The following is a 144,179-nucleotide window of genomic DNA, read 5'->3' on the forward strand; positions in this document are numbered from 1 at the left end:
AAGCCCTCAGGCAGAAGTGCCTGTTGGCCCTGAAAATCTTAAAGGATCCTGCATGACCCACATGCAGCATGGTTACATCATCTACATATGATGCAGTAGCGTGAGCCCTTGCACGCATGTGTGAGCTCCATCATATGCATTTGACGCAGTCACGTCATCCCCTTGTGCACATGCACTAGACGGCCTTTAAAAGCTGGACATGCCATCTTCAGCTCTCTATCTCTGCACCCCCCCCATTAAACTCCTAAGCAGGTTTGTTGCGTGTATGTGTTTCCTTCTCTCTTGTGCCAGGTAATCTCATATGTGATCTGCTTTTTTTTTTGTTTTTATGGGGGATTACAGATAGATTGCATGAATCTCAGAAGAGACTTGAAATTTAGTCTTTTAAATCAGTTTGAGACTGGTATAGACTATGTGGTCTTTTGAGGTTTGTAGTGGCATTTCATTTGTATTTTTAATAAATAAAGCTTGTCTGATGATTAGAAAAGTAAAACAGCCACACTGGCCAGCCTTACAGACAAACCAGGCAACAATGACATACACCTTTAATTCCAGTAGCCCCCCCACCCAGTGTATCAATGTATCTGTCTCTTGGGTGTACTCACTAATGTATTTTTTTTTTAAGATTTATTCTTATATGCATTGATGTTTTGCCTGCATGTATATCTGTGTGAGGCTCTGCGGTCCCCTGCAATTGGAGTTACAGACAGTAACATGTGGGTGCTGGGAAATAAACCCTCTGAAAGAGCAGCCAGTGCTCTCAACCCCTGAGCTATCTCTCCAGGCCCCAGTAATGTATTTTAAACTTGCCTTGATTTATCTTTGATCTGTGAAACTTAAAAAAAAAAGTTGGAACATGAAGTCTGGAGTAACCTAATCCTCAGGCCATGGTCACTCAAAATAGTGAGTGACCTTTGAGAGGAGAGTTGTGGTTTCTGTGTCACAAAATCAAATCCACAAACCTATTCAAATTCAGACTTCCCAAGTTGTGTATTTATAGTGTTTCTAGTTTCACTTCTAGATACAGAGACGCTTTGCCAAGAGCTGCAGGTTTGACTAGACGACATGTCAGAAAGAGAAACAAAGTAGCCCCTCTCCCTAGGCCATTTGAAGAACTTCCACTGAGGCAGTCAGACCTCACTTCCACAGGTGGCCACTTTCTTGACTCTTAATAAACTCTTGAGCTCACATTGCTAAACACTGCAATACCACAGCCAGAGCTTTTCTTTTTAAACGTTTTACTCTCCCTGCCCCTACATTTCTTTGAAACTAACATGAATCATGCCTCGAAATTAGTATTAATGATTAAAGACACGGAAACGCAAGACCGCTATCCTTGAACAAATCTTTAAAGTACACTTTAAAAAAAAAATGCCCAGCCGGGCGGTGGTGGCGCACGCCTTTAATCCCAGCACTTGGGAGGCAGAGGCAGGCGGATCTCTGGGAGTTCGAGACCAGCCTGGTCTACAAGAGCTAGTTCCAGGACAGGCTCCAAAACCACAGAGAAACTCTGTCTCGAAAAACCAAAAAAAAAAAAAAAAAAAAAAGCCCAAATGAGGTCATAGTGAGAGAAAACATTTTTTTCCCCCTGAAATTCTTTTTATTGTTATTTCGTTGTTAGTATCACGCGTGGAACTTGGAGGCAACGGAAAATTACTCAGGAACGTATCTGTAAGCTGAGAGACACTAAAAAGAGCTACCCGTAAGGCAAAGAGCTCTTGAAAAACTCGACTTTCGGATCTTCGCAGAGGTTGAAGAAAAACAAACAGCCCGATTGGCTTACACGTCACCCCCAAAACTCAAGCCCACCTCAGCACTGGTACTGCGGCCCGCCTCCGTCCTCCAGAAACGACAGACCGCTCAACGCGCCGGCACCGGAAGTGACGTCAAGCCTGCGCCAGCCCAGCCGGCCGCTACGGAAGCGGTGTTCCGTTGCTGCAGAGACGACCGGCTGTCGGTCGCCGATGCTTGCGGCGCGGGGACCATGACGGGGAAGAAGTCTTCCCGGGAGAAGCGGCGCAAGCGGAGCGGGCAGGAGGCGGCCGCTGCGCTCGCGGCCCCGGACCTGGTGCCCGTGGTGGGCGGTACCGCGGGCAGCTGCGGGAGCGGCGGCTGCTGCGGGGGCGCGGGTGGCGGCGGCGGCGGCGGAGGAGGCGGCGGCGGCGGCGGGGCGAGTGTGGCGGGCGGCGCGGAACGGAGCGAGCGCCGAAAGCGGAGGAGCACCGACTCGTCCTCCAGCGTCTCGGGCTCCGTGCAGCAGGTGCGTGCCTCGCCTCGCGCCGTCCCCCGTAGCTGCGGCCTCTTCCGAAGAGCCGGGCTGTGGAGCCGCGCGGGCGCGCACAGGAGCTCATTGTTAGTGCCGGGCTCCCCCGGGCCGCCGGTTCGATTCTGCGTCTGGTGGATCCCCTCCCGGTGTTTTGAACGTCCAAGTTTCTTGATTTACTGCCCAGTACCCCTTCACTATTAAACTTTCGTGGCTCTTTTTACTCGTGGTTTTGCCGTGGGATGGGAACTAGTTACAAATGCCGGTGTAAGCACTGATCATACCGTTTTAACGGATTCTGATTATTTCACATCACACATGAAAAACACAAACAACTGAGACCCAAATTCGGGAGTTTTACCCACAGTCACAGTTGCAAGCATTTCGTATTTCTTACATTTGAATTCAACACCTGGTCCCAAAAGATGTTTTTTTTATGCGTCATCAACCTGTCGCGAGACCACCATTTCAAACAGTAGTTTGTAACTTACTATAACACGAAGGTTTTCTTAAAAGTCATCGAAAACAGAAGTAAAGGCAGAAGCTGAAAGCCCTTCGTACTGTCACTTGCTATGCATACCTTCTGTTGCTAATCTGTACCTACATAACTGGGTAATATGCCCATGTTGAAAGGGGTTCCTCCCATACATCGTGTGTTTTAGGGACTCCCCAGTATCCACATACCTTCATTGATTAATATCTAGGTTTTTAGTTTTCTCGATTTTTACATAAAATACCAAACTGAACGTTGTTCATGAATCTTGTGCAAGACTTACATAGGCATAGAGCTCTTACAGAAGTGAAATTGCAGTGTCAAAAGTATAGCGTTTAAAAAAGCAATGAATTCCTTTGCTTTGCTTCCTGGCAACATATGATACACTGACGAATTGCCTTGTGCTCACGATTCTTTGCAAATCTTCACTAGTGTATGTTATCTTCCTAACACTCCACCCTCACTGTGTAGCCTTGACTAGCCTAGAACTTGCTGCCTGGACGCTCTGGACTCATTCTTAGTGCCCTTCCTCCTGCCTTTGTCCTTGGATCGCTGGCATTACAGGTGTGTCCCACAGCTTCGTCTGTCTTTTCTCTTCTTTTAGAGAGCTGTTGTCAGACTAATAGACCAAGTGAATATTACCTTTTTTTTTTTTTTTTGACACAAAGTCTCACTGTCTAGTTCCTACTGATCTGGATTTTGTAGAACAGACTGGCTTCAAACTCAAAAAACAGGCCTGTTTTTTCTTTTATTCAGTATTTCCCTGAGAAGTCTCATTTGTATTTATATTAACCTTTTGTGTAGCATGTACAGGTAATGCTACAACTTTGTTTAAGGTGTTCAGGAGCCTTTGATTTCTTTGTAGCCAGAGCTGATTTCTTTTGCCTTCTGAATTTTGTGTTTTGGAAGATCTTAAAATTTATAAAATAATTCTGTATTTCTTTATACTACTTAACAACTTTCATGTTTATTTATTTTGTGTATGTGTGTGTGTGCCACAGCAACTGTGGAGTCGGAGGACAATTTGCAGGTGTTGAATTCATGGATTCCAAGGACTGAGCTCAGGTTGTCAGGATGGCAGCAAGCACCCTTACATGCTGACTCTTCTCATAGTTTTTTAAAGATTTTTTTTTTGGTTTTTCGAGACAGGGTTTCTCTGTAGCTTTTGGTGCCTGTCCCGGAACTAGCTCTTGTAGACCAGGCTGGCCTCGAACTCCCGGAGATCCGCCTGCCTCTGCCTCCCGAGTGCTGGAATTAAAGGCGTGCGCCACACACCGCCCGGCTTAAAGATTTTTTTAAAAAGTGTGTGTGCCCAGAGAGGACAGAAGAGGGCATAAGATCTATTGGAGCTATATATAGGTGATTTTAAGACCATTGTAGGTGCTGGGAACCGAGCTTCCGTCCTTTGGAAGAGCAGCAAGCTCTCTTAACTGCTGAGCCATTTCTCCAGGCTCATACATTTTAACATTACAATTTTAAATTGGGACTTGTGGGTGCAACTGTCTATATGATTTTCTTCTACCTGGTCACACTGTTGGGCTCTTAATGGCTTTCTGTAATATTTCTGTTCACACTGAACTTTTTTCTGTTTTAGCGTTATTTTCTTTGCTAGTCATTTTGTATTATCAGAACCTGATACAGTGCTGGATAGTAGCAGTGACAATGGACATTCTTTTCCCATTTTGTTTTTAAAGTTAGACTTGCCCCTTCCTCTCTTCTTCCTTGCCTTCTGTACCAGACCCAGGGCCTTGAGTCTGCTAGACAACTGCTCTAGCCCCGAGCTACACACCCAGCTCTAATGGGAACAGTTTGAATGTACCAGTAAGTATATTTGTGATAGCTTTGGAAAGGTGACTTTGGTCAGGTTAGGGAAATTTCAGCTGGTTTTGTGGGTCTGTTTTTATCATGTGGCTTCCTGACATGCTGTTTATGCGATTGTATCAGTTAGTGTAATTTTGTTGTTTAAGTACTGGTAAGATAGTTGATACTAAGTGTCTATACTGTCTTAGAATAAGCCCTGTTTGGTGTGTTGGATTTATGTATAATATGAAGTATTTTTACTTTGGGGTAGATATTTTTGTTTATTTTTGAGACAGAGTCTCTCTGTGTAGCACTGGCTGTTAAGATACTTCTTAGACCAGGCTGGCCTCTAACTCACAAAGATCCACTTGCCTCTGGAGTGCTAGGGTAATAAATCCTATTTAGACTAGCCTATAGTTTTATTTTTTGTTGTGAATTGAGCTGGGAAATTTCCTTATGTGCCTATTAGAACTTGACCATTGGCAGGACTTTACAGGCTTAATTGGTTTTGTTTTTTATCAGTCAGGGACTCACTATATATCCCTCACTATCCTGGAACTCATTGTGTAGACCTGGCTGGTCTTGAACTCACAGAGGTCTATCTGCCTTGCCTTCTCTAGAGCTACAATTAAAGATGGCCATCATCTTGCCTACCCTAAAAAAACAGTTTTATAAAAGAAATTTTAAGAGCTAGTGAGATTGCTCAGTGGTACTGCAAAAGCCTTTACATCTGAGTTCCATCTTGAAACTACTGTGGAAGGAGCAAATCTATTCTCAGAAGTTGTCCTTTGACCTTTGTGTGTGAGTATAATGCTCACACATCATATACTCATAGCAAACAAAATTTTAAATTGAAAAAATAAAAATTATTATAGATCTTTTGTGCTTTCCTTCCCCATTTGGACTTCCATCTTCACTTGTTAATAATGTGATATGGTGTAGTGTAGGGGAAGGAGGGAGGAAAGACAACTTACACAGAAGAGACACAAAAGTCCTGCCTCTGTGAGCCGAGGGAAGGAGGTTTGTATTTGAGTAATTTACAGAAGGTCCTTGTGCTGGGAACACAAAAATATGAGCACAAAGGGCCAGATGGAACATAGTATCACAAGAACAGCATGGAATCACTTAATGGTTTTAAAATAGGATGAATAAGGACTCATTCTAAAAAATTGATCTTGTAACTGAAGTCTCATACTGAATGTGGGGAAGCCAGCTCCATGGCTGTTAGAATCTAGGAAAGATTATGGAAAACTTTTGGAAGTAGATTTGGAAATACTGACTAGTTATGGAGGGCAGGAAGTATAAATGTCAGAAATGTCTTAAATTATTGAAACTGTTTGAACCTTTTGAATATGATGAAATCATACAACAGTTTAAAAATGATAGCTTGTGGTTGGAATAAGACTTGGTAATTGTGGTTTGTAACATTTGCTGCTGTTTTATTTCTTTATATGAATTTAAGTAGAATGACAAAGCCCTTATAGCTTTTGGATAAAAGGTCCCTGAAGAAATCTTCTAATTCTTCAATTCTAAAATTTTAGAAAATAGCCCCTCCCCATGGAGTATATTTTCATTTGTGTCTTCTGAAATATGTTTTTCTGTTATTACAACTTCTTGTGTTAACTGCAGTGTGGAGAGTAAAATTAAGGAGTGATGAACAACTAAATTTTCTCTTCTGACTTTAGATATATAGTTGTGTAAACAAAAGGAATTTAGTGTTTAATGAAGAATAATTCAATGATAATAGATGGTGTCATGCATAACACTTTAGAGTATTTTAAATAGTGTTATTTAATAATTCCTTATTTCTTTACTTATAGGAAACCAAGTGTCTTTTGCCTACTCTGGAGAAAGAATTATTCTTGACAGAGCACAGTGATGTTGAAGAAGGTGGACTGGATCTGACTGTTTCATTAAAACCAGTTAGTTTCTATATATCAGACAAAAAAGAAATGCTCCAGCAGTGCTTCTGTATAATAGGAGAGAAGAAGTTACAGAAGATGCTTCCTGATGTGCTGAAGGTACTTGGCTGCACTAGTGGGCTGCACACACGTGGAGACAGAACCTTCTTGTGTCGCAGTCTTCTCACTGAGTGTAGTGTGTGATTGAATGCTCTAATCTAAAGCAAGCTACTTGCAAGGAAGAGAATTTGGAGAACCTTAAATGGCCTTTTATGTTCAAGCGTTTTTTTAAAGAAAAATGTTTAGGCAAGACATTTATTGACCCCATGGAAATAATGCTATTCTTTCTCAGTAATGGTACTAATTGGAGTTATAATAGTATCTTTCTAATGCTTAAGAATAGCGTGCTGCTGTGTAAACAGTTGCAACATAGTTTGTAGTAACTTGTGATTCATCAGGTTTATAGGTATTCTCATGTATGCATTTCTGAAAACTTCAGGGAAATATGTGGTATTCCGATTTTGTGATTATAGGAAGCCCAAGCAAATTGTGAGGGCAAGTATCTCATCTAGTCACTCCCTGAAGATTTGCAATGCTGTGAGAATTACCTAAGATAGAGTAGTCTGCAGTTAAGGGTATTTGGAAGATCCTTCTGATCAACGTGACTTTATATATTCTTTCAAATCTCTGAAATATTTATGTCAACTGACAACTTTTCAGATTTCATCCCATAAAAAATTTTATGTGAATATTCTTGAGGCTTTTAATTTGTTTGATTATAAGATTTGCTAATTGGAATTTTTCTTATAATTGCAGTTTTCCAGTTTATATTGGAGCTATAGTACATAAATGCAATTTTTTTTTAAATGTCATTTTCTTTAGAACTGTTCAGTAGAAGAAATTAAAAAACTATGCCAGGAACAATTAGAGCTCCTGTCTGAAAAAAAAATCTTGAAGATTCTTGAGGGTAAGAATGAATATTTCTACATTCTGAAAACTTATTAATTGGTTCTCTGCATAAATATTGAGGTTTTCTTTCTCTTGCTTGAATGTGACTTTAATTTCATTATTGAGGAATCACACAAGAATATCTTTACTTTTGTTTATACTGAAAAATATAACTTATATATCAGAATATAATTTCTAAAAAAACCCAAATTTGGTATATAGTTTTTCCCAAACAATATGTAGATAAGGCCATGTTTGTTCACTATAATAAAATGAAATTTTAAAAAATGAGAAGTGCTGTAAAAAATCACCAATAATTTGCATTTTCTTTAGAATAATTAAGATATTTTTTGCTTTGTGGTCTTAATAACCTATAATGAAATGAACTATTGCATATTTCTCCTGTTTCAGTAAGACCCAGATGCAATATTAGAGTTGTTTGTAATTTTTTTTAGTATTTTTGTCTCCCAAACTACGATCATTCTTTGATAACTTTTAGAATTTTAAAGTTTCAATTTATTTTTTTCTGTTTTTGGTTTGATTTAGACCTTTGAGAGGATTTTCTTATTTGCATCACAGAAGAAACAAAAAGCAGATATTTTCCATTTACAGAGACTAATTTTTTTTTTTACTTATTTATTTTTTTAATGTGAAGTAATAGGGTGGAGAGATTGATCAGTAGTTAAGATTGGAGTTTGGATCAGAGTAACAACACCAGGTGGTTCACAACTGCCTGTAACTCCCCTGTGACTCCATCCCCAGGGGATCTGATATCATCTGACTTTTGCATACATATGTACACACACACACACCACCACCACCGCCGCCGCCATCACCACCACCACCAACAACAAAAATGAATGTGTGATTCTGGAAATATGTACATATATATGTATGTAGTTTCTAATTCTGTACATAAATGTTTTTGTATGTTTGTGATAAAGGGAAGACAAATGAAAAAAATCAATTTTAAATATAACACTGGAGACTGGAAAAATGGTTTAGGGTTAAGCGTACTTGTTGCTCTTCTGTAGTATTTGAGTGTGGTTTCCAGCACCCACAATGTAATTTATAACCATCTGTCATGCCACTCTGTCATGTGTGGGCACTAGCACACATGTACCTAGTCACACACAGATACACACAGACATATAAAAAATAGGTAAAATCAATCTTAAAAAATACAAGTAATGGAAAAATATTTTATAACTTTTTACACTTGTATATCTTAAAGATAGCACTTTTTATAGAATGATAAAACCATTTTATAAACATGTTTTCAGTAGCTCATTTTTTTTTATAAGGTGACAATGGTTTGGACTCTGATATGGAAGAGGAGGCAGATGATGGCTGTAAGGTGGCATCCGATTTAATCAGTCAGTAAGTTAAAACACAAACAGTTTCATTTTCATTTCTAAATTTGTTATTTTTTGAAGATCCCTGACTAAAAAAAATAATGTGTGTGTGCTTGTATGAGTGTATTGTCACATGCTGGTGGGGGAGGCTAGAGGAGGGCATCAGATCTCCTGGAGAAGGAGGTAATTGGTTGTGAGCTGCCGGAAGTGGATGCTGGGAGCCCAACTTGGATCCTCTGGAAGAATAGGAAGTGCTCTTAGCTGCTGAGCCATCTCTCCAGCCTCTCTTTGACGATTATGATTGTTTTTCTAAGGGTGCGTGTGTGTGTGTGTGTGTGTGTGTGTGTGTATGTGTGAGAACCTTTATATACATATATATATGTGTATAAATGTTTTTGATCTATTTATTTTTACATGTGCATTGATTTATATGTGTACTAGTGTAAATATATATAATTGAAATATTGTGATGATAAAAATACTTGAGATTTTGAGAATCACTGTCAGCGGGCAGAGTGTAAGTGCATGAATAAGTACTACATGTTCAAGCTGAAGTCTAGAGTTTTTCATGTTTAATAGAATATTATTGAGTAAGTATAACTCAGAGGGACAGTTTCACAGTGAAAGTGTAGAGAGGGGCTGGGGAATTGGCTCAGCAGTTAAAAGCACTAGTTGCTCTTCTAGAGGACCCCAGTTCAATTCCCAGCACCCCCATTGTTGCTCATAACCATCCTTAATTTCAACTCCATGTAACCTGATGCCCACTCCTTACCTCCTTGGGCACCAGGCATTATGTGGTGTGCTTACATGTAGGCAAAGCACTCATAAATAAAATAAATCTAAGAAAAAGAAATTTTTTTTTGTTTTGTTTTGTTTTGTTTTTTTTTTTTTTGGTTTTTCAAGACAGGGTTTCTCTGTGGCTTTGGAGCCTGTCCTGGAACTAGCTCTGTAGACCAGGCTGGTCTCGAACTCACAGAGATCCGCCTGCCTCTGCCTCCCAAGTGCTGGGATTAAAGGCGTGCGCCACCATCGCCTGGTAGAAAAAGAAATTTTTGTTTCGCTTTTTCTTTTTTTTTTTTTAAATATTTATTTATTTGTTATGTATACAATAGTCTATCTGTGTGTATGCCTGCAGGCCAGAAGAGGGCACCAGACCTTATTACAGATGGTTGTGAGCCACCATGTGGTTGCTGGGAATTGAACTCAGGACTTTTGGAAGAGCAGGCAATGCTCTTAATCACTGAGCCATCTCTCCAGCCCTTGTTTTGCGTTTTCAAGACAGGGTTTCTCTGTGTAGCTCTGGCTATCCTGGAATTCACTTTGTAGACCAGGGTGGCCTCGAACTCAGAGATCCCCCTGCCTCTGCCTCCTGAGTACTGGGATTAAAGGTGTGCCACCTGGCAAATGTTTGCATTTTAAATAAGTCATTTTAGTAGCTTTTTTACAAACACTCAGTGCTAACCCTTATATAATACAGAAGTGTACATCATTCAGTTTATTTAGTTTAAATATTTACCTGACCTGCTTCTTTTTAGTTTAAGTTTCTTCTCCACTTCCCCTTCTTTCCTTCTTCCTCTCTCCCCTTCTGTCCTTTCCTCACTTTTTCTTATAATTTTAATTCTAGGAATTGGTCCCGAACCTCACACATGCTAGGGATCATTGTCCCACCATATCCCTGGCCCTCGATTTCTTAAATTATTTTTTTCTTGATGTTACTTTTAGAAAGTTGAATTGAGTTTTTGCTTGATTGCTTTTATTTTCCCGTTATTCATTTCCCTCCATTTTTAGGTATTGTTAAGGCTTAATGCTCACACCTGAACAATATTGCTACTTTTTTTTTTTCTTTTTAGTGTGGAAGCCATTTGGTGGTTGCTCAATTAGAATAGAAATTCGGTTCTTTTAAAATTACAATAAGGGGGATGAAAAGTCTTCTAGAAAACTTGGTATCTTAATTAGGAATTTTATTGCTGTGAATAAAAGCATGACCACGGCAGCTCTTATGAAGGAAATCATGTAATTGGTGGCTCCATTACAGTTTCAGAGGTTTAGCCCATTATTGTGAGAGTACTGCATCATTCAGGCAAATGTGGTGCTGGGTAGTAGCTGAGAGTCCTGTATCTTTCATGCAATAGGAGGTTGACTGGAACAGTGGGTGGTATCCTGAGCATAGGAAACCTCAAAGCCTGCCACCACACTGACACACTTCCTCTAACAAGGCCATACCCACTTCAGCAAAGCCACACCTCCTGATAGTGCCACTCCCTGTGAGATTATGGGGCCAATTACATTCACACCACGGTACCACTTGGGTTTGAATCCCAGCTTCAGGGAGTTCAACATCTTCCTCTAGTCTGTACTAGTCTTGCATATGGTGGCCAGAGACACAGGCAAGGAAAACACCCATATACATTAAAAAAAAAAAAAAAAAAAAAAAAAAAAAAACCAAGAAAGTTAGAACAAGGACTAGCTATGGATTTTAGCTCAGTGGTCGAGTTCTTGCTTAGTAGGAACTAGACCCTGGGGTTTAGCCCCTAGAACCACAACAACAAAGTTCAGTATCTAACTTTTGGATTATGATGATGAAAAAAGTTTTACATAGATAACAAGGGCAGTGTTCTCAAGAACCCACTGTATGATCAGACAGGTCACGTGAACTTTTTGTCATGTTCTGTCAGGCAGACAAAGCAATTGCAAACAGAGGCTGAGCATCTCTAACCCAGAGCTCTTAAATCCAGGCTCTAGAACTTTGTGATTTGTATGTTGGCACTCAAAAATGGTTTAATTTCTGGTTTGAGATGTTTATTTAGTTTAGGGATCTTCATCGGGCAAATTGGTATACGGCTGTCACTAAATATAGACCCTGTGAGCCTGGAATTTACTGATTCAGCAGTAGATAAGGGACATGTCACCTGTACTTCACACATTGTCATTACTGTTAATAGTGGTACTGGTACGTGCCAGATGATTGAGTTCTTTGAAATTACTGGTTAATACTAGCTTTTATTCTTATTATTTGTTTCTTGAATGACTTTTTTTCTAGATTTATTTTTATTTGTGTGTGCGTTTGTGCTTGTGTATGTATCTGTCTGCTTTGTGTGTGGCATATGTGTATGGGTATCTGTGAAGGTCAGGAGAGGGTGTCAAGATGTGGTTACAGGCTGCCTGGTGTGGTTGCTGGATCCAAACCCAAGTCCTCTGGAAGAGCAGTACTCAGTCATCTATCTCTCTAGGACGCAGGAGCTCCAGGACTCAGCCCCTTTCTTAAGTAGCTGAGATGCCAGAATTATTACTAAGAATGATGTAGGCCAGTGAGATGAATCACTGGACACGGCACTTGCTATCAAGTCTGATAGCCTGAGTCCAATATTGGGGACTCTTATGTTGGAAAGAGACGACTCACTCCCCAAAATTGTCTTTTAACCTCTTAGTTGCGAGTGAGAAGACATCTTGGAGTGTAAAGTGAAGGTGCTGGGAAAGGGAGAGATTTGGAGAGAACCAGCATTAGCTCCTGCTGCTGACTTCTTTCCTCCTGCTTCTTGGAGCAGAATAACCTGCATCAGCAAACCTGTAGACCTAAGACAGGAAACTAAGCTTTTCAGACAGAATGAAGGCAGGGCATTTCATTTGCTGCTGTTGAGCAAAATTGGAGGCACAGAACAAAGACAGGTTTTCCTTTTCTCAAAACTTACAAAGGCAGCTTAAGAGGCCTTTGCTGATAGTATCCTTTGGATTTTTCTTTGTACTTCGAGGGTCAATTGAGCTCTATTCATCTGAGGGGAAGTGAACTAGTGGGTAGATTCATGTAAACCTTTTTCCAGGCTTCAGCAGAAGAGTCAGCTTGGCATATTTGGTGCTTAAACTTCCCAAGTCCTGTGACCTTCTGTTTTTCACTTTAGTGAATGCTCATTGTGTGACCAGGCTGCGTGCAGAGCAAAAAGACTGAAAGGAACTCAGTACCTTCTATTCAGCACCGAGTTAATAGAATCCAGGAAATAAAGCTTTAACAAGATAATAGGACTGCTCGAGGAAATACAGTTAGAGTACAAATGTAATTTTGGGAAGTAACGCTATTCTGTGTCTCTTAACTCAGTAGGATGAGTGGTAAAAAGATTGGTTATGACTGGGAACTGAATCATTGTCCTAAACAGGCAGGATGGGCAGATAAATGCAGAATGCTACAGAAAAATGTAAAAATATGTTAACTCACAGTTTTAGGAGACCTATCATGGATCTACTGGGAAAAACAAAAAACTATGTGTTTGGAGTTAAAAGTTTGCCTTAAGACCCTAGAGGGAGGAATAATGAGAGAAGATCTTGTGGGCTAAATTCGTTTGTTGAGGCCTTACTCAACAGTGGTTCAAACTGTAACCTATTTAGAGATAAAAAGAGGTCCTAAAATGACAGTGAGGTTTTTACCATGGGTGCTGATCTAATCTGTGTTCTGATATTAAGAAACAAGTCAATACACTGAAGACACTAGAGAGTAAATTGGGGGGTTAGAATTGAGTAGGAGAACTTCTGACTGGTGGGTGCTGCTTTCTTCAGGGCATGGCTAGGCTGAGGGTACCCAGTATGCCTGATGGTGCCCACAGAAGTTGAGCCAAGCAGCTCTTACTGCTGCCAGACTAAACAGCAGAGGAAGAGTCAGCTTTACCCTTGACTCTGAGTCTTCCTGTTGTACCTCATCTTTACCAAATCTAGCAAGAGGCAAGCTGAGAATGACTTCTGTTCCTAGAACCACACCGCCAAGTGTAAAGGGAACATTTGGACATGAGAGAAAAAAGCTCATGATTAGTCTAAGAACTTTCTTCACATTGCTAAGAAAAGTAACTAAAAGAACATTGAGAAAATGAGACAGCAAAGGCAAAAGGTCAAAACTAAAGCACCCAGAACTTTAGCCTTTTATGAACTCTGTCTTTGTAAAGGCCATACTATAGAGAAGATCTGAAGGAAGTAAGCGAAGAACAGATAAGATTAGAAAGCAAGGGTATGCCCCATAGGTATATGTGAGCTTAAAACAAATTAAAATTCACATGTGGCATTGTATAGACTACCGTGAAATGCAAGTAGGTCCCCACAGAATTAAAAACATGGAGATGGATGTAGGAGAAATTGGAAAGTGAAGACATTTTGTTGAAGAAGCACCAAAACAAGATGGATGCATTCACACCTGAACTATTCCTTAGATAAGTCAACATGTTTAGTGTATTTACAGCAAATGAAATGTCTAATAACTGCTACCTCTTCTCTACAGACAGATAGATCTGTACATATAGTATCTAGAAAAAGATGAAAAGATTTTCAGTTTACCTTATGATTTCTGCATATTCTTAATATCCAAAATCTTATAGTATAGGAAAGTATACTTTAAATTTTAAGCCATTTCAACTTGTGAGTATAGGTTTACAGGTGTAAGCAAATAGAAATACTAACATGTAGAATCCAGCAGTGTATCAAGTGAGTAATTACACTGCTCATCATATAGAATTTACTCCAGGAATTTTACTAAACAATCTAATTAGAAAATCTGTTAGCTTAATTTATATTACTAATTGAAAGAAAAATCATATGACCATATAAGTATATATAGAAAATGTAATGTTTTTGGTAATGTTCAGCATCATTTTACTTGTATGTAAGGTGTAGTACACAGTGTTTTGATCCATTATGAAACGAATACTAGGCAAGCAAATAAGCCTATCTATCATCTTGCATGGTTGGTTTTTGTGTCTTGTAACAACATCTAAAATCTAGCTCAGTAAACTTCCTGTGTATATTGTTTTTTTTTTTTTTTTTTTTGTTTTTCGAGACAGGGTTTCTCTGTGGTTTTGGAGCCTGGCCTGGAACTAGCTCTTGTAGACCAGGCTGGTCTCGAACTCACAGAGATCCGCCTGCTTCTGCCTCCCAAGTGCTGGGATTAAAGGCGTGCGCCACCACCGCCCGGCTGTGTATATTGTTTTAGCTATAGTTCTCACATCATGCATTAGCTCTCTAGACTTAGTCATTCTGTGTAACTACAGCTTTGTGCACTTTGACCTATACCCCATTTTCTCCTTACCCTGGTAAACACTGTTTTATTCTGCTTAAATGTAGTTAAGTTTTTAAAGATTTGTTGTTGTTGTTGTTGTTGTTTTTAATGAGTGTTTTGCCTACATGTATGCCTGCCCCATGTGCATGTAAGACCTGAAGCAGCCAGAAGATGGTGTCAGAATTCCTGAAACTGCCAGTTCTAGACATGGGTTCTGAGGTTCTTGGAATAGAACCCAAGTCCTCTTGAAGAGCAGCAAGTGTGCTTAACTGCTGAGCCATCTTTCCAGCCCCATATTGGAATCTTTTAAGATTGCATATATGATTGATGGTACTTTTTTGCTTTTCTTGTTTGTTTTTTGTGGACTTTTTTGTTTTCCTTCCCTCTTTTATTTTTTGAGACAGGGTCTCGCTGTGTACCGCTGGCTGTCCTAGAACTCATATAGACCAGACTGGCCTCAAACTTGAAGAATTCTCACCATATAGAACTCACAGCCTGCCTCTGCCTCCTGAGTTCTGGGATTAAAGGTGTGTGCCACTAAGCCTGTTTTGTTTTGTTTTGTTTTGTTTTTTAAATGTCTGGCTTATTTCACTTACTGTATTGGCTTCCAGGCTCATCCATGTGTTACAAATGGTAGGATCTCATTTTAAAAAGCTGGATACATACATACATGCATATATGTATGTATAAGGAATGTGTGTATGTATGTGTGTAATAGGTATAAATACAATATATTATTATATGCTACTATTTCTTTATTCATTTTTTATCATAGGACTCAGAGGTTGTTACTATATCTTGACTGTTGTGCATAAGACTGCAATGTAAACCAAATGTGAATATATCTATGAGGTGCTGATTTCATTGTCTTTGGGTATATATAGAATTACTTTTTTAAAAAATTGAGAGCTAGCCGGGCGATGGTGGCGCACGCCTTTAATCCCAGCACTTGGGAGGCAGAGGCAGGCGGATCTCTGTGAGTTCGAGACCAGCCTGGTCTACAGAACTAGTTCCAGGACAGGCTCCAAAGCCACAGAGAAACCCTGTCTCGAAAAACCAAAAAAAAAAAAAAAAAAAAAAAAAAAAAATTGAGAGCTTTCATACTATTCTATAGTAGTTGTACAATTTACTTTTCTACCAACTGCTTGCAAGGTCTTCTCTTTCCTCCATATCTTCACTAATACTTATCCTTATTATTTTTAAATATATTTTAAAATGTCATTACTTACTTATTTTGTGTATGTATGTGTGTATTGTGTGTGTATGCGCACGTGGGTGTGTATTTTCTCTCCTTCTAATTGTGGGTTGTAGGAATTGCAGTCAGATAGTCAGGCCTGAAATGTGGGATTCTTAAATAAAACTAAAACCTCAGAAACAATAAAGAAACATTTGTGTGAGAATATTAGAAAAGATTGAGTAGGACTAGTGAGTTGATTCAGTAGGAAAAAAAAACTATCTGCATAAGCTGACCAACGTGAATGTGATTCTTAGAACCCAATAAAGGTGGGTGGAAATTTTATATAGTACCTTATTAATGATGTTTCCCAATATCAATTAAAAGTAGGCATTGTTGTGAATTATTTTGCTCAACTACTGACTAATGTGATTACTCTGATCATGGTCAAGGTAGGTTAGGATAAGCTGTGATGTTCATTTGGTTAGGTATATTAAATACAATTTAAGTTAGCAATGGTTTTATTTTGCCTTGTGTTTTTTTTTTTTTTTTTTTTTTTTTGGTTTTTCGAGACAGGGTTTCTCTGTGGTTTTGGAGCCTATCCTGGAACTAGCTCTTGTAGACCAGGCTGGTCTCGAACTCACAGAGATCCTCCTGCCTCTGCCTCCCGCGTGCTGGGATTAAAGGCGTGCGCCACCACTGCCCGGCTTTGCCTTGTGTTTTTTGAGATTGTCTCAGGTAGGCTCTTCTGGCTTCTTACTCTAGCCGAGGTTGGTCCTGCATTCCTGACGCTTCTACCTTGTAAGTGCTGGCATTATATGTATGTACCACCATATCATCCCAGTATTTTCAGTTTATAATGGGATTGTAAGCATCAGTACTTTGCAAGCAAGGGATAGCAGTCCTTTTATTAGGCAAAGGTGGACTCCAGAGTAGGTGTGGAGGTGAAAATTGATGTGCTTTGAAGATGGAAGAAGTAGCCATAAACTAAGAAATATAGTTGGCCTTCTAGGGGGTGAAGAATACACAGAAACGAGCTTTCTCTTGTAGCCTCTTGAAGGCATGCAGTGATGTTTCCACCTTGGCTCTACTTCCCTGAGGTTCTGTTTGGATTGCTGACCTGCAGAACTGTTTGGGAGTAGATTTATCTTGTTTTAATCCACGAAATACTTTGCTACAGGAGCAACAAGAAAATAATGCAATATACTTGCTAAAACCTGGGCAGTAAGCCAAAAGTTTTATATAATTTTTTTCTGAAATGGTTTCTAAGCAGCAACATATCAAAATATGGATTTTCTTTCTTTCTTTCTTTTGAAATTTTCTGGGAAGACAAACATTGTTTGGAGTTATGTGTTGGTATCTTTTTATGACATGTATATATCAGTCAGCTGCGTAGTACCTTGTTTGCCTAAATGTGTAATGTAGTAAGGTATCTATAAATGAAGTTCCGATTATAGGAAAAAATGCATAAAAGCCAGAGACTAGTTTAGGAAATGTATCAGTTTCTTAGCTTCCTAGTGACTAATGAAGAGAGGAAATTAAAGTATCTTTGTTCAGTTTATGATACTACTTTTTAATTAGTTAAATTATTTAAATATTTATTTTTATTTGATTTGAATTGTTTTTCATGTGTGTATATATGTACGATGTACGTGTATGCAGTGTTCTTGGAGGTAAGAAGCGGGCATTAGGTCTCCTGGACTTGGAGTTACAGATGACTGTGAGCTCTTGTGTAGGTGCTTAGCTCAACTGGGGTCTTCTGCAAGAATACTGAGTGCTCTTAACTGCTGAGCAATTTTTCAGCCCCTGTTTTCAATGAATGTACAATGCCTGAGATATTGTAGTTCTAAAATGTATCTTGGTATTTTTACACTGTGAGTGAGTGAGTGTGTGAATGTGTATGTGAGTCTGTGTTTGAGTCAAAAGTGTTATGTAGCCTAACCTGACTTTGAATTGAGTCAGCTTTCTAAGTGCAGGGATCATAAGTATGTGCTATCTTGTCTGGTCATTTCACTTTACAGTTGTTTTGTACTATTATTGGCATCATTATTATTATTTATTACTGTCTCTGTGTGTGATGTGTGAATGTGGATGTGCATGTACTACTATAGCATGCGTGTGAAAGCCCGGAAAACTTTGTGGAGTGGGTTGTTTGTTTTGCCTTTATGTGGCTTTTGGGGCTTGAACTTAGGCCATCAGACCTACATGGCATGTGCTTCACCTGCTGAGCCATGGCTTTATTTATTTGTTTGTTTTTGAGACAGATGAGTCTTAGGTTCCCCAAGCTGTTTATCGGGTCCCCCTTTCTCTATCTTCCAAATCCTGAGATTGTAGGTATGTTCCTCGGTACCAGACTTTTAGATCCCTGTTTCAGTGAACAAATGGTTTTCTTTTTTTTTTGGTTTTTTCGAGACAGGGTTTCTCTGTGGCTTTGGAGCCTGTCCTGGAACTAGCTCTGTAGACCAGGCTGGTCTCGAACTCACAGAGATCCGCTTGCCTCTGCCTCCCGAGTGCTGGGATTAAAGGCGTGCGCCACCACCGCCCGGGTAACAAATGGTTTTCAAATGTCTGAATGAAGCATCAATACTATTAAGATTAAATGTATCTTAAAGGACTGTGGAAAATTTCTTGCTAGATCTGCACGAGACCTGTGGTTCATTCCCCAGAATTGTGGGGAGAAAAGAAAATAACAACTAAACACCTAACATGAGAAACAGTTGTGTTGTCTTCACATGAGCAACACAGGCTTCTTTCTTTTTATTGCAGCTTTAACAGAATTGAGAGACAAAAACATCTTCAGCAGGAATCAATGGATATATGTGTGGTATTTAAGATGATCTATTAGTTTTCTTATAACATGCTAAGGAGATATGGAAGTACACAAAAATGTTTATGCACAAAATGTAAGAGTTCCAAAATTATCTTTACAGTTTATGTTAGGTCGTTGTGTAGACAACTTTAAACACAATTGTGTTTCTTCTCTAAGGTCAGTTGTTGAATGCTTTTCTCTTCCCAGACTATATTCTCCTGCTGAAAGCTTATTTGATATTTGTCACTTACACTATTTTTTTAAGGTTTTACTTTACATTATGTATATGTGTGTTTGTGAGTTTGTACAAGTGCAGGTTTCTGCAGAGGCCAGAAGCATTGGGTTCCCTGGACTTGAAACTGCAGGCAGTTGTGAGCCACCCAGTGTGGGTGCTGGTAATAGAATCCCAGTCCTGGAAGAGCAGCAAGTGCTCTTAATCTCCTGGCCCTCTCTCCAGCCTTGCCTATTTCAAAGTGGGTTTATTTTACTTCCAAAATAACAACAAAAAAGGTATTTATGAAAAAGTTTGACACTTGGTTATTTTGAAATTCATAAAAATTTAAAGTTGATGTCCTGGTTAGGTCTTTTTCCTCCCTCCCTCCCTCCCTCCCTCCCTCCCTCCCTCCCTCCCTCCCTCCCTCCCTCCCTCCCTCCTCCCTTTCTTTGTCAGCTTGACAGAAACTCAAGTTATCTGGGAAGAGCAACTTCAGTTGAGAAAATATCCTCATTAGACTGTCTCATAGGCATGTCTGAGGGGGCATCTTCTTGAATGGTTATTGATGTAGGAGGCCCTTGCTCACTGAGGCTTGTGGGACCTGGACAGGTGGTAAGAAAAGCAGTCCGAGCAAGCTGTGGGGAGGCAAGCCAGTGAACAGTACCTGACTTTCCTTCATGATGGATTGTGTGCAGCTAACTGTGAGCTGAAATAAACCCTTTTCTCTTCACTTGTTTCGGTCATGGCGTTTTGTCAGAGCAATCGAAACCGTAGCAAGTGTTTATAATCCTGGCTGAGGAGGCTAACGCAGGAAGTAGTAAATTCACAGACAGCTTAGGCAACATGCAGGACCCTGTCTCCAAAACTAGATAAATAAATAAAATAAAAAATAGAAAAGGAGAAAAAAAAGGAGAATGAGATTTAAGAATTCTGAATATCTAATACCCACAGTTTCTAAATCCCTGTAAGGAAGCAAACAAGCTAAGATACACTGTATTACAGTAGCCTAAAAACTTTACCATCTCAACTGTCCTAATTAGGGATTGTCAAAACTTATAAAATACACAGATTAAGATAAATTGCTTAGCAAAAATAACACACAACATAATGCAGAGCCTGGGAACTAACATGGTCTCTCCACCTGGTGAATGGCTGGAAGAGGAGCTTTTTTACAGTTAAAGTCACACTAAACAGAAGATTAGCTGCTCTAAAGAATGTGTTTGTAATGAAATTTAAGTCTTGAATAGCATAGTAAAATAGTCAGCATGGGGATTTTTATATGTAAAGGATAAAAATACAAACACTTTAGGGAAATCATCGCAATGTTTCAGAATTGTTATTGCTAAATACCTTTTTATGAATTTTAAATGAATGTGTTTTTATTGCAGAAGGTGTCAGTGGAAATGAATTTGTATTTCCCTATAGGTAATGAGCTATGTGGAAATAGTATTGTAGTTTTAGATGATAGGAAATTCTGAAATTCTCAAAATAAGATGTAATAAGCAATGAGGAAATAGTATCATAGTTTTAGCGGGTAGGAAATTCTGAAATTCTCAAAATAACTTTTACTGCAGATTATGTATGAGACTCTGGCTCTGTCCCAGCCATTTCTAACTTTTTTTCCACAGAGGATGTGCTTTGAATTAGGTATCAAATTCTACTTTCTAAAATTTATTTATTTATTTTTATTTTATGTGCATTGGTATTTTGCTTGCATATATGACTTGTGAGGTTTTTAGATCCCCTGGAACTGGAGTTACAGACAGTTGTGAGCTGCCATGTGGGTGTTGGGAATTGAATCCAGGTCCTCTGGAAGAGCAGCCAGTGCTCTTAACTGCTGAGCCATCTCTCTTGCCTTCAAATTCAAATTATAATGTTAACTTTTTAATATACAAAATATGCTTAAATTTTGGGAAAAAATATGTAAAGAGACTTGGTCTTTTCAAGAATTACTTCATTTTCCAGTGAGTGGCTCAGAGGTAAAGGCCTCTGTTTTCGCCTGAATTCAGTCCCTGGGACCCTCAAGGTAGAGAGAGCTGAGTCCTGTAAGGTGAGTTCTGATCTCCACATGTGCATTGTGGTAGAAGTATTACCCCTCCCACATAGTAAAAATGACCTGAAAGGCCCAGAAGATGGTTTAGCAAGTAAAGGCCTCTGCTGCCAAGCCTGGCAGCCTGAGTTTGATCCCAGAGCCCACATAGTGGAAGTAAAAAATCTGACCCCACAAGTTTCTGACCTGCTTGCACATGCCTGACATTTCATACATTGTGCATATGCATACGGCGAGAGAGAATGAGATATTGTAAAAGGTAAATTAAAAATTTGCTTCCTGTCTTTTAATTCCAGCAATGAAACATTAATTTAACACAGTATCACAGCAAATTAAACAGGACATGGTGCATTAGTTCCTTTTCTTGTTGACGAGACAGTGATCAAATGGCCAATCAGAGCAGCTTGAAAGGCATGTTATTTTGGCTCACATTTAAGAAGCTACAGTTCCTTATGATGGGAAGGCATGGCAGCAGTAGCGTGAGGCAGCTGGTCACACTGCATCCACAGTCAAGCAGAGAGACAGGGGCTAGTGCCCTGTGCTTTTCTCTTCATTCAGTCAGGGAACCCAGCACATGGGATGGTACTGTTTACCTTTAGCATGGGAATTCCTTCCCCACTTAAACTTTTCTGGAAATACCTTCATCTACACAACCCAGAAGTTAAGTTTCCATCTTGATTCTAATTTAGTCAAGTTGACAATGTAGATGAACTATCTACATGGAGATCCATCCTCCCTCCCTCCCTCCCTCCCTCCCTCCCTCCCTCCCTCCCTCCCTCCCTCCCTCCCTCCCTCCCTCCCTCCCTCCCTCCCTCCCTCCCTCCTTTCCTTTCCTTTCCTTTCCTTCTTATTCTCATTCTCTTCTTTTTTTAGTTTGAGGCAGGGTCTCACTGTAGCCCTGGCTAGCCCAGAATTCCCAGAGGTCCCAGAGATCTACCTGCCTCTGCCTCCTTGAGAGCTGGGGTTAAAGGTGCTACCACACCCAGCTCTCCCCCCCCCCTCATTTTTGGAGATCCTTAAACTTTAGTATGGTTAGAAGTATCAGTTGACTCTATTTAGTTACTAATTTGGAGATACTGGTTATTAGTTATACTGCATTAGTTTAATGTAATAACTAGGGTTCTTTGTCTATAAACTATTTCACCTTCAAAACAGTTTTCCAAATATTTGTTATTTGAGAAGCTAGAACAAGAGGATGGTGAGGTTTGATGACCGCTTTGCAGGGTTTAGTTTAGGAATTATTGGGATCTTTTGTCTTAAGAGCAGCAACTAGAATTGGTTTGTGACTACTTGTCAGTTGTTAAACCCTATCAGTGTTATGTTGTGGAACTCTGTTGTTGTTGTTGGTTGGTTTAATAAGCTCTTATACATTCAGTTATTAGTCTGTTTACTTGCAAAGCTCAGTTGGCAGCCAGCTGTTGGTGGCTCTGTTAGTTCTCCTGTTGAGTGATCATAATACAGCCGCTTACTACCTTTTGTTTCTTCATAAGAATGGTGATCTCTGTTTAGTGGTTCAATTCAGCTGTCAGTAGAGTGCTAAGAGTTTATTCCGTTAGAGAAATTTCCCTTGACTATGTTTGTATAAATAAATGAATGCTGTTTAACCAAATGCCAACTGCTCTCAATAGCTTTTTAACAAAACTTGAACTTGTTAGAAATGGAGTCTTTCATAACCCACTTTTATTAAACTTAAATGCAATAAAGTATTTGAGTACTGTGAATACCCTTGAGCTTGATTAATAGGCAGCACAAATTTACATTACAACCAAGTATTTCTGCCAGTGAATTTTTAAAGGGGGGCTGAGATAGACCTGAGATCTGGGCTTGTTGGGAATGATATATTTAGAAAATTGACCTGTGATTCAGTCAGCTACTTTCACCACTCTGGAATGTATGACATTGTTATGTTTAATTGTATTAAGTATGGAATAATTTTAACACGTAAAAAGACAGTAGTATGATGAGTTCTTCCAAACTTACCATCCAATTTTCTCCTCTCTGGTATTTTAAACCTCCAACCTTTTTCCAGTCTGATTCTTTTTTTGTTTGTTTGTTTGTTTTTGTTTTGTTTTTGTTGTTTTTTGTTTGTTTGTTTTGTTTTTCAAGACAGGGTTTCTCTGTGGCTTTGGAGCCTGTCCTGGAACGAGCTCTGTAGACCAGGCTGGTCTCGAACTCACAGAGATCCGCCTGCCTCTGCCTCCCAAGTGCTGGGATTAAAGGCGTGCGCCACCATTGCCCGGCACCAGTCTTATTCTTTTGAAGCAAATTGTGACCCACTTATTTAAAAATGGGAAGCAGATAGACACTTTTCCAGACTCTCTCAAGAATATTCCTTAACATATGTTCTAGTTAGTGTTTATGTCAGCTTCACACAGACTAGAGTCCCTTGGGAAACAGATCCTCAGTTGGGAAATGTCCCCATCAGATTGGCTTGTAACAGGCAAGCCTGTGAGGCACTTTCTTGATTGCGATTCATTTGGGAGGTCCTAGCCCATTATGGTGGTGCCACCCTGAGCAGGTGGTCCTTGTATACACAAGAAAGCAGGCTGAACAAGCCGTGGTGTGCAAGTCAGTAAGCAGTGCTCCTCTGTGACTTCTACTCCAGTTCCTGCTTCCAGGTTCCTACCCTGCCTTCCTACCCTGCCTTCCCTCAGTGACGGGTTATAACCTGAGAGCTGTAAGATGAAAATAACCCTTTTCCTCTCCAGTTCGCCTGTGCTCGTGGTCTTTTATCACAGCAACAGATTCCCTACCTAAAATGATGGGCTGAGCTTTTCAGAGGCCATAGGTGGAATCCTCATATAATGATCTGTATGGTCTGCCTACTGATGACATATGGAGAACTGTGAAAGACTTGAAGATTATTTGTTATTTTGGTAACTATCTTAAATTTTTTTCTGTTTTTGGAATTGCTGAAATCTAATTGTTGTGCTAGATTACCATTTTTCTTTCGTCAGTGAATTGCCTCATCTTGTTCATACACTGGGTTAGATGACTAGTAAGTATTTTACCTTTTGCCTAATTTTTCCCTATCATCTTTTAAAAATACTTTATTTTTTGAAATTAAAATACAATTACAGTGTTCTTTCCTTCCTCCAACCCTTCCCATGCTCCGCCTCCATCTTTCTCTCAATTCATGGCCTCTGCTTCTTTAATTGTTGTTACACACACACACACACACGTATATATGTTCTTAAATATAATAAATTGGTGTGTTTTTCCCTGGGGAAGGCTGTTTTTTCTGCTCTCATCATTCCTTTGTTGCCTGTGGTTCTCTGTCTAGGGTTGAGGGCTCCTGAGCTCTTCCCCACTCCCGTGTTAGCATTCTTCTTGATGTTAATATTTAGGTCTTGTTTAGGCAGCTATGCTGATGAGATTTCTTGACGCAATCTCAGGAAACTTCCTGTTCTTGTGGGTCTTATAATCTTTCTACTCCTTCCACTCTAGTCTCAGAGCTGTAGGTGGAGGAGCTGTGCTGTAGATTGATCAGTTGGGACTGAACACCACACAGTCACTTGTTCTCTGCATTTTCATCAGTTGTGGTTTTCTGTAATGGTTTCTGCGTGTTGCAAGGAGAAGTTTTCTTGATGAGGGGTTGAGTACTAAACTTAACCTGTGGGTCTGAGGCTATTTAGACTGTAGTTAGGGATTAGTAAAGTCATAGTTGTAGGTGCTCCTTTAAGACCAATGACTTTGCTAGTCTCAGGTAGATGGCTAGGTTTCCAGTACCAGGCATGATTTCCCTCTTATTGAACAGGGTATTAAATCCAGTTACAGAGCCAAAGTATATGTGTCACTAATGCCGCCTTAGGGAGTTAGTGCTGTGCTGTTCAGTGTTTTAGTCTGTAGGCATCACAGCCAGGTAAGTCTGTGGGTTGCTTCCCTCCCTCAGAAGCTTGCATGATGCCTTCTGGTACTATGAGAACTCATCCTCAGCAGGGGGCTTCCAGGTCTAACCAGCTCAGATCTTCTGTCCTGTGTCTGAAGTGAAAGTTATATTAAGCAAAAGAGGCTTGCCTTTAACCTCTGGGAAGCAACCAAAGGCAGCAGCAATAAGGCTATGTTTGGGGATTTTCTTAGATAACCCTGAACAAGAACTCAAAAGTAGGGTTCTCCTACCTGGTTATTTATTATTATTGTTGTTGTTATTGTTATTATTATTATTATTATCATTAGTGTGTGGATCTTGGAGGGAAGCATTGTCAACACAGATGGGGAAATGTTATTTAAACAATATGTACATAGGTATACTCAGGCTTGGAGGTATTATATGTAATTTAAATAGATAATAGAATTCCTTATAGCTTTTTCAGATATCCTTTCTGTTATTTTATTTTCTCTCCTCCTTTTTCTGTATTAATCTCCCTCTGCCTCCCTAATTAGAGCCCTTGTTTTTCCCATTTCTCCCTTAAAATCACTTGTACCCTACTATTTCCCTCTGCTGTTCCCTCCACATAACCATGGTTCCTTTTAACTTTACTATCACCTTTTTAAAAATCAAAGTTTCTCTTTCAGCTTTATCTTTATTAATCATCTTTTCATTTCATTTGAAAAACAGATTGACTGACATCAGCAGTGTGATAAGTTGGTTGCCAGCAACTCTTCCGTAGTGACTGATCTCTAATAAAAATATGCTTGCAGCTGTCTGCTTCCCAAGACTAACTCATGCCTGTTTATAGTATAGTTGTTACAGTTGTGCATGTTAATTAAATGTAAGTAAATATGTAAATAGAAATATGAAAAAGGTATATAATCACTTGCTTTGAGAATACTGAAAGTTGTGGTCAGTTAGTTATGGGGAAACACTGAACAATGGGCGACACTGTATAAATATATATAAATATCAACTTTCTTTTTGAAATAGTCTTATTCTGTTGCCCAGGTTGATCTCAAACTCAGGTTCCAGAACCTCCTTTTTCTGCCTCCTGAGTCCTGGAATTACATATATGTGCCACCACTGTGCCTGACTTTAAACATTGGTGGCTTTTTTGTTTTTGTTTTTTGTTTGTTTGTTTTTAAATTGAGCTCAGGGTTTTTGTTTCTTTGTTTTTATTTTAAGGAAACCCAAACTAGAAATGTGGATATTGGTTATATGAGTAGGCAGATACATATAAAGTGATTGTGTGAATTTGTATTAAAGATGACAGCATGGCTATATATGTGTGTGTGTGTACATATATATATATATATATATATATATATATATATATATATATATATGAACTGAAGAGGCATTTATGTGACTTACATTAATATTAGATGTTAACTTGTTTTTTGAATGCTGGTGTTACAGGTAAGAGCCACTCTGTGTGTATGTGTGTGTGTGTGTGTGTGTATGAATTTCTAAAATTAATTGCATTTTCTGCTTGTTTTAGCTGAAAGGGATTTTAACTGTTGGGGGCTCTCTGTGTGTTTTAAAGTCATGATATGAATTGAACCGAAGCCCACACATGCTAGGCAAGTACTCTACCACTGTTTAACACTCCTGGCCTAGTTCTTAATTCTTTTGTTAAGATTTTTTTATTGTATTAATCTTTATTAATAAAAGAATTAAAAACTATTTAATGCTGACTTCTTTAATAGTAAAGAATTAAAAACTATTCTTTACAAGCATGCAGAAAAGTAGACTAGTATAATAAATGTCTGTATTCCTGTCACCTAGTTCTAATATTTGATGTTTCCTATATTCTGTTCACCTATTTTCTTATATTTTTAATAAATTAGATATTTTGTAAGTAATTTTTCTAATTTCTAGAAAATGATGCATTTCCACAAAGCCCTCATGCTTTTATTAAACGGCAATAGTTTGGGGCCATTTTCCAGTACCTTATGACCTCCATTTCATACTCTCATTTTTCTGCTTGTAAAGTCATTTAGAAGTGCCCACTACTTTTCTTTTCTAATTAATATTTTAATATACTGTGGAAAGGACTGTAGTATCTCTTACTGAGTGCTTCTTCATGCTTTTATCTGACCTGTTCCTGTGTACCTTGAATGTTCTTATGAGTTGGAGATTATTGAAGTCTTTTAGTGCTCTGTGTCTTAGCGTCCTGTTGTCAGTATAAAAAGTTGTACACAGAATGACTTAAAGTAACCCATTTATTACCTCTTTTGTTGTGCTTTGTTTTGTTTTAGTGGAGCAGGATCTCACTATGAAGTCTAGACTGACCTGCAAGTCACTGTCTTCTTTCTGCTATCACCCTGGTGTTAGAACTGCTGGGGTTCACTATAGCCCAGTACTGCCACACCTGGCATAGCTTTTTAGCTTACAGTTCTGGAGGTCAGATGTAAGCATTGCTTTTACTGGGCTAATGAGGTGGAGTCAGCAGGGCAGACATGTCCTTGACATGCAGTAGAGTCAGCAGGGTAGATATGTGACATGCGGTGGAGTCAGCAGGATGGATATGCCCTTGACTTCATGGCTACTAGGTGCTGCCTATTCCTTTTGGCTCGTGAACTCTCTTTTATCTTCCAAGCATGTGATGTTGCCTTCTTTTCTATCTCTGACTCTTCTGGGGTCCTTCTTATGATAACTGTTGTGATTGGGCACATTAGGGTACTACGTGAAAGTATTTCTCAATATCTTTAAGCACATCTACAAAGTCCCTTTTTTCATGTAAACTGCATTTATATAGGTTATGGAATTGAAGATAGGCATTTATTTACCTAAATAATAATAACAACAAAGGGTGTATTGTGTATATGTTTTTATGCATATAATTTACAGTATCCAAGACTTTAAAGTCATAATAAGAACCTTTGTATTTTATCTCCTTACCTTGCTCAATCCACCTGTCTTTCTCATTTTCTTTAAAGTATTACAGTAATGAAGTCTACATAATCCTTCTAAAAACAATGCTTATCTCTCTCTCTCTCTCTCTCTCTCTCTCTCTCTCTCTCTCTCTCTCTCTCTCTCTCTCTCTCTACCTATTTTTTAGGCAGAATCTTACTAGGTAGCTTTGGTTGTCCTGGAACTCACTGTGTAGACCAACCGGGCCATGAACTCACAGAGATCCACTTGCTTCTGCTTCCCAAGTACTGGGATCAAAGGCTATTCTCAGCCTGCTTTTTAGTTTTAACTTTTGCATTAAAATAGAACCACAAAGAACATCAGTCCTTGAAACTTAAGTTATGTTTTGTAATATAGTAATATATGCACTTGCTAATGGTAAGATGTAGCATCAGTTCTATTGACTTTCATAATTTGAAGTAAAAGTTAGTATAAAATATTTTAGATATCTGCAGCAACTATATTATTTGAGGATACTATGTTTTCTATTGGTGATAGAATCACAAATACTGGTAATATAGAAAGAAAATATTTAATCAGACAGTGGTGGCTCACACCTTTAATCCCAGCACTTGAGGCAGGCAGATCTCTGAGTTCAAGGCCAGCTTGATCTAGAGAGTGAGTTCCAGGACAGCCAGGACTATATAGAGAAACTCTGTCTTGAGAAAAAGAAAAGAAGAAGAAGAAAAACAACCCAAAACTTAATTTCCATGATATTTTAGTGAAAATATAGATGTAATTTTTCCCTATCTGTGGTAGGTAATGAAGTTACCCAAACCCTAATATTACAGTTTATCATTGTTAGTGTGCCTGGCAAAAAAAAAAAAAGGGCAATGCAGATGTGATTTAAATGTCAGGTTGATATTGGACAATTTTCCAGTATTATCAGGCTAGGTCCTAAATGCAATCCCATATGTATTTATATGGCAGAAAGAACATCTGACACAGAACACTACCTGACAGAAGTAGAAGGAAACAAAGGGTCTCAGGAGAGAGATCGTGCTGTTGATTGTGAAGAGGAGGGAGAAGTGGTGAGCTTCAAGTGAAAGGAATGAAGCTCTGGATGGTTGAAAAGATGCTCAGGGAAACAAACATCTCTTTATACACATTCAGTGTGTCTGTGTGTCTGCACATATATGTCATGGGATGCACGTGGAAGTCAAAGAACAGTTTATGAGAGTTGGTTTTTCCTTCTACCATGTGGGTACTGGGGATTGAACTCAGATTGTCAGCTTCTCTCCATCACTCCTTCAATCCTGAAGCTTTCATGCCACTAAAACTAGTGCCACATCAGAGATGCTTACATGTTACCAGTTTGGCTGCTAGTTTGAGATACAGCCTTGGCCTTCTCTTTAAAGTAAGAAGACAAGGGCATGGGCATGAGTTTAAATATGCATGAAGTCTAAAGATCCCACATCAGGGGTGTACTTAGAAATACATCTTTTTCCTAACTTTTTATTCTAGTCCTGTAAAGTAGGCTTTTTGATTTTTGTTCATGCACTGCCTTTATTGAAAATTTCCACTTTTAAAATAATAAATATTTTAACTTGAGAGCATATGCTAGTTTTTCTAGTAAGAGAGAATTATTTAATTGCCTTGTGGCCAAATTCTAGGTAAAGCTGGGCATGGTCGTACACGTTGGGAGACGGAAGCAGGAGGATTCAATTGTGAGTGTGGGCTGCGTAGCAGCAGTGTACTTAAAACAAAGTTGTGAATGATGACTGATTTCCTACTGTGATATAGACAGAGCTGTGTAATGTAGGTTATTAGTAGTGGTATTGCCACTTGGAGGATTGTTTCTGTAAGCTGTAGAGTTCGCGTAAAGGTAAAGTGGACGTTCAGGGTTTAAGGTAGCCTCATTTTAAAGAGACTCCCGCAGTTTACTACCAGTCTGACATTTGGCAAACTGTTTAAACTTTCTGACCTTAATTTTCTCATCTGAAGAATAAAATTCTACCTCATAGAACATTATGATGACCAAGTGGGAAAAAGAGTGAAAGTCCTTAGAATTGCCATATGGTAAAGATAGAAAAAAATTACTGTATTATTTTGCAGTTTTTATTATGAATCTCTAACATTAACTTATGAAAATTTTACTTTATATTGATGAATATTTGGAATTTCCTGCATTCTTTTTCTTATGAGGTCTAAATAAAGCTGTGAGATGACTTTTAATTTTTATTCTTTACTATTTTATAAAAAACAGCTCATTGCTTATGTGTCTTTTTCCCCCTTGTTAAAAAAATGATGTTGTGCCTGAATGTGGCAGTGCATGCTCTTAATGTCCAGTTTGGCAAACGTTTTATATGATAAGATGGCCATGAGCCTGTTGGAGGTATGTGTAAAGCACTATGTTTTACATGTGGAATGTCCTCCATAGACTCATGTGTAAACACTTGGTCCACTTGGTCCCCAGCTGGTGACACTGGGTTGGGAAGTTGTGGAACCTTTAGGAGGTGGGGTCAGACTGAGAAGTAGTCTTTGGGGGTTGGGTTTTAGGGTTGCAGTCTGGCCCTGCTTCCTTATTCATATGCACACCCCACTCCAGTTGATACTGTGTAATAAGCAGCTGCTTTATGTTTCTGCTACTGTAGCCGTGAGTCATTTCTGCTGCCCTGCCTTCCTTGCCGTGATGGACTTTATCTTCTTAAACCATGAACCAGAATAACAGCAATGAGAAAAATAACCAGCATAAAAAGTTGCATTTCTGTGTGCTTATATTAGTGCATTAGAGAGTTTTCTTCTCGCAGCATTCTCCGTGAGTTTATTCTCACAAACGTGTACTAAAGAACTGACTATGCCTTTAGGCAGCAAAGAATAATGAAATTTCTATTTTGTTATTTGGACACCATTATGGTCACATGTGCTCTATAAATTGGTTTTTTTATGTTATAACAATGAGTATTCTATCTACCATAGTTTACTTTGAAATAGCAGGTAATGTTTTCAGAAAACCTTAAGTAAAGTATTATGGAATCTCTGACAACATCATGATTTATAATGTTAAGGTAGAATCTCACACTTTATGGCACCTACAGGTTCTGTTTCTTGTTGCATATTTAGATACCTTGGTTAGAGTAGGATTGAATGTTGATGTCATTTGTGCAAGGGATACAGTAGAGACAAAACTTGATTTATTTGTTAATTGGAAAGGCCTTTTTAAAGAACGGGTTGTTTCGATCCTTTGTATAGTGTTGGAAGGTTTCAGCTGACTGCTAGTTTTAAGGATTTGTGAGTCAGTGGTGACTCTAATAGAGCCGTAAGCACTCCTAATCACTGAGGCATTTCTTTAATTCCATATACAGTCTTTTGAGACTGGTTTTAGTAGCATAGTATATCTGGGGCGTATACATGTTTCTTCTCATTGCTGAGTAGTTCTCCATCCTGTGGGTATACCAGTTTTTAATCTCCCAGTTGATATACTCTAAGAATAATGGCATTTAGTGGTATTTATACCTTAGTCTCCAGACCCTGAGATTATATTACTTTATATAACAAAATAACTTTAGATTTAAGATTAAGAACTTTTTGATAGGGGACTTATCCTAGATTATCCATGTGGGGCTGCTATAATCATCTGAACTTTTATTTATTTTTTATTTATTTTTCTTGCACAGGGGCCATGCTAATCTTTTTTTAAAAAAAATTATTTATTTATTATGTATACAATATTCTGTCTGTATGCCTACAGGCCAGAAGAGAGCACCAGACCCCATTACAGATGGTTGTGAGCCCCCATGTGGTTGCTGGGAATTGAACTCAGGACCTTTGGAAGAGCAGGCAATGCTCTTAACCTCTGAGCCATCTCTCCAGCCCCCATGCTAATCTTCTGTGTATCATTCCAATGTTAGTATATGTGCTGCTGAAGCTAACACCATCTGAACCTTAAAAGTGGGAGAGAGACAGAGACAGAGAGAAAGAGAGAGAGGGGAGTAAGAAAGGTATGACATCAAAGGCCGAGGCTGATAACCACATTCAGGGAAACAGGAATTTTGGTCCTACCGCCACAAGGAACACAGTTCTGTCCAGAACCAAAAGGAACAGAAGATGAATCCATATCTAGCCCCCTAGATCCATTTGTTTATATCTAGTCTAGCAAGATCCATACTGTACTGCTGACTTTCAGAATATTAATATAGTGAATTTATGCTTTTTTTTCTCCTTTTCTTTTTTGAGACAGGGTTTCTTTGTATAATAGTCCTGGCTATCCTGGAACTCACATACCTCTCAAGTGCTGGGATTAAAGGCATTTGCTACCATGCCCGGCAAATTTTATGCTTTTTAAACGATCAAATTTTTCATGATTTTTTATGGCAGTGTTAAAAAAAACTAATAAAGGCTAAGGTTACTTCTCATTTTTAATGATTTTAAACAAAGCCACTACTAACATTTGAGTGCAAGCTTTTGTGTATTTTGTTTAAAGGAAGCGGGATCAGGACTGCTGTGTCATTTTTGCATCCTTACTTGCTACCACTGAGAGTTCATTTGTTAGTTGCTTTGTGGTTTTAGTGCACATTTCCCTAATAACAGTGGAGTTGGATTCGAGATGCTTTTTCTATTTGCCGTCTAAGTCCCCCTCAACTGAAGGAATTTTAATATTTTATTGTTTTCTATTATAATTATCTTAGTTGCTTTTATGTTATCATAATAAAAGCAACTTAAGGGAGAAAAAATTTATTTTTTGACTTCCAGAATGGTTACAGTTCATCATGGTATAGAACACATGGCAACTGGAGTCGGAGGCTGGCCTCTCAAACTGCATTGGCAACTTAGAAGCAGAGAGAGAGATCAGGAAATGTGGCCAGCCTATAAAATTTCAAAGTGCACCCCCAGTTACAGCCTCTGTAACATTCTTTCTCTTAAAGGTTCCATAACCTTCCTAAACATTGTCACCAATTGGAGACCATGTGTTCAAATACAAGAGTCTATAGGGGAAATCTTATTCAAACCACAGTTATTATATATTCTAGATTAAGTCGTTTTGTTGTGAACAAGAGTCACGGTGTTGTAAGTAATCCTCCTGCATCAGCTTTTCACATACCTGGGATTGTTGGCATATCAGTCAAGCTTTGATACATACTCTTTATCAGATACGTGGCTTGCAAATATTTTCTCCAGCCTGCGGTTTGGCTTTTCATTGTCTTAGTCTTTTTGGAAAAAAAGAAATACTAAATTTTGATAAAATCCAACTTAGCAATTATTTTTATTTTTAGGTCATGTTTTAAAATTATTTATTTGGTGTGTATGTGTGTATGTGTGTGTATGTGTGTGTAAGTGTGTGTGAATAAGTGCGGGTGCATGAGGCATGGCACATGAGTGGAGGTTAGAGGATCTCTGGATTTTTCTGCTGCAGGACCCGGAGACTGAACTCAGGTTGTCAGGTCTGTTGTTTGCTTATCCTAGCATAAACCAAATATTTTTCTGTGTCTTCTAAAGGTTTAAGATTTAGACATTTGGGTCTGTAGCCGTTCAGAAATATTATTTGTTTATGATATAAAATATGGATCAAGATCGTCTATAAACTGTTTAACTCTCTAATAGCATTGATTCAAAGAATGTCTTTCTTCCATTAAATTTCCGTTATTCTGCTTTTATACTGAGAAGTGGGAAGAGAATTCAGCATTGTATATATATTTTTTGTTTTACCAGTTTATCTGATTTTGTCAGTTGACATTTGCTCTTTGAGAAAAATCAGATAGTTTGTCCTGTTTATCTTTTTTTTTTAAGATTTATTTATTTATTATGTATACAACATTCTGCCTCGATGTATGGCCCGCACGCCAGAAGAGGGCGCCAGATCTCATTACAGATGGTTGTGAGCCACCATGTGGTTGCTGGAAATTGAACTCAGGACCTCTGGAAGTGCTCTTAACCTCTGAGCCATCTCTCCAGCCCCTCCTGTTTATCTTTTTATTGAGAGATTTTTTTCCTAACTCTTTTCATTTGTATAAGAAATTGATTACTCTTCCCTTCCCTTTAGAAATATATTTTAAGGGCTGGTCGTCAAGAACACTTGCTGCTCTTGCAGAAGAATGGAGTTGAGTTCCCAGCACCCATGTCAGCTGCTCTCAACTTTCTATAACTCTAGCTTCAGTGAATCTGATACCCAGTTCTTTCCTCCATGAGCAACTTCACATGTGCGGGCACACACATACCTACCTACATACATGCATACACACACAAATATTGTTTCAAGCCTTTGCTAATTCACATGTGGTTGTTCTTCATTAAGTACCATAAATTTCCCCAGTCTGTTAATGTCATTTTCAAAAAACATCAAGTTGTAAGGAAGGAAAGGGAACTACCTGGGGCCATGGTAACATGCAGGCCCTGAGGAGCTGCTGCCCAGGGCCATGGATGGGTCCATGGTCCTGCTACAGCTGGTGTTTGTGTTGATGTCTGTGGTTCATGTTACCATGGGGCAGGGGGTGGGCGGTGAAATTCGTACCATGTACGTTGAAATCTGAGGGCCATGCTGAGTCCATTGTGCTGCCTGCCTTTGGAAAGCTGGCCCTGAAGACCCTGACTCAGGAAGAGCTAGCTGTGCACTCGGGTAAAGGAGTAAGTCACAAAATAATCACACACCAGTTTGGAATTATGATTAATAAAAGGGTTATTTATTTAAAGGGAAAAACTTAAAGATCACCGTCCTAGACAACAGCCCTCTGCACTACCAGGAAAAGAGTCTGGTAGCCAGAAACGGAGTCCAGAGCAAGAGAGGGAGCACGTGGCTACCAACGCTTTTTCAAGCCAAAGAGATCATAACCAAATGGGCTGGTATCTTAAAGGCTATTGGCTGAAGGAATGGAAGGAGCTCCCACAGCACTCGGGAAATATGGGCCAACCTCTCACTGTGCCCTTGGGAAACCTGACCCAGGATGGCAGTGTACAGGGGAGCTGTCTCCATCCCTCACCTGGAAGAGCTAGCCCTGCACTCTGGAGAGATGGGCCAACCTCTCACTGTGCCCTTGGGAAACCTGACCTAGGATGGCATGGGTGCAGGGGAGCTGTCGCCACACCTCGCCTGAGAGGGTTGATCCCAGCTGAGGCTTGTACTGACCAACTCAGCTACCACCCAGGCCACATTCAGTGCTTTGAGTTGACCCACTCCAACATCTACCCCATCTGTGACCTGCTTCATCCCTCGAAGGTACTGGTCCTGTGGAACCATAGCTGCAGGATCTCCATGACTGCAACAGCAGGAGATCCGAGGGAGTTTTGGTGAGGGTCCAGTATGTATAGTGTACCGAAACCAGAGGCCTTGGACCTGACCAACAACTCATTACAATGAACATTTGTAAGTAAAGTTGTTTGGACTAAAGGGCATATGTACAATATGTGATACACCACAGCCCCCAGTGCCACTAAGATGAAGAGTTGATGGAGAGGCAGGAGAGAAGGAGGAGTGAAGTGGGGTGTTTTTTAAATTAATACTTTTATTTTTTTAATTTTCTTTTGTGAGGCACTGCAAGGGTGAAGGGTAGATATGGAGGAATTGGGAAATGTGAGAGATTGGGATGCATGATGTGAAATTCCCAAAGACTCAATAAATTATGTGTTTTTGTTTTTTTTAAAGGAGTAGTGTCATATAAAAGAAAGTTGGATTTTATGTCAGCTTGAGAACCATGAATAGTGCTGCAAGTAGAGTCCTCTTATAACAAGGCCATTGATTATAGATTAAGCTGTGTTAAAGAGAATTCAGGTGGAGAAGGGGATTAGAAAAGTAAAAATGAAATTAAGCTTATTCTTGTTTTAAATAGAATCACAAAGTTCATTATAGAAATAGATATAAAGTAACTGTAATTCTTGCTTGATAAGTGTTCTGTTTATGTAATCTTACTATGTTAAAGTGAAAGCCTTTCCTTTTTGTTTAAACAGAAAAAGGGGAAATGATGTGGGAGAATCTTCTGTTTTGTGTTGATTTCATTGGTTAATAAAGAAACTGCCTTGGCCCTTTAATAGGACAGAAAATTAGGTAGGCAGAGTAGACAGAACAGAATGCTGGGAAGAAGGCAATGAGGGCAGACGCCATAGCTCTCCTCTCCGAGATGGAAGCAGCCTAGAATCCTTCCCAGTAAGCCACGACCTCATGTTGCTACATAGATTACTAAATATGTGTTAATCAAGATGTGAGAGTTAGCCAGTAAGAGACTGGAGATATGGGCCAGGCAGTGTTTAAAAGAAAAAAAAAAAAAAAAAAATTCTTACTCTAAACTGGTGTTGTCATGTGTTTTCTCCCTTAGGTTCTCTTCTCCAGTTGTTTGCTCTCATATTCTTGGTTTTAAAGTGCTTAATACATTCAAATATCCTTTAAATATAAATTGCATTTTTTTTCTTTTTTGTTTTTCCTAGTTTGGCCAACTAGCATACAGACCCCTCATGAACCTAGAAAGATGAAATTATATGCATGTTATAGTTTTCTTAGACTTTAATATGTCTTTGTGAATCTTGTTTTCTGTACTGTTTAGTGAAAATGTTTAAGTTGTGTTAAAGAACTAAGCCTATGTGACAATTGTAAAATCTACATCTTAGAAAAATTATCTAGTATTAGTTTTATTTGTATTTATTTTATTTTGCCTCTTTATTTTTAGACAAGGTCTCCTCTGTAATTCAGGCTGGCCTGAACCTTTTGGGAGTCTCTTTGTCCCTGCCTCTTTGAGTACTAGGATTACTGGCATACATCATCATGTTCTGCTTAATACTTACTTTTAAATTTTAAATCATTAAGAGCTACTTCTAATTTTAAAAAATTCTGTCTTTTCATGTTTCTGCCACAGGGTGGTGTACTGTAGCTACTTACGGAAATTCTGCTGTGTGATTTCAACAACCTAATCAAGCCTAGCTAAAAATAGAATTTTTATATATATTCTCATTGGGCATGCAAATAAATTGTTTATAACAGTAGATAATCTTTAAAGAGTCTTATTTGACAAATATTTTAGGGACTTTGATCAGTTTTTATTGCATTTTTACTTAAATATTTTATTTGGAAGTAATTTTAGACTAAATACATTGTAAAAATCAGACTAGTAAAGGAGAAATCTGTCGAACATTTATGTAGAGTTACTTTTTATTAACATTTTATCCCTTTACTTGCCTTAAATTTATATATACATATACTTTTAAAAAATCCTTAGTTTTTGGGTATGCGTGTATGGTGTATGTGTGTTTGCACACATGTGTGAAGGTCAGAGAACAAGTATTTCCTCTCCTTTGTTTACATATCTTCCAAGGATTGAACTCAGGCCCTAGTGCTCGGATGGCAAACCCCTTTACCTGCTGAGCCATCTCTTACTACGTGTGTAAGTTTTGTGTCTGCGTGAACATTTGAGGCTTAAGTCAGATTATGATGTGACACATTATCCCTAAATGCTACATTGTGTTTTCAAAGGAGTATCACTTTCAGGAAATTTGACATTCATAACAAGATTTTTATCCTGTCTGCTATCAGTATTTCAATTTCTCTTTTGATTCAGTTCACTTCAGCCTTTATTCCCCCTCTAGTCAGGTTATTTGTAATATTTAATTGTCATGGCTCCTTAGATTCCTTTGACTTGAAATATTTCATAGCCTTTTGTCTTTCTTTAAAAAACACTGAAATTCCCTTAAAAAAACTTTTACATCTTTCAGTAATGGGTTTGTCTGATTATTTTTATAGGCTACACATTCTCAGCTAGACTGCAGAGATCTTTATTGGGTCATCTTTGGAGTATTGTATGTCCTATATACTTTTTACCAGTGATACCATATTTTTTGGTGGTTATTTTGGTACATTAATATTAATTAACTTAATTGATACTTAAAAACATACAAATTACAAATTTTAATGGAATGCTTTGTCATATTTTGATACGGATTCATATTTTCGTGATTTTTATATACATACATGTGTAGAATTATGTGCGATTTGAGAATGTATAAAATGTTTCCTTCAAAGGTTGATCAGTGCTTAGAGTAGATAATATCTGAGTTAACTGGCATGCTCAAGGTAGAACATTTTAACTTTATTCCTTACAAAGCTCTGTGTTTTGTTCCTGGATTACCAAGGAGAAGTTTTGATGCCCTCCTTGGGACTTGCCAGTCATTATTGTGAAAGAATAAAATCTGAGTAGGTGACATTAGATTGCAAAGAAACATTAAAAATGGAGTCATGGCAACTACAAATCTCATAGAAGTGATTAGTAGCAGAGCCAAATAGATTTCTTTTAGGTAGCTAGAGCTATTTCTGCCTCATCCTCCCATGTGGTAGAATTATAGATGTGCACCACCATGCCTGGTTCCAAAGACACGATTTTATAGTCTCTGTTTGAGTTTGGATTTGTATTAGTGATCTTTAAATACAAAATAAACACTTACTTGCCAAATACATTGATTGTAAAGAATAAACTGGGCAAAGGAATACTTGCAGCTCCGTTTTACTCTTAGGTTACTTGAAAGACTTATGCTACTTGTAACTGGATAAAATAGTTTTTTGACTAGCAACATTTTCTACATTATTTCTATAATGCTTCTTTCAGGATAGCAATGAAAATTCTCAGAAGGAAATAGTTACCTGATTTGAGAAGATCAATGCTTATTTCACTTGAATATTCACAAATAGTGTCTTGACTCTGTTGAAAAGGTGTTTGTAGCATCAGCACTGAGATGCTACGACACTGTTCAACTCTGCTGCAGGATGTACAGGGAAACTTTTTGTATGCTCTTATATTTAATCTATTTACTTTGAATTGATATATACATACATATATATGTATATATATAAAACATACCAAGTGTATTTTCCACATACAGTAGACATCAAAGCATTTGAGGTATGAAATTAGAAGACTCTAAAGTAATTTGAATGCTAAAATGCCCATTACATTTAACTGTGAAAACTGGAAAGTTATTGGATACTGCTGTGAGTTTTGATTTCTTCCATCAGCTACCCTACAGAGTTTTGGGAGAAAAAATTGCATCCATGTTCCCCTAGATTTTCTCCTTGATTTTACAAAGAAGTACATCATATAAATTATTACTTTATAATTGCGTCTTCTGACACACGTGTACACGGTTCTGAGTCCCCTAGTACTAAATTATACCCTGGGGCTTGGAATCCATCCTGTTTCCCTGGTACCTAACATAATTCTAAGAACTTGGACATTAAATGATTGAGTATAGTTTTTAAAGTTTTTATTTTTATTGCTTAGGCAAGACACCTGTGTAGATTCTGCTTCATCCCTGAGAGAGAACAAACAACCAGAAGGTTTGGAATCAAAACAAGGTATGGATCAAATACTTAATTTTATATAGTTTTTACCAATAATAAATTTCTACTCTGAAAATTCACCCCATTTTACAGAGAGGGAAATGGAGTACCCTATTTGTCCATAATCATGTCTTCTTAGCTACTGGCTGACCCGAGTGTTGTATGGTTGACTATGGATGCCACCAGAAAGGTTTTACCATCTTGAATGGTTTTTATTTTAGTGATTTCTGTTGTGTATTTTCAGTTGCAAGATGGAGGTAAGTTATCTGGGTATCTTTGGGTTATATGTGGAACACAGACGATAACTTTGTAGGATAACTACCACTCCTTGCTGTGCCAAGATATTTTTCATCATTTATTTCTTCTTCTTCTTCTTCTTCTTTTTTTTTTTTTTGGTTTTTCAAGACAGGGTTTCTCTGTGGCTTTGGAGCCTGTCATGGAACTAGCTCTGTAGACCAGGCTGGTCTCGAACTCACAGAGATCCACCTGCCTCTGCCTCCCGAGTGCTAGGATTAAAGGCGTGCGCCACCATCGCCCGGCCATTTACTTCTTCTTTAGAGAAAAATTTGCTTTCTTTAAATTGGTTTTGCCATAACCAGCTAGTAGATATAAAGTGGTAATTTTAATTCATCTAAGCCTTATAGATTAATAGGGCTAATAATTTCAATGCTTTAAAAAATTCTCCTCTCAGCTGGGCAGTAGTGTCGCACACCTTTAATCCCAGCACTTGGGAAGCAGAGGCAGGCAGATCTCTGAGTTCGAGGCCAGCCTACAAGGTTTACAAGAGCTAGTTCCAGGGCAGGCTCCAAAGCTACAGAAAAACCATGTCTCGAAAAACCAAAACTAAAAATAAAGAATTCTTCTCATCTTTATTAGAAAATTTTTATTGTTCAAATAAACTATAAATTGATTTTCCTATTCATTGAAACGATTACTTAAAATTTCTGTAAAACTTGAGCTATAGGGAACTCAGTACAGACAAGCAGATTTTTATTTCTTTTAGGTAGAAGTCCTGAAGCTTCACTTTGTTACTGATAATTGTTTAACAATATGAAAATGTATGTTTTTTTAGTTTGTTATATATATTTAATTATATACACAATCTACATTTTAAAAAATGCATTGATGTTTATTAATATTTCTGATGCTCTTGGGAATTGTCCAATGCCTTTTAGGAATTTTCTAGTATTAGGCTCATAAATAGCCAAACAAAATTTTATATTTGTACTTTGACTACTGAATATCCTCACAGATAGAAACTGAGATTTGGTTCATCAGCATTTCTTTGTCATAGAGATAAAAGCTATAAACACATTGTTTGCAGTAAGTATAATTATGATCATCTAACCCTCTTTACACTTCACATATAATTAGACCACAGTGCTTTTGTATCTTTTCTTTTTATTTGTGAGACAGAGTCCTACTTTGTAGCCAGGCTGGCCTTGAACTCATGATCCTCTTGCCTTTGCTTCAGGAGTGCTGTGAATAGGGGTATAACCACCCTGCTATTATCACTTTCCTTTGTTCCTAAAGTTCTTGTTATAGATTGAGCAAAGAGTGTGAGTATGCTATTAGATTATCTAGCAGAAAATAATATCTTATGAAGAATAGAAAAGGCTAGAATAAGACGGGTTGATTCTACTTCCAGTAGAAAAGAAGCCAGAAACTGCAGTGCACAATTTACTCCAAGGCGAGTTTTCTAAGGATAGATATATTTTGACTCCATATTCAGACTCCCAGAGTTCTTAAGAACCTCATTGCAATATCAATAGTTTGTTTTGCTATGATTTTCCTACAATAAGTAACTACTCATTTGAAAATCAGCTATGGAAAAGCCAAAAGAAAGAGAAAAGACCCAAGTAGTCATATTCCAGAAAAGCTATGCATTTTGTATTTAAGAGCCTGGAGACTATACTGAGTTTCCTACATAAGCATGGGAAGCACACTGTTTGCAGAGGCAGACGTAAGAAAGGTGAGGTCAGAGCATTAAAGGGCTACTGTGCAAAACAGTTTGTGCTAAGATTGTAACTAACCTGAAGAAGCAGTTGCATTTTCAGCATTGGTTTTGCTATTGGTTTTGTTTATTTTTTTCATGAGTGAGCATGGAACCCAAGAAAGAATTCACATATGCTAGGCAAGTAGTCTACCATTTAATCACCTTCCAGCCCTACCCCCTTTTAAAAGAAAAACAGAAGTTGTTTTTAAGAAGATGTTCATAAGTAAAATAAAATCCTTTGCTACCTAGTAGGATAAGAATGAATTTTCTGAAAGTTGTATTTATGCAGAACATCTTTTGGGTAAATTCTAGAAAAACTTGAATGATTAATATTAAATGATTAATCCATTAAATTGACAATGCATTTCAAGGAGTGATATATATATATATTTGACAGGATCTGTTTCTCTGTGTGGCCTTGGCTGTCTTGGAACTTGCTTTGTAGACCAGGCTGGCCTCTAACTCACAGAGATCTCCCTGCTTCTGCCTCCTGAGTGCTGGGATTAAAGGTGTTAGATTTTCAAATGTTATTTATTGTAGGAAAATCACAGCAAAACAGGCTATTGATATTGTAGTGGAGTTCTTAATCTGGTCTGAACCAGATTGTAAATAACTTCATGGGGTTACCTAAGAAACCGTGGTTTATTAGGAAATAGAAATCCTGCAGGCTCAAAAAGATAGCCCCCCTTTTCTAAATGAAAAATTTATTTTCTATTTGTAATTTGTGAAACACTGAAAATATAATGTTATATCTGGAACGTTTCATACTTAGTTAGCCATTTTGTTCACAATAGGCTTAGTAAAAATAAAACATAACGCCAGGTGATGGTGGTGCATGTCTTTAATCCCAGCACTCGGAAGGCAGAGGCAGGTGAATCTCTGTCAGTTCAAGGCTAGCTTGGTCTATATAACGAGTTCCAGGACAGCCAAGGCTACACATAGAGACAAACCCTGCCAAGAAGAAAACCAAACCAAACCAAAACAAAAGAACATAATACTCCTTGGAAATGCATTGTGATTTTAATGGCTTGACCATTTAAGATTAATCATTCAAATTTAGTTTGTTCTAAAGTTCAATAGACCAAAATATGAAGAAGCACTGAATTTTCTGTTTGTACTTTGAGGATGAATCTTATTATGATCTATTATTTTTATATGGAACAAACGTAGTTATATTACCTTTAAGATTTTTTTTTTCAGTTTCTAAAAGGCTGAAGTATTATTTGAGTAGTTATCCAGGTAGGACTTGGACATTCACTCACAGCTAAGCTGGTATAGCTTTGTCAAGTGCTGATAGGAAATCGTGTGTTTGAAACTAGCAGTGCTAAGGATGAATGTTGAATTCATAAAATAACCTCAACTGTACTGACGCTAATAACTAGAGATCTACTTTTACCATGAAAATATTTAAATGCAGGTATGATATTATTTGATTGATTGGAACTGTAGCAAAATTAACTCTTCTGTTGGAAATCATTAAATTATCATTTTCAGCCAGAGGTTAGTTATATGAGGAATATCAGTTACAACCATGTGTGTGTGTGTGTGTGTGTGTGTGTGTGTATACATGAGTATGCACCTGTGTAAGCTTATTGTGAGCTTTAGATCTTAAGGTTTCCTAGAATATCAGTTATTGTATTGCTGAAAAGACTTTAGTGCTGCTTTAAAAATAGACATGATGTATTTAAATTAAAAAAAAAATGGATCTTTTTGTGCTATAGATTGGGAAATGAAAATTTCTGCTTAATGAATGTTTAGAATACATTGTTAAACTTTTAAATCCATCTTTGGTAGTATAACGAGTTATTTTCCTACAGACTTATTTATGAGGACTTTCAGCAATATTAAAATACAGGTCTGTATTTAAATTTTTTGTCTTGCGGCTGTGTGTAGCTTACAGATATTGTAACTTCAAAAATTAAAGTGAAATCTGTGCTTGCATTACTTTAAGCTGTAATATTAAAAAATTAAAACATTGCTTGAGAAAGTAGATATTTAGGTTATTGAGAAGAGTTGGGAGTTTTATTGTTATATTCTAAAACATTTGAAAAGTTGTTTAATAGAAAAGTGATTAGTTTATTCTGCATTTCTCATAACTATAAAAGTAGAGTAGACAGAAATATCACTGCACAGAGTTTTGGAGTTTATTTCTAGTTATTAGAGGTATCATTGGATTGCCTGGAGTTCTTAAAATGGAAGATGCTTGAATGAGAATTGCATAAGCCACCACCTGGTGGTGCTGTTGTATAGCAAACTCAATCAGTGCTTGCCTGTCTGGCCCTTTTCTTGAAGTTTCTTTTAAATTGTCGGATTTTGTAAAGACTAGTGCCTACTACTTTGTACTTGGGCAGAGTGTTGAATGTGTTTTCTTACTTTGTTTAATGCTAGGGCAAACTATAAAAACTTTTTTTCTATTATCTCTACTTTTTTTTTGTTACATTATGAAAAAAAGGTTGCTTGCTTTTGTCTTTAGTCTATTTGATGATTATTTGAAGTATGTTTACTGGAATTTAGGTGCTCAAATAAATAATATAACCGTATAGTACATATAATTATCAGTGTCACTAAGGCGTTTGCTGTGTTTTACTTGAAATCTTATACATTCTTTTTTTAAGTGAAATTGGTTACACACACACACACACACACACACACATATATATACATAAAATATGCACATAAGATTTGTGCTGTGATTAGGCTCAAATTTTACCACTAAATCTAGTTGGTAGCTATAGCTCTAGGTTAGCTTTTGAATTCATGAGTTAATGAATACTAGACAACATTAAGGATTGCTTGGCAGTGCTAGAGAGTGTGGCTCAGTAGAAGAGCACTAGCATAACATATACAGGCCCCTGGCTTTGATCCCCATCACTGAAAAAAAATGCTAATAAGAACTTCAAGAATTTGAAAGTCGGGCTTTAATAAGAGTAATATGTAAGGCAGGTTTTAATAGGAACAAAATGTTTGTCAGTGGCTAAGCTAAGTGGTAAAAGCTTTTAATTTTAAATGTGCTTTCAGCCTTTCAGACTAGGGGTCACCAGTAACATATGCTTATCATATTTCCAGAATTATAGGAGGAAATGCCAGAATTTATATAGTAAATTAATAGTATAAGCTAATAATTTTTAAGTATTTTCCTTTAATCTTTTTGGTTATATATGTACATATGAAATGCCTATGTAATTATAATGGTATAAATACAAGAATATAAAATTTAGCTAGGTGGGGGTGGTGCATGCCTTTGATCCTAGCACTCAGGAGACAGAGGCAGGCGGATCTACTTGAGTTTGAGGCCAGCCTGGTCTACAAAAACTAGTTCCAGGACAGGCACCAAAGCTATACAGAGAAATCTTGTCTCAAAACAACAACAACCACAACAAAAATAAAACAAAAAGGACTATAAAATATATGTACTAGAGTAGGTGTTTAAAAATGTTTTCCTTTACAGGCAGACTAACAGATTATAAACTGTCAAAGAGTTGCAGGGACTAGAAAATGGAGAGATGCTATCAGTTGCTCATAACCTTCCTAATGCTGTGACCTTTTAACACAGTTCCTCATGTTGTGGTGACCCCAACCATAAAATTACTTCCTTTCTTCTTCATAACTGTAACTTTGCTACTATTAAGAATTGTAATGGAAATATCTGATGTACAGGATATCAGGTATGTGACCCCTAGGGGAATCTCAACCCACAAGTTGAGAAGCAGGTTTTCTAGTAGCTAGACAAAGGGAAGAAAGTGTCAATGAAGCAGTTTTTGTCTCAGATTAAGTTCTAGAAATCTATAGTATAGCATCATGATTATACATCAGCATATAGATTGGACTCTCCAAAATATCTGAGAGAATAGATCCCAAATGTATTATGGGTAGTGTTATTGTAGCCTAATTTAATTATGTTACAATTCATAGGTATAGCAAACACCATGCTGTCTGTCATGTTTCTTTTGTCTGCAAGTCATACTTTAAAACGGGGGAGAAATAATTGATAATGGCTTATTTTTTATTTCTAACATTTTAAAAGTTATCTAAAATATTTTGTTGTCATTTAGCAGAATTAAGCACAAAAGTTGGTGAGGTCATTTGAATTCTTAAGATGAGGGATAGAAAAAAACAACTGATTCTTGATCTTGTTGCCATTGTTGATCTAATGCCGTCCTACATTGGGAGAAACTAAAAAGGTAGATAGAGATGAAAGCAAAGGTCATGAAGGAGTGGATTTGCAACTTCAGAGGCATCCAAGAACCAGCTGAGGTGGTGCACGCTTGTAATCCCAGCTCTGTAGGCTGAGGCTGCAGGGGAACAAGTCCCAAGCAGCCTGTCTCTAAAAGGGAGTAAATGGATGAGTTTTGCGAAAAAGAACTTCACAAGTATAAATGAAAACAGTTATGGAAATTTATGGGAAACCAGATACCACCAGAGGCTTTTATTTTTAGACAGGAAGAGAAGGGCCGTCAGGTAATGAAGTAGCATTTGTTGCCCGTACATTTTAAATATCTTCTTTGTATATATTGCCACAGAAATCTCTGGATTGGCAAACAAACTTCTTCTTAGAAGACCTACATGCATTTGTGGTGTGAGTGTTAAAGAGCCATAGAAGACTGAGAAGAAAGTTGTACAAAGACATCTGCAGTTGGGAGGACAGGGTGTGTGTACTATTTTATTTTTTTCAAGCCATGTCTAGTTCCTTTTCTTCTGAGGTCTTGTTTTTATATTCTCAATTAGCATTAACAAGTAAGTAGTCATACAGATTCTGACTGCAAACTTAACATCTTTGAAGGCTTGGTCAGGTAAAAAGAAATTGTGGTGTAGGTTCACCTGGCAAGACCTATCTAGTTAAGACCTTCTTTCTTTCTACCCCAAGGAAAAAAAAACTACCTGTTTTTCATTTCTTTGAAGTTTTTAAATACATCATTGCCAGAAATGGAAGCAAACAGTGTTCTTCCTACTTTAAAAAATTGTGATTGTTATTCTTATTATTTTTGTGAGATTGGATCTCGCTATGTAGCCTTGCCCAACTGGAATTCACTGTATAGACCAGACTAGCCTAGAACTCATAGAAATCTAATCTCCTCAGCCTCTCAGATACTAGGATCAAGGGCTTGTGCCATCATACCCAGTCCCCCCTAAATTATTTGTTATTATTTTTTCTTGGTATGATATAGGCGTTAGTTATTGAGACAGGGATCTCAGTTGAACCAGGAGCTCCGTGATTGGCTAGGTTAGTTAGCCAGCATGTTGTGAAGATTGCTTGCCTTTGCCTCCTGTGTGTGACCGAGTGACCTGTGAGTGACCACAAGTGATTGCCATGTCTGACTGGCTTTTGCATGGGTTCTGATGATCCAAACTTTGGTCCTCATGCTTATTTGGTAAGCGCCTCTTTCCAGCTCCCCTTTTCACTTTTTAATCAGCTTTTTCTACGGGTAATAGTTGAATGAAATAATGAAAATTACATTTTTATAGTTAATTAGTTTTTGTATCTGTTGAAGTGTAAGAATTTTCTACATTAAAAAATTGTCAAGGATTTTGAACACATTGCCTTATCCTTTTAATTGGAGATAAGGTTATATATAGTTTATAGCTCAGGCTGGCCTTGAATATGGTTCTCTTACCTCAGCCTGTGAATATTGGGATGATATGTAAGCATGAGCCACCATGCCTGACTTGTTTCATGAAGAATGAAATTACAGAAGGGTTGATTGAGTATATTGAAAAATATTTACTTCCTTATGTCTTTAAGTTCTGTCCATTTTAAGCGTTTGATTTTGTGATATGTTTCCTAGGATTCTTAAGGCAGGTATTTCAGAGGTTGCACAGCACAAGTTTCCAGCAGGGATTTGGATCCTGTTTGGTATAGTCAGTACTTTTAGTCATTAAACACTTCCCATCTCAGCCTAATGACGAGGTAGGACCATGGGTTTATACCATTGCATCTGTCTTAGATATTGTTTGGTGCGTATAGGTGTGTGCATGTGTGGGTATATGGGGTCAGAGGGGTCAGAGGTCAACCCCCAGGTTGTTTTTCAGGTGTCACTTTTTTTTTTTTATAAGACAAGAGCTCTCATTTAGCATGGAGCTTGCCAGTTTGGTTTGATTGACTAGCCAGAAAGCCCCCAGGGATCCACCTTTCTCTGCCTCCCCAGTGCTGGGATTATAGTTGTATGTGCTACCATAACTAGGGTTCTTTTCTTTTTATTTCTTTTCTTTCTTTTTTTTTTTTTTCAAGCATGGTTATAGGGATAGAGCTTAGGTGCTCACACTTACATGACACTTTACCAGTGGAGCTGTCTCCCAATTCTGTGACTGTTTCTGCATGTGACTTATATTCCTTAGTTCTTCTCAGACCTTTGGATTATCAAAATAGCACATTAATTGATAACCCAATACCAAATGGTCTGCCCTGAAAACATACATACAAGTAACATCATACAGACCAAGCAGGATGCATTTATGTAGAAGTATATGTGTATATACATATAAATAGTGAGTACATATACATTTATGCATGTGACAACCATCAGTGAAAAAGTTATTGAATTGTAGGTGAGCAGGGAGAGCTGTGTGGGAGAGCTGGGAGGGAGGAAAGGGACAATGATGTGATTATATCATAGTCTCAAACAATAAATAATGTAAGTTTTAAAATGAGTTTTAAGTGTCTTTGATTTGTATATTTAAAAATTCTGGAACTGATCCCTTCATCTAACATGTTGTTGTTTAGTGTTAGGCACTAGGGCTAAAGAGATAAATGTCGCTGGCCTGGAAAGAACTTAAAAAGGGAAACAGATGTAAACTGTTTTCCTTCATGGTCACCTGTTCTTGACTTCTGTTGAGACTGATGAGCTTTGCACTGTCAGGATTTGCCCTCTGTTTGTACTCAGGTTCTGTTGTCCTTTGATAGTTATCCTCCACCAAACCATTCTCTCCCCTTCTTTTGAGCTGTTGCTGACAACCAAGTCAATGCTTACTGCTCCTCCTGACTCCTAACTGCATTTGATTCATTGATGATTTTTCTATTCTCAGTATGGCCCTCCTTTACTCCTGACTCTATAGAGTGAGTGCTTCAGGACTCTGAACTTTTCTAAATCCCATAGGTGGTGGTCTTAAGTAGTCACAAGACTGACAGGAAGAAAGCCTGGCTGGCTTTCAACACTCCAAGCATTCTTGTCTGTGCTATTGGTGTTTGCTGTCTAGTTCATCACATGGGTCTTCCATATGCCAATTCTATCTGGCCTGTCTAAACTAGTTAGTTTACCCCCTCCCCCTTTCCAGAGCTCATAGACCTAATATACCTTGGCTTTCCCAGGGGTTGGTGTCAGGCTTGCTGGACTGTAGTTTCAAAGAAGTTATCTTCATTTGTTAACTGGCACTGCACTGCTCAGAGTATAAGTGAAAATCTGTCAGTTGTGACTGGGCTTCAACACTGTGATCCAGATGTCTACATATAAGACTTAAGTTCATTTACGTGAGTAACAAACTTTAGGCAAAATCAAAGAGCTCCAGATCTTGGGAGGCGCCCCAGTCTACTGTTGTTGATACAGAACTGATTAGCATCTGATTCCTATCACCATTGCTATTAAATACTGCTAGTTAATTGTTTACAACTTGACAAATATTTAGGGATAGCCACGTGCTAGTTGGACATGGTTTTTACTCTTACGTAGCTGTCTACTTTGTAGTACTTTTTATTCACATCTGATTATCCTACTTGAACAGAGTGCTTCATTAGACAGAGATATTTATGTCTTGGTTCTTTTATTTTTATTTTTATTTTTTTTTTTTGAGGACACATTCCGCATTTTATTTACATTTCAAGACTAACTTTGATCTGAAATCACATATCCATACACCTATTTCCTTTTCGTTGCTTCACTTAAAACCTCTAAGCATGTTTTATTAAACAAAGACTGTAAACAAATATTTATCATGTCTGTTACATGGAACAAACGGGAACAGCTTTTAACAGAGATTCATCAATACCCCAAACATCTTTTTATTATAAATACAGGTATCAAAACAATCCTGAAGCTATTTTGATGCTATAGTAGTCAGCACCCACACCCGCACCGCTTCGAGTTAACACAACTGTGACTACTCATTATACCTGCTACTTTAAACAGTTCTGTAGTCTAAGCATGGATAAAGCATGCCATTTCTGCTCTTCCTTCTTGAGACTTTATTGTTCAGAAAGACAAAGGTTTCCACTGCCACCTGACACTCCTTTGCCGTGCTTTTGTCTTGAAAACCTGAATTCAATTTTGAAGACTTCAGGCTCATGTCTACATGACAGTGCTCTAAGAAGAGAAGAAGAATTGTGCCGCACTTCTCCTGTTACCTGAAAACATAATAGGTGTACATATATTAAATATATTCTTACAGCTGTCCAGGTCATGTTTACCAGCTGGAATTCTTTTACTTAATGTGTGGGTATTTTGCATGGTGATATTTAATCAAGACATTAACATGAGTAGAAGGCTGTTGATTTAAGACAAGTTTGAGATCCACTAAACTCAGTTGTTGTATGTTTGTCCTTCCGGTGGTTGTGGAAGCTTCATATTTTCTTTGGACATCATTAGACGTCTTAGCTCTTGGAGGACAACTTTAATGCTATAGGAATTTTGCCATTTTGCTAATACTGGTATGCTTCGTGCATCCACCATTCCACTGGAATTATTGATTCCATTCATATTAATTTTTGTTACAAATCTAACGGATGGAGGAGCTTCTGGGTATTTAGATCCACATTCTACCTTCAGACTATATATTCTGTTTTCATAGTTTGTCCTTGGCGGCCCAATGATCATGCCTGTCCACCTTGTGAGTGTCATGTCTTCGTCATCTTCAAGGCCCCAGCTAACCGTGCCATCACCTACTCCTTTCTGTCCTTCTTCAAGTTCTTCCAACAAGCGAAAATTCCGAGGAACTTTAACTCCTGTGGAGACCGCCATCTTCTCCTGCTACCAGACGCAGCCGCCGTCTTGGTTCTTTTAAATCTTCAGTACTAGTTCATAGACATTGGGCTTAAGTCAATATTTTTGAATAATTAAGAAAATAGATGAATAAACGTGTGTGCATGTGCCGTTGTGCAGGTCAGAGGGCGGCTTGTAGGTATCTGTTCTTTCCTTCTACGTGTGAGTACTGGGGATTAAACTCAGATCACCGGTCAGTTTGGGTGAAAAGCACCTTTACTGGTTGAATCATCTCACTGGCCCATAGTCTGTACATTATTTTTTATACAGAAGACGAAAGCAAAGTACTCTAGCTAGTAACAGTATTAGTATTGGCTTATTTCACCTGCTGTTCCAGTGCCTTCTCAGAAAAGCACATTGTTTCTGAGCTTGTTATTTCTTTCTGTCCTCACCAAGATGGGCCATCTGTTGTTTGCTTCCTTTAGTCTTTGGCTTTGTTTTCATTCCATGTGAATAAGACTCTCCGGTCTTCTATGTTGATGAATGGTGGTCTCTTTAAAATGTGCTTGTAATAGTCACTTTTCTGTCGGTCACATTTCTTTTGATATTTTGTAATTTGGGTGATGTTTATAGAGTTTAATATAGAGCCTTCTTATGCCCCTAAACTGTCTTTCCCCATGCCTTCTCTCTGACTATTCTGGGAAAAAACAAAAACAAAAACAAAAACAAAACAAAACCCCAAATTCATGGGATACTTTCGCAATTTCCATCTTTGTTAACGTGATAATTTCCCAACCCCCCACAATGGGTTCCCTCTACCTCTTTATGTCTCCTGAGGAAAAGAATGACTGTAAAAAGAACTGACAGTGGCCATTATTTTTACTACTTCTTCAATCAAAATATTCTGAGGTTTGGGGAATGGATTGCATGTTTAATGAAATACTGTGTCAGGTTTTTTAGCATACTGATAATGATTGTTTGTTCTATGAGTTTATTAAAAGAACCTTTATATTTTATTACCTTTCCCTGTGCTTATATATATTTAATTAAGCAAAAGCAATGTTTTAGGCAACATGTCCATATGTGAAATAGACAGCAAAGCTGAGCACAGACTATTCCGACAGATTGTGAAGTATTAAGATGTTGCTAGCAGAGAGAATGTGTGTAAAATCTACCAATTAGTATTGCTATATGCCCAGGGGCATAGAGCTAACCACAGGAGCATGGATAGCCTGTGGGGCCTGTGCCTAAAGAAAACTGACCCTTAGGAGGTGATTGCCTGTAGTTCTTTAACTAGGTGTAGGACCTTATGGAGCCCTTCCCCGTTTCATTCTGGGGTGTGAACTGATGTGGTCTTGTGAGGACAGTCATTGTTGATAAATCATGGGTATAACTTCTCTGTCATGCCCAGAAGATACTGTTTATAGCAGTCCTCCTGCTATATTTCCATCTCCTCTTCCTTGATGTTCCTGGTGCCTTGAGTGTAGGCTGTGTTATAGATGTCCCACTTTAGAGATGGGTGCCCTAGAGTTATATATACTCTCTACTTTGACCACTTGTGGGCTTCCATAATAGTTTCTATCTGCTGCAAAAATTTCCTGCTTTTCTTTGTTGAGACGAGCTCTCCTGTGTTTGACCAGGTTGGTCTTGAACTCAAGGTCTCTCAGCCCTGTCCCCAGAGTTTATGATAGGTGTTTTTCACCACCTTTTGCTTAATTTCTTTATGTGTACAAGTGTGTATTCCTGATGCCAATGGAGGTCAGAAGATGGCATATGATCCCCTGGAACTGGAGTTAAGGGTGTGTGTGAATCACTGTGCCAGTGCTGGGAACTAAACCCAGGTCCTCTGCAAGAGTAACAAGCATTCTTAACCGCTGAGCCATCTCTTCAGCCCTATTCCCTTAACTTTTGTAATTTTTCTATTTTTGCCAGTGTACTACGTTCCCTCTTGTCTCACAAAAAGCTAAAAGTTCTAGTCAGTAAAAAGTAATATCTTTTTGTTTTTTTTTGGGTGTCAGTATGTAGACCAGGCTGGACACAAACTCCTTAGTGTTTCAATTAAAGGCATGTGCTACCATGCCTGGCTTAAAAGCAGTATCTTTTAAATTTACATTTTCTTAATTAGAAATTATGTTGAAAAATTTTTCATGTATTTGTTGGCCCTTTGTGGTTTTTAATTTGTGGAAAGCCTGACCCCTTGCTTGCTACCCACACTCTCTCTCTTTTTTTTCAACTTTTTATTGTGTTTTTGTGTTTATTTGCTTTTATTGACTGTCCTATCAAAAACACTTACGAAAAGTCAGGTTTATGACATGAAATGTCTTCCTCTTACTTAATTTTATGAAACCTTGCAGTTTTCAAGCAGTGAAATTGGTTGCACATTATTGTAAAATACACATATTGCATTTTAGTTTTGCCTATTCCATAGTAAAAGTCTTTTTTTTTATTTATACCCATGATGTTTCTTGTGGGTGTGTGTTCTTCAGAGCATTCTCAGTGTTGGAGACTGAACCTATAATCCTTGGCCCACAAGTATATGTTAAACTGAATGGATAGTGGTTATTTTCTTCTCCTTGGCAGTAAAATGTTTAAGTAAAGTGTGTAAGGTGTTATGTTTAATGTCAAATATTTAGCTTTTATGCTTTTATCCTGTGCTCATATCTGTCGCTCATCAAATAATGTAAACAAATATTACTCTGTTAAATCAGAGTATTCACCTCTGTCAATGATTACTTTTAGTAATTGTTGATTAATGTTTTTGTCTAGATACTGAGTCTAGATGAATTGGTTTATTATTTAAAACTCTTTAGTGCTCATGTTCAGCATTTGGGATATGAACCAAACAGGTAGGACAGAAAGAGGATAGCAAGGACATGAACAAAAGAGAGATGGTGAGAGCATACGGAGCGGAGGACAGTGTAATAGGATGTACATTGGCACAGAATTGGCTGCAGCATCAACTGTAAGAGAAAAATGCTCAGGAAATCCCTGTATTCTTTATTACTTTTTACTCTGTCTCCCACTCCCCCACTTTGTCTCCTAGCACTGTAGCCTAGCCAAGCTCTTAAGGTCCTTTAATCCTTTCCTATAATCAGTTCACCCCACTCTTTATTTACATTGCTTTTCTCTGAAGAGCTCTATAAGGTCTGTAATAAGAGGTGTCACCCATCTTACTGGAGGAGCAGAGTTAATATAAGGAATATATCATAGACTCTGTTTCCTGTGAATAAAGTTAATTACTACAGCTCTGTAACATCAGCAACTTGGGGCTCATTTTTTTCTTGTTTTTTTTCCCCCTGCACTATTTTTGATTAGTCTTTTATAGTTTTAGTTAATAGTTTGAATTTTTATTTTTACTATTTTAATTGCATATTTGATATTTTAATTTAGGCTTATTTGTACTTTATTTTTCTTATTGTATTTTAATAACCTTTGTTTATATTGTGCATATATCAAGTCTTTTTTTTTAAAAGATCTTTAATAAAGCTTGAGTAATTAAGTGGATTTAAGTACTAGTGCTTTTGTAAAGTCCCAAGTATGTCATTTGCCTACAAACTGAGTTTTGGGATTCTTACTATAATTCACATGAGTATGTCTATTATGAAAAAAGTTTGAACATAAATTTCTGAAAAATAATTCTAAAACTTTATTAAAGTAGATATTACATTATCTGCTTAAGCTCTTTCTAGTGACGAAATTTTATTTAAAGGAACAGAAATAATTTACCTTTTAGATTGTTACTCTAAGACTCTTGTAAGTTTATGTGTAAATTTGAAGTTGGTACTTTTTGGAATTCTTGCATGATTTCAGTTGGCACTCACTTTGCCCTGAAAATGAGCATGCACACAACTCTTGTTGTGTTTACATATATGCAGAATGAGAGTACAGAAGCATAGAACCCAACTTTAATGAGTTTGAATGAGGCATTTAAGGTAATCACTTCTTTGAAAAGAATGTATAAGCTTTGCCTTTTCTCCTTTGTGAGACAAGAGAAATCCTTATAAGTCCCTTCTGATAAACGAAGAGAGCAAATTATTTTGGAAATGTGTTCATATGTTTTCAGGTGATGATTTTAAAAAATGAGTTACTGACTGATTCTAATGAAATGATGAAACTTATTAATAGTAGAGAGGCTAATGGTATTGATAACTTCAATTAATGACTTCTACAAGTTACTTTCAGTTTTGTGAAAAACCGCACATGTCAAATCATTTTAGGTATGTAATGCTACAGTTTTGGTACTTATGGTATACTTACAATGGACAGATGCACCTGTGAATGCCTTTAGCAATACTGTGTTGTAGAGAACTCAAGTTACTTGGATTTGATAATTTTGAATGTGAACAGAGAACACCAAATTTCTTTAGTGATAGAATAGATGTATTGTTGATAGAAAAGCAAAGGTATAAAGCAGTATATCTCTTTCCATTTAAATGTTTGAAATACACTCAAAGATTTTCTTTGAGCTTGGGACTGAATCTCTGAACATTTTGATCCTGAATCTCTGGTGGTACTGATTTTATAAAGCATTTTACTATGTAAGCTCAGGGGAATGACTCTAGCTGTGGTTGGGCCTTAAATAAGCCTATATAAACAGGTTTTAAAAATTATTCAGGTGAAGTGAATGTGTGTGTAACTTTGTACTTCTTAGCCCCAGATGGGCATTTGGAAGCCATCTTCCTGCTGATGGAGTTAAAGAACATATTATGATTTGAGTGTGCAATGTTCCGCAGACTCATGTCTTCTGTTTATCTCAAGTTAGAATATTTCTATCAAACGTTTTGTAGAAGAAGAATTATTCATTTTGCTGTGATTTTTTTTTTTTTCTGTTTGGAAATTCTTGCTTCTTTGGGAGATATTCTTTGGGAGAATGTTCTTTAGAATCTATTAAATTGCAACCATCGTACACATTCTATGTGTGGCAACAAAAAATGCTAGATTGACTGGTTTTTCTACTTTAATTTTAGAGTTGGCAGTGGTTTTGTAATTAGAGTGCTATAGATTAAGGTTGGTAGAGTATATGTTACAAAACAAATGAGGTAGAATTTTCTCCTTCCTGTTCATTCTGTTAACAGTTGTTTTCATTTGCCATTCAGTATTTTATAAATAAGTTTTATTCTTAAACCAAAAGTGTGAGAATTAATTTTTAAATAAAAACATGCTTGATACTTAAAATATAAATAAATTCAGATAATAAGTGATCACTCAACATTGTAAATGATATCTAAAGTTAGATAATATCCAGTGCCAAGGCCAAGACAGTTACTTGAGCATCATAATCTGCATTTAGATTAAATTCTTGATATCAGAGTTTCATAACATTAAAATGCTTATATACCAATTTCATTAATTTATTGATTCAGAACCAAGTGCTTGAATAAGTAGGAGAAGATTTGGGATAAGCGATGTACAGAATATCTAGTTTCCTGATGACATTTTTTTTTCTTTTTTCTAGTCTACAAAGCAAAGTGTATCCTCTAGGATAAAATTGTATTTCCCCAATAATGTTCTATTTAAAAGGTTTTCAACATGAGTCCTCATTTTGTAATCTATAAACTTCATTGTGGTATAAGACATTATGACACTTTAATTAGGAAAATCGATCAAGGGAACTAACTGCATATGATGGGCCAGGTTTCCCAATGGTCCGTATTTCACTAGATTGGAATGAAAACTACTCTAGGATTTACATGAAATATAATTTGTTTTTCAAGTTGAAGAGTCAAGTAAGAAGTGAGTGCAATAAGAATTACAGATGAACTTGGTCCTTAGGAGTGGGGATAGGTCAGGGCAACCCCTTCATCATAAGTAGAAGAAAATGTTGACCCAGAGCTTTGGGTTACATGGTTCTCCCCCACTCCCTTCTTTTGTTTGTTTCAGGCAAAGGGGAAGATAGTGATGTACTCAGTATAAATGCAGATGCTTATGACAGCGATATAGAAGGCCCATGCAATGAAGAAGCCGCTGCTGCTGCCACTGCCACTGCTCCAGAAGCCCCAGAAAATACAGTCCAGAGTGACGCTGCTCAGATAGATGACCTGGAGAAAGATATTGAAAAAAGTGTGAATGAGATTCTGGGACTGGCAGAGTCCAGCCCAAAGGAACTCAAAGCGGCCACCCTGACTGTTCCTCCACCAGAAGATGTTCAGCCTTCTGCGCAGCAACTGGAACTTCTAGAACTTGAGATGAGGGCAAGAGCGATTAAGGCTCTCATGAAAGCTGGTGATTTAAAAAAGCCAGTCTAGTTTTTCTGACTTGAATTTTGTGTGTGTTTGAATGAAGCCATGTCATATAATTTTATATCTGACATTTATTTGGGGTCTCATGTGATATTTCTCCTGTAAAACTTATTAGGTAAACTCATCGTAGGCTGAAAATTATATATATTTTTTACTTTTATATTATAGACTATAGATGTGTGTTAAAATTCATGGCAGATATAATTGGAGACCATGGATATTTCCTTTAGTTCTGTCTGTAAATTGATACCTTGAAAGCCAACAGGAAGGAGTTGGAATATTTTTTTCCTTTGTTTTTAAATGTTTGGGCAACAAACTCAAAAGCTTTAAGAAAGATTGACCAAGCATGTCTCTTAAGGCTACCTGTATTTTTCAATATAATATTAAATTATTGCTCCTAGATTTGTTAACAATTTAAGAACTTTAGTTTTGTGTATATATACTTTGAAGATATGTGCTGTTTGAGGATGCCTTTTGTGGATGTGAGTTTCCTAGCTAAAACTAATGAATTGTTTTGTTTTAAGACTCAAAGATCTGAAATTGCTTTAAAAGCTTTTTTAATAAAGAAAAAAACTCAATTTAAGGCTATTTTTTTAGCAATGTAAAAATAATTTGTTCATGTTGAATTCCAGCAACAAGCCATTCTGACCTATGTTTGGTGTTTTGGGGGGTACTTTGTTCACATTTTTTCCTTCAATTAAAAAAAATAGATTTTTATTTACATTCCAAGCTTTCAGGAAAAGGGCAATATAATATGATACAGGGTTTCATTTGATGTCATTGTTTGAAGATCTGATGTATAGTTCCATAAATCCCAATAATAAAAGGCTGTTATTCTGGATATGAAGACTTGATACTTTTCCAAAAGCAAAATTGACTTTAAGAACCTTTGATAAGTTGATATTGTAATTAAGCTAATTTTGTATACCTTTTAATAAACAAATTAGCATCTTACCACAATTATAGATACCTTTTGCTTCATTACTAGTTACACTTGTTTGATACCAAAATAAATTTTGGTAGGGTCCCTTAAAATAAATGACTTTTTTTCTAAAATAGAGATTTGGAACTCTTTTATATTTGCCAACAAATATTTTGGTATACTTTATTGATAAGCCATGCTCTAGTGATGTAATATAGGAAGTCTCTTCACACAGTTTGCAGTGATTGTCTTTAATCACCTGACTTAATTATGTGTTGATTTGGAGAGGTTTTAGGTGCACAGAAGACATGTTTATAAACCATTGGTGTGGATTTATTGCTTCTGAACACGTCTTTAAGTAATCCTTTTATTCTCTCCCCTCCAATTTTAATGAAGCACAGAAATCTTTGTCACACGAAGCACTTCTCTTACTGAAAACCTAGGCATGGTTTCAGTACTGTGTGCTCTTGTCAGTGCTTTAATATGAACAAGCTTTGGTTATGGTGAAATAAGTTTTTTTTATCCTAACATAAATGTTAAAATAATGAAGCAGTACAGAATAACTATTACTGCTTACTAATTATAAAACAGCAGTTTGCATTTCTCTGATTAAATAGACAAGAATAGAAAAATCGCTGGATTCTAGTTACTGCTCATAAAACTTATGTGCCAGTTCTATTTGGTGTATTTATTACTGTAGAAGATATTTGAAGTAGAATATGTGTGAGAAAGAATGAACTAGACATGTTAATGATTATTGGATGCCTGACTTTTTATTTAAAAAAAAAAAAACACTTGTTTCCACATTGAAAACTGAAAACTTTCTGAAAATGATTGGCTGTAAAAAAAGATAGGAACTTTTGTGTTAGAAATGTGTTGTAATGGAATAAAGACCATGTAAATTCTATGGACACTACACCCCCAACTCCGGGACAGTCACTCAGTGTCTCTAAGGAGGTTTTTGAGCATGAAGTAGACTAATAAGTGAAGATGTGAGAACTGCCTCTTCATATATGTAACTCTTTTGTAAAATGAGGAAAATTCTTGAGTTAAAGTTGATAATTAAGTTAAAAAGACCCACTTTTTCCATTTAATGTCACACAGTTTTAACATGACTAGGAAAATGACCCATGTGGTTTTTTGGGAGGGAGCCTGATTATGTCCCCTATTCTGGGGACATGATCTCTTTTGTTGTGCAGACTGGCCCTATCTTTCCCTCCTACTGCCTCCAGTGCGGGGCTGATGGTGTGTGCCACCATGTCTGGCTTTAACCCAAGTCTTGAGTGCTGGTGATAGGTTCTCAGCATTAATGAGCAGTTATTTTAAGTAAAGGGTCTTTTTGTAGAATGCTAGCAATTTCTTAAGTACTAGGCTGTTTATTATTGTAAGTCTGCTTGTTTTGAGTCAAGCATTGGATCCCAGGCCATGATCACTTATCTGAACAGGGGAGTTCTTCATAGTTTGAACACTAATACAAATTACAATAAAATATACATTTCTATTTCCATCTTCAAGGTGGAGAAACATTTGTAAATCTACAATTTGAGCAACTTAAAGATGTTAACATTTCTCAATTCTATTTCTTCATAAAAAGTTGGAAAAGAAGCGAGTTATTTTTTCCTTCAACTATGCCTGTTTGTCTTACAAACTGAAGATCAGTGCTTTAAAATTTTATTTTTCACTATTTTTTCCAATTGTCAATTTATTGCAAGATAGTATAATTAGTTACAAGTGTATACTATAACGTGGTCATTTTAGTCAGTCAGCAAGTTGCTGCAAATTGCTTATTCAAAAGCGATCACCAAACAGCTTCAGACGCAGATGAAGGATCTGAAGTACCTTACTGGAGAATGGATTTAAGTCACTAAATGAATCTGTAATTTCAATAGCTAGCAATACAGGAGGAGTTTTGACACACAGAGCGGGTCCCATTTAGTAAACTGTGTCTGGCTGTCTCAGTTGAGAGAGACAGTCATGCACCAGCAGCGTTAGATGTGCAGTGCAGTTGGCGGTTGCCTCCTTTCCCCGCTGTTTCGAGACGCTCCGTATCACATGCTCCTCCCCGTCCACCATCGTGGCCTGTGCGGGAGTATGGTATAGTCCAGGGGATTCTTTACCTTCTGTATTATTTAGCCATGTACAGCCATTCCTGGTAAGTAACCTCCACGGCCATGGTGATGTTCTTCTGAGCATCAGAGGTAACCCTGCTTCTGAATCAGTGCTTGTTGTGCCTCTTCCATGCCTGCTGTGTCTTGAATCCCTTGGTGGGCACTCACTTTACTTCTAGTTGAATTTTTTTTTCCTTACTAAGTTATTCTCCAATAGAGGCACTATACTTTTTAATCACATAGACTGTGAAGCCTACTATCGATATGGCAGGGAAGGTCTCTGGGTTACTTGCATTTTTTTTTTTTTTTTTTTTTTTTTGGTTAGAAAATACAAGAATAGCCCAGTTCCCAGTATATAGGGTCTTGTTACAGCAGTTTTAGGATAAAGGAACTGGAAGAATTCCTCAGAGATCAGCCCCGTGTGTACTTTTTCTTCAAGAAGAGGTGGTAGATAGGCAATACTGCTTATCCCAGGTTGTCCATGTTCTTCAGACTCTGTGGTGGCATGCCGGGCCCCCCAGAACAGCATGGTTAGTGGAATTGGAACCCATTTTCAGTTTTTCACTTTTTACCTTAACAAGTAGAGTTGAAAAAGATTTATTTTTTTCAGTTATATGTTTGTGTGCTTGTGAGTGCAGTGCCTACGAATCCCTGCTAAGCAGTTGTAAGAGCTTTATGTGAGTGCGGAGAACCCAGCTTGGATCCTTTTCAAGAGCAGTGTCTGCTCTAACTGCTCAACCCCTCTCCAGCCCTAAGGAAACCTTTTGAGATGAAAAAGTTTTTTTTTCCCTTCCAAGACAGGATTTCTCTGTAGCTTTGGAGCCTGTCCTGAACCAGTTCATATAGACCTGGTTGGCCTTGAACTCACAGAGATTCACCTGCCTCTGCCTCCCAAGTGCTGGGATTAAAGGGGTGCACCGCCACCACCCAACAAGATGAAAAGTTTTGAATTAAAAATATTTTTAATTAAAAATTGATTTATGTGTCTGGGATGCACACACACATTCAGTGATGTTTGTGTGGAGATCAGAGGACACCCTTCCAGGGGCCATTTATCTCTGTCTACCCTTTGGTTCCAGAATTGAATTAGGTCTTCAGCGTGGTAGCTTTCGATTTTGTCCACCGAGTCCTCTTGTTGGCCAGAGACATGGTTCTGCAATGTAGTCCATGCTTGAACTTACCATTAGCTCAGGCAGGCTAATGCCTTTTGTTGCTTCATCTTCCTAAGTACTGGAACCGCAGGCAATCCTGTGGATTCCGATTGCTGGATCCATTTTCAAAATGAAGTGTTAATTATTTCCAGTAAGCACTCGAGTATATTTTGTATTTAGTATTTGAGGTGCATTATTTACTTGAGATGTAGATCCATGGATGAAGCACCTGTCACACAAACATAAGGACTTGAGTGTGAGTCCCTGAAACATGTAAATACTGTGTGTGGACATCGCACCTGTAATCCCAACGCTTCTAAGTTGGAGACAGTTGCCCACCAGAGCAAGTTGGCTACCTAGACTCTGCATTGGTGAGTTCTGGGTTCAGACTGGGAGACCTGGCCTCAGTAAGTCAGAGAATGATGGATGGAAGGAGATTTCCACGGTTAACCTCCAGCCTCGCATGTGTGAACCTGAATACACACATATGCAGACCACACACGTGGTTGAAAAGGTAGATGCCTTGTGATTTCATGGATGAGAATAAAGAGCAAGAGTTCAGATTCTATACTGAGCTGCTGTGTAATCTTGTCCAAATAGCTGCAGAGTGAGGGAAACACATGGTTATCCATGTAAACAGCTCCTTGCAGCTACTGTAGTCTGTAATTCTAATATAGTAAGACCATATGATTTATAAAACAGAGCTCTTAAGTGTTTCTTAGCCCCTCCACTCCCTTTCTCCTGCAGTTCCGAACAGAATAGCTGTGATCCTTTGTTCTTTGAGACTCCTCTGATTGAACTGCAGTCTAGCTGTGACTTTTTTCCTTTACCCAGTTAACTTCTTGGTTGTCAGAATCTCTTGGTGTGTATGCTGCTCAGAATTATTCACTTTTGCCCATAAACTTAGGTTATTTTCAACATAATATTTATCATAAGTAATTTCAAGTTGAGGCTTTTATTTAATTGGAATTTTTTTTCTCATATGTTCTGGTCATGGTTTTCCCTCCCACAACTCCTCTGAGACTCCCATCCAGCGAACTCCACACCCCTTCTTTCTCTCTCTTTAGAAAACGGGCAAACAAAAACAACAAAACCACATAAATAGAATATAGAAAAAAACCACATACACACACATACAAAACAAAATTTATAAACACAAAATTGGAAGCGACAATATACATTGTTTTTCCTCCCAAAGCTTACAGTGAAAAGAGCAGTTTCATTTTGGTTTGTCCTTTTTATACCCAGCTACCACTACTCAGAGAAAACCACGTTCAAGACTTTTACTGTTCTGTAGTATTTGTATTGCCCAGACACCGTGATTCTCATATTATTCTGTGATATCTCTGCTTTAGGTTTTATCTGCTGGTCCACTATGGACTAGGAAGATTCAATTTTAGTTCTTATACTGCTTTTCTAGACACCATCTTCCTTCACTCTTCTGTTAAAAGTTAGCATTTGGTATTTATAATAGTTTGCCTATGTAATTACTCTATGGCTGGATGATGTGACATGTATGTGGTATTTCCTTCTCTGGTTCATTTTTGCAATTATTTTGGAATTAATATGATTGCCTTATTGCTTCACTTTCTCATGATTCTGTATTTATACCCCAATATTAGTTCCAATTAGATTCAGAGACACAATGGATTTCCTTCCTTCCTTCCTTCCTCCCTCCCTCCCTCCCTCCCTCCCTCCCTCCCTCCCTCCCTCCCTCCCTCCCTCCCTCCCTCCCTCCCTCCTCCCTTCTTTTGCATTTCTACTGACTCTGGATTGATTGGTTCTCCCTGCTATTGGACCTCCATTTTCTGAACAATCTGTCCTCCTTTTTAGCTTTTGCTCCTCATTTTGGTGACACGCCTACTCCGGCAGCTTCCTTTGAAAGACTGCATGAACACTATAATGTTTTGGTTCATTGGTGTGACTCAGTATGATTGAGTTCTACACAACCTTCTCAAAACTTTATATGAGAAAGAAATGTGGGCTTGACGTCATCAGAAGCACCGTACCCATGCCTGTGGGCTTACTCAAGCTCTTGAGAGTCCATTTGTCAGCTGATTTTTTGATCCTTAATGCATGTTGTCTCTTTCCCTTTGGAAGCTTTTCGAGTCTGATCTTTAGCCTCTGTTCTGCAATTGCCTGTGAACTGTCGGGGGAGGACTTTCATACATTCCCTTCTGGGAAGCTTTTTAAGTATTACTTCCTGGGTAAGTGTTTCCTGTCTGTTTTGGTTTTACCTGTTTTTCTGCATTATCTGATTTTAAATTCTTTTAATTGCTTTTAATTTTCATCTTTTTCCTTCCTCTTTCTAGTTTTCTTTGCCAGTATTTTCTGTGATAAAAAAAATCTATTTTTAACTTTCAAAAGATTTTGCTGTTGTTATCTTGTAAATGTCCCCCTTTTAAGGCTGACTGGTGGTGGCACATGTCTTTAATTCCAGTTCTTGGAAAGTAGAGGCAGGCGGATCTCTGTGAGTTTGAGGCCAGCTTGGTCTACAGAGCGAGTTCCAGGATAATCAAGGCTATAAAGAGAAACCCTGTCTCAAAAAAAAAAACAAAACCCAATATATACATATTGTGTATATATATATACACACGTATATATATTCCCCTTTTAATCTGACATGAGATATTAGTGTCTGTAAGGTAGTGGCTCCAGAATGGAACTTGCATTTTGGTTGGCTGGGCCGGCCAGACTGACTTCATACTAGTAGAGCAGCCTGTAGTCCTTCCAGGAGTGTGCCAAGACAGTCGTGTGAGGTGCACATATAGAGTCACTGTCAATACCCTTGTTTATTCCGTGCTTTTAATGGTTTAACTGTCATATGTTGGGAATGCCTTTTCTGGTTCCATGTTATTTGGCATTCTTGTACCTAGACAGACGTCTTTCCATTTTCTTCTGTGATTTTACTGATAAATTCTCTACATCTTCGTTATGGTATTATTATTTTCCATGCACTTACTTTGAAGGTTAGATCTTTTCACGGTGTCCCAAACCTCTATTGTGTCTCATTAGTATTTTAAAAACCATTTACAGCTGGGCTGTGGTTGTGCACGCCTTTAATCCCAGCACTCAGGCGGCAGAGGCAGGCAGATCTTTGTGAGTTTGAGACCAGCCTGGTCTACAGAGTGAGTTCCAGGAAAGCCAGAGCTACACAGAGAAACCCTGTCTTGAAAAAGCAAAACAAAACAAATTTTTTTCTTAGGTTTATTTTATTTATGAGTGCTTTGCCAACATGTAAGCACACCACATAATGCCTGGTGCCCAAGGAGGTAAGGAGTGGGCATTGGGTTCCATGGAGTTGAAATTAAGGATGGTTATGAGCAACAACGGGGGTGCTGGGAATTGAACTGGGGTCCTCTAGAAGAGCAACTAGTGCTTTTAACTGCTGAGCCAATTCCCCAGCCCCTCTCTACACTTTCACTGTGAAACTGTCCCTCTGAGTTATACTTACTCAATAATATTCTATTAAACATGAAAAACTCTAGACTTCAGCTTGAACATGTAATACTTATTCATGCACTTACACTCTGCCCGCTGACAGTGATTCTCAAAATCTCAAGTATTTTTATCATCACAATATTCCAATTATATATATTTACACTAGTACACATATAAATAAATGCACATGCAAAAATAAATAGTTCAAAAACTTTTATACACATATATATGTATATAAAGGTTCTCACACATACACACACACACACACACACACACACACACTTAGGAAAACATAATTGTCAAAGAGAGGCTGGAGAGATGGCTCAGCAGCTAAGAGCACTTCCTATTCTTCCAGAGGATCCAAGTTGGTCTCCCAGCATCCACTTCCGGCAGCTCGCAACCAATTACCTCCTTCTCCAGGAGATCTGATGCCCTCCTCTAGCCTCCCCCACCAACATGTGACAATACACTCATACAAGCAAACACACATTTTTTTGTTGTTGTTGTTGAACCAATGACATTTATTGGAGTTACTGAAAGGAATATGGGATAAGGGAGTTAAATACAATTGCTGTTGTGAAGCTTGAACCCCACAATTATACATTTAAGAATAGTGACTATCTGAAGCATACTGCACATCTACATGTGGAAGAGCATCCTATTTTGGTGGCTCAGTTTATCAAATCCTCTTATAAGTGACACAATTTTTCTTGAGTTTCTTCATTTGAGTTATGAACACTGAATATTGACAGTTTCTGGGATTTCTTAAAACTATTAGGGTATATTTCCTTGCTAAACCAGCTTCCCTTCAGGATGTATCATTTCAGTCTGTAGGAACCTGTTAGGCAATATCACCTTTTCCAAGTATCTACACTTTGTCTTCATTATGAAGAATACTGGTTGAACAAGTAAAAATTTTAACAACAAATTTTCTACATTGTCACATTTTCGGAATTTCGCTCAGAATAACAAATTTAGAAATGAAAATGAAAGCATTTGTGTTTTAACTTACTGACTGATTAAATCGGATGCCACCTTACAGCCATCATCTGTCTCCTCTTCCATATCAGAGTCCAAACCATTGTCACCTTATAAAAAGCTTGAAGGGAAAGCCTCACCAACACACCAACACAATGGATCACGTGGAAACAAAGTGGAGGAACTGGGTCATTCAGTTAAGCCCAATGGAAACTTTCTTTTTTGTTGTTGTTTTTGTTTTTTGAGGGTTTTTTGAGCTACTGAAGACATGTTTATAAGTTGGTTTTATCATTCTATAAAAGTGCCATCTTTAAAAGATATACAAGTTAAAAAAAGTTATAAAATATAAATTATCTCTGTGAGTTCGAGGCCAGTCTGGTCTTCAGAGTGAGTTCTAGGACAGGCTCCAAGGCTGCACAGAGAAACCCTGTTTTGAAAAACAACAACAACAACAACAACACAAACAAACCAAAAAAAAAACCCTCAAAAAACAAAAACAACAACAAAAAAGAAAGTTTCCATTGGGCTTAACTGAATGACCCAGTTCCTCCACTTTGTTTCCACGTGATCCATTGTGTTGGTGTGTTGGTGAGGCTTTCCCTTCAAGCTTTCATTTAACTGACTGACTTTCGTTTCTGGCATCATTGCTTTTCTTCAGCAATTATACCTCTTTACTGAATTCTATTTTCATATCTTGGATTGGCCTCTTCATTTCATTCAGCTTATTGTTTTTGTCTTCTTGGGAGTATGTTTATATACTCTTTGAGTTGTTTGAATTTACTTAAAATCCCTTTGAAGTTTGTCTCTGGAAGGCCTTCCAATAATTCTCACTAGAGTTCATTACCTATGAGTAACTTTTTTGAGGAAAGTTGTGTTCTTTTTTGTATTATTTTTTTCTTCTCGAAACAGGGTTTCTCTGTGTAGCCCTGGCTGTCCTGAGAGGAGCTCACTCTGTAGACTAGGCTGGCTTTGAACTCAGAGAGTCACTTACCTCTGCCTCCCAAGTGCTGGGATTAAGGTGTGCACCACCATGCCTGGCTTTGTGCTACTTTTGTTTCTGCTCTGAGACTTGTCCATCTGAAGGAGTTTGTTAGGTGCATCTTTCTTTTTGCTCTAATAACATTTTTCTTTCATTGGGTATGCACAGTGTTGGCAAGGATTAAGTTGTACAAGGACTGAGCTGTTGTTTTCTCTTGTGAAACTGGTTTAAAGACTGCAGGTTGTCCGCTTAGTTTTTCTTCTCACCCCCTGCTCTTCTCTGCTGCCCTCGGCAGTTGGAGCCAGGAGCTCATGGAAGCTGGATGTGTGAGGAAGGCCTTGGATCCAGAGCAGCAAGACCTACCTGGAAGTGAGATTCTGAAAGAGAAGGGAAAGGTAGCCTGTGTGGTGGGAAGGAATGGGAATAGGAGACTCCACAGTAGCGAGGCAGGAAATAGGTCTTGATTATAAAGTAGAAAGTGCTTCAGATTTAAAACCTATATTGTATAGATTTAAAAGGACCAATGTTTTAATGTGTTTTAAAAAGTTTAAGAGACTAGAATTCATTGTCACTGTGAAAGGTAAGTTGTTGTTGTTGTTGTTTATTTCTCTGCTGTTTTAGCATATCTTCTCTGAAGAATATCTTCTTATCAAAGTTTAAAAAACTGAGAAGTCTTGTAATAGATTTGCCCCTTATAAACACATTTGCTGTGGGATTTTTGAATTAGGTTCCAGTTCTTATATAATATTTAGAATCACCAGAATAGCTAATTTATATTTATGCCTACCATGTTTGTTGGCCTATTATAAAAAAAAAGGAAAACTAAAGATCATCCACCCCCTAAAAAACTCTGTCTAAAAGAGATCCTAGAAACATCCATAAGCCTGATAAAGTTTTATCTCTCCTGGTGAAAAAAGATAGCTTTTTTGCAAGATTTTGCTGTTAGTAAATGTGAAAGAAAATAATATATCAATGACAATAATATATCAGATTGCAATTTGATTATGGGGACTTTTACTTATTATATGAACCCTTTTATTTCTACAAAAAAAATCTGTAACGTATAGAGAAAGAAAAAAAACATTTATTGTGTTTTCTTATTTGCAACCAAATTTAAATGTCAAAAATACTGTATTTTCTTGCCAACTTTAATATTTATAGTTCTTTCCTGCTATTAACATTAAAATATGTAAACTGAGTATTTATGTATTCTGCAGGCTGTAAGAAGAAGTTTTTGCTGTGCACTAGTTTATCAGATTGCTGCTCTAATCAGTGGAGAAAATAAAATACCAGCTACATACGCATGGTTACAAAACTGCCAAGGGCAACTCATCCGCCTTCCTTACTGCTTGTTCATACTTAGCTGCCCTAGCCACCTTAAGATTCATCCTTCCCGCTCTGTCGGTAGGTGGGAAACCTGTCAGAACTGGGAACGCTTCTTGCCAGGATATGAATTTTAGTCTATGTGGGAAAAGCCTCTCATGTTGCTTACAGGTTTCTATGTTGAGTAAATGAAACCATCTTTACCAGTTCTGGCAGAATATGATACACTAACATTTGACAATATAAGGCCTGGGTTTTCATGATTCCACTGATGTATGAACCAATACTGATTGTTTTTGAAAGCTTAATAGTCCTTAATGAAGGATAAACATGTTGTTGATAGTTATTTTGAGCCCTCAAAATTAACCTTTAATTACGTTTATTGTCATGAAATTCAGGAACTTTTAAATTATAGTTTCTTTTAAGAGTAAATCATCAACGTTGAACACATTTTATTACTAATTGGTTTGAAATTCTTTGTGAGTGGTTGGTAGAAAATAAAATTTTGATTGGTCCGTGTATAGCTCTTATGGAACTTTGTGAACAGAAACTTTGCGTGACTAGTTAACCGCTTTAGCTTGCTTTGAAGCAGTCCTTCCTGAATAGCCATTTCTGTCTGCTCTTCTTCCTCTTTTGGCTCACTTCACTGGTAAACTCCTCTTTCTACATTATAGCTTTTCCCCTTAACTGGTCATCGAGAAAAATAACTTAAAAATAAAAAAAATCAACAACATCAACAACAATAACAACAAGCAGCCATGTGGTGGGGACGGCGCATGCCTTCAATTCCAGCACTTGGGAGGCAGAGGCAGGCGGATCGGATCACTGAGGTCAGCATGGTCTACAGAACTAGTTCCCAGACGGAGATATCCTGTCTCCCAAAACAAAACAGAACAAAACAAAAAATCCCGTGAACAACTTTCATTCTCAGTCTGTAAATATTAAGAAAGTCTTTGGCGATAACTCATTCAGGAAGAGAATCTGAGCTAGTTTTTTGAAGAGCATATTTAAAAAGCTAGGCATGATAATGCATGCCTGTTATCTCAGCGTTGGGGAGGCAAAGAGAGGCAGAATCTTTAGACTCACTTACCAGTCAGCCTAGCTGGTCTAATGGACAGTCCCCAGACCTAGGAGAGACAAGGTGACCTCTGACTTCTACATTCATGAAAACATATGTGCATGCATACTTACACCACATACGCATCCACAAGGAACTTCATAAAAATATTAAGAAAAATATCTATCATGAACTTTTTCTGAAAACTTGTCTTTTAATTTGTGCTTGTGTGTGTGTTGTTTTGTTTTTCGAGACAGTATTTCCCTGTGTAACAGTCCTAGCTGTTCGTCCTGGAACTCACTCTGTAGGCCAGACTGGCCTTGAACTCACAGAGATCCACCTGCCTCTGCCTCCTGAATGCTGGGATTAAAGGCGTATGCTACCACTGCCCAGCTTATCCTTTAATTTTTAGGTAGAAAGTTTATATTCTTTTCTTTTTTGATTTTTCGAGACAGGGTTTCTCCATAGCTTTTGGTTCCTGTCCTGGAACTAGCTCTTGTAGACCAGGCTGGCCTCGAACTCACAGAGATTCGCCTGCCTCTGCCTCCTGAATGCTGGGATTAAAAGTGTGCGCCACCACCGCCCGGTGAAATTTTATATTCTTAGAACCAAAACAGTATTTAAAAAATATTTAGATATATTTATTTGTGTGTGTGTATGTGTGTGTGTGTGTGTGTGGAGAGCAGAAAACAGTTCATGGGAATGGGTTCTCTCCTTCAACCATGTCAGCTCCAGGCGTCCATCTCAGCTTCTCAGACTTGGTGGCAGGGGACTTTACCTGCCCAGGGATTTTTCGCTTTTTTAATTCTACATGTTAATGTGTGTGTATGGGTTTGTGCACATGAGTGCAGTGCCTAGAGAGCCCAGAAGGTGTCTGATTCCCCTGGAGCTGGAGTTACAGGCCCTTGTGAATTGCTAGATGTGGGTGTTAGAACCTAACTCTGGTTCTCTGCAAGAGCAGGCTGTGCTCATAAGCTTTACGTTTGTTTTTTGGTTAGATAAGATCTAGTTTTAAATATCAATACATTTAATGTTTCTTTTTGTGAGTAGACCAAACTCATTTTTAATATTCATTTTGAATTGCAGATATATATTTGGATTTGAAGAATCTAAGTTTTTTCACATAGTTACTTAAATGTGGTTCTTTTTCTTGTATCTTCTCCCATAAATGGATTTCGCTTGTCAAAAGTACATGAATATTCATTCATTTTGAGCTGCAAGAATTTTTTTTTTTTTTTTTAGAAAACCTTTGTTTTCTTAGTTCCTAATTTCTTTGCAATATTGTGGGTGTTGCAGCTGTCTTGTACGAGAGAGAATATTATAGAGGATCCTATCTAGATATAATTTAATGGTTGTCGTGGTTTTTCTGGATTTCTAAATCATAATCTGTTAATTAAATTAGTGGTATGTAAACTTTTTCACTAAATACATTATATATTGATGTGTGTGGACACATGCAATCGTATTGGGACTCATTTTCCAAGTATATAAGAAATGAAACAAAAAGGCAAGCTACAATCTGGAGAGAACACACTTGCACAAAAAAGAAAACCATATGGCAATATCCTTATGATAGCAAGATGTCCCACATATAATTAAGAAATTGCAAAATCTTAGTGTTCTACAATATATGTAAACTCTGGTTGCTTATCCTTGAGGTTCAGTGAATGTTGGAGGTACGATGTGTCGGAGACATGCAGAGGAAGTATGTACAACAGGGAGAGAAGTAGAGGCTAGCAGCATTCCGCGTGCATCCTAGCAGGTCTCACATGATAAGTGATGTTTCTAATGATGAGTCAGTCTGCAAGAAGTAGGATTCATGTGGGATTTTGGCAAGTAGATTTCATTGCAAAAATATTTTGTTGAAACTATCCGAGCTTCTGTTCTTGATTTGCTAGGCAAATGTGACATCAACTTGAGGCAGCTGTTTGAAAACACACCATTAAATGCACTTACACGTGTTTGAATTTGAATTGTGCCTTGGTTGCAATCACATTCTTTAAGTTTGCTGGAAACAATGGGATTCTTTTCCATTAGAACAGAATGAAAGGAGTGCCACAATAGAATGAAACAATAGAATGAAAGAAATAAACTTGTGTACTTCGGGTGCATAGTCCCTTGCTGTCACTTAAAGCGTGTGTTTATTATTGAGAGCTCCTAGAGGCCCACAGCTAGCGAGCTGGATTTGGTACTTAAGAGATATGAATTAAGCAAATCATAGTGTTTCATATCTTTTTTTTTTTTTTGGTTTTTCGAGACAGGGTTTCTCTGTGGTTTTGGAGCCTGTCCTGGAACTAGCTCTTGTAGACCAGGCTGGTCTCGAACTCACAGAGATCCGCCTGCCTCTGCCTCCTGAGTGCTGGGATTAAAGGCGTGCGCCACCACCGCCCGGCAGTGTTTCATATCTTTAATTCCAGTATTCAGGAGGCAGGGACAGGTGAGTCTCTAAGTTCAAGGCCAGCCTGGTCTACCTAGAGTTCAGAAAACAGGGTTGAGGAGATGGCTCAGTGTTTTAGAGAGAGCACTTGCTACTCTTGCAGGGGACCGAGGTTTGGTTCCCAGCACCTATGTGGCAGTTCACAACCATTCATAGCTTCAGTTCCAAGAAATCTGATGCTCTCTTTTGATCTCCATGGGTACCAGGGACATATGTGATGTACATACATACAGACAAATCATTTGAATGCATAACATAAATCTTAAAAAACAGCAATGCTCCCCATACCCCACAAAACAAAAGCAAAAAAATAAAAGTAGAAATTCAATGAGAAGCATCATTCAGAATAACTGCTTGTTATGTTTGGCAGATAAGTGACGTAGTTAACAAATACTGCTTACAGCTCTCTTATTCTCATAGGTATTCTTTTCCACGGAAACGGTTGCTGTTATAGATCTGGTATTTATAATAATATGAATAAGAGTTTGTGTGTATGTGCATGTGCGTGCACGTGTATGCGTGTGTGTGTGTATGGTTGACTGCAGCTACATGAAGAAAACCCTGTGGAGGCCTGGTCAAAGTGAAATTTTATAAAGCGTTTTTCATGTAACAAGTATGTGCAGAATACCTTATCTGTAAGACTTTGCCTCCACAACAGTTAAGAAGCCATGTTCTTCCTTAGTCATGAGCTTACTGTCTCAGGCTTTCAGTGAACATTCTATCAGCGCCTTGTTTTAAACGTGGGGTTTGTGTTATTTTGAAATGGATGATCCCACATACGTTTTCACAGCGGTCCCTGTAAGCATTTCAGTCTACCAAGTCAGAGCAGTGAATGTTGCAGATGTGTGACAACATCAGCAAAATAACAAAGCCACGATGAACTTCAAATACGATTTGCATGTTTTAAATGTGTGTATTCTTTTTTTGTAAAAGGTAGGGTTGTAGAGTGGAGAGAATTTCCGATTTTTATGTTTAATTGCTCTAACAGCGTGTGTTGACAAGTCATAAATAACAGCCACTCGGAGGGACTAAATAAATTGGTTTCCACAGGCAGTGATTCATCTTCTGTCTTTCATTGCCATCAGGCTAAGAGACAGCTTCTTTTTGTCAGCTGATAGGAAAAGTATTTGATAGTTTAACAACCCCATTTCTATTCCTACAATAGCTATCTCACCTTCTGTATCAGTTACATTTAAAATATTTAAATGCAGTAATTAAATCTCGGACTCGTACTTAAAACTTTGCAAATATGTCACTACTCGGTCCGGTACTTTTACGGAATTCTGGTGGCGTGGAAGAATGCTGGGCCAGCAATGCTCCTTAGTGCATTTCTATCACTTTAATCTCCATTTTGTTGATATTCCATTCACATATGTAAAGGTCACCCTTTAAAAGTACAGTTCAGTGACTTATCCAGAATTATGATTTGTTGTTATCTAAGTCCAGAAATCATTATAATCTGGAAAAGATGCTTTTTTCTTCTCCCAGCCTCTGGCAACACTGATATTCTATTTATACTTGGGCTTGCCTACCAGGACATACAAATAGAAGCCTGGAATGGGCACCTGGCTTTTTAATTTTATCATTCCTCTGCCCATATTGTCACATGTATCAGTACTTCTTTATATTTGTCCCCAAATAGTACTCCATTAGCAGCAAACTCTAGAATTTTCTTTATCGCTAATTAAGAAAGAACTGATTACAGTGTGGTTTACTGCATTTTCTTCCTATTATGCTTTCATTTAAGAACATTGAGATTTTTAGCTTTGTCATTTTATTTCTCAGGCCATATTTGGAAGGCTTAAGGCCATTATTTCTTCAAATATTCTTGTGGCCCTTCATTTTTCTTTTAGCACTCTAAGAAACACTAAGCACTATTAGACAAATAGAATGGCGATTTTAGCAAATCTCACTAATGCTCTGTTCATTTGAAAAATCATCTGTTGCCGGGCGGTGGTGGTGCACGCCTTTAATCCCAGCACTTGGGAGGCAGAGGCAGGCAGATCTCTGTGAGTTCGAGGCCAGCCTGGTCTACAAAGGGAGTTCCAGGACAGGCTCCAAAGCTACAGAGAAACCCTGTCTCAAAAAAAAAAAAAAAAAAAAGAAAAGAAAAAAAAAGAAAAATCATCTGTCTTTTTAAACCCACAAACCCTAGCTGCTGTTGACCCCATTTAATGCATCTCTCATGTTACACACTGTGGTATTTCCTCTAAGAAAGTCGAGAGGCGCCTGTGTATAATGTCCATCTCTGTATATTGTCTGGACTTGTAGGAATCAGTTCCAAATCTTTTGAACAAGTGCTTTGTCCTCTTAATTCTAGCAATTGTGCCAGTTCTGGGCTTGTTTAGGTTGTGTTGGTATGGAGAGTTTCCGGGTTTCTTTGCAGACCTAACATCTTTTGATTGAACGCCACTCATTCTGCATGTTACTTTGCTGGGTGTACCGCATTTTATTTGCCTAAGTAGTCATGGACCTTTTTTATCGAGACGTAGTTATTGTAAAGAGTTTGAGGCTTTCTGTTCTTGCTTTTGGTATCTGGCAGGCAGAACTGTGTCTCATTCAACCTAGGGCTAATTATTTCCTGGAACTGAGACACCCTCTGTCTTAACCCACGTGGTGTGAAGCATTAAGACTCTCTACCTGGCTGCCTGAGCAGGGACTGTGCCTGGCCTTGTGGGGGCTACGGCTGGCTACTCCATCCCTTCCTTGGCCTCAGGTCGCTTCAGTGCTCAGTCGCGTATTTGTGGGGATCCGCGAGGTCGCTTCAGTGCTCAGTTGCATGTTTGTGGGGATCCGCGGCAGGTCTTGTTCTCTCTTCGTGTGGCTTTCCCCTCTGCTGGGCTTCCCTGAGAATTCTTGCTGCTCCAGTCTTTCTGAACTTAAACTTTACTTCCTCAACTGAGGGAGTGATCTGTGCTCTATATGTGGGTCCGGTTCCCTGGACGATTTCGGAACAGTCCGCCTGTCCTCTCTGTTGCCATTGCTGCTGAATTAAGGACTGCTGCTTCAGTGCTCTCTTTGGGTTTCGGTTGTTCCTGTGGAGGAGTAAATTCATTTCCAGTTACTTCATTTTAACCAGAAGTGGAGCTTCCTTCATTCTTGGTATTTTCACTGAGTGCAGAATCCTGCCTTGCCTGCCCTTGCCCCTCGCGGCACTCGGGTGCTGTTCAATTGATTGCCTTCTGGCCTCCGTAGTCTCTAAGTCCACGGTATATAAACTGCTACTTTTGTGTGTAATGTGCCAGTTTTTGGACTGCCACCCCTAATATTTGCTTTATTTTTTTCTTCTCATTTCTTCTTCAGTTACTTATACATTAGCCCCTTTGACATTATCACAAAGATCCCAGAGGCTTTGTTGAGAGAAAAGTTTTTCTCTTGTTCTGATTTATTTACTAGACTATCTTAAAACTCACTAATTCATTCCGATTTTACCTCAGTCTTGCTGATAAGCCTCTACAGTATCCTTTAAAGTCTTTTAAATTGTACATTGCAGTTATGAAATCTCCATTAGACTCTTTTTGGTGTGTTTTCAGTGTTTCTATTGAGACACCTGTTACTTTCCTCGTCCAGACAGAACTTTACTTCAGTAAGCATGGTTGTAGTAGCTGTTGCCATATCTTTAATAGTTCTAATATCCAGGTTGTTTGTTTACCCTTGGGAGTCTTTAAAAGACGACAAATTAATGTAGTTTGAATACATATATCACCACCTCTCAGTTAAGCAAAGGAATAAAGGAATGCTGTTAGCACTCCGGGAACTCTAGGGGTTTTGCAATTTATTTCTTTTTTGCATTGGTTTTTGATTTGTTTTTCAAGACTGAGAATACTTAGTGTGTTTACTACTCTGTTTTATGTTTATGATTACATTTATCTTTATGACTATGTTTACAAGGGAGATAAATTGTCAAATTCTTGAGAAAGAAGAGAACTAGTAAGGTGCTAGACCATATTAGTCTCCCCAGCTTCATCCTTAGAGCCACAGTGAGTGCCTCCACATTGCCATCAGAGAGGCTAAAACTGACAACCTAGCCACTCAAGCTCTTTTTTGGAGCTTTAGCAGTATATTTTGACGCCTACACGTGTACCTGTTTAGAACTGTGTTTCATATCACGCTAGAAGAACAATGAAAGAAAGGTATATATAATATTTTTGTTGTTGTTGGTTTTTTTAGTTAGTTTAGTTAGTTTGTATTTTGAGACAGGCTCTCATGTATCACATGCGGGCCTGGGAATTGTTTTGTAGCTGAAGATGTTTTTGATCTTACTGCCTATACTTGGAGTATTAGGATTACAGGTGTGTATCACACACCCAGTTTATACAGGGCTAGACCCAGCAGCCTGGGCCTAATTCTGCATGTCAGCTCTCTGCCAGATCACTACATCCTCAGCCTAAAATGTTCCTAGTATTCATAAAGCATGAAGTTTGAAAATATTCCAAATTCCATCAGTAGTAGAAGAAGCTTGTGTTCTCTTCATATATTAGAACATTAATATGGCAATGAGTATTAGCAAACAGCTGCACCTCATAAGGAAAACTTGACAGCAGTAATGCTGAGGAAAATAAATCTTACATGAGATGGACTGCAACAAGGACCCTTTTATCAGCAGAGTGACGGGTAAATTGCTATGCTTTCTTTGTAGATCCATCTAATAGTATTATTTATGGATTGTTCTGTATTATACTTCATAGAGAAATCCCTATCGTATGTCTTACTCTTTTAGGAATAATATCTATTTGGTTATATTTTTAGCATACTAAAATGTAATTATTTTTCTATATTCCACATTTAGGAGAATATTGGACTTCTTCATTGAATTCTGAGTTTAGTTTCCATGAGCACATCCTCGGCTGTCCTAGAGGCAGTATGTATCTCTCTTGAGTTCACTTTCATATTGGAGTGATTTAGTAATATTACCTGTGTGTTGTGTAAGTGGTCTTCTAGACACTTTCACAGGAAAATTATTTCAAGACTTTGCAGAAGGAGATTTAGGATTATTCTGATATTATACTTTTTTTTTTTTTTAAAGAAATTGTCATTGCAGCTAGTGAAACATGCAGAAGCAGAATCATTGTACAAGAGTTGTGGACCTCATCATAAAAACACCGATTAAAAGCTGGGCAGTGGTAGTTCCCTAGCTGTCAGTCCAGCTCTCATTAGCTTGTGTCAGCTCTCTCTGTGGTTTACCCAGTCATGATCTTGACATCTCTTGCTTATATGACCCCTCCTCCCAGGAGCTCAGCCCAGTGCTTGACTGTGGATCTCTGCATCTGTTTCCATCAGTTACTGGATGGAGGTTCTATCATGACCTCCATGATAGAATTAATTAGAGTAGTCACCAATCTGATTACAGGGAAAGGCCAGTTCAGGCACCCTCTCCACTATTGCTAGGAGTCTTGGCTGGCGTCATCCTTGTGGATTCCTGGGAATTTCACTAGTACCTGGTTTCTCTCTAACCTCATAATGGCTCCCTTTATCAAGATGTCTCTTTCATTGCTCTCCCTCTGTCCCTTTCTCCCAACTCAGCCATCTCGATCCCTCATGTTCCCACCCCCACCCCTCCCCTCGACCCCCCTTCCCAGTTTACCCAGGAGATCTAAGTTATTTCCCCTTCCTGGGGTCCTCTAGCAGCTGGTTGGCCACCCCCTATTTCTTTTAATAGTGAGTTTTGACTTAAGTCATCTGTTTTTCCTCTTAAATATTTTCTCCAAAAGAGATAGTTATGCTGTTACAAAATTTAAAAATCCCTTCTGGGACTTCTTCATTGGTGTTAAAATATTATGCTATCATCTTGTTTTTTTGTATTAAAGAAATAAGATTTGAAACACTTGGAATGACAGCAGCTTATGGCCCTTATTAAACAGCAAAAAAAAAAAATGAAAATGAATGTACAGTCTGCTTTATGGTTTAAAATAATGTTTATATGATGACTAGAAAATACAAAGGCAGATGCTAGTAAGTTCTCCCTTAAAGTATAAAAGTACAGTAAGTTCATTTAAAGTTTATTTATTTATAAATCAAATGGACAGGTTGGCCATGAATCTGCTGCCATTTCCCATAATAAATAAATAATTGAATTAAAATAATTGAAGAATATTCAAAAATAGTTTTCCAGTCATAAAACATATTTTCTTATTTTGATTCTCACGTGCTGTTTATTTTTTCATGTAGTTCAGGCTAGCCTGGAACATGCTGTGTTCCTATGGTAGCCTTAGACTCACGAGCCTCCTGCCAAAGCCTCTCAGATCTTGGAAACACGGAAATGTTGAAGTCCTTGTCTTTAACAGGTGCTCTTTCTTTCCACCTATGAACAGAGTCTATGACTGACCAATAATTCAGCAGTTGTTTTGACTCTAAATGAAAGAGATACCATTCCTAAGAATTTATTATGTATGGTTTTTTTTTTCTGCCAGTGAGCGAGCAAGACAAATACATAGCCATCAGTGCTGACTGGCTGGTAATTTCTGAAACATGAAGACGCAGCTGCTCGTCAATAACAGAGTTAAGGGAATCACTGAGAGTTTGGCAGAGATCAATCTCTAGATGGATGAGTGCTCTGTAAGCAAATAGTGGCTTGGCTTCCAACTTTTAAGGACGCCCTTGTATCTAACCTAGATGCTTGGGTAGCAGTAGAGACGGCAGATTTTCTACAAGCTAATAGGTCAGCAGCTGAGCATTTTACATGAGGACACATTGTATTTTAAGTGGGAAGCATGGAGGATTATCCTTCTCTGTTAGGCCTAGAAAAACACCTTTCCCTGCTATCATGGAAATTAACTATGACTGTTCAGTGAGTTTAATTTAACAATGGTGTCTTGGGATGAGAAGTTGATATAGGTTTTGTTCATGACTTTCAAAACTCTGTTATTAAAACTTTGAAGGCCTTGTTTATTTTATTTCAGCCATATTTATAAGGTTATGTTATGTGACATGTACTATGTGTATGTTAGTTTAATTTGCTTAAAATCATACATACATAAAAGCATACAGGGGCTGGAGAGATGGATTAGTGGTTAAGAGAACTAGCTGTTCTCCTAGAGGACCTAAGTTCAATTCTCAGCACCCACATGGCAGCTCATAACTGTCTATAACTCCCAGATCTGGTACCTGTACACAGACATACATGTACACCAATGCACACAAAATAAAAAATAGATCATGTTTTTAAAAAGCATGCATACATATTATGTTGTTTGATACCATTATTGGGAACATGTGAACGAACATCTACTCACCAAGATAGGGAACTGACAATAAACCAAAGTAATGATACCACTGAAATTCAGCTTGATGAACCAATGATTTTTATTGGGGTTACTTGTAGGAATATGGGTGAGAAGTAAAGTGACTCAGTGTCAGTTTTATCACCAAGAACCTACCCCAGCATGGTTGACGTCTCACAAAGACAGAAACTTGGAGCATACTTGCAGGCAGCTTGATGTGTTAGAGTGGTTCTTCCAGGTAGCTTAATTGGTCTGAGGGTCGTCTAGGCAGCTTTTGTCTGGCAGTCTGCTATGTATATTTGCCTGTGGAATAAGAGGCTAGTGCACCTTGTCAATTTCAGGGACTTCCTAAATCTTCTGAGTTGTTTACTTCCTGCTACTTAACAGGCTCCTTGAAGGAGGGAATTTTATGCTTCTTTATTTCTTTCTATTTTTATTTTATGTGTGGTGTTTTGTCTGCATGTGTATCTGTATACCACATGTGTACCTGGTCCCTGTGGAAGCCAGAAAAGGGCACTGGATACCCTGTGTTATGGATAACTGTGAGACTGCATATGTCTTTTACGAATAGAACCTGGATCCACTCTTTAGAACAGTTTTAATGAGCTTTATTTTTAACATGGAATGTTTATAACATGTGTGAAGCACGATTAATAAAAACTCAGAGAGGGAAATTGTGGTTCAACTTGAAGACCAGAAAAGCAAACCAGCCAGCCACTAACTCTTATCTCAACCTCAATCCGAAAATGGTGATCCTGCCTCCAGGAATCTCAGAATGAGACTGAACCTGAGAGCTGTCTCCTCCTGTTTTATAATCCTCTCTAGGGCTGAGATTAAAGGTGTGCACCACTGGGATTAAAGGCATGCACTGCTCAGTTTCTATGGCAACTAGTATGGCTACTGGGATTAAAGGTGTGTGTTACCACTACCTGCTCTCTAAAGCTGACCAGTGTGGCTGTTTTACTCTCAGATCTTCAGGTAAGCTTTATTTATTAAAATAGAATGAAGTGGCACTACAGTGTTAGCAGTCCTTCTTGCCCTTTCCACATTTTTTTTTTTTTTTTTTTTTTGTAAATGCCCCATAGGACTAAAAACTCATAGTGTTGCCTAAGACTTTCTGTTTCCTTCTCTGGAAACTGCCAGGATTTCCAATTCTTTGAGTAAACAAGGAGATGATTCAAAAGTGCGTAAATGTGATTGAACTTTCAAATGAAATACAAACCTGAATGATTCCTTTTCTAGCCCTAAGGACAAGGAATGAGGTGTCAGGATAATCTGTGAAGTGCCATTGGCTCTGACACATATAGGCCAGGCGGGAAGAAAATTTTAAATAGTTAAAATTTTATGTCACATGTGTGGGTGTATGTACACACACGTGGAGACCCGAAGAGAACAGTTGTGTGTCTTCTATTGCTTTCTTCCTTGTTGGTTTGAGATGGGGTCTCTCACTGAACCAGAAGCTTGCTGTTTTTGCTACGCTAACTGCCCAATGACTACCTGGGATTTGTTTGTCTCAACTCTACCATGCCGGGGTTACAGGCATGTGCAGCCATGTCTAGCTTTTTACAGGGGCACTGGGGGTTCAGAGTGAGACCGTCATACTTTCCCAGAAGGAGCCCTTACTTACTGAGCCATCAGTCTCCCCAGACTCCTTATGCACATTTTTAATAGTCTTCATACAGCGGTTTCCTCCTTGTGCTTTTTATAGACATGTTTGTGTGTTTGGAAAACCTTTTTACGTCTGGATAATTTTTATGGCTTTTTACATCTAGAAGTTTTATTGGATATATCACTTCACAGGGGCAAAAACTGCCGTGGGAAACATTGAATAACTGGGATAGATAGACTCGACAGAGCTGTAAAGAGAGTTGAGGCTCTATTATAAAGTACTGCTTCTTCTTAAGCGCCGTTCCTCCTGAAAGAATTTGTGCTATCAATAAGAAGGTAGACATATCCACTTTTGTTATCTGTACATTTCTTGTGTTTGCTAAAGGAAATATTATTTATGCTATTGTAGCCAAATAGGGCTATGTGCACCGTTGATACCTCAGATAGTAGAAGTATCTAGAAAAAAAGAAGAAAGTTTGACACTGAAAAGGAACTAGACACTGGAATCTGACCTTTTATGCACTAAGTTGAGTGTGCAAGGATAAGACATATGAGCTCTTCTTTTTTGCGGGGAGGGGGAGAGGGGGGGACAAGGTTTTATGTAGCCCAGACTGGCTTTGAAGTTGCTACTTAGCAGAAGATGACCTTGAACTTCTGGTCCTCTTAACTTGCGAATGCTGGGATTGCCTGATTTAGGTACTTCTGAACATTGAACCCAGGCTTTATGCATGCAAGGAGACCACTTTACCAAACTAAGCTACATCTCACCCTCCTGACTGTCTTGTGCACAACTGCATGTATTGGGCGCGTGCAGAGACAACTGAGATACAAAATAGAATACTTCAGTGCTCCGGATCCATGTTGTGAGATCACATGATAAAAGATTTTATTTCAATCACCTAAACTCTAATTCCAAATATTTCTAGCCAAAGATCCTAAGTGAATATATAACAATATGAAACATAGAAATCTTAGTATTTTTTGGTATACATCAAGCTATATTATAATAAGCAAACCTAAAAGAGATCATGAAAGAACCAATGTGCAGATGGCTTCTCTGAGCAAGCCGGGGAGAGGTCACAATTTTTTGTTTATTTTGAACCAAGAATTCTTTATCCTAGAAACCAGACAGATGACAGTTTGCTTCAGCTGCCTTTTAATGATCAAGTACTGCAGACTAGCATGATTATTCTGTGTGTATGTGAGAGGAAAGAGAATATTCAGTCTGGAAACTTCAGCTGGAGAAGAGTGGGAATCTAGAGTAGGGTAATCTAGATTCAGAAAATGCTAGGAATCAAACCCATGGAAGTGTCTTCTTTCCCTCTCAATGTGTGTCTCGCCTCTCCACGTGGTTTTAATGTGCATCTTCCTGACAATTCATGGTACTTTTTATGTGATCCCTGCTCACTTGTGGATATAATTTTTGATTCTGAATATTTCCCCCCTTTTTAAATGGGGTGTTTGTCTTTCTGTTGTGTGGTTGCAGCTCCTGCCACAGTCTCGACCCCCATCCTTTGTCAGACACGCTTCATGGTCGTTTCCTCAGAGGCTTGCTGTCTCTATCATCACTCTTCTTTTTCTTCATGATGTCATTTGATGAGCTGAAGTTTTACGTTTTATTGGTTTCTGTGATTTAGGCACACATTCTCCTTTGCTAAAAATCCTTGTACCTTTAATGTTTAGGCATAGCTCATTTATTTCTTATTTCTGTCTTTGTGATTTTCAGAGTAGATCTTCTAAAGAAGTGTAAAATAATAGCCAGTTAAAATTGCTTTAATTTAGGAACGAGTAAGTTTAACTAGATCATGAGAATCCTATTAAATGTCTCTCTTCAGAAAATGTATGCAGGCATGGAATTATTAAAAAGACCAGGCCATCTTCATAGTTCTACTCTGCCTTCCAGCATGTGCGTTAAGAATACTAAAAGTTCTTCTGGTGAAAGGGGGACCTTGGTTTGCTTTAAGCAAAAGAAGTTCTGGACTGCACATTTTTGGGTAAAGGTCAGATTAGCACTAGGAGTCCCTCCCACGGGGAACCTGTGAGGGAAAAATGCAGGCTGCCTTCCTCCTCATGGCCCCAGTGGTCTTCATATTTGTTTTCTCTACACTTCTAGACTGAAATAGTGTGACTGGCCACACTCCTTCAAGCTAAGATTGTAGCTTGTGTCCGCGGGAGGCATGGTGATTGATTTTAGTTGTCAACATGATTGGTTTTAAAGTCATCTGGAATCAGACGTCCAGATGTGTCTAGATGGGTGTTTCCAGAGGGGCTTAACTGAATGGGGAGACCTACCGTGAGATGTGAGCAGCATTATTCTATGAGCGGGGGCCCTGAAATAAACAAAAAAGGGAGAAAGGAGAAACCAGGTTGAGCACCAGTGTTTCTTGCTCTATTTCCTGTTTCATTCAAGTGTGGCGAGGTGAGGAGTCTTAGCCGAGGACCACTTTGCCTTCCTCACACGATGGACTGTACCCTCACATTGTGAACGATAGACTGTACCCTCACATTGTGAACCAAAATTACCCCTCCACTGAATTGCTTTTCAGCTTTTTTATTGGTTATTGCAATTCTGAGGATTCATCCCAGCCCAACACTGAGGTGTACTTCTAGATCTTACGTAGTGAGAAAGGTGACTAAGATGTAGGTGTGGCTCCCATCTGCTACATAGGAGGAGACCCTGATGAGTGAGCAGACCACTGGATATTCTCTTCCGCAGAGGGCGGTGCTCATTTAAACTCTCACATAACATTTATTCTGAAAATAGAGTTCCTGAAACTTAAGTAACTGTGGATTAACTTTTGGCAAGGCCGAAACAGAGGAAGCTTAGCAGAGCGTAAAGCCGCAGAGTGTTGGGAAGCCACACATGGTCACAGTTCTGCATCAGGTCTCTGCGTATTGCTTCCTTTGAAATTTGCAGTGAGATTCTAAGTTTTTCACCTTTTAACACCTGGAAATGCTGACACCATTTGGCCATTTCTTCAAGTTGTCTAGGCAGTACACCCAAGTAAGGTAAGAATATATTTGCCAAATCAAGGAACATTTCTGTGGAAGATTGGACTGCTGCATTCAATATGTTCTCCGAACTCAGACAAACCACAGACCGGTACTGGTTGTGTTTTGTGCCATTTCCACTGGTGATAGTATCCTATATTGTGATATCTTCCCAGAAGATTTTTTTTCCTTGACTTAAAAAAAGTTTCTAATATAAAGGTTATATTATCAACAAATGCTAGTTTGAAAGAACCAAATAGGATTTTGAAGATTACCCTTCTTTAACAATGCCTTAAATTTTTATCTCCTTATCCATTCCGCATTGCTTTCTTTCTCAAGACATTATGGTTTATTGTGTCTCCAGCAGGTACCTTGCATGTGATTTACACAGTGAATGGCCCTGCTTTCAGAGCAAGTTAATGATATAATATCCCCATTTATATTCAGAGCAGTCAACACTCTCTAGCTCTCAGAATAATAAAAGCACCTGCATTTAATATACATGGAAGAATGGGAAGGCAAATAGCAGATAAGGCACAATCAGGTAAGTGTAATCAGATAAAATATCACAATATTATAGTAGATCAGCATCTCGTAATGACTTGAATTTTGAAAGACTGACAAACAGCATGGCCTAAAGCAGCCAGGCATACTCATTCTTAGCAGCTCTTTCCAGAGCTGATTGCTCCTCTCATGTGTTTTCTGGCAGATTAAGCAGGTAGTTTCTTATTTTAACTCTTCTAGAACTACGATGTCACACAGAAAAACATCAGCAGTGTTCCTTTTGAGACCGTATCAGAAACAAAACTAAGTGACACACCTGGAAGGAAAATGTTCCATTCCCAGCGGTTATCTCAAATTGATCCAAATCAATTTTATTAAAAAGCAAATAAATATTGCAGTCTGAGGCAGAGCTTACGTTTCTACATCAATCTCGGCATGCATGAAATTGACATTTTCTTCTTCCTTTAAACAGCAGAGAATGGTTAGGTGACCAGAACCTGTTCTTCAAGGGCATCTTCACATTTGACCATAGCCATCTGGTAAACCTGGCTGTACACCTTAGTACCCTATGAGCCCTAACATGTCAGAACCCCGTGGATTCCAGTGTAAAGTATTGAATTTACCAAAATCACAACTAAAAAGACCCAGTTCATAGGGTGGGATGTAGCAATTTTCTTTGGCTTTTAAGTTACTCTATGTTGGAGACCATTGATCTTTTCATGTAATTCCTTTCACCTTTCTGGGTGTTAGCAAAGCCTAGGATTGTAGGTTGTGAGACATGGGAGAGCCCAGGTCCAGAGGGGCTGCAGCAGATGTATGTCCAGTTGAGAGTTTGCTCTACTGTTGGTACCCTCTGGCTGCCTCCAGAACTGAGAGCATGTTTGTTCTTAATCTACTGCAATTAAAAGCTATCATATGCAGAAACAGAACTGATATATCCAACTTCTGACAAGGGCTCTATTCACTTTCTTGTTCCTTTTCTAAGGGTGGTAACTCTGAGTCCTGGGAAAACTGTAAAATGAAATTCCTGCAAGTCCGAATGTGGATGAGATGAAATAACTATTCATTGCACTTAGAACCGAGGCAGGCAAAGAAGGGAAAACTCAGCAACCTGGGACTCTGCTTCGCTTGAACTACACAAACATCCCTTTTCTGACAAGGCATGTAGCAACCCGGCAAATGGTTGGAGATGCCATACATATAGGTGTTTACAGCCTCCACTAAGAATTCTCCATGTACAAAGCAGCCAGTGAATCCCAGAAAGAGGGTCGCTCCATCCTGATCCTTGTATAGTAGATGATTAACACCTGAGAGGTCCACATGTCTCTCAAGGGAAACCACAGCCCTCCCCTGGATCCTGTCTTGCAATCCACTGCATAATACTTCACCAACCCAAAGACAAGAGCGTCATCAGGTACTTTTCCTGTAGCAGAGATTTCCCTGTCCTGCTGAAATCTGCTTGGTTGTGTCCACATATGTTTGGCCTTGATTTATAGCATTCTGTTGCTTACTTCAGAGGAAACTCCACAAAACCATTAACCGCTTAGGAACATGGAGTTTGGGATAACCTAAATCTGTGTTCTTCGAGCAGAGTCACTCATGAGTATCTCTAGAATAGCTAAATAGTCTTGCCTTTTAGAGTCTTTCCACAGTGAGTTCTCAGGTAAGGGGAAAAGTAAAGAAATACAGTTAAAAGGAGGTGATTTTATGTATTGGAACACACACACACACACACACACACACACACACTGGTAATTTCTACCTGGACTCAGTGTTTCCAGGCTGTTTAAACATTATTCAAAGACTAAAGGAACACATGCAAGCATCAAGTAATTTTCTCCAGAATAACGTGAATGTAAAGGTTCTATATGCCGCAAGGGAGCAATAGACTCCAAGCTACAGTGCTCAAGAGAACCTGACGGGAGCTTGCGGCTCCCTTTTGTGGGTTCAGGAAGAGGAGTCAGTTGCTGAAACTTATCCAGGAACTACAGGCGATGGGCTAGTCCAGCCACTGGGTTTAGGTGGACGTACTGTAAGGCAAATTATGTCCTCTGATTATATCATCTTATGCGTGTGCATGGTTGGGTATGCATATGATTGAAGCCACATGCATCATGGGTGTGGTGGTTTGAAAGAAAATGACCCCCAAAGGCAGCAACACTATTAGGAGGTGTGGTCTTGTTGGAGGAAGTATGTCACTGTGGGGGCGGGCTTTGAGGTCTCTTTTGCTCAAGCTTCTCTCTGTCAGTCAATTTCCTGTCGCCTGCAAGATTTAGGACTCTGAGCTACTACCACATCTGCCTGCATGCTGCCATACTCCCCACCACAATGATAATGAATTGAACTTCTGAAACTGTAAACTAGCCCCCTCAATTAAATGTTTCCTTATAGGTGTTGCCGTGGTCATTGTGTCTTTTCGCAGCAATGAAAACCCAAACTAAGACAATGGGAAAGGACATGTAAAGTGAACCAAGGCTTACATAACTTAAGCCTGTCAATCAAGGCAGATCACTTGCTTGCTCCTAGCTACCAGCTGTTCCCTCTCTTAGGAACAAAAGGAACACCCAGGCAGTGAGCAGATACTCTCACGTGGCAAGCCTGCTTGCATCCCACTTACCTTGCAGCGTATTTGACCTATACTTAAACTTTGCTTCAGAATCAAACCCCTGCTGCTTTTCTTAATTTGTCTGATTCTTCAACTCTTTGAACAAGATCCCAAGAACATGGAAATACCTTTTCAGACAGAGACCACCAGTAACAAAACTGCTCTATTTTCTTTGAGAACTATCTTTCTCAAGGGTATGTCTGGGAGCTTTGAATATCAATTCAGTTCACGATGGAATAAGTACCAGTTGTCTGGGAGTCTTGGCAGCCATGAGTGTTTTTCATCCTTACCCATACCCACCCTGGTGCCTGCGCTTACTCATCCCCGATGGACCCACTTTAGTCTTAATAGAGGGAGATCAGTCACAAGAGAATGTTTACATCAAGCTTTAAATTTTTTTATTGAGCTATATATTTTTATCTGCTCCCCTCCCTTCCTCCCCGTTCCCCTTTTACCCTCTCCAATGACCCACACGCTCCCATTTTACTCAGGAGATCTTGTCTTTTTCTTCTTCCCATGTGGATTAGATCCATGTATGTCTCTTTTAGGGTCCTCTTTGTTGTCTAGGTTCTCTGGGATTGTGAATTATAGGCTGTTTTTTTTTTCTTTATGTCTAAAAGCCACTTTTGAGTGAGTACATATTTGTTGTTCTGGGTCTGGGTTACCTCACACAATATGATGTTTTCTAGATCCATCTATTTACCTGCAAATTTCAATATGTCATTATTTTTTTTCCACAGTGTAGTACACCATTGTGTAAATGTACCATATCTATCCATTTTTTGGTCAAGGGGTATTAGGTTGTTTATAGGTTCTGGCTATGACAAATAATGCTGCTATGAGCTATTTATATAATGCTATGTTGAGCACATGTCCTTGTGGGATAATTGAGCATTTTTGGGTGTATACACAAAAGTGGTATTACTGGGTCTTGAGGTAGGTTGTGTCCTGATTTTCTGAGAAATGGCCTTACTGATTTCCCAAGTAGCTGAACCAGTTTGCATTTCCAACAGCAATGGATGAGTGTTCCCTTTCCCCGGCATCTTCTCCAGCATAAGCTGTTACCAGTGTTTTTGATCTTGGCCATTCTTATAGGTATAAGATGGAACTCAGAGTTGTTTTGATTTGCATTTCTCTGATGACTAAGGGTGTTGAGCATTTCCTTATTAAAAAGAACATTGGCAACTTTAGGGGGGTTATGGTGTCATCAGTTCCTTATATGTTCTGTATTCTTTCTGTTCTCACAGTAATACGGGTCAGTTAGAATTTGGAATTAAATTAACATAGAGGGGTGACTTAATCTACCCAGGAAAATTTTCATTATATTCTGATTATGATTTCCTTTATATTACAATGAGTGTAAAAGAACTGAGTTTCAGAAGGTTTTGAATGACTAGAATAGAAAGCATAGAGGAGTTTGTGGAGAATCAGAGATTAATTATAACCCTGCTTTCTAAGCATTCTGTTTTGTATGTTTATTTCCATTTAATCCATCACTGAATGCTTTGGGGAGATGAGCTAAGATTTGCATTTTACAATTGAAATAGTGAGTCGCTTCAAGGTCAGAAGATGAAATCTAGATTATCAATTTAAACATGAATTGCACAATCCTGGAAGCTGAAAATGCCTCCCCCACTTTCCATTTTACTCCTTTGAGACTTACAGGGAAGAATCAAAGAAGCCTATTATTATTATTTGAAGTTGTCACTGTCTGAGTCCGGGCTGTGACAAGCAATGCTAACCACGTTTAAAAAACCTGTATCACTGGTCTGATTTATGGTAGGTAGCTTAGACAAAATGTGCTGGAGACCGTTTCAGCTTCCTGATTGAAAACCTTTCTGTTTTTGCTTTTGTGTACATGATGGAGATAGTGCAGCCAGCATTAATTTCTGCTTACCCTGGCGTGTCTCACCCTCAGGGCGTCCTCTTGCAGGCTTAGGTTGCTACAGTGAGGGCGGTTATCAAGCTACCTAAGGAGTGGCCTGATTGTTGGTCACCCCAGTTATGTAGAGTGGACTGTTCCATTGTACCGCACACGGCGCTGTAGTTGGGTGTGAAGCGTGAGCCTTCTTAAATGAAGACTTTGGCTTATACATACTGTATTTGGATATGTGGAGTCCTGACCCTTTTTGTTTGTTTTTGAGGCAGAGTCTCATGTGTCCAGGCTGGCCTCAAACGTGCTGCACAGCTGAGGATGACCTTGACTACCTATCTTCTTGCTTCTAGCACTGAGTGTGAGAATTACAAGCATGCACCTCCATGCCCAGTTTGCAAAGTGCTAGGGATCAAACTTAAGGCTCCATGCGTGCTAGACCAGCGCTCAGTCCGTGAGCACAGTCCTCCCCTGAAGTCCTGACCTTTTAGAAATGACAAGGAAAAGAGTAAAACGTCTGCGAAAACATGGCGGTGAAATGTCTCCCTAGAAACTGTATGTAGTTCTTTCCTTTGAACTACAGCTTTGGGTTGAAGATTTTTGGTGACAAAAGTTACCATTTAATTTCATTTCCAATGATATTTGAGTCCTATACACTGAGAGAAAGGCTTGATTTTGTACACTGTGAATGTGAAGGTGGCCCCTCTCACGTTTCAGAAACCAATCTTCTTCTGTCAGTTTTCGCTGCTCATTTCTTGGAAAACATTGAACTTTTGCCTTCAGCTTTCTGGTGTTAAAAGCAGGAGCAGCCCCTGTGAGGTGGTGTCTCTTGATTTCTTTTTTGAACATAGCTTAGATCTGTTTAATATCAGAATATAAGAATCGGGGTTTCTAATAGTTGTTAATACTAGAAAGTTGATGATTTCCACAGCCTTGGTCTGAGGCCTCCGGTGCGGGGAGCTCACTTGTGGAGGTGCTGTGAGGGTCAACCTTGAGCTGTAGGTGTAGATGGACTGTGTCCCGAGCAGTTGGCTCTGAACGTCGCTAGCTTTACCTGGGATGAAATCTAAACAAGTGAATTAAAAATAGAAGGAAATTATTATTTTCATGCTATTTTTCTGTTTTCCAGACAGGGTTTCTCTGTGTAGCCCTGACCTTCTTAGAACTTACTCTGTAGACCAGACTGGCCTCAAGCACAGAGGTCCACCTGCTTCTGCCTCTTAAGTGTAAGGATTAAAGGCATGTACCACCACTGCCCAGCAAAACCAACCTTCCTTCCTTCTTTCCTTCCTTCCTTCCTTCCTTCCTTCCTTCCTTCCTTCCTTCCTTCCTTCCTTCCTTCCTTCTTCCTTCCTTTTTTCCTTCCTTTCTTTCTATAAAAAAGATTTATATGCATGAATGTTTTGACTGTGCCTACAGAAGTCAGAAGAAGGTAACAGATACCCTTAAAACTGGTTGTGAGCCACCGTGTGGATGCTGGGACTGGTCCTCTGCTTTTAACCACTGAGCCATCTCTCCAGGACCTTTTTTCCATCCTTTTAAATAATCTCATTTAATAACTTTAGGTAGATTTCAGAAATTTTGTTATTGTATAATATGACATAATTATCTAATTACATAAAGTATTAAAATATATGTTGAATTCTTTTATACTCTATATGTGTGTACATGTGTGTTTGTGTATATGCGTGTGTATAAGCTGAACACATTCATTCTTCCTTCCATTCATTCCCCCTTCTAAGGAACAAGTATATTTCATTGGAGATGAAAAATGGCTAAATATAAAAAATGATCAGTGGAGAAAGCCATCTGAAAAAATAGTAACTTAGCTGACTAATGAGCATTCTGATTAACATATTCTTCACATCTATCAGTACCAAGGCTCAGTATGCCTCTGTTCCTCTCCAAATTAATAGTGACAGGCACCAGGACCCGGTTAATATTTGAGTAGCCTGATAGGCACAGGCAAGCATGCTGCAGAGAAGAATGTCAATCAGGGTCAGAGTCGCCTTCCTCTCCTGTCTGTTGAGCAGCAATTCTCTTCAGGGTCTTCTCCAGCCTCAGCTCTCTGAGGTTGCCTGTTCTCTCTCTCACTTCTCAGGCCTACTGAGTTCTGTTCTCTTTGTTTCTAAGACACTTGAGCAAAGTCTATTCACTGGACGTGTAGATTACTCACAGGCTCCTGGATGGTAGTATGTGTCTCTACCATTGGACACATAGTCGGCTCTGATGCATTATTTGCTGAACACATTCTCTTTTGTTAGCATGCAGCAAAATGACGTGAAGTCATAGGGAGCTTTAGATGTGGAAGATAGGAAGTGCTTGCATTTTCTAGTGTGTTACAAGACACAGAAAGTGGCCTGTGTTTCATAAATGTGGGTAAACATATTGACTTGGTGACGGTAAGTGAATGGGACAGAGTGCCGTGGAGTATGACAAGAGTATGGTCCCGGTGTGACCTGGCCATAGTTCTAGAACTTACCCTTCTTAGACCACCCTCCCTTAGTTTCAGTAAATAGTAAGAAGAGGTACTCTTACATGAATTCCAGATCAGTCAAGCTTTAAAACGCTGTTCATGTTTTAATGATCTTTTCAGGGATTGTCTGTCACCACGAAGAGCTCCATCCTGTTAGCCCCCATAAAACTTTTGGGCAGTCCTGTACTCTGTTTCAGTCTGAGGTCCTCTGGGTACTTTTTCTTTGTTTTTCCTGTAGGATTTGCTTTGGGCTGCAGAGAGATTTGAACCCAGTGTGGTATTAGTTGGTCCCATCCTTCCCATAGGTGGCCTCATTCACCTCTCCACTGCTCCCGTTGCTCACTTTGCCCCCACTCAGAACTCCTGGCCTCTCACCTGCCACCTGTCACCTGCAGCTGGCCTACAAGAACGTTTAAAGCCCTTTGCCCCATCCTTTCTCTGTCAATGTGAAGTCTAAGGTCCTTTCACTATGGGTTCACCCCACCCCTGTCCCTACTGTCATGGCGTGTGTCCATCTTGAGTATGGTAGTAGCAGTAAGTACCACCGTTGAAGGTGTACTATGTGCCTGTGCAGTTGCAGGCCTTTACTTTGACCGTTTCGGAGTCTGCACTGTTCCTACAGGGTGGCTGCTTTAATTTTACAGATGAGGAAGCATCCTCAGATTGCTTAAATAATCTGTCCCGATTGTCCAAGATCAAAGCTGGTGCGGTTTCCAGTATAGCAAGATAAGTGCCGGCCTGTGCATGTCGTCAGTTCTTCATCACTGTCTTCATGTCCCTTTTTGTTTCAGAAGCAATATTGTGTCACCGTGTGGCAAGCATGTCACCATCCTTACACTTGCCACTGCCCTGCTTTATTTGTTATTTGTGGTTTGTTTATATTATACAAACTTGAGCTCTCAGAAGAGTGTGCTTCCAGCCCTCATTCTAACATGTTGACTCTACAGGCATTTTTGTTCTTTTAGTCTTTCATATTGCCATTTTAATTACTAAGTTATTTTATCAAATTGGTTTATCATAATTATATAAAGTTTAATTTTTGTTGCTACTGCGGAACATTTGGAATATTTTTATTTTGAGATAAATTATGATATTTATGTTCCTTTTGAAAATAGGTGGTAATGTTGGCTTTCAAAGAAATTTTTTTTTAATTTCCAAAGAACTCCCATGTACTTGTCTCTGTTTCAGTGATAACATTTTGCACATGTTTTTTAAACTAATCTCCCTTTGTTTCTTGAGAATATTAAAGAAAATTTCAACTATCTTACCCTGAACTACTAAATACTTCAGCACTTACTTTTTAATGCATAGGGACCTTTCTAAGGTCATCCAATTCTCTGTAACTGCCATCTCAAATCCAAGTTTAAATTTACATGAAATTAATGGACAATTTCTTTCATTTGGTTTGTATAAATTAGGGTCCAAGTGCAGGCCACACATTGCATACAGTTTGTTGTTATGTGGTTAATGCATATCATTAAATAATACACACACAGTCTCCCTGTGTACCAGGCCTTCATCTGTGAACCTCTTGTCTCAGCCTCTGGGGTGCTGAGATTACAGGTGTTTGCCAGCCCCATTTATAAACATTTTAATACCTTCAGCGGGTTAGACAGAGAGTGGTCCTCTATCTCAGCATCTTAGCACTGACTGCTTCTTCAGGATGCTCTTTAACATCCCTATCCTCTGTAATTGGTTTTTTTTTTCAGTTTATTCATTCATTCACTCATTCATTCATTCATTTGTTTGTTTGTTTATTATAGATTTCTGCCTCCTCCCCGCCACCACCTCCCATTACCCTCCCCCAATCAACTCCCCCTCCCTCAGCAGCCTGAAGAGCAGTCAGGTTCCCTGTCTTGTGGGAAGTCCAAGGATCTCCCACCTCCTTCCAGGTCTAGTAAGGTGAGCATCCAAACAGCCTAGGCTCCCACAAAGCCAGTACGTGCAGTAGGATCAAAACCCAGTACCATTGTTCGTGACTTCTCAGCAGCCCTCATTGTCCGCTATGTTCAGCGAGTCCGGTTTTATCCCATGCTTTTTTTTAGACCCAGTCCAGCTGGCCTTGGTGAGTTCCCCATAGACCATCCCCATTGTCTCAGTGTGTGGGTGAACCCCTCGCTGTCCTGAGTTCCTTGCTCGTGCTCTCTCTCCTTCTGCTCCTCATTTGGGCCTTGGGATTTCAGTCCGGTGCTCCAATGTGGGTCTCTGTCTGTGTCTCCTTTCATCGCCTGATGAAGGTTAATATCCAGGAGGATAACTATATGTTTTTCTTTGGGTTCACCTTCTTATTTAGCTTCTCTAGGATCACGAATTATAGGCTCAATGTCCTTTATTTATAGCTAGAAACTCATTATGAGTGAGTACATCCCATGTTCCTCTTTTTGGGTCTGGCTTACCTCACTCAGGATAGTGTTTTCTATTTCCGTCCAAATTGCTAGTTAAATATAATGGATTTAGTATGAATATAGCTCAGTTTTTAAGGAAGAATACTAGGTAAATGTATTTTTAAGTTGGGGCCAAATTTAACACTCTTCTGAGCACATTTCACCAACCCATCTGCTCTTCTTTTTCCCCTTAAAATTGGCGACCTGGATACATGCACCCCCAGAAAAAAGCAGTAATGTTGAGGCTCCCGCGACAGTGCTAAGAGGAACATGAATGGAGAAGCTCATGGAGACTCAGAGAGGACAGCTGTGAGGGCTTTAGTCAACAAGACGGCTTCTCACTGGGAGCCAAATTCAAACATCTGAGTCTTTCTCTTTCATTTTATGGGGCAGGCTGTGAACCAGAGAAGCTGAATTTAACTTTGATCTGTAAATACATTGTTTTCTCAATCTGTAACTTCTAGTTGTCCATTTACTGCTTTTATTACCATGTGTGGTGTAGACAGCATTGTGAGAAGGTTACTCACAGAAGCTGAGAATCTGAAAATGGAGGTGATTTAATAATAAACTTCCTAATGCCGTGGCTTACAGTTACCCTTTGTTCCTAAATATTTGCCCAGTCTAAGCTTGACTGCTAACCATTCTTCTTTATTTCTCTTAAGCAATGGCTTTGCTTTGTTTTCAGTATTACTGAGAATGAAGTCTCTCTCTCTCCCTTCTGTCTCCAGATGGCTCTTTCAACCTAAGAAGCAATTCTTTTTCTTTTTACAATGTCTGCAAGTATTTGAATTAAAACTGGTAAGTTACATCGTTTTTCAGTATTTCTTCATTGACCTTATGATACTTCTCTTTGCTTTGATAATCCTCTAATATTTTCACCATGCGTGTAAGTGGTCTGTGTGCCAGGAGTGGTGTGAATTCAGAGGACGTGGATGTGTGCAGTGGTGGCGTGTACTACTGCGGCTGGGAGGAGAGAGCAGCTTCGTGGGATTTGTTCACGTGTGTTTCTTCCCTGGAACAGTAAAGAGAAACGTGAAATCGAATGGAGGCTGTTGCTGTAGGCTTGAGTTGATACAGAAAACTGCAGTGGTTTTAAAGATCCCTTTAAATGGCTATTTCTTAGGGGTAGAAAACCCCAAGTTTCAAACACACTGTTTTATTAGACTGCCAAACCCTTTTGTATTTTTCTTTTGTTCTTGGTGGAACTGAAACCTCTGAGTTGTTTTTTGTTTGTTTGTTTCTATATCAAATGGACACACAGTTTCTAGTCTGTTTCAGTTTTTCCTCAACCTCTCCTTTTTGTTAAATTTAATAATTTTTATAGGAATAATAAACATGTAATGTAGGAATGATTAAGCTAATTTTTATTTGTATTTGTAACCTTTCTATCATGAACTATAGTCTCATTTTATAATGAATATATATTTTTTTTGAGACAGGGTTTCTCTGTGTAACAGAACTGGCTGACCTCAAATTCAGAGATCTACCTGCCTCTGTCTCCTAAGTGCTGGGATTAAAGGCGTGTGCCACCACTGCCCAGCATTTATAGTGAATCTTAGTTCAGCACTGTCTACAATATTATTTCTGGGTAAATGCTAAAAAGCCATCATGTAGATTAGAATATCATGGCAAAGTATGAATCTTTGCTGTCCGTTCTAAAATGCACATAAGAGGCCCTGCAGCATGTGGCTTTTCCCTGAGTTCTTCTCTCTCATATACATACACACACTGCAATAAGTACAGAAATTCATCAAATGTAAGTGAATAAATTTATCCATTCTTTCTATGATCAACCTTGAACTCTGATTCTCAGACCCAGTATATGGAAACCATACATACAATGACTCCTAAAAGTGTCAATCTCTCTGACTTGAGACCTAGCGTGGGCAGAGAAGAAGAAAGAATCTCTTCCGTTGTTCTATTTGCTTATTAAGATTCTGTCTTTTTCAATGCCTTTCTTATGTAGACTTCTCTGCTTTGTTTGCCATAAGATCTCTGTAGCCTATGCTGGCTTTGACCGCACGGTTATCCAGGCTAACCTTGAACTCATGGTCCTCCTTCCTCTTCTTCCCAAATGGAATTGCCAGTGTAATTATACCTGCCTCATGGACTGGGTTCTTAATTTCTGTGAAGTTACACCTCTGAGAAGAACTTTTATGTGGTCCACGGACACAATTTTCTCTTTGTTTTATCCTATCAAAGTGCTATTGAATAGTCTTTTTCTGTGAATGTATGTCCTTTGTAAGCTGTGGGCTCCCAAGCAGTGCTGAGTCCATATTCATTTCTTTCTATTGAATAGCAGCTCCGGTTTTTAGGCAAATAAGAGAGTAAATTTCTCTCTATTTGGATGAAGTTAAAATATAACTTGACTATCAGACATGAATAATAATCCTGCTTAGACTAATATATTATTATTTGAGTATATCAAACACTACACGATTAATCTTAATCATTTCCATTCTTTTAAAATATCAACAGTTAAAAATTACATATCTTATTATTAAAAATGGTTTGAGCTGAGATGTAATCTCCCAAATGAAGGAATAAAAATAAGGACAGGATGAGACAGAAAACCATTTTTCTTCCTAAAATCTTGAAATAAATTGAAATCAAAAAAGTTACACATTGTTAAATAAATCAGAGGACTTTATGACAGCTCTAATATTTTATAACAGGTTTTTGACTTGATTTATGTATTTAAAATAACTAGCAAAGTATTCTTTCAATGCTAAAACATAAATTACAAATGGGAAGCCTTGATTTATGTTAATGGTGGATAGTATAAGGGATGTGGCAAGTGATTGCTAAGTTTTGCAGTATTCCCTAGATGGGGCGATGGAGGCACAGAGCACAGGAGAAGGTGCTGCCTTAGGCTCCATTTGTTGACTCGTAAGTGCAGGCTGTCTTAGGAAGTGAGAGACTCTTGATAGAAACTTTCACTTCTGTTTCAGATATCCAGATGTTTGTGAAAGCTGCTGGAGAGGTCTCAGCAACTCCATGTCACCATGGCAGACCGGATGTATGCAGAAGTCTGTAAGGAGAGTGTAGAACTTGGAGCAGATTGTCTTCTTAGGTAAATCTCAGGTCTCTGATATTTCCCTATAATGTGTAGGTCACATGGCCGTCCAGGCAGCACCGGTCCGCATTTTCATACTCCAGCCCGAGGACCAGCCTTTTGTTAGGTTTGTGTCGTGCAGCCATCTTCCTGATTGCTTTGCATGACTGTCCTGTCCTCCAGCTCTCTCCTTAAATATGCCTGCCCCAGAGAGTTCTTTCTGGATCTCCGTACCTACAGAGATCCCCTTACCCACTGCCCTGACACTTTACAAAGAATTCTTTCTAGTGCTCTCACATCTCATGGTTTGCCTCCACCACAAATTATCTGTGGTGGGGGAAAAAAGTCCACGTTATTAATTCCAACAGCAGTGCCCTAATAGCAGACAGTAAAGATGCTAGAAAATTGTTAGAGAAATGAACAAAGATCTGTAAGATTGCATTTGAAAAAAGTACCTGAATTTAGAAAGTGTGAGAAGCGTTGCTTTAAATGAACACAGCCATACGCCCAAGAGATGTCTTTACAGATGCCTGACTGCTTTCTCATTCAAACAAGCTCCTTGTGATGGTTCAATAGGCAGATTGTTGGGTTCTGCACCAAGAACTCATAGCTGTAGCCCAGTCCTTCCCACAGAGGCTCTCAGTCTCCCTTTGTCTGCAGGTACAAACAGACTAACACTCTATGGACACAGCCACTGAAATGAGCCGGGACTGCTCTGTGTCTCCAGAGCCCTGCCTGGCCTGCCCCTCTTCCTTTTCCACCGGGGAAGTCATGTTAGCAGGTAAGCTAGCGAGGGTGAGCATAAGGCCTTACGGGGACCACCTTAGGTAACACAAACTTATTAGTAACAGGCAAACAATAAACCAGTTATAAATATTAGAGACTTTTTATGGCAGTGAATTACTTGCTACAGTTAATAAAGATGGGGTGTTTTGTTGACACAATGACGTGACAATGACGTGATTTTTTGAGTGTATGTTTTAGCAATTGAACTTCTGGGAAGCATTTTATTGTTTATGGAACTTTTAGGGAAGAAAACAATGCATGTAGTTGAGTCTAAGTGGGAGAAGAATGCTTGGGAATAATTGCTGTAGAGCCATTACTGATCCTTGATAGGTGTTGTTTCGGAATGATAAGCATAAAGATTATTGATATTTAAAGTGAGCCAAGTCAATGCAAAGGTCACACGTCTTTCACTTATAATGCAGTTTCATTCAGTTAAAACTAATTGAATTGTTAATATTTTCTACCGTCTATTTAAAATACACTTGGAAATAAATTCCAAGTTCTTAAAATAAAGAAGAAAGTAACAGTACAATGACTTTTGTGTCTCTTTTAGTTTTATCTGGAGGACACTAGTTTAGGCCAGGAAGTTCTGGGAACAAGATATATTCAGGAAATAAAACTGCATGTATGTGCTTCGTTGTTTTAGTTCATACCGTGTCCATACGCCATATAGATACAGACGCACATTTACTTCTAGGCTACACTGCTAGTGCGCCATGAGTCCCCATATATTTTTCACTTGCTTTTCCGTGATGTTAATATCTTACGTAGCCACATGCATTTACTAAACTAAGGTATTTGCACTGGTACGTCATTAAGTAAGCTAATCTTCTTTTTCAGATTTAATGAACTTTTCAAATAATGGGTATCTTTTTTCTGTTTTGGGATCTGATAATATTATATTTAGTACATATGTATTTAATAAGGGATAAAATATAAGGGAAGAGGCAAAGACTTTTATGAGTACTCAGGCATCAGTACTGTTAGCATTCAGCATATTTTCTTCCTAGCCCATGTACATTAACAAACACCACACACATTTTTAGGGCAGGCTTAACACCTATTTTTAAATATTTTTGTAACTCTTATTTTAAATATTTGTGTGAAAAGATCTAACAATGGGTCCTAGACTGGCCTAGAACTTGGGCCATCTTACCTCAGTCTCACAAATGCTGGAATTACAAGAGTGTGCTATGACACCTAGCCACCCACCTATTTTTGTATTCTCTTCTCTCAACATGTGGATTCCAGGAGTGGACTTAGGTCAGCAAATATATTGGCCAATATGCTTACCCATTGAGCTGTCTCACCAGCTGTTTTTAATTACTTAGCAAATCACAAATATTACCCTCTGTAGTTTTAGTTTGAGATACTTTTATATGTCCAGTTTTCTAAAATACAGGTATTCCTTTGGTTAACATTATTTGTTCATTGTTCATTTCCATTTTTTTTCTTGCAAGTGATACTATGATGATTTTTAGCATACATGACTTTTGGGTACTATCCATATTTTTACAGATCAGAAAGAAGAATGTATCACGTATCATGTGAGAACCTAGGTACTTCCCCAATTTGTTTTTTATTTTAAAATCAAGACTAATATATTTAAACTAAACCGAAAGCTGTAAGTTTGAAAGTGAACTTGTTTCTCTGCGGGAAGGAAAGCACTGGGAGGTCCTTGGGCTGAGGCAGCACTGCAGGAATTGTTTGCACACACCTAGGCACAGGCAGTTGCAAGCCTAGGCTTTACAGAGGCATTCCAAGTAAGCGTTCCCATCTGGAGTGGCATTGCTTGGGCATTTCCTATGGTTGGCCAATTTTACTTTTAGGGTTTTGCAATTTCTTGGTCCCCAAATAGTAAGTTTTATTTTTAGGTAACAGACATCAACACCAGAGAAAAGGACTCTGATTGTCCCTGACATTCAGAACAGATAGTTCATCTGCTCCTAAGGCATGGGTCCTATAGTGTCTAGGCCTCTTGAGCTGTAGTTAAAGGATATTCTTGTCACACATAAAGTAGAATCAAAGCAAGGAATCCAGATGTCTGTCCTCCCACCCCCAGAACCAGAGACTGTAGCGACTGGACATTGCGAACTCGCTCTTGGAATAAAGACATTGCTCTGCCTAAACTAGAATGTGGAGAGTGGGGGCCAGGATGGCTTCTGAAGTTAAGTAGGCTTTATATACCTCGAATCCAGTACAATTAGAAACTCTTTGATATTAGGTAACTGAGAGAGTTCCTTAGTCTGAACTTTCTTGACACAGCTAGATGTTGATTTGAATGTCTTGTGAAAATATCTGGTGTTACGGTATCTGACATACAGTGTGCACTTAGATGAAAGGTTACTCAGTGAAGGACGGGTGAATGTGCTTCCTAGCTGTTTGAACATCTTATGTTTTCAATAGTTGAATGGCTATTTGTAATAGAAAATACAATAAATATCAAAGAAACGAATTAAATATCCATTTAACTCTCTTTCTCTCAGGGTTGCAGACATATAAACAGACTCTGGTAGAATTTATTGGATGAACAGTCAGATCCTGAGATTTAGGAGTTGAAGCAGCGAGCAGTTTGATGATACAAGCTGTGGATCCCTGGGGCCTCGGAAGCAGATGGTTATGGATCTTTCGCCTGGACTGTTGATGCCTTTATTCCTCATCTTTAGTGACCTGTCACCAGTTGCCAGTAAGACAGGGCTGTGTCCCACAGCATGGACACAGATACCACTTCTCTGATTCAGGAGAACTTCACAGGGCAAAGGGAATGTTGGGAGACTAATGTATTTTAAAGTTTTTTGTGGGTCTTTTTTTTGCGTATTTTACTTGAATTATTTATGTAGTATAGAAAAACTAATTTTAGATATGACAGATGTTATTAATTTAGGTAACAGTTCACCATAAAGGAGACACATAACATTTATGTGCTGGGCTGGAGGCGGAGCTCAGTGGTGGTGTGCTTGACTAGCGTGCATGAGGTCCTGGGTTCAATTCCACGAAAACCTCCTCCCCCTTAAAAAGAAAGCCAAAAATAGTTACAGGATGAAATTTCAAAACTTCACTAAAAGTCTTTAAAGGTTTTGTTGAGGCTTGATTGACATATTCTGAAGTCCACATATTTGAAGTCATGGTTTGGTATATTTTGGCACTTACGACACACATCCTGACAACTGCCACCATGATGAAGACAAGGAGGTCTTCCACCCCTGGATGTCTCCTTGTGCTTTTATGTTCCTCCCCTCAGCCCCTGCTGTCCCTAAGCACCGATTACTTATGTCCCTTTGACTGACTCGCATTTTCTAGAATTTCCTATAAATGGGGTCATGCAATGCATATTCTGTGATATGGCTCTTCTTCTCAGCACAACTGCTTTGAGACTCATCTGTGTTGCACTATATAACAGTGTTCTGTTTCTTTATATGAGCAACTCATACCAAGTGGATTATACAGCTTGTTTATTTATTAGTTCTCAAAGATTTTACTTATTTCTATTTGGGGATGTCATCAATAAAAATAATGTACAGGTGATTTTTTTTGATGTGTTTTCATTTCTTTAGGGTTAACTAGAAGTAGAATTGCTAATTGCCAAGCAGCAAATGTATTTAGCTGCCAGAGAAATGAAAAATTAAAACCATAATGACATACTTATTCAAATGGCAGGATGAAAAGATAACTAATAATTTCATATTAGTATGCTCAGTTTAATAGATGGAAAAACTGAGGCTCACAAAATTAAGTAACTCAGTCAAAACAGAATTTCATGTCACAGTCATTTGAAGAAGGCTTTAAAATCTCAGGTTGGAAAGATGGGTATTTACGTATCACTTAGTTATCCCCTTCTGGCAGGACAGGCTGCCCTAGTCACAGTGAATATTATGGAAGTTCTAGTGCAAAGTTTTGCTATCTACATAATCTAATATATAAAATATATGAATTTCTAACATCCAGCTTTGTCTGGATGCCTGTTGGGAAAGTATTTAAAGTATGGAAATATATGAAAACTTTACTGGTCCAACAAAGATAGAGTTCTGTTTAAGTATGACCCCTAAAAAGCAAGTTGTTGTTTTTTTAAGGGTCTTATGTAGCCCAGACTTGCCTCTACATTGCTTTGTAGTTGAAGCTGACCTTGAACTCCGTTCCTTCTGGCTCCATCTCCCGAGTGCTGAGATCACAGGCATGTACCGTGTCACCCAGTTTTATGTAGTTCTGGGGGTCAAACTCAGGACTTTGTGAATGCCAGGCAGACACTTAACCCTCTGAGCGGCATCCTCAGCCCTTGGCTGCGCTTTTATCTGATGGATCTCAGCCTGACCCACTCTCTTATTTCTTAGCCATTTGATCTTAGGCAAATTATTATTATTATTATTTGCTTTTTATTAAGTAAACACTTTAAGTTTCGGTTTCCTCTTTTGTAAATTAGAAATAGTAATCCTCACGCCAGAGTTTTAAGGGCTAGAGCATCTGATACATACAGTTTACTGCTATGTCTTATAGCTATTAGTCTCCCATCACTGACGTTACCATGCCAATAATAATATATGACCATCGTAAGAGTAGGTGTCGTAAGCTTTGTACTCACTACCAAGATCAAAACACCAATTCATCATTAGCGAAGATGAATATGAAGGACTTGTTCTCTCCTTTAGGGAATGGTAATTCCAGGACAGACTATGGCAGTTTACTCCATAAGAGTGCTGAGAAGTAAAGGAAAGTTGTCCTTTAAGCAGAAGCATTGAGACCTTCTTATTAAGAACTAACTATAGCTGCTGTTGAGCCACATCCTCAAGGATCAGATACCCAGGGACCACAGAATACAGAGAAATCAAGTCAACATGATAAAGAGCAGGACGGAGCACTGTCCCTGAGCTCGGATGATTGGAACCTGCTTGCAGTTTTCTGGACTGATTTTTTTGGACCAGGCACTCGACCTTGGTAGATGTGCTTCATCCCCACTTGCTGTCACACCACCGGCTCTTTCCCAGGCTTCTGGGATTGTAACTAGGGCTACTGTGGTGCACTGTCTCTGTCCTGTGAGTCTCCTTGGGAATCTGAGCAATGCTTTTGGTCAGTAGTTGCGGACTTCAGTGAGGCCTCCTCCAAGCACTTGGATGTAAGGTTATGAAGAGAGACAAATATGCTGCTTTACTGACTGCCTTCCACAATGTTCGCTCAAGTAGTCCAGGATAAGTTGGTCCCACAGAGAGCCTGCAATTCTGCTGCTTGGCACCATTATTGCTATGCAAACTTTCCAGAAGACAGGCACTGAGAACAATTGTTTCTTCATGCTGGAAAAACTATACCCTGCTTTCAAAACAACCAGGTCAGGTGACTGTTATGTCCAGCTATGAATGTATGAGTCTCTCATACAGTATAATCTATATGGCTTTCAACTCTTCTGGTTTAAATCCCCAGCTTGACCCTTAGATGACAAAGGACTGGAGATTATGATGTACAGCACACATCTTGTTCCTTGAACTTGAGTGTTGACACACCCATGACATTTTTGTGTAGCATTGTTTGACGCTATCATTTTGCAGCACAAAATGATCTTTTACAATTTCACTTCAAAGTAAGCGCATAACAGTTTGGAGTAGAGATACCTAGCAACTCCAAGGTTTGCAAAGTGTGTCCGCAGCATACCCGCCATTTTTAAAAAATGTTTGGTGGTGCACACCTTTAATTCCAGCCCTTGGGAAGCAGAAGCAGGTAGACTTTGTGAGTTCAAGGCCAGCCTTGTCAGTTCCAGGACAGCCAGGACTGCCATAAGAGAAACCCTGTTTCAAAAAAAAAATAAAATGTGCTAAAATATGTGTAATAATATATATATATATTATATATATATATAACATTTTCCCATCTCAACTGGGCACTCAACGTATTAAGTACATTAATGTTTATATATAATCACCAACTTGCTTCATATCATAAAAACTTAAAAATCTGTATCCATTTAGTTATAGTTGCCCACAGCTCCCGGAAATTACCTTTCCACCTTCACAATGTATTTGACTTTTCTGCTCTTTTTTTGTTTTTTAAATCTCATTCAGTGGGTTCATTCAGATCTGTTTTCTTATTTTTAGTTTCAATTCACACTGATAAATCAGAAATGGTATGGGTACCAGAAAAAGGAACCTATATGCATTGTTGTGGGAAGGTAAAATAGACAGATCATGGAGAAGGTAACTAACACTAAAGGCTTTTTGAAAAACGTTTCAAAATCTACTATTGCAGAAGTAAGAGGAATTTAAGTGGAATTACCATAATGGGGAAGACAATGTCCTGTTGAGAAATCATATGCAACCAGATACAACACGTAGCACCAGGAATAGCTTAAATCTCCATTGAGCGTTTGACTGAAGATATCCCACAGATCCCTCTCCAAACATTGTTGGCTATTGCCAATGCTGTTAGTTACCCTCTGTAACCTGATGGTAAGACCCAGTTACTAAATCACCACATATTTATGTCATCCAACATGGGGACATTGAGCTGGCTAGCTACTGACTAGCATTCATAGTACTGAAAAGTACTATACATGTTACCAAAGAAGAAAAGTAGTCATGAACCTAGACATAAGCCCTGTGGGCTACAGTAGTGACCTGCCTGCAAAGTATACCTACTGGTGCAAGATTGCACAAATATTATAGGAATAACTGATGGTCTGAATGAGACTTGCCCTCATGGACTCATATGTTGGAATGCTTGGTCCCCAGTTAGTGGAAATGTTTGGGAAGATTTAGAAGGTGTGGTCTTGTTGAAGGAGGTTTATACCTTGGGAGTGTGCATTGAAGTTTCAAAACCTACACCATATTTGACACTGTAAATGAGGCCAGAAACCTGAGGCTCATGGACAGGTCATGGACCCCGGGAGAAACCTATTATTCTGCTAAGGGAACATAGAAACAAAATAGACCCTGATAACATATTACTACATCCATAGATCCGTGCCTTCCTCAGCTCTTACCAGAGAAGCTTCTTCTCGCAGCAGATAGGGTTTAACATAGAAACCTACAACCAGTCAATGTGTAGAGGGTGACTCTGCCCTTATGGGATGTCTTTACCCTTCCCCTCAGGACTCAGGGATTTATGCAGAAGTGGAGGTGGACAATTTGAAAGAGCCAGGGATGGTGATGCCTCCATGGAAAGAGTGTCTTCCAGACACAACAGGGCTGAAACAGATAGAAACTCACAGAGTGTGATAGCAGGTACAAGGCCAAGCCAGACACAAACCCCAGCACAAAGAATGGGAAATGGATATAAAGTGTCACAAGAAGCTATTTGCAATTGGTAGCTGATGGGCGAGGGGAAAAAAAGCAGTTTTCTTGATGGAATGATACTGGGCATGTCAACTACACTCCACGGCAGGCCTAGTTCTCAGGAATAGCTGACCAACACAAAATACAGACTGTTGTTGCTGTTGTTGTCGTCGTCGTTGTTGTTGTTGGTGGTATGTGTGTGTGTGATTTTTGGTTTTTCTTTTTAGGGGAGAGAAATAACACGAAGCTGGAGGATTGGCAGGTGGAAAGGACTGGGAAGTGTTGAGGCTGGGAAAAGACTGTGATCCAAATATATACATAAAAAAAGCTAGAGCAGGCCTGATGGAAGTCAGTGTGCAGGTTTCGCAGGAAACTCAAGTTAGAGCTACCATATAATCCAGCTATAGCACTCTAGGATATAAACCCGAGAGAGTGTGAGTTAGCATACGACATGTAACCAGCTAAGCTCAGGAAGACAAATCCCACGCTTTTACTCATCTGCACAATCCACATTTAAAAAATACATAAATAATGTTTTAAAGACATGAAAGGGGAAGGGGGACTACTTCAGTTCTCATGGGGATTACCAGTTCTGTCCATTTTCCTGCATATTAAATAACTTCATTCTTCTACATGGCTGAGAAAGCTCCTCTATGCATAGATGATCTATATTTTTCTTATCTATTTGTCTGTTGATGGACACCAAGGCTGATTTCTTATCTTGTCTATTATGAATAGTGCATCAGTAAACATGGGGTGCCACTTATCTGCTGTATGCTCATTTAACCTTAATGGGGTGTGACCGTGAGCACAATATAAAATACATGTGTGAGAATATCATAATGAATGCATAATTTTATATAACGAATGTACATAATAAAAGAAAAATAAGCAAGAATACACAAAAAGTTACCTAGTTCCCTGACTGAGCAAGAAAATTCATGCTGCGTGTTGGGTGAATCCTGCTTTTTATCTTAACGCCATGCAAGCATTTGTACGTGTGTTTTGCTGTGTTCTGATTCCATTCTAATAAAGCAACGCTCTGGTTATGGTGTGCTTTTCTAACTTACATGAAACTAACAATTTCCAAGCCTCCATCCAAACTTGTTTATGCTACGCAGTGTTGCATTGAGGTTTGAGGGGTAATACAATATCTTAACTCCAGAGATTAAACTTTAAAACTCTTCCCATAATCAAGTATGTTCTGACACAGTGACCAATCTGCAGGTAGCTGTTCACCTAGGCCTAACCCAATCCTCTGGCTAGGATTAGTTCACAGGCAGGTGCGATTGCTAATTTTAACAGTTAACCCGACTTAACCTTGAGGTATTATCCAGATCAGGTTGACCTGGGAGCGTGTCTGGGCGGGGCTGTCTTGATTGTATTCATGCATGTAGGAAGACCCCGCCCATTGTGGGCGGCACCATTTCCTGGATTTCTGGTTTCTGAGCGCTGGAGTGTATGAGCGTACACAGAAAGCACTAGAAGCATGCGTGCATTCATTTCTCTCTGGTCTTGACTGGATGCGATGCGACTGTTTCAAGCTTCCGTAACCTTGGTTTCTCTGCAGCCATAAAATGTAATATGGAATCGTGAACTAGAACGAGCCCTTTCTTCCCTAAGTTGCTGTTTGGCAGGGCGTTTAATTGCAGCGACAGAAATGAAAGCAGGGCAGCCGATATTGACTTAAGTTGGTCCAATCCAGCGGAAGTTTAGTGCTCTTATTTGGTGATTAGGCAGAAGCCTGCCTCCTCTTACTGAATTCCAGCCACAAAAGTAGGAGCCTGCCAATGTAATGGGAATGTAGAGGATAGAAATCTCTTTCTTGGTGATGCTAGGTCAAGTCTTGCCTCAAGCCCCCCTACAACTGATCTTTTGAGTTCTATAAATCAATTTCGTCTTCTTTAAATTATTTAAACAAACTTGAGTTGACTTTTTCCAATTGCTTGTTTTTAAGCACACCCTAACTAACCATCTGTGAAATTCTTTGTACAGGGTCATAAAACAGTGATTAAATGGAGTTTGGCATCCCTTTCCCAACTCCCTTTGATACTGATTTCTCATTGTGAGAAAACACCTCCTTTTCCGCCCTTGCACATTAGTTTCTTTAGCTTGTTTGATGCGATAAGTTCATTTTCAGGACCCTGGCAAGCTAATCCTTAAGGTTATGGGACTGCTCGGTGTTGACCTTCAGGATGATGGGTATTGTCCCATGGGATTATGTTGGGAGATCTTTTTTTTAAATTGTTTTTATTGCACTATACATTTTTCTCCACTCCCCTCCTTTCTTTCCCTCTCCCCTTCTACCCTCTTCTAGTTTACTTAGGAGATCTTGTCTTTTTCTCCTTTCTATGTAGATCCATGTATGTCTCTCTTAGGGTCGTCTTCATTGTCTAGGTTCTCTGGGGTTGTGGACTGTACGCTGATTGTTCTTTGCTTTATGTCTAAAAGCCACTTATGAGTGAGTAATATTATATTTGTCTTTCTGGGTCTGGGTTACATCACTCAGTATGTTTTTTTTCTAGATCCATCCATTTACCTGCAAATTTCAAGATGTTACTATTTTTTAACTCTGAGTGGTATTCCATTGTGTAAATGTACCACATTTTCTTTATCCATTCTTCGGTTGAGGGGCATCTAGGTTGTTTTCAGGTTCTGGCTATTATGAATAATGCTGCTATGCACAAAGTTGAGCACATGTCCTTGTGGTGCAATTGAGCATCCTTTGGGTACATACCCACCAGTTGTATTTCTGGGTCTTGAGATAGATTGTTTCCTAATTTTCTGAGAAATCGCCATACTGATTTCCAAAGTGGCTGTACAACTTTACACTCCTACCAGCAATGGAGGAGTGTTCCCCTTATCCCACATCCTCTCCAGCATAAGGAGGGGATCTTGGCCATTTTTGATCTTGGCCATTCCAACAGGTGTAAGGTGTAAGTTGTTTTGATTTACCTTTCTCTGATGGCTAAGGATGTTGAACATTTCTTTAGGTGTCTTTCAGCCATTTGAGATTCGTCTGTTGAGAGTTCTCTGGTTAGGTCTGTACCCCACTTTTTTTTTATAGGATTACTTGTTCTTTACTGCTGCTTGTCTTGATGGTACTCTCGGGACAGTTCCTTTTTCTTGTTTCATTGGCTTCTCTAAAGTAACAGTCATTTCTAGTCACACCTGATCGCTAACACTTGACATCTTAGTTCTGGTCACATTATCTGGCTCAACTTCCTTCTGCTAAAGTCTGAACCCTTTGCACGCTGTTGTAATGAAAGCCATATTGGCTAGCACAGTGCTTAGCATATAATGAGTTGACTTTAAATGTGAGGAGCCTGTCTAATTCTGACTTTGACATCTCAGAGAATATCAGAAGATGCCATTGAAGGCTTACACTCTTACTAGTCTTGCTTCTCCACTGCCTTAGTCAACTTACTGATTTACTTTACAGGATCCCACACAGTAGTTAATTTTCAGAACTAGATGGACTTAGTGGTGTTGGTCTATAGTCTCAACCACACAGGGGTTTGGGGAAGGATCACAAGTTCAAGGTCTGTCTGGACTACAGATGAGTTCTAGGATGGTCTGTCAACTTAGTGAGACTATCTCAAAGGAAAAAGTTAAAAGAGAAGTCTGGGGATATAGCTGGCATAGCATTTGCCTGGCAAGTCTTGCATCCTAGCTCGGTTCAATCCCTAGAAATGTACACACACACACACACACACACACGCACGCACACACACTTTTCACAGTGTGGAAGTCCAGTACCAGTACCAGGAGGTGAGACTTTTCCTTCTATGCTCCTACAGGGTGAAAGGTGAAGAGAGGACAAGGAAGTGGGCATCTGTTTTTTTGTTTCTTCAGGTGCAAGTTATTGAACCCACAGCCTTATAAATGGAGAGCAAGTCCCTTTTATAGCTGAGCTACATTCTCAGCCTTGATCTCATCTTTTTATCAGGGTGCTACTTCTCTAACAACTGACACACCTTGCAAGAACCACTTTGACCCACCCACAAGGACAGACCCTCACAGACTTCTTACCTCTTAGAGGGGACATCTCTCCACACAGTTGCAATGGGACTCAACGGTCTAACACATGAATGCTGGGTATATGTTCAGACCATGGCAGCCACTCTTCCTATTAAACAAGGCACTGGGTAAGAACTTTCTGGTAACGTTGTGTCTCACTGTTTTCCTCTTTGTATTCCCTTCAAGAAATCTACACACCAGCCCATCTGTGGTGGTGCACATTTTTGATCCTGGCACTCAGGAAGCAGAGGCAAGCATATCTCTGTGAGTTTGAGGCCAGCCTGGTCTACAGAGTGAACCCCAGGAAAACTAGAGCTACAGGGTGAACCCAGTCTTAAAAAAAAAACAAAACAAAATGAAACAAAACAAAACAAAGCCAAAAGAAATCTATGCATCATTTCTCTATCCTCTGCTGGGCCTGGGTATATGGCCTGAGCGTGGGTTTGAAATACCACAGTAACCGTGTGTCGTTCTCACCTGGGGTGTGTATTCAGTGTTTCTTTAAGGACTAAAGATGATTGCAAAGCCATTGAGAGGTTGCAGTCATACAGAATACCGGAGTGCTTATCGTTTCTAATTTTATCCTCGAAGTTCCAGGCTCCTTTGATACAGGGAGAGTTATAGATTAAACTATATTCACCTGTCTTTGGGAACTGTCCATGGACACAAACACCATCAATTGCTGCTAAACGAGGAACATTTTGCCCTGCCATCACCAAGATAACTTGGGATTTGAATTCACAAACATTTAAATGCTGTCACTCTAAACATACGATGGCCTTGAGTTGTATTTTCTCATTTTCAGTGATGGGACCATTTTTTTTTTAAAAAACAAAACAAAACCAAAAACAAAGCATGGTGTCTGTGTGAGCCAGTTCAACAGTGCCCTCAAAGTCCTGAATAAATTATAGGCAGATTTATGGGTATTGCTCAGGGCCATGGTAGATTGACTGGGTTAAAAAAAATGGGATCTATTTATACTGTAGGTCTAGCAGGTCTTAGGTGTTAGGGAAAAGAGGTTCCTGAGTAAAAGCTGCATTTCTCTGATCTTACAGATTGCTTCCTGTATATAGAGAACCGTTTGCAGAGTAGAAATAATTGATTCACATTAAAGTGACACGTTGTCTAATTGGTCACTCAGGAAAACGCTGTTAGTGTGAAGCAGCTAACCTTCTGCAAAATCACGGCCGTAAGACCGCTCTCAAAGTCACCCTGATACTTCAGACAGGAAGAAATCAATGCCGTCCCTGATGAGTGGGGCCTGTTTACATGCTGGGTACATTCAAGAACACTTCTTGTGGCTAATGTTTCCCAGCGTTGATCGCGTTGGCTAATACTACGCTCTCATTAGGCGATGACTGGAGATGAGAGTTCAGAGCTTCCGTTTAGCTTGGTCACTTCCAAGCACGTCATTGGATTTACTGCTCTGTGATTTTCCATCTTTGTCTTGTGAGCTGTGTTCATGAGAGGGAAAACGCAAAGATGGGTGAGAGATAGGTTCTGCATTAAAGAGCCGTGTTTCCTTAAATTGGGGCCAAGATGTTAGCAGGAATAGGAGGGTTTGAAAAGTATTGCTGGGTGGCTATACTTCTTAACAGAAAGATCAAAGACCCTGGAGATTAGAAATCTGGACTGTGGACAGCAAAGGGGAAGAACCATCCTATTTCCTGCTGAAGGGAGTTGTGCGCTCTCGGTTCCTATGGTGTTGATTGTGTGCCTCTCCTTCCCTTCACGTGGAACCTCTCTCCCAGACCTCTCTTCGGTGGGGTTGATCCTCAGCGTGTCGGCTGTCTCCACTGACCCTATGTACTCAGCGTGTGCTACTCAAGCGGAGCATAGAACCGCCCACACCATTTAGTCAGCCATGAGCCTTTCGGAAGTGAAACAAAGGCAATTTAATCCTCCAGAATAGAATTTTCTTTTCCTATTTTCCATTTCCTACAGATCGCTAAAACAACTGCAATTTATATATTGTCCTCTAATAGGTTACCTGATTGGCAGTACAAAGGGCAAGAAAAAAATGAGAAAAATGTGAAGAATATTATTTAGCTTACAGTAAACATGTAAAATACTTAGAAGAAATTAATTTGTCTTTATATTTTGACCTAATATCCATTTGAGATAAGAAAAGAGTCCTATTTTAAGTTTTTTTTATTAAATTTTTTTAATTAAAAATTTCCGCCTCCTCCCCACCTCCCTTTTCCCTCCCCCTCCCCCCTCCCCATGTCCCCCTCCCCCCTCCCTCTCCAGTCCAAAGAGCAGTCAGGGTTCCCTGCCCTGTGGGCAGTCCAAGGTCCTCCCCCCCCCATCCAGGTCTAGGAAGGTGAGCATCCAAACAGGCTAGGCTCCCACAATGCCAGTACATGCAGTAGGATCAAAACTCAGCGCCATTGTCCTTGGTTTCTCAGAAGCCCTCATTGTCCACCAAATTCAGTGAGTCCGGTTTTATCCCATGCATTTTCAGTCCCAGTCCAGCTGGCCTTGGTGATCTCCTAATAGATCAGCCCCACCGTCTCAGTGGGTGGGTGCCCCCCTTGTGGTCTTGACTTCCTTGCTCATGTTCTCCCTCCTATTCCTCATTTGGACCTTGGGAGCTCAGTCCATTGCTCCAATGTGGGTCTCTGTCTCTATCTCCATCCATCGCCAGATGAAGGTTCTATGGTGATATGCAAGATATTCATTAGTATGGCTATAGGATCGGGCCATTTCAGGCTCTCTCTCCTCAGAAGCTAAATAAGAAGGTGAACCCAAAGAAAAACATATAGTTATCCCCCTGGATATTGGTAGTAGTCAAGATTGCTGGGCAAAAATTTGGGAATTGGGGGGTGGGGTGGGGTGGGGGAAAGGGGAGATGGGGAGAGAAAAATGAGAAGGGGAGGATAGGGAGAACTTGGGGGAATGGGATGGTTGGGATAATGGAAGGTTGGATATGGGAGCAGGGAAGTATATATCTTAATTAAGGGAGCTATTTTAGGGTTGGCAAGAGCCTTGACTCTAGAGGGGTTCCCAGGGGTTCAGAGACATGTACCCAACTAGGTCCTTGGGCAGCTGAGGAGAGAGATCCTATTTTAAGTTTTATTGTTATTTTTAAATTTTATGTGTATGAGCATTTTGTTTCATGTGTATACACACACACACACACACACACACACACACACACGTCACTTACATACAGTACCTACAGAGGCCAGAAGAGGGTGTCAGATCACAAGGAACTGGAGTTATAGGAGGCTGTGGGTGCTGGGAATGGAACCTGAGTTCACTGTAGAGCAGCAAGTCCTCTTACAGGCTGATCCATTTCTCCAGCCCCTTATTTATTCTGTAGTCCTAAGAGAGGTCAGAGCCTACTGGGTGCTTGGTAAATCTTAGTGAAGTATATGCATAATTGACCAGTTGATCAGAACCTTTAAAAACAGTTACTATTTTTATTATTTTAAAGATTTATTTATTTTATTTTGTGTGTATAGGTGTTTTGGAGCCTTCTATATTTCATAAAGTGTTTTTCTAACTATAAAAACAATAAATGTCTATTGAAGAAGATAAGGACAATTGCAAAGAATGTGTATCCTAAGTACAATTATCAGACAATAATTTTTTTTCCACTTTTTGGGGGGAAGTGTATGTATTTTCACTCTGGGCATAAACGAGCAAATCCCTTCAAATACTGTGAAAATGTAGTTCGATTATCCCGGAGCTGCTAGAGCCCTGACGGTGGGAGTATGAGGGATGTGGTATAAAGGGCATTATAAGAAATAAGAGGCCATCCATTTCCTGTGCAGAGGTGCTTAGTGATCTCACGTCAGCCCAGCCCCTTCTGCTTTTCTGTCCTACTAGGAAGAATGACCTTGAAGGTGTGTGTGTGTGTGTGTCTGTGTGTGTGTGGTGGGTTGTATTCTGAGCCGAGAGAAAGGTCTTGGCCACAGTCCAGCTCTACTGCCCGGACACAGAAGAGAGCCCTCTGATATCTCTGGAATGATTTAACTTTATTGCCTATTGTCTCTCTCTCCAAATTGCCTTCAGGATGAATGTCCCAGCCAGAATCCATATAGAGGACACCAGCTTCCCAAGTACCTTCCTAGATACAGATGCTCTTTCTCTTTATGAAACATCCTTCAAATTGACCATTAATGGAGGCTGTGTTTTGCACCTTATGAAGAGGAAATTACACCGTATTAGAAGTTCTGCTCTCTGGCTTAGGCCGAGAATTAGATGAGGGTTATAGGCTGGAGTGCTTCCCTACTGGGCAGAGTACTCAATTTATTTTCATTCACATTAATTTCTCTGTATCACTGAGTGCACAGGCATTAAACTGTTAAATGCAAGCAATTCCCAATTGTCCGACACAAATAGAAATCTTTAATGAATAATAATAAAAAAAGAAGCCTATGAATGAAGCCAATATGCAAAATGGGAGAATCTGGTAATCAAACTTTCTTTTTGTAAGGGCTTGAAAAACTTCCTTTCTCCCCTTGAAGTTTCCTTTGAAAAGAAAAAGGCTGGAGAGCTGGCTAAGTGGCGTAAGCGCTTGCTTTGTAAACACAAAGACATAAGTTCAGATCCCCAGAATCCACATAAAACCAAGGCAGAAGGCTAGCACCCAGAGAAAGGAAGGTTGCTGGATAGCTAATCTAGCTGGAACGGACTTTCTGGGTCAGTAAAAGTCACAAATATGGTGGAGAAATGATTGAGAAAAGACACCCCAGCGTCAACCTCTGGCATCCACACACGCATCATACACGTGCACATATGCAATCACGCAAAAAATGAAATGAAAATAAAAAAGACAAAGCAAGTACACTCAAATGGAAGAAAATGGAACAGAAGTGAGTAACGCAGTAAGCAAGAAGTAAAAGGCTTCGTCTGGGGCTCCCATGGTGGATCAGAAAAACCTACCCCCTCCCTTTGGCTCTAGCAATAAAGTAGTTTTGCTGCTGATAAGAAAGGAGGTTTTAGTTTATGCATCTCAGTAACAACAATCTAATGTCTTCAGCCCTTTCTGGCTTCTTAGGGGTGGAGTCACATTAGGAAAAGGGAAGATTCTTCCTCATTAGCCCTTCATTCCGAAGCATCTGGTTCTGTAGGTTTGCATCCAGTGTAAACTGAGACTTAAGCTTCTATCCCAACTGGGGGGTCTAGCCACCAGGTTCAGCTCTCACTAACTTCACAGGGGGGGGCGGTCAAACGAAGTTTGATCCGAGACACGCCCAGGTGGGGGCAAGCTTCCCCCGCAAGCAGTGTGTCTGAACAAAATTGCTTCTGTTTCTGTCATCATACTCCTTATCTGCAAAATGGGCAATAAATAACTGTCTGCCGTGATTTCCAATATCTCAGCAGCAGATTTTAGAACAAATGAAAATTCACATAGAGAGGGGACTGGAAGGATAGAAACGGTAGGGTGACGGGAGTTACTGTTTGTTTTGTCTACGCCTTTCAACTTCCTAAAAACAGACAAGTATTATCTTTGTATGAAAATTGCGATTCCCATTGTTTACATGCTTTTGTGTTCAAGCTCACGTAGATTAAAATAACCTTTGACATTTCTTCTCCTTTTCCTTTGCCCCATAAAATGTTCCCTTCCAAACAAGGAGGAGTTAAGGTTGATGCACTTTGAAAGCAAAGGACATACAGGTTCATTGGTTTCTAGATGTTGCTGTAACAAATGCTAATAAATGGTTTGCTGGCTTCAAACAGCATAAATTCGGACGTGAGGGCAGTCTAGCTCCAACATCTATTACCCCATTGATCGCCAGGCTGGATGTGGCCGCTCTGGCTGGCTAGGCCGGTATCCCCTTCCTCCCTTACTGCCTCATGTGCGCCCCTCCCAAACAAAGGAGGACAGGCCTTCTGTTAAGAGCATGCAATTAGCTGTGCTCCCCTGCTAAAACAATATAAATTCTTTCCGGTGCACTTCCGGAGGTCAGAACACTTAAATTTATTTTATGGCACTCATGTAAAAATGTAGGCAATGTCTGCTCGTGTGTGGAGGCCTTAAAGGAGACTCTGTTCCCTGCTGTTTGCAGCTGATGATTGCTTGGCTGTGCTCCTTGCGGTTTCGAAATGCCTTGCTCCAGTGTCTCCTTCCATCATTTCTCCTTCTTTCTTTAAGATGATACTTGTAAATCTATTGGATGCTTCAGATATCCAACGTAGCCTACCAATTTCCATGCCGGGATCCTGAAGAAAACATTTGAAGAAGGCCTGACTGTGGGTGTGGAATGTGGCAGGCTCCTACAGCCCCATCACTCAGGAGGCTGAAGCAGAAAAATCGCTGCAGTTTGGGGATTTGAGTCCAGCAAGGACAAATCAATAAGATGTTGCCTCAAAAATAAAAGGAAACCGAGGCTGCGGAGTTGACTCAGTTGGTAAAGTGGTGGCTGTGCAAGCTGAGGACCTGAGTTTGAATCCCGGCACCCACAGAAGCTGGGTGCGACAGCACATGTCTGTAAACGCTCAATGATAGGGCGTTAGAGCTGGGTGGATCTCTGGAGCCAGTCAGCCCAGCTGAATTGATGAGCTCTGGAGTCAATGGGAGACCATCTGCCAAAACACAACGGTAGAGAGTAACTGAGGGGGACACCAACGATTGACCTCTGGATTACACACACAAGTGCACACACCCCAGATGAGAACACACATAAAACAAAGTAATAAAGTATAATTTGCACGGTCCATTTCCCACAGGTGATTAATGGAACTTTTGGACGAAGTGATATAACTTATTTCATTCCATGGAACCAAAATGAGAGGGGAAGGATGAAAGAAAAAGCATGCAAGGGAAATCAACAAAATCCCTCACCGTGGAAAAGCATGACTCTTTCCAGGATCTCTGCTCTGTTCTTGCAGGAGGACTCTATTGGACCAGCTGCCTGAGAGGGAACGCAGAGTGTGTGGGTTTGGTGTGGTCTCAGAAGCTGATGTGGCCTATTGAAAACACCAAAATGACTGTGCCTAGCAACGAAAAGCTAGCAAAATCTCTAAAGGAACAAACTCAGTCTGAAGTTATTACATCTCCTTTGAAATGTCACTTCCTAATGTTTAAAGGCCTGGGGGAAGCCTCAAGTCGCTTGCTGAGCTTTGATTCAAAGGGAGCTTGAGTTCTCCAGTTCGGCACTAAAAGGGTGCCTAGAATAATTTTTGGAACAAAAAGCAAAAAGGTTCAAATTATTATTTTTTGTTGCAAAAATGCCACATTATCGAAGTAGCATCAGGGATGGATATTATCGTATCTCATCTATTATTAATGAGGTTCTGCCTTAATATGGTCTTTATAGGTGTGAGCCTTCCACCTAGAAGCTATCATCTAACACAATAACAACCCGAAATAATGAGGTGCCGGTGTGATGTTTTTCCTTTGTGAAGGTTTATACCTAGGGTTGCCTTTCCCTTTTCTTATAACAACAATGCTAAACTGTGGCATTTTAGACAGAGACAGGTGTAGGTTTTATTCGTAGTATAATAGTTTCTGTTTTGCATCTTTACAGTTCAGATTTACTGCAGAGAGAAACAAGAGTATTTTTAAAACTACCATTTCCCCTTGTGATACCGATTTAGATCTAGGGAATTCAAATGTCTTCCTATACTATGTGCTGAGAGAGAGGGGGAGGGGAGGGTAGAGGAAAGAACGAACAGCTACACAGTTTAGTTTGCAATACTGTCCTTTACAGCAAGCTATTACAAATAGTTGTGTTGGGGTTTGCTCCCCAAACTCTGCTTAGTCCTCGATATCATCTATCTATCTATCTATCTATCTATCTATCTATCTATCTATCTATCTATCTATCTATCTATCTATCATCTATCTGTCTATCTATATCTATCTATCTATCTATCTATCTATCTATCTATCTATCTATCTATCTATCTATCATCTGCTACAGGTTCACACTGTAGCCCAGGTTGGTGGGGCTCTGTAGCCAAGGATGACTTTGACCTTTTGAGCCTCTTGTCTTCATTTCTAGAGTTTGAATGTCACCACTCTTGATATATATGGTGTTGGCAATTAAACCCAGGACTTCTCTCATGCTAGAGAAGCGTTCTGCCAATTGAGCTGCAGCCTCAGTCTTAATTTGTGGATTCAAAAAGAAGACCTTGTTAAAAGATGTAATCTGGCTGGACGGTATTGGTTTATGCCTTTAATCCCAACACTCAGGAGGCAGAGGCAGACAGATCTCTGTGAGTTCCAGGTAAGTCTGTTCTACAAAGTGAGTTCCAGGACAGAAAGAACTATACAGAGAAAAAAAAAAAAAACCCTGTCTTGAGAAAACAAAATGAATGAATGAATGAATGAATAAATAAAAATAATAAAAAATAATTTAAAAAGTCTAACTTGTGTCTGAATAGGGATTTTCAGACCTTACCCAGAAGGCCTGTAGAAGGGAATCCAGGGACTCTTAGGAAAGGGCACCCCGAGCAGGGGCCTCTAGCAGGGTCCTGTAGAAAGTGTTTCCTTAGCTCTCTTGGGCCGGAGGGACAAGCCATAGAATGTGTGAGAAACTCATGTTCTTGTGGAATGCTTTCTCAAGGACTGGCTGTGACGTGGGAAGCAGGAGAGTAACAAAGTTGACAGGCACGTTGTGATCTTTTGTTGCTGTCAGGCATGAGTTAAGTAGGTTGCAAACCCTTCCTAATGTACTTTTCCCATTTAATTTTGTGGCTGCATAAACTTTCATAGCAAATAATGAGTCGGGGCTGTAGCCCAAATGTTACGGACTCTTTATGTATCAGGAGAGCCCGCGGAGTACAGTTCTGCATCCTAATAGCCTGCTTCAGCAGGCACCGGCTGGGCTGAGCAAGCCCATTTTGGCTAGAATAGGAATTCTGCAGAACTCAGAGGAACCCACCAGAGAGCTCCTTGGCCTCACTGCCATCTTTCCGTCTCTGTGGAAGCATTTTTCCTGAAGACTTGACAGCTGTTCCTCTTGGGCCAGAGTGAATTTGTCCCTCAGCTAGCATTCAGACTGTGCCTGTCTTGATTTGAGTGTTGAAGGATAAATTCTTACCTAGGAGTTCTGCTCCAACATCCACACCGTCACTCCTGTTCATTGACTACCTGTTCTCTAGCCCGTCTGCCACAGTGGCTCCATGCCTGTTTCCTGGCTGGGTGAGCCTACTACAGAGGGCTGGAGTTTCAGTGCATCCTGTGGGAAGCAGTACCTGACAAGAGAGGGAAGAGGATGCAGGTAAGCCTGAGAGAGCAGGCACAAAGCAGCTTTCTCTTGCACTGGTCCTCAATCTTAGACTCTGGGACTCTGCTGTGCTACTCTAGGAATGTAGCAATTTAGAAACCTGGATGTGGGGCTGGAGAGATGGCTCAGCGGTTAAGAGCATTGCCTGCTTTTCCGAAGGTCCTGAGTTCAATACCCAGCGACCACATGGTGGCTCACAACCATCTGTAATGAGGTCTGGTGCCCTCTTCAGGCCTTCAGGCATACACGGCAGAAAGAATATTGTATACATAATAAATAAATATTAAAAAAAACCCTAGATGTGAGAGCTACCTTGTGTCTGGGGGATGGTGAGGCCTGGAATCCGGCTCCAGTGCTCACAGCAGCCTCTGACATCTAGCAATCAACACTCAAGATGGAAGAGTACTGAGGAGGAAAAACATAAAATGATACTACATAGCATTGTCCCATTAGTGTGTGTGTGTGTGTGTGTGTGAGAGAGAGAGAGAGAGAGAGACAGAGAGAGAGAGAGAGACAGAGAGAGAGAGAGAGAGAGAGAGAGAGACAGAGAGAGAGAGAGAGAGAGAGAGAGAGAGAACTTCTGGAAGTAGGTAATGGGATTATATGTACTTAAATTTTTTTCATTTATTTTTTTTCTGTTTTTCAGTTTTTAAGGATATACCGATAACAAAAAGGCAAAATAAGACAAAAATGATTGTAAAATACTAGGTGTAAGACAAAACTTTATTGAAGGATCTAATGTCTTATTGAGAAATAGTATGTGAACCGTCTCTAAATTGCCAGGCAGTTGATGCTGGGGAAGTTCAAGCTGGAATTGCAGAGGACCAAAGGTTCTGGAAGCAGAAGAGATGCTCGTGTGGCAGCTGGAGCAGAGAAATGTACAGTGTTGGTTCTGAAATGGTGGGGTGAGGGGGTAGTTGAAGATGGCAATGATGTTAAAGATGGCAGAGGCATCTGTGATTCTCAAGGCCTCTTCTCTCTCTAATGATTGAATTAAACGGAGCCCCCAAGGCTTCTGTGAAATCTCTGGAGGTTTCCCTTGCAGATAGAAAATCATTTCAAGCAGATAACAGGGTTTAGTTCTCATAGGAGTCAGGATTATGAACCAAATGCTTTTGTTTAGGAGGAAACGATAGCCCTAGAAAGCACATCTGAGGCACTCTGGCAAGCATTTTCTTTATTCTGTCTCTCTGCTGTTGGCTTTATCAGTGGCTGGATAGCTCCATGACAGTACCAGCAGCCGTCAACAGTACAACGGCGCCAAAGGGGGTTTCTGGCCCTCTTGGAAAGGTTGCATTTAACCTTTCAGGGTACATTATTCACTTAGGACTTTATGATTGAGGGCTTAAACTTTTGCCTGCAGTCTGATTGTATGTATGCAATAAAGACAAGGTAAGAACACATGCAACATCACAAAGAGTAACATGACACCAGTAAAATCTAGTGACTTTACAACAGCAAGACTTGAACAACTAAAAATAGATGAAGCAGAAGAAAATGACCTAAAAAATAACTTCAGGAGAATGTTTGAGGCCCTTAAAGAAGAATGAGAAATTGCCTCAAAGAAATGGAGGAAAAGACAAACAAAAAATTGGAAGACATCAACAAATTGCTTAAAGAAAACCAAGAAAAAGCAATCAAACATATGAAAGAAAATATTCAAGACTTGAAAACTGAAATAGAGACAATAAAGAAAACACAAGCCGAGGGAATTATAGAAACAGAAATTATGAGAAAATGACCAGAAATTTTTTTTCCAAGCAAATGGACCTAAAAAAACATCTGGTGTAGTTATCTAACAAAACAGACTTCAAAGTAAAGTCAGTCAAAAGAGACAAAGAAGGACATTTCATATTAGTCACAGGGAAATCCCATCAAGAGGAAATCCCAATACTGAACATCTAGGCCCAAATATAATGGTGCCTTCAAATGTAAAAGAAAAACTCCTAAAGCTTAAATCATACACTAAACTCCACACACGAATAGTGGGAGACTTCAACACTCCCCTCTCACCACTGGACAAGTCAGTCAGTCAAAAAAATGAACAGAGAAATAAGGGAACTAACAGATGTTATGACTCAAATGGACTTAACAGACATCTATAGAATATTCCATCCAAACATAAAAGAACATACTTTCTTCTCAGCACCTCATGGAACCTTCTCAAAAATTGATCACATACTTGGTAACAAAGCAAACCTCAACAGGTACAAAAAATTGGAATAACCCAATGTATCTTATCGGACCACCATGGCTTAAAATTAGAATTCAACAGCAACACTAATTATAGAAAGCCCACAAACACATGGAAACAATGCTCACCTGGATCATCAATGGGTCAAAGAAGAAATAAAGGGGGAAGTTAAAGGCTTCCTAAAATTCAATGAAAATGACCTCACAGCATACCCAAATTTATGGGACACAATGAAAGCAGTGTTAAGAGGAAACTTTATAGCACTAAATGCCAACATAAAGAAGCTGGAAAAATCCCACATTAGTGAATTAACAGAACATTTGAAAACTTTAGAGCAAAAAGAATCAAAATCACCCAAGAGAACTTGAAGGCAGAAAATAATCAAATTGAGAGCTGAAATTAACAAAATAGAAACAAAGAAAACAATGCAAAGAATCAATGAGACAAAGAGTTGGTTCTTCGAGAAAATCAACAAAATAGCTAAACCTTTATCCAAACTAACCAAAAGGCAGAGACTATCCAAATTAACAAAATCATAAATAAAAAGGTGTACATAACAACAGACTTGGAGGAAATCCAGAGAATCATCAGGTCATATTTTGAAAACCTGTACTCCACAAAATTGGAAAACTTAAAGGAAATGGACAACTTTCTAGATAAATATCACTTACCAAAATTAAATCAAGACCAGATAAGCAAATTAAGTAGATAGATCTATAACTGCTAAAAAAAAAATAGAAACAGTCATCAAAATCTCCCAACCAAAAAAAAAGCCAAGGACCAGATGGTTTCAGCGCAGAATTCTACAAGATTTTCAAAGAAAAGCTAATACCAATACTACTCAAATTGTTTCACACAATAGAAACAGAAAAAACATTGCCAAACTCTTTTTATGAGGCTACAATTGCCCTGATCCCCAAACCACATAAAGACATTACTAAGAAAGAGAATTTCAGATCAATCTCACTCATGAACATTGATGCAAAAATACTAAATAAAATACTGGCAAATCGAATTCAAAAACACATCAGAACCATCATCCACCATGATCAAGTTGGCTTCATCCCAGAGATGCAGGGAAGGTTCAACATATGAAAATCTGTTAACATAATCCACCATATAAACAAACTGAAAAATAAAAACCGCATGATCATCTTATTAAATGCTGAAAAACTTTTGACAAAGCACAACATCCCTTCATGATAAAAGTCTTAGAGAGAGCAGGGATACAAGGAATATATCTAAACATAATAAAGACAATGTACAGCAAAGCCAACAGCCAACAGCCAACATCAAACTAAATGGAGAGAAACTCCCAGTGATCTCACTGAAATCAGGAGCATGACAGGGTTGTCCACTCTCTCCATATCCATTCAAAATAGATCTTGAGGTCCTAGCTAGAACAATATAACAACAAAAGTTGATCAAGGAAATAAAAATCAGAAAAGAAGAAATCAAACTCTCACTATTTGCTGATGATAGGATAGTTTACATAAACAACCCAAAATTCTACCAAAGAACTTCTACAACTCATAAACACTTTCAGTAATGTAGCAGGATACAAGATTAACTCAAAAAAAAAAATCAGTAGCCCTCCTTTACACAGATGATAATGGGCTGAGAAAGAAATCAAAGAAACATCACCTTTCACAATAGCCACAAATAGCATAAAATATCTCGGAGTAACTCTATCCAAACAAGTGGAAGACTTGTATGAGAAGAATTTTAAATCTTTGAAGAAAGAAATTGAAGAAGACACCAGAAAGTGGAAAGATCTCCCATGCTCTTGGGTATGTAGAATTAACATAGTAAAAATAGCAATCTTACCAAAAATAATTTACAGAGTCAATGCAATGCACATCAAAATCCCAGAAAAAATTCTTTACAGACCTTGAAAGAACGGTACTCAACTTCATATGGAAAAGCAAAAAACCCAAGATAGCCAAAACAATCCTGTACAATAAAAGAACTTCTGGAGCCATCACAATCCCTGGCTTCAAACTCTACTACAGAGCTACAGTACTGAAAACAGCCTGGTATTGGCATAAAAACAGACAGGAGGATCAATGGAAATGAATGGAAGACCCAGATATTAATCCACACACATTTAGATACCTGATTTTTGACAAAGAAGCAAAAAAAATCAGATGGAAAAGAAAGCATATTTAACAAATGGTCCTGTCACATCTGGATATCAACATGTAGAAGAATAAAAACAGATCCATATCTGTCACCATGTACAACACTCAAGTCCAGATAGATCAAAGACCTCAACATAAAGCCAGCCACACCGAACCTCATAGAAGAGAAAGTGGGAAGTACACTTGAACACTTTGGCACAGAAGACCACTTCCTAAATATAACCTCAGTAGCACAGACCCTGAGAGAAACAATTAATAAATGGGACCTCCTGAAACTGAGAAATTTCTGTAAAGCAAAGGACATGGTCAATAAGAAAAAATACCAGCCTACAGAATTGGAAAAGATCTTCACCAACCCCACATCAGACAGAGGTCTGATCTCCAAAATACACAAAGAACTCAAGAAAGTGATCATCGAAAGAACAAATAATCCAATAAAAAAATGGAATATGACCTAAACAGAGATCTCTCAACAGAGGAATTTAAAATGGCTGAAAGACACTTAAGTAAATGCTCAACATCCTTAATCATCAGATAAATGCAAATCAAAAGAACTCTGAGATTCCATCTTATACCTGTAAGAATGGCCAAGATCAAAAACACTGATGACAATGTATGCTGGAGAGGATGTGGGAAAAGGGAACACTTCTGAATTGCTGGTGGGAATGCAAGCTGGTACAACTCCTTTGGATGTCAGTGTGGTGATTTCTCGGAAAATTAGGAAACAACCTTCTTCAAAACCCAGCAATACTACTTTTGGGTATATATCCAAAGGATGCTTAATCGTGCTACAAAGACACTCAACTATGCTCAACTATGTTCTTAGCAGCATTGTTTGTCATAGCTAGAATCTGGAAACAACCTAAATGCCCCTCACCTGAAAAGTGGATAAGGAAAATGTGGTATATTTACACATTGGAGTACTTACTACACAGCAGAAAAAAATAATGACATCTTGAAATTTGCAGGCAAATGGATAGATCTAGAAAACATTATATTGAGTGAGGTAACCCAGACCCAGAAAGACAATTATCATATGTACTCATTCATAGGTGGTTTTGAAACATAAAGCAAAGAATACCAGCTTACAAATCACAATCCCAGAGAACCTAGCCACCTATGAGGACCCTAAGACATACATGGATCTAATCTACATGGGAAGTAGAAGACAAGATCTCTGGAGTAAATTGGGAGCATGTGGATCATGGAAGAGGGTTGAATAGGAGGGGAGAGGTAGGGAGGAGAGCAGAGAAAAATGTATAGCTCAATAAAGTATATTATAAAAAGAAAAAAATTGAAAATTCTAGTAGTGCATCTTAGTGGTAGAGCACACAGCTTAGTGGTGACACACCAGGCTTAACTACCAGCATCACAATGGACAGATAAATAAATATGGATCTATTGCAATTTTTACTTCATGTCAGATGTACATTACACCTCATTTATTTCCCATCTGCCCTGAAAACCTGAAGCTATTGCTTTGGAAACAGAACTTGATCTCGGCTGCAACAGGTGGGAAGTAGCTCTGTAATTCGCAGACTAGCAGCCTTTCTTTGCTAATATCTTTCTAATTATCATGTAGACGTAGCATCCCACCATAATTATTATCAGCTAATTAGACCTTAAAATGTGTCTTTGATAACACCTTTGGCATTTAATTATGTAACTGGAAATGTACGGATGTCATTAAGGGGACATATGACTACAGTAAAGTGTAATTAGATCTCATTTTTGTTTCTTGATATCCTATTGATTATGATAATAGTTTTGTAGCTTTTATAACTTCTTTGGGAATGGTCACATGAAATTGATAGTGTATGGATTAAACACACATTTTAATAATGTTTAAGAGGGATATTATAAAGAGAGAAATCGTGAGAAGACAAAATGTGGCTGGTTGTTTCTGATGCCATTTAACAAATGCTGACAATAAATAAATAAATGGATATTATAAATAAATAAAGGGATATTATGAAGAGAGAAATCATGAGAAGAGGAAATGTGGCTGGTTGTTTCTGATGCCATTTAACAAATGCTGACAATTAAGAAATTGTTTGTTTTCAAGTTTTTTTAAAAAAAAAATCTAACAAATGAAGAACTTATAAGAAATGATTTCCCGCTGTTAGGAAACAGAAAAATAACCATCAAACTACTTTTGCTGTTTTGAAAGAATCAAATACGTTTCCCCAAAAGTTGTGCACATTTTAATTGCCCTGGCACCCATTCAGGAAATGCGCGGTGAATCTTTGTGTTGAATAGGAATCCCTTTTTAGAACAATGTAGTCAGTTTTATTTCTTTGTAGGAGAACTAATGACCAGCTTGAAGGCTGTTTAATCTAGTAGGACTGGCTGATAACTCTAAAGGCTCTCCAGGACAAAGGTCTGTCCCCTTGTATCTTCAGAACATCTATAATGTCTAATCATGTGGTCCATAGGTGCTTAATGAATATTCATTGCCTGCTCAGCTAGGAGTTTGGGGAAAATAGGCTTTCTCTCATGTGGACAATGAAACGTACCTTGAGAAAGCAAGCCACGATTCTGATCTGGGGAGTCGGCTGGGTCATTCTGTCCACAGAAGGGGCTGTCAAATGGGGAAAAATTGGTATCACAGAGGGGAGGGATTTCTGTCAACAAGACCAGGTGGAAAAGAGAGTTCCATAATCTTTCTTTCAATCTGAACTTATACAACTAATTTAAGATGGATAGATGAGTTGATTTATGGAGTTTTAACTCCAAGTCCTGATTTGTCATAAAAATGTGAGAAATGAGCTGGAATTTGGGTACCATCTGAAATGTAACACAGATGAACAAGCTCATTGCTCAAAGCCAGAGAGAATGGAAGACATCATTGTGTAAAAGCAGCCAAGTGCGAGGCATCTATCACTAGCTGTAAATTTGGGTAAACACAGTTCTCATTTTCTAGCTGAGATCAAATGAGGAGATATTAGGTTTTACTTTGATGCTGAAGCTCTGCTAGGCACAGAATGGCAACTGCCCTGATGCCACACAGCATATGGTTACACATAGAAACTGAACACATAAACGTGTTTTCCCCTTCTATTTTTTTTAACAAGGTCTTTCTTATCAAATACAAACAGCTTTGATTATTTGGGTGCACCAACTTACATCTGAGATGAGTATCTCTTGTGTAAAAGATGAGTATATAGACAACGTATCCACTCCTAAAGCCGTGCTGGTGGATGTGGGGAATCACAATGTGATCTGGGTCTGGCTGAGATACCTGTAGTCCTATTGGTTCATCCAGAAGATCTGGATGGCTAGGTGGGTGTCTCCTCTTTCCCTATCTGCTCTGTTACATCCTTCCTGAAGCTGTACCATTCATTAAAGAGAAGGATTTCTCCTGATACATGGAGAACATTCTTTGGTTCAGGGTATAACAGGAGCTGTACTTCTCCACCAAAACTTCAAAGCAAGTTCTCGAAGGGCTGCGTTGGTAACCATGCCCTCCTGTAAAACAGAGCAATCGGTATCTGCAATGCAGGGCTTTTAGGAAGAGAGAAAGTGTTTGTAAAACACGGCCTGGTCTTAGTTAAACAGCACATATGTTTCCTCTTTTGACTGTTTGGAATTGAGATGTAGATTCTGTTGCCCATGAAAAGAGAAAACATAGCTTATTATCTTTTTTTTTAAAAAAAAACTATAAGAAGATAAGAAATACCAAAAAGGACAAACTACGAGTCACAGAAGCTGTGACTGAGCCTTGGCCTTGGAAGTAGCGATTGCTTTCATTCTGGGAACGAAAAAAATTTTGTGCCTTGGCTCCGTGAGAGACCAGAAACCTGGGTCTAGCACATTTCTTTTATGGATTTAATGGTCTTTAATGAGTCCCTTAAAGCTAAAGTGAAACCAACTGAAGTACTTGTGAGGAGCAAAGGGACCGCCACAAGAAGAGAGAGGGGAGGGGGAGGGATGTTTGAGGTGGACGAATGTGACCTGTGATGATACATGTGTGGAAATGCCATAATCAAATGCCTTTCTTTAGATGCTAGCCAAAAATTAATAAAAACAAAGAGATTGAGCTAATCTCTCAGATTCCTTCCAGAACAGTGATAACGGAAGGGAGGAACAGCAGCATTAGGATTTGGAATCTAATATAAAGGGACATGTCTACGTTTGAATCCCAACCCTCTGTGTCTGTCTCTCTTTGTAAAGTAGTATGATGACCCATATCTTGCCAGTTATTATGGAAATAGAACACCAGCATATGAAGGTATCTCGTGGTGTGATACTGTCCCTTCCATGTCTCCCTCATCTTCATCTCAGCCACTTTATAGACAGCAGCTCAGGCTATTCAGCCGGAAACTGATCGTCAAGTGTTGCCTTAAGAGCGAAGGCCTTCTTTCCTGTAAGGCCTTACCTTCCTGGAACACTCTGACATAGCTTACATGGGGCTTTCCTGTCTGCCTTTCCGGCTTCCAGATTCCCTCACTGAGCTACTCCTGGGTTAGACAGCCAAGTTCAGGCACCGTCTGCAAAAGAACACATGTTACTGAAAAAACGAAAGGCTCTGAGGTCGGTACCTGGTGCGTGCGTGTGCGCACACACATATGCATGCTTTGTACTATTCAGATAATTTCAAATGAAGTATTTGTTTCTTGGGAGAAGCGAAACACTTAGCAGAGGGTGGAAGGAAGCTTAGCCAGGTTGGTTAAAGTCTAACCCCTCCCCACTTCCTACTTCTGGCCCACTTTAACCAAAGAGGGATGATGGAACAGTAGCCACCCCACAGCATCACTGCAGGGGTTAAGTGCACAATGGCTGGTTTTAAGTAAACTTGACACAAGTTAGAGTCACCAGAGAGGAAGGAGCCTCTGTTGAGAAAATGCCTCCATGGGATCCAACTGCAAGACATTTTCTTAATCAGCAATCAATGTGGCGGGGGGGCGCCTTTTGCGGATGGTGCCATCCCTGGGCTGGTAGTCCCGGGTTGATAGGAAAGCAGACGGAAGAGGCTATGGAGATCAAGCCAGTAAGCAACACTCCTAAATGGCTCTGCCAGCTTACTGCCTGCTTGAGTTTCTGCCTTGATTTCCTTCAACAATGTGGAAGTAAAAGCTGAATAAATCCTTTCCTCTCCCAGTTTATGGTTATGGTGTTTGGTAACACCAACCTAAGACTAGCTAACAATTGAGACCCTAACTAAGACAAAGAGAGATGATATTTGTGACATGCTTGGCACTTCATAGGCACGAAGGAAGTCCTTTTTGGGGGGGGTTTATTTTATATAGTGTCTTGTTAAAGAACCCTTACTAGCTTAGAACATGCAGCTAAGCTTCTGCCTCAGCTTCCCGAGTGCTGGGATTACAGATGTGTCCTGCTAACCAAGGTGAAGTGTTTTAAGAAACAGAGATAAAAGGATAATTATAGACACAGCAAATTTTTTTTATATAAAGTGAGATACACAAAAAATTAGGTAAATTATCTTAGCTGCTTTACCAAAGGGGAAATGGGCCCTTTGACTCCTGCAGGCTTCTCAGGACCAGGCCCCCTTGTTCTGGTCTTTCAGAAGTGCTTGAGAACCATTGCAATGGGGTGCAATACACTATATTTATTAAACAAATTATATTTTGACAATTTTTTTATTTATAATATTAGTACCTGTTAATGATCAAGGCAGAAGATTTCCATTATTTTCCTCTTACAGAATTGATGCCGTCCCCTTGCTTTTGTGGAATCAGATAACACTGGATGGTGGTTGTGTCCACTCGGTCTGGTGAAAATTAAGCACATGTCTCTTCAAGCTGAGTATGTGAATATTTGTGTGCGTTTTCTGGGTGGATAGAAAAGTCCCAATCCAGAGACCGCTTATGAGTACTAGAGGGTATCAAAGAGACTTCACCTTTTAATACAAAGGAATCCATTGCTAGAAACTTTTGCAGGTAATTTGGTACAAGTGAACTTCATTTTTAACCTTTCGCTCTGATTGATGTGATTAGGTCACTGGAGGAAGTGGCTTCAAGAGTATGATTAAAACACTTTGAGGAAATCATTTCTGTCTTAAGTACCTGGTGTGTATTTGGGGGTGGGGTGGGGAGTGTTTGTCCTTTTTCATAAGAAAAAAAGGCCAGGAAATGAAGAAATATTGACTTTTAAACATTGTTCTGTGCAGAAATGAAAGATCACAAGACAGCAGGGCTTCTTCCCAGATGGATGCTGGGACAGGGCTGGCCCAGTTCAGCGTATCCAGAGAGAAGTTCACCCACTTACCAGGATTTTCCTCTTACCACATTCTGACCATTTCTGATTATACATTTCTCTTACTTCTAATTCTTCCTCTAACAAGACTAAGGCTTGGGGTCAATGCTACAACGCAAACTCAGCGCTCCCGTCAGCTATTCCTTTTCCTTTCGTTAATTGAGTCAATTTTCTTTCTCTGCTTTATACCAGCGCTCATCTCTTTAACTGGAGCCTCGGAATGGGTGACTAAGTTTAGCCTGTTGGGACTAGAGGAACTGCGGCTTTTGCCCTAAAATCCTGGTGGCTGGTCCTGCTCAAATCCAGTTTTGATTAATTATACTCCAAAAAGAAAAGGTATTTTCAGTGTTGCTTTTGTGCTTCAAATGTATTCAGAGGCTCCTAAATAGTCTTCAAAAAAATCTATGTAACTTGTAGGTATTATGTATCACAACATCTTATTATAGGCAATATATATATATATATATACATGCATATATATATATGTATATCTATGCACACACATATAGTAGAGAGGAGTGTTTAAGGACACAACTAAGTGTAACTAGACTTTCAAATCTGAAAAATCTGAACAATCACTCTGAACTTTTTGTGTCCTTTGTCATTTTCTTCAGAGGAACAGGCTTCTGTGCCACTACCTCACGGTTCAAGAAGATACTTCTAGAGGGAGTAGCTTGTGGGTGACCTATCTGAGCCCACTGGTTCGCGGAACAGTGATTAACATTTAAAATGCATGTGAAGTAGACTCCTAATTAAAGTCCAATAATCTAAGACTTTGAACCTTTTCACCATCTTTGGAAATAATCACAGATGCCTGCTGCTTATCATGAACGGCAAAGGACCGACTCTCTCACCACCTTTCCGCCAACTGCAGAAGTGATTATCCACCGCGAAGATCTGTAAATCGGGCATGCTGCAAAGTCAAATGTCTCCTCCTAGCTAAAACTGTAGGCAAACCATCTTGATTTCAGGGAGAATAAAAGTCCACAGAGCTCCCAGTCTAGGTGGATTTGCAAATATGCACCACAATCAGAGAAGGTGGGCTCTGATGTAGATGGAAGAGTCATCGAGGACTCTCAGTGGCAGCTGAGACATGACGGTAATAAGGGAAGTGATTCTCCTTTTGGTCTTTCTTCTTTAGTTTTGTTGACTCTGTGGGAGAGTAAACACGAAACAGGGAGGGGAAGAAACAGGCCTGGTAGCAGCGCTGTGTACATGTAGTCCCAAAGTCAGAATCAATCAATTTATCCAAAGGAGATGAGAGGATTTAAATCTTCAGGAACTAGATGTTAGCTGTATGTCAAAGAATCAGTCAATGTATTTGCTGACACACACACACACCCAGAGAGAGAGAGAGAGAGAGAGAGAGAGAGAGAGAGAGAGAGGACAGGGACAACTGACATGTTGTGCTTGGTGAGTGCTAGACTCTTAGGTACATATCATTCTCTCTCTCTCTCTCTCTCTCTCTCTCTCTCTCTCTCTCTCTCTCTCTCTCTCTCTCTCTCTCTGTGTGTGTGTGTTTGTGTCAATGGACATCAAACCCAACTACATTGTTAGCCCTTCCTTACGAACCTATGCAGTAGCCAAATGAAGTAGGCTGCATTAATTCCCTGGTGAGGGATTTGAGAAGTTGGTACAATGAGTTTAACATTTCACAGATTTAATCTTTAAATCTATCTGATTTGAAAATTCATGGCTTTTGTACCTTCCAAGTTGCCTCTCAAAATTGTTACCTTAGGAAATAAACTTTTAGAAAAAAGAATTTCAGACCTCTGGTGGCATAATTTGACTAATAGTTTCTTTTTAAAAGGCTTGAATATTGAAGACTTGGTCCCCTGTTAATGGTGCTATTGACCAATAGCTGGCCTGTGAGTGTAAGCAGAGACTGCACCTTTATTTCCCAGCCACCCAGACCCAAATAATCACACACAAACTATATCAATCACAACACTGCTTGGCCAATGGCTTAGGCATATTCCTACTTAGCTCTTATATCTTAAATTAACTCATTTCTGTTAATCTATGTAATGCCACGAGGCTATGGCTTACCAGAAAGATTCTGGTATCTTTCACCTTTGGCAACTACATGGCATCTCTTTGACTCTGCCTACTCTCTCTATATATATCTCTGTTCGGATTTCCCGCCTGGCTGTATACTCTGCCCTGCCATAGGCCAAAACATCTTTTTTATTGACCAATGGTAATAAAACATATTCACAGCAAACAGAGGAAAATCCCACATCATATGAGAACATCCATTTCATTGGCGGGCTACTCTGTTGTTGGATTTATAACTGAATGGCCTACTTGAAGGTAAGTCACTGGGGGGAGGGCTGCCTTTGGAGGGTTTGTCATGCCCCTAGTCCCTGTCTGTCTTCTCTCTCTGCTTTCTGGCTGCCATGAGGAGAGTCACTTGACATTGTCCTTCTGTCATGGTGTTTTTGCATGATCATGAGCCTAAACCAATAAAGTTGGATAGTCGTAAATTGAAACATGTGAAGCCATTAGCCAAGTTAAATCTTTGCTCCTTTAATTTGAATTTTTTTTAAGGTATTTTGCCACAGTGATTATACTTAAAAAAAACGAAGCACAACACAAACAAAACACCAACAAATATTCCTAGACACCAAGACAATGTGGTTATAATGGCTGTTTGTTGGGTAAGCAGCAGCTAGTAGGGCCAGGCTACTACAGCCTGGGACATAACACAAAAGGATTCCTGCCTACAACAGAACTCCAAAAAGCTCTCCAGTGTGGTTTAGTCAACCCCACAGTCTGTCTGGTAGACGCAGACTGGGGAACTTAATGTGTATTTGTCCTTTCCTTATTCCACATGAGGCAGGATCCTACCTTGTGATCCAGGCTGACCTGAACTCATAATCCTTCTGTCAGCCTTTTGACTACTGGGATTCCAGCAAGGCATCACTATGCCAAGCTAATGTTTCTTTCTTTCTTTCTTTCTTTCTTTCTTTCTTTCTTTCTTTCTTTCTTTCTTTCTTCCTTCCTTCCTTCCTTCCCTCCCTCCCTCCCTCCCTCCCTCCCTCCCTCCCTCCCTCCCTCCTTTCTTTCTTTCACAAAACAAAAAAACCACAACCAGCCAATGAATTTATCTTCACCTTCGGGAAATCATTCATTTGATGGTGACATTTAATAAATTCATGTTATTTCCTTCAATGTTCTGTTTGTAAACAGAAAAGTGATTATGAACACCCTTGTGCAGTTAACTGTTCTCTAGCTCCAACATCAGAAGGCTCTGATGGCTATGGTTTAATTTTCCATTTCGATGAGATAAATGTTTTTGGTTTGCATATAAAGAGTGAGGTATGATTGCATTTGTCTTTCTGTGCTCGAGTTATTTTTCTTGACCCAATATTCTCCTGTTCCATCATTGTTGCAATGAATGATGAGGTTTCATATTTTCATATTCATCCCCCACTCTCTTAGACACACACATCTCTTCTATTTATTTTTTTTCAGTACTAGAAATTAAGCCCAGAGACTTTCACATGCTAGATATCCACTCCACTAATAAGTTACAGCCCCAGTCCTCATTCTTTTATGGTGGATGAATAATATCCCATTGTTCATTTATGCTACATTTTAAACTAATAAATAATCTCTTTGTGTGTGTGTGCACGCGTGTGTTTGTGTGTGTATGTAGGCGAGTATTCATGTTTAAACACTTACACTTGTGTGGAAGCCAGAGGACAACCTTGGGTGTTGCTCTTCAGGATTTCTCCCTGTGATCCAGGGCTTTCTGATTTGATGGGGAAGGCTGGCTAAGTAGCCATAGAAGCTGCTTATCTCCTCCCCTCTAGGGCTGAGATTAGCTTTGTGCTAACATATCCTTTTATGTGGATGCTGGAGATTGAACTCAGGTTCTCATGCTTGTGTGGTAAGCACATTACCACCTGGGTCATTTCCTCCGCCTCCACATTTTCTGTATCTGTTCATTCACTGATGGACATCTAGGTTGTTGCCAAGTCTATATGAACAATGCTGCAGTAAGAAAGGAGATGCTATTTAGGCATAGGGATACCTTTGCATGTTTTTTATATTTACCTCATAATGTTATAGTAACTATTAAATTTATATGCTTATAATATATGCATATGGCTTTAAAAATCACAAGATCCCTATAAAGCAGTGTTCATATATACAGAGACTATATTCTGCATTTCTTGGTCATTCTACACACACACACACACACACACACACACACACACACCCCAGAGGATCCTAAAACTACAGGAAATGGCACTACCATAAGCTGAGAGAAACCTAGGTGTCTCCACCACTGTGTGGAAGAAGGGACCTATTGCCCTATATGCACAGCTGCACGGGGGTGACTGGGAGTAAGTGGAGTCTGATCTCATTTATTTCTCTTTACTGTGGTAAATCATTAACTTGAAGCCTACTGTTAGCGGTAGCCAGCTCTGCACTAATATCGTTTCAGAGTTCCTGGTGCTTTCAAGGGGCATGAAGGTCACTAAGTATCTTTTCCAGACTGTAGGTATTGTTGGTGGAAGAGTCTGCCAAGAAGTTGTTGATGCCCATACCCGATGATTTTGTTCTTGAAGTTATGGGAAGCAAATGAGCACCGGATCCGTCAAGGCCATTTCCAGTGAGTCACTTTTCTGATTCCAGTTGCATTCTAATTAATATCATGGAGCGTTAGCAAACTAAGTAAGGAGCAATTATTAGCTATCAGATTCTGGGTCTGGGAGAGAAATGATAGTACATTGTGCATAATTTTTGCATCATTAAAAATTAAATCCCATAAGCGTAATGACTCAAACATCAGATTCTGACAGTATCTGCAGATGATAAACTGGGGGATGTAAGAAAACAATTTACTATGTAATGGTGCAATATTTTCTAGTTAGACAGAATTTCTTCAAAAAAGACAAAAATATATTACGTATCAAGTTGTTTCTAGAGATGGCAGAAGGAGAACAGTTATTTAATGTAGTTTCCTCACACATTCAAGTCTACACACAGAGGATGGGTTGTTGTATAGAGAACTTTTATGCATTTTCTATTTTGCAGAAGGTAATTTAATGAGAAGAGCATGGCTCTCGTCAAATAGATACATGTTTGAATGTTAGGTCTGTGACCTTTGTAATTGTATGAGTTTGTACAAGTTTCCTAATATTACACATTTTCAATTTTGTCACCTACCTTCTTGTTGAGAGTTTTTGTGCAGATTAGTGAGTGGACATGGTTAGAGCAAGTCCCTTTGCATCTAGCACAGCACAGACAGTGTAAAATGACAGTCCCCTCTCTTTCTCTGCCACATTGAGCTAAATGGGATACCTCATGTTTCTAGGTTGAACCTAGTAGTAGGGACCAAAGCATGCTTGCTGAAATCTCAGATAAGTTCCATCTGTGAGATCTTTGAATGCTAAGCCCTTTAGTGACATCATCAGAGCCAGCCTTCCTGGAGGGTCTGAGAAAGGAGTTCCTGGAGTCTGTGCCTCTTTGTTTGCTTTTGCTTTGCATTTGTTCTTCGGTGACTGCAGGCTTCAAGGAACTAAGATGTAGCTTCTATCCAAGCCTGTAACAACATTAAGACGTGTACTCGTGAGGACAAGACACTTAGGTCTGGTGCTGGTTCCAGAGCCATTGCCCCACAATGCCAATCCCTGGCTACAGAAAATTCAAGAGATGATGTAGGTGGGTCTTCTATCTATCTGTTGCTTTCATTGGTTAATTAATAAAGAGAACTGCTTGGCCTGATAGGTCAGAACATAGGTAGGTGGAGTAGACAGAACAGAATGCTGGGAAGAAGGGAAGTGAGGCAGACGCCATGGAGCAAGCCGCCAGGTCAGACATGCTGAATCTTTCCCAGTAAGCCACCACTTCGTGGTGGTACACAGATTATTAGAAATAGGTTAGTCAAGATGTGAGAATTAGCCAATAAGAGGCTGCAGATAACGGGCCAGGCAGTTTCCGTCTTATTTCTGGGGCTAAGCTAGCCATGCGGGAGCCAGGTGGGACGAAAAGCAGGCCTGCTCGCCTCCTCACCACAAAGAGACTTCTGGATTGCTCTCCTCTAGGGTCTACGAACTATCTAGTCACATTGGGTTCCATCTCATTGTGTGGGCCTTAGATGCCATCAGAAAGAGGTGCTTACTCTCACCACACTCATGCTCCCAGTATACCAGGTGGACTATCTAGCATGTCTTATATTGAAATGGAAGTTTCATGCTTGCAAATATTTTAGTATCTTAGTTTTCTGTCATTTACTGATTGCTTTTCAATCAGTATAGTTGTGTGCCTTGGGACTGTGGGATACTGAAGAACTTACATTTTTATTTATATTTTATGAGATGGAAAGAAGAAAGGAAGAATCATACATCAAATGGATTGAAAAGAGATGAGACACAGCGGATTTGTGCCAGACAAAATAATAACAAAGGTAAAGAAATTTGGCTTGAGAATGGGCATTCAAACTTCCTTTCAGCTCTGTCATTCCTGGTTTGTCATCTGGCCAGCTTGCTTCAGCCCTTTGACCTTGGGCTTTATGTTCTGTGATGTGGTTGAGGAAAGACATTACCTAGATGTGTTTACACATGTTGTTTGTGTCTTGAAACCATTAATGCACACACCTAATTTTTCAAATGTCTGGGGAAATCACTGCTGGAGGTTTAAAAGTATGTTTCTAGTACTTTGAAGAAAGAGGACTGTGGGTGGAACACCAGACCTGAAGATGATATGACCTCTTGCTAGGGACAGTGATGTAGAATATGAATAGAATGAACTGTGGAACTTTAAGCTCAGTATGACCTAACCACAGTGGTCACACAGTCGTTCAAAGAGGAATCAGGAAGTGTGTCCATTTGTAACTGCTTCTGTCTGGTTCACAACCTTCGTAGTAATAGATAAATAAGTAAATAGGTTTTTAAAAGTCAGGGTAATTTGCCAAGTATTTTACATGCACACACATGCACACAACTGTGAAAGCTATAATCGGATAGCAATAACTTAATAGGACCATCCAGCAATAGATCACAGGAAGATCTGAAAGCAGAGGGCTTTTAGACTGGGAGGTGAGACATGAGGATACTGCCTTCTGTCTTTGAACATCTGACGTCTTTTTGTGTCTTTGAAGTTTTGTGTTTTTTTTTTTATTATAATATTAATGGAGAGACTAGAACAGAAAGGGGAAGAGAGCACACATTTATTCTTTCTTGCTCAGAGTGAGAAAATTGTAGCTTTCAAAAGGCCAAAGCCGGGGAATTTGGAAAGGGTAGGAAAAAAAAAACCGAATGGATGGTTGAGATAAATGGAGATTTCATTTCTTGTTTTACTCTGAGAATATTTATCAAGGGTTTATTATGAGGCAAACTCTCCATCCCCACAAAAGAAAAGTGAACAGGAAAAGATGACATAGTGTCTAAAATCTATCCTACGATGTGGGGTTACAGTAACAATATGTGAAGTTTCTTTTCTAGGGAGCAAGAGAACAGGAGTGTGCAATGGGGTGATGGAGGCTTGCCTGAGAATGAGGTTGGGGAAGTGATAGCACCAGAAACCATACGGAAAAGAGTAAGAGACTCCGGAATGTTTTAAAGAAACATATTATGTGGTAAATTAATGAGGAGAGAAGTTGTTGAAAGTAAAGGGAAAGACCATGGTGAACAGGAAACACACTGACAGGGCTAAAGGCCTTATCACAACGATTGGGCCTTACCCGGTTAGCACGTGCCAGCTTCCCCTCCATTCAGAGGTGGGAAGGAGGAGAGGTGTGCTTATTCTTGGTAAAGAAAGAACTTACGATTTTTTCATAACTTATTTTTTTGTTGCTGTAAGCAATTCAGACGATCGAAGATGAAAAGGGAAGGATCTCTGACTATGCTGTTACATTATACTCACTTTGCACAAAGATAAATGAAAACTCCGAAATTTTAAGGACTGCTTGGCCAAGGCCATACAGCTGATAAGTGGTAAGACTAGGATTCTCATCCAAGTCTATGTGCTTTGCCGGTGAAAATGAATGAAGCAGGTGCGATTTAGTCAGGAGACTGAAACTGTACCAATCAACGCTTCTTTAAAAGCGAATGTTAAAAATTATATCAGTGACGTTAAAGGGTGGGGAATGGTGGATCTTGTGCTGGGAACACGTGATACCTTGGGTTTGTTCCTCAGCAACCAGGTGGGGTGTACAAACAGGTAAATTCACATCAAAGGCTCACAGAAGTAGCATCTGCGGGAAGGAACCCGTGACCTCCGGACTGAGGGATCAAAGGATTCAAAGGAAATCTAGTGCTGGCTGCGTTGGTGCCTGCGGAGTTAAAGTTGAGGAACCTGAGAGAACTGCTGCTACCACGGTGGGGTTTTCTTGCCAGAGCTAAGGAATTTCACAGTGGTGACTGATGCCCAAAGAAACGCAAGGCGAGGACCCAAACCCCTTTCTCCTCCTCCTGACCTCTAGTTTCCTTTAGCGCCCCCTGTTGGTGAAAGTTGCTGACAAGGGAGGAAGGCTCTTGAGAACTTCAGCCACAGGACAGCAGTAGCCAGAGAGGAAGGCGGGTCTGAAGCAGGAGCCTCAAAGAGATGGTCAGGACTGTGGGTCGCCATGCCTGTCCCCAGCAGTTCTGAAGGGTATTACGCCTAACAGAAGGAGTAACAGATTTTAATACTGGTTTCGGAGAAACTGACATGAGCAGCCAAGTTTCACTAATCTCTGTGAATTAGTGTAAAACTTGAAATTACAAAATAAATTGCAAAGAAGCATAACTCTAGCATTTAAGTATATACAGAACTACTTTAATTGGATATTAAATAAAAATGAATATTAATTGCCCTGTGCAATGAGGTAGAAAAAAAGGCAATTAATTGTTTAGCTACCGAACACTCAGTATTGAGACATAAAGGCAATTCCCTTAAAAGCATCGCTCAGAACACATACTTTCCCCCATCAAATGTTTCTCTTTTCCAAAGACGAAAAAACAGAACAAAGCGAACCCTTCCCACAAGAACAACACTTGTGAAAAAGCTAAACAGAAATGAAGAAAGAAAACATGCCAAAGCCCAGAGGAATGACAATTCCTGGTTAACTGTAAAAAATGGAGAATGTAATTGAGACAGATGACCAGATTTAGGAAAAATAAACCTCACCATTAAAATCTAATTAAATATTTGCATTTCAGCATTAAGTTTCTTCTCGAAAGTTTTATGAGCAGCAGGGTGACAGTGAAGATTATTGACTATAATTTGCCCAAGTTTTTTAAACAAAATTAGTTTTGTGCAGTGTATGGAAGGGCGACTCCGCCACCCTTACCCAGCGGCTGCTTTATTATTCTTTTAAAGTGAATCATTTATAACTGTTCTCTCAGGTCTTTTATCAGCCACTTATCTCCTTCAACTGGACTTGCGAAGCCGAGGGATAAAATGAATTGCTGGCTAATATTGTGGGAATTAATCAGACCGCAACAGCGGGAGAGTAATGACTTACTTACAGTGAGATATTTGCATTTGGCAGAGAAATCAAAACAAAAATATAAGGACATTTAATCTTTGGTTTCACCATGAACGCTGGGACATACTGACAGTTCAAAGAGATAAAAATAAAAACAAAAATTGTTTTTAAATTTGGATGATTACCTAAATCAGAAGCAAACATTCTGAAAAGGAAGGTCATATATATATACACACACATATATCCAAAACAAATTGTAAAAGTAATATAGGAAATTGTTTCCTAATTTGAGTTCAGTGGCTCAAAAACATTGAGAGTATTTCCTGTGACCAAAAGCCTCATGCTTCCATTTCTATATCTGCAGCTAGCATGTTAGTGTTCACCAAATACACAGATTATTTCCTCCTCAGAGAGTGTATTGTGTTGTGTAAAGCACATAGACTATAAGACACCCACATTTAAATCTGCTTCTGCTCCTTAAAAACCCTTTCCTGGTCACGCCATATTACTTTTTGAAACATAATTATTCTTTTTTTTTTTTTTTTTTTTTTTTTTTTTTTCTTTTATTTATTTTTTTATTCTTTTTTAATTAAAATTTCCACCTGCTCCCCGTTTCCCATTTCCCTCCCCTCCTCCCAAATATTGCCCCCTCCCCCCACTCCCCTCCCCCTATCCCCACTCCTCTTCTCCTCCCCCCACACCATTCCCCCTCCCTCTCGATACTGAAGAGCAGTCCAAATTCTCTGCCCTGCGGGAAGACGAAGGTCTTCTATCTACGTCCAGGAAGGTGAGCTTCTAAACAGGCTAAGCTCCCACAAAGCCAGTTCATGTATTAGGATTGAAACCTAGTGCCATTGTCCTTGGCTTCTCATCAGTCTTCATTGACCGCCATGCTCAGAGAGTCCGGAATCAACCCATGCTTATTCAGTCCCAGACCAGCTGGCCTTGGTGGGCTCCTAATAAATCAGTTCCACTGTCACAGTGGGTGGGTGCATCCCTCGTGGTCCTGATTTTTTGCTCTTGTTCTCCCTCCTTCTGCTCCTCATTTGGACCTTAAGAGCTCAGACCGTTGCTCCAAATTGAGAATCTGTCTCTACCTCGATCCATCGCCAGATGAAGGTTCTAAGGTGATATGCAAGAAATTCATCAGTATAGGATAGGGTCATTTCAGGTTCCCTCTCCTTAGTTGCCCAAGGTACCAGCTGGGGACATATTCCTGGACACCTGCGAACCCCTCTAGAGTCAAGTCTCTTGCCAGCCCTAAGATGGCTCCCTTAGATAGGATATATACTTCGCTGCTCCCGTATCCATCCTTCCTATATCCCAACCATCCCAATCCCCCGAGCTCCTCCCATCCTCCCCTTCTCATATTTCTCATCCCATTTCCCCTTTGCCCCATGCCACCTCACCCGCAAGTTCCCAGTTTTTGCCCTGCAATCTTGTCTACTTCCCCCTCTCCATGCGGATGACTATATGATTTTCTTTGGGTTCACTTTCTTATTTAACTTCTATAGGATCACACATTATATGCTTAATGTCTTTTATTTATGGCTAGAAACCGATTATGAGTGAGTACATCCCATGTTCCTCTTTTTGGGTCTGGGATACCTCACTCAGGATAGTGTTTTCTATTTCCATCCATTTGCACGCAAAATTCGAGAAGTCATTGTTTTTTACTGCTGAGTAGTACTCTAATATGTATATATTCCACACTTTCTTTATCCATTCCTCCATTGAAGGGCATCTAGGTTGTTTCCAGGTTTTGGCTATTACAAACAATGCTGCTATGAACATAGTTGAACAGATACTTTTGTCATTTGATGTGGCATCTCTTGGGTATATTCCCAATAGTGGTATTACTGGATCTTGGGGTAGGTTGATCCCAAATTTCCTGAGAAATCGCCACACTGATTTCCAAAGTGGTTGCACAAGTTTGCATTCCCACCAGCAATGAATGAGTGTGCCTCGTTCTCCACAACCTCTCCAGCAAAGGCTATCATTGGTGTTCTTGATTTTAGCCATTCTGACAGGTGTAAGATGGTATCTCAAAGTTGTTTTAATTTGCATTTCCCTTATCGCTAAGGAGGTTGAGCATGACCTTAGGTGTCTTTTGGCCATTTGAATTTCTTCTGTTGAGAATTCTCTGTTCAGATCAGTGCCCCATTTTTTTATTGGGTTCATTAGCATTTTAAAGTTTAGTTTCTTGAGTTCTTTATATATTTTGGTGATCAGACCTTTGTCTGTTGCAGGGTTGGTGAAGATCTTCTCCCAGTCAGTGGGTTGCCTTTTTGTCTTAGTGACAGTGTCCTTTGCTTTACAGAAGCTACTCAGTTTCAGGAGGTCCCATTTATTCAATGTTGCCCTTAATGTCTGTGCTGCTGGGGATAAACGTAGGAAGTGATCTCCTGTACCCATATGTTGTAGAGTACTTCCAACTTTTTCTTCTATCAGGTTCAGTGTGTTCAGACTAATATTGAGGTCTTTAATCCATTTGGACTTGAGTTTTGTGCATGGTGATAGATATGGATCTATTTTCATTCTTCTACACGTTGACAACCAGTTCTGCCAGCACCATTTGTTGAAGATGCTCTCTTTTTTCCATTGAATACTTTTAGCTCCTTTATCAAAAATTAGGTGTTCATAAGTTTGTGGGTTGAAATCAGGGTCTTCTACTCGGTTCCATTGATCAACTTCTCTGTTTTTATACCAATACCAAGCTGTTTTCAATACTGAGGCTCTGTAATAGAGTTTGAGGTCAGGGATGGTAATGCCTCCAGACGATCCTTTATTATATAAGATTGTTTTGGCTATCCTGGGTTTTTTGTTTCTCCATATAAAGTTGATTATTGTCCTCTCAAGATCTGTGAAGAATTTTGATGGGATTTTAATGGGGATTGCATTGAATCTATAAATTGCCCTTGGTAGAATTGCCATTTTTACTATGTTGATCCTCCCTATCCAAGAGCAAGGGAGATCCTTCCATTTTCTGGTATCCTCCTCAATTTCTTTCTTCATTGACTTAAAGTTCTTGTCAAATAGATCCTTTACTTCCTTGGTTAGGGTTACCCCAAGATATTTTATGCTATTTGTGGCTATCGTGAAGGGTGATGCTTCTCTGATTTCCATCTCTGCTTCCTTATCCTTTGTGTATAGGAGGGCAACTGATTTTTTGGAATTGATCTTGTATCCTGCAACGCTACTAAAGGTGTTTATCAGCTGAAGGAGTTCTTTGCTGGAGTTTTTGGGGTCGCTTATGTACACTATCATATCGTCTGCAAATAATGAAAGTTTAACTTCTTCCTTTCCGATTTGAATCCCTTTGATCCCCTTATGTTGTCTTATTGCTGTTGCTAGAATTTCAAGCACTATATTAAAGAGGTATGGAGAGAGTGGACAACCTTGTCGTGTTCCTGATTTTAGTGGAATAGCTTTGAGTTTCTCTCCATTTAATTTGATGTTAGCTGACGGCTTGCTATAAATTGCTTTTATTATATTTAGGAACGACCCTTGTATTCCTAATCTCTCTAAGACCTTTATCATAAAGGGATGTTGAATTTTGTCAAATGCTTTTTCCGCATCTAATGAAATGATCATATGGTTTTTTTCTTTCAGATTATTTATATGATGGATTACATTGATAGATTTTCGTATGTTGAACCAGCCCTGCATCTCTGGGATGAAGCCTACTTGATCATAATGGATAATTTTTCTAATGTGTTCTTGGATTCGGTTTGCCAGTATTTTATTGAGTATTTTTGCGTCGATGTTCATGAGTGAGATTGGCCTGTAGTTCTCTTTCTTGGTTGTGTCTTTGTGTGGTTTTGGTATCAGAGTAACTTCAGCTTCATAAAAGGAATTTGGCAATGACTTCTCTGTTTCAATATTGTGAAATACATTAAGGAGTATAGGTATTAGGTCTTCTTGGAAGTTCTGGTAGAATTCTGCATTAAAGCCGTCTGGACCTGGGCTTTTTTTGGTGGGAAGGTTTTTTATAACAACTTCTAATTCTTCGCGACTAACAGGTCTATTTAGATTGTTCACCTGGTCCTGGTTTAACTTTGGTATATGGTACATATCTAAAAAAGTGTCCATTTCTTTTACATTTTCCAATTTTGTGGCATACAGGTTTTTGTAGTAAGATCTAATGATTCTCTGAATTTCGTCTGTGTCTGTGGTTATGTCTCCCTTTTCGTTTCTGATTTTGTTAATTTGCGTATTCTCTCTCCGCCGTTTGATTAGTTTGGATAGGGGTTTATCAATCTTATTGATTTTCTCCAAGAACCAGCTTTTTGTTTCATTGATTCTTTGGATTGTTTTCTGTGTTTCTATTTTGTTGATTTCAGCCCTCAATTTGATTATTTCCAGTCTTCTACTTCTCCTAGGTGAGTCTGCTTCTTTTCTTTCTAAAGCTTTAAGGTGGGCTATTAGGTCTCCAATGTGTGCTTTCTCCGTTTTCTTTATGTGGGCACTTAATGCTATGAACTTTCCTCTTAGCACTGCTTTCATAGTGTCCCATAGGTTTGAGTATGTTGAGTCTTCGTTTTCATTGAATTCAAGAAAGACTTTAATTTCTTTCTTTATTTCTTCCTTGATCCAGGTGTGGTTCAGTAGTTGACTGTCCAATTTCCATGAGTTCATAGGCTTTCTGGGGATAGCATTGTTGTTGAATTCTAACTTTAATCCATGGTGATCTGATAAGACACAGGTGGTTACCGATATTTTTTTGTAACTGTGTAAGTTTGCTTTGTTACCGAGTATGTGGTCTATTTTCGAGAAGGTTCCATGAGCTGCAGAGAAGAAGGTATATTCTTTCTTATTTGAGTGGAATGTTCTATAGATGTCTGTTAAGTCCATTTGATTCATTACCTCCCTTAATCCTCTTATTTCTCTGTTAGGTTTCTGTCTGATTGACCTGTCCATTGGTGAGAGAGGAGTGTTGAAATCTCCTACTATTAGTGTGTGTGGTTTGATGACTGCCTTGAGTTTTAGTAACGTTTCTTTTACATAAGTGGGTGCTTTTATATTAGGGGCATAGATATTCAGGATTGAGACTTCATCCTGGTGAATTGTTCCTGTTATGAGTAAAAAATGTCCATCTCCATCTCTTTTGATTGATTTTAGTTTGAAGTCAACTTTCTTAGAAATTAGTATGGCCACACCTGCTTGTTTCTTAGGTCCATTTGCTTGATAAACCTTTTCCCAGCCCTTTACTTTGAGTAGATGTCTGTCTTTGTGGTTGAGGTGTGTTTCTTGTAAGCAACAGAATGTTGGATCCTGTTTTCGTATCCAATCTCTTAGCCTGTGCCTCTTTATAGGTGAGTTGAGTCCATTGATATTAAGTGATATTAATGACCAGTGGTTGTTAACTCCGGTCATTTTTCCTTTCTTTCTTTCTTTCCTTCTTTTGGTAGTAGAGTTTGTGTGTTTCCCTTCTTCAAGTTGTGCTGGTGAAGGGTCATTAGATGTCTGAGTTATTGTGGGCATTGTTGGACTCCTTGGTTTGTGATTTTCCTTCAATTACTTTCTGAAGGGCTGGATTTGTGGCTACGTATTGTTTAAATTTGTTTTTATCCTGGAAAATTTTGTTTTCTCCATTTATAGTGAATGAAAGCTTGGCTGGGTATAGTAGTCTGGGCTTGCATCCATGGTCTCGTAGTTTCTGCAGTATATCTATCCAGGACCTTCTGGCTTTCATGGTTTCCATAGAGAAATCAGGTGTAAGTCTGATAGGTTTACCTTTATAGGTAACTTGACCTTTTTCCTTTGCAGCTCTTAATATTCTTTCTTTATTCTGTATGTTTTGTGTTTTGATTATTATATGACGAGGAGATGTTTTTTTTTGATCCAGTCGATTTGGTGTTCTGTATGCTTCTTGGACCTTCAAAGGAATATCTTTCTTAAGGTTGGGAAAGTTTTCTTCTATAATTTTATTAAATATATTTTCTGGACCATTGAGCTGTACTTCTTCTCCTTCTTCTATCCCTATTATTCTTAGGTTTGGTCTTTTTATTGTGTCCCAGATTTCCTGAATGTTTTGTGATGAGAATTTGTTGGTTATGCTGTTTTCTTTGATGAGAGTGTTTATTTTCTCTATGGTATCTTCAGTGTCTGAGATTCTTTCTTCTATCTCTTGTAATCTGTTGGTGGTACTTGTCTCTGTAGTTCCTGTTCGTTTATTCAAATTTTCCATCTCCATCCTTCCCTCGGTTTGTGTTTTCTTTATTACTTCCACTTCATTCTTCAAGTCTTGAACCGTTTCCCTTACCTGTTTGATTACTTTTTCTTGTTTCTCTTGGTTTTCTTGGGTATCTTTGAGAGATTTATTCATTTCCTCTACCTTTTTGTTTGTAATCTCTAATTGGTTGTGGCAGTTTTTCACCTCCTGTTTAAGGTCCTCTATTATTTTCATAAAATTCACTTTTGAGTCGAATTCTTCTAATTCTTCTGGATTAGGGTGTACACTTCTCATTTCGGTATTCCTGGATCCTGGTGATGTCACGTTGCCTTTCAAGTTGTTGGGGGAATTCTTGCATTGGCGCCTGCCCATCTTTTCCTTCAAATGGAGCCAGGAGAGGCCTGATGTCTTGGACCAGTCTTTGCTGTGACTAACTCTCTAGGTGTATCTCCTCAGTGTAGGGGCAGGAACCGTTCCCTTCCAGATGAACTCCTCAACACCAAAACATGGATGCGTGGTATTCCAATGACCCGCGTAAAGAAGGCCGAATGCAAGGGGTCGGGCGGGGTCGAGTAGAACACAGGCGACACTGCAGTACAAGCTGGAGGTGCCTGCACTCCCTTTCGGGGGTTGCTGAGGCCTGCCCGCTAGGCAGGCACTCACTGCTCTGGTTGGGTAGCCTTAGTGTAGGGGCGTTTGTGCTCTCTACCGGGACCGTCCGCCCCAGGATAGTACACACTCACCCGTCCCGATGAAACTTCTCGGCACCTACACAGGAACTCCTGGATGCCCCAATGAGCCAGGGACAAAGGGAAGTAGGGTGCAGGCAGAGCAGGTCCAGGAGATCACAGCAGAGACTGCAGCCCCAGCAGCAGGGGCCCGCTTTCCCTGGCGGGGACCTTGAGGCCTGCCCTCTAGTCAGGCACTCACTGCTCTGGGCTGGTAGCCTTAGTGAAAGGGCAGGAAACTGTTCCACAGCTAAGGACCTTGCAGACAAGGCAGGCTTGGGGGTGGGGGTGGGGGGCGGGTGTGTAGGAAAGAAAGCCTTGCAGCAGGAGCTGGGGGGGGGGGGGCGTTTGTGCTCTCTACCGGGACAGTGCGCCCCAGGATAGCACACACTCACCCATCCAGATGGGACTTCTCAGCACCTATGCAGGGATTCCTGGTGGCCCCAATGAGCCCGGGACCAAGGGAAATAGGGGGCAGGGAGAGCAGGTCCAGGAGATCACAAGCAGAGACTGCAACCCCAGCAGCAGGGGCCTGCTTCCCCTGGTGGGGACCTTGAGGCCTGCCCTCTAGTCAGGCACTCACTGGTCTGGGCTGGTAGCCTTAGTGAAAGGGCAGGAAACTGTTCCACAGCTAAGGACCTTGCAGACAAGGCAGGCTTGGGGGTGGGGGTGGGGGCGGGTGTGTAGGAGAGAAAGCCCTGCAGCAGGAGCTGGGGGAGGGGCGTTTGTGC

At 39.3% G+C, this 144,179-nt stretch overlaps 2 protein-coding genes, 1 long non-coding RNA gene and 1 pseudogene across 4 annotated transcripts; 2 read left to right on the plus strand and 2 right to left on the minus strand.

Moving 5' to 3' along the window:
* Positions 1 to 1,930: 1,930 nt before the first annotated feature.
* On the plus strand, positions 1,931 to 57,237 carry Caap1 (caspase activity and apoptosis inhibitor 1). 2 transcript variants are annotated; one of them, XM_057785156.1, is made up of 6 exons: positions 1,931 to 2,260; positions 6,377 to 6,577; positions 7,340 to 7,424; positions 8,710 to 8,785; positions 39,015 to 39,088; positions 55,856 to 57,237. In XM_057785156.1, exons 1-6 carry the CDS (start codon positions 1,985 to 1,987, stop codon positions 56,218 to 56,220), a joined length of 1,077 nt encoding a protein of 358 aa, XP_057641139.1. In that variant the 5' UTR covers positions 1,931 to 1,984; the 3' UTR covers positions 56,221 to 57,237. The 2 variants fall into 2 exon arrangements, with proteins under 2 accessions (XP_057641139.1, XP_057641140.1); XM_057785157.1 differs by lacking the exons at positions 7,340 to 7,424; positions 8,710 to 8,785 and having other exon boundaries at positions 55,856 to 55,994.
* LOC130884159 (ubiquitin-conjugating enzyme E2 variant 2) lies at positions 48,856 to 50,034 on the minus strand. Its single transcript, XM_057785158.1, has one exon. The coding sequence runs from the start codon at positions 50,012 to 50,014 to the stop codon at positions 49,577 to 49,579; it is 438 nt and encodes a 145-aa protein (XP_057641141.1). The 5' UTR covers positions 50,015 to 50,034; the 3' UTR covers positions 48,856 to 49,576.
* A 1,831-nt stretch (positions 57,238 to 59,068) lies between the features above and the next one.
* LOC130884357 (ATP synthase F(0) complex subunit B1, mitochondrial-like) lies at positions 59,069 to 59,773 on the minus strand (annotated as a pseudogene).
* Positions 59,774 to 91,818: 32,045 nt separating this feature from the next.
* Positions 91,819 to 99,592, plus strand: LOC130884087 (uncharacterized). Its single transcript, XR_009058006.1, has 4 exons — positions 91,819 to 93,069; positions 95,223 to 95,344; positions 95,987 to 96,107; positions 98,599 to 99,592. It is a non-coding gene; the product is annotated as an uncharacterized LOC130884087 (long non-coding RNA).
* Positions 99,593 to 144,179: the final 44,587 nt, after the last annotated feature.

This window comes from Chionomys nivalis, chromosome 11 (genome assembly GCF_950005125.1).
Source record: "Chionomys nivalis chromosome 11, mChiNiv1.1, whole genome shotgun sequence".
In the NCBI taxonomy this organism is placed as follows: Eukaryota; Metazoa; Chordata; class Mammalia; order Rodentia; family Cricetidae; genus Chionomys; species Chionomys nivalis.

Excerpts from the sequence above, each read along its gene's own strand:
- Caap1 (XM_057785156.1), top strand. The coding sequence starts at position 1,985 with ATGACGGGGAAGAAGTCTTCCCGGGAGAAGCGGCGCAAGCGGAGCGGG. Across the intron at positions 6,578-7,339 it reads TGCTTCCTGATGTGCTGAAG|AACTGTTCAGTAGAAGAAAT; the intron begins GTACTTGGCTGC and ends CATTTTCTTTAG. Across the intron at positions 7,425-8,709 it reads AATCTTGAAGATTCTTGAGG|GTGACAATGGTTTGGACTCT; the intron begins GTAAGAATGAAT and ends TTTTTTTATAAG.
- LOC130884159 (XM_057785158.1), bottom strand. The coding sequence starts at position 50,014 with ATGGCGGTCTCCACAGGAGTTAAAGTTCCTCGGAATTTTCGCTTGTTG.